Source organism: Elgaria multicarinata, chromosome 4, assembly GCF_023053635.1.
Source record: "Elgaria multicarinata webbii isolate HBS135686 ecotype San Diego chromosome 4, rElgMul1.1.pri, whole genome shotgun sequence".
Taxonomy (NCBI): domain Eukaryota; kingdom Metazoa; phylum Chordata; class Lepidosauria; order Squamata; family Anguidae; genus Elgaria; species Elgaria multicarinata.
Window position 1 is genome coordinate 70,982,800 of NC_086174.1, and position 144,179 is coordinate 71,126,978.

Sequence of the window (144,179 nt, forward strand, 5' to 3'; positions counted from 1 at the left end):
CTCACTTGTGCAATATCAGTGTTAAGTACCATCTGAATCTTGTCCCAGATACACTTCTATTTTCTGATTAGTTCAAACGTATCTCGTCTTAGTGCTGCCAAAGCCTCAAGATTACGAGACATCTGTAACTCTTTAGTTATAACTGGAACTATTTCAAACTGACTTTTATTTATTCGTTTATTTTTACATCCAGTTCCATTTGCATGTGAGTGTGGGGGTTGGGGGGTGCTGGCTTCTCTTTGACACATATTCCTGGTAGCAATTTAGGTTTGGCTCAATTTAGAGTTCAGTTGACGGATAAGGATTTATTTTTCATTAACTGTACGAAATAAAGTTTAGGGTCAACCTAGCTTGTAACAACAATGACAATAACGATGATTCTGATGATGACAGCTGTGTTGCTAGAGCATCTTTATCCAACCTTTAGGACATTCCTTGCACCAGCGGTCTGGTTGGGGACAATGGGAGTAGTAGTCCAGCACATCTGAAGGGCAGTGAGTTGGAGAAGGTTGCCTTAAGGTGACTAGGGAAGCTTTGCTCAATCATGGAAGATCTGTTGGTCAGTGGTAAAGTGATGCAAGGGCATAGTCCCAACTGTGGCATCTATGGTTAAACAATGTCAGCTAGCAAAACTACAAAGGATTTCACCTGAAATCCTGGGGAATTGTTACCAGTCAGTGTAGACAATACTGCACAAGATGGACCCATGGTTGTATGCTACCTTGAAAACTTGCATATAGGGAATCATTTAAAGCCCTAAACTCTCTCTCTCTCTCTCTCTCTCTCTCTCTCTCTCTCTCTCTCTCTCTCTGATCTAAATATAATCCTGTTCAGATGACATGGTAAGCCACAGTGGTTAAGCATTTTAAGTTAAACATGATGGCTTAACATGTTGTGTGAACCATTCCTAATGTAACCCTTGGGTCAATACCCAGGGCCGGGTTCTGTGTCTAGGGGTTGTTTGTTCTTCCCTTAAGGTTAGCTCAGGCTCAAGCCCCCACCCAGGAAACCTGGGACACCAATTTAGAGCTGTCTGAGTAGCAACCTCACTCACACACCTGAGGTCCAAGTACTGATATTTATTCAGTTTGACAACAAGTAACAAAAACAGAACATAGAAAACAACAATAACCTTTTGATCAACACATCTCCCTCCCAAGGTCTAGGTAGGCCGATGGAAGCCCATGTCCTTTGGCCTTACAATCCCAGGAGATGGTGAATGAATAGGGATCCTCCAGGCATGCAATAAGTTGGATGGTAGGTGGCAGCCACAGGAACTGGGGTGTACTTAGAGATGTAAAATTTCCGGAAATTTTTAAGCCATGGGGGAAAAATGGTTTTTCCCCGTTTTTTGGGAAAAAAATGAAAAATTTCAGAAAAAATGAAATAATGCAATATTAGCACTTTTTACAGATTGAAAGTCACTTTCTTACTTTAGGAACATAAAATGTAATTATGTCCAAGTTGGTTTGGCATAAAATTATTACATTTGGTATATTAAAAGTAGTGTATTCAAACAATTATTACTAATTTAATTTACTTTTTTTACTTTTTTGTTGGTAACAAATGGAGCTACAAGCTCCTGAACTGTTAGGAACACCTGAACTGTAAGGAACCTCTTTGGTTCCTTTGAAATTAACACTTCTCTGAATGTTGCAATGGAGCTCTCCAGTTGTTGTTGTTTTAAATGCCTATATTAGGGAAAACAATATTAAAAAATGCATTAGGTTAGAAAAATTGCTTGCAAAAATGTTTTATTTGATAAAAGTGCACATATTAGAAGAAATGTCACAAAAATGCTTATGGATTTTCTTGAAAACATTTTTTAAATGCTCAAAGTTCAGGATAAATCAAATTTAAGACTGGTGAAATTCTCAAAGTTTAAGATGAACTGAATTTAAAATTGGAAAAATGAGAAACAGAGAAACTGAAACTGACAGATTCATCCATCCCTCAGCACAATACAACACAACACAATGCCATCTGTTCTTGCAGCTTTATTTATACCTCAGGGGTCCTTCTCTGCAAGCCCCTGCCAAAGGAAGTGTGGCAGGTGGCTACCAGGAGGAGGGCCTTCTCTGCTGTGGCACCCCGGCTGTGGAATGAGCTCCCTAAGGAGGTTCGCTTGGCACCTACATTATATGCTTTTAGACGCCGGGTGAAGACCTTTTTATTCTCCCAGTATTTTAACAGTCTATAAATAAATTTTAACTTGGTGTTTTAAATTTGTAATTTCGTATTGCTGCTGTTTTTATCTGGTTGAGCCTTTATATTGTATTTTATATTATGGTTTTATACTGTTGTTTTATACTTTGAATGTTTTTAATTTCTGTGAACCGCCCAGAGAGCTCCAGCTATTGGGCGGTATAGAAATGTAATAAATAAATAAATAAATAAATAAATGTTTATTTATTTATTTATTTATTTATAACATTTTTATACCGCCCAATAGCTGAAGCTCTCAGACATGAAAACCTGACCTATGTCAGATTATATCAGTCCAGACTCTTTGTCCATCTATCTTAGAGCTGTCTACACTGACCAACAGTAGTTCTGCAGTCCCCTACCTGGAGATGTTTGGGACTGAACCTGGGACCTTTTTCATGTGAAGCATGCGTCATGGTCTTAGAACCACTTCTCTCTCCAAATTCCTCAAGGTTGACTGCTTTGGAAAGGCCTTTGTCACTACCCTTGACCTGCATCGTCATCTTCCGCAACCCAAGCCGAGACCTGATTTCCTCCCTATAGAAACAGAAAAAGGACTGTGTCCTATTGTTTGGTACAACAAAGAGTCTTGTGGCACCTTGAAGACCAACCCCTTTACATGGTCCACTTCATCACAAACATCTGATAAAGGGGACAGTGTCCGCAACAGCTTATGCTAGAATAAATGTGTCCATCTTTAAGGCGCTGCAAGTCTCTTTGTTGTTTTTGCTGCAACAGACTAAGGCCATAGCTAGACCTAAGGTTTATCCCTGGATCATCCAGGGGTCGAACCTGTTCATCTAGGTGACACACAGGGGATCCAGTGCTCAGGCAGGGGCGAACCCTGGATGATCACAGGATAAACCTTAGGTCTAGCTGTGGCCTAACACAGCTCCCCTTCTGGAAAGGATTATTTTCTGTTTCCTTCCCAGTTTTCAGTGGCATTTCCAGTTTCATAGTTTAATGGCAGCAAATGCCACTTTGACCAGATATGGTCTTGCCAGTCACTTCCTGGTAATGATTTACTGTTCACAAGATCCAAACAATTCTGATGGAATCAAGAGGCCAGGTAACATGCTTCATTAGGCCTAATTTCTCTGGCCTTGTCAAATCTAGATAAGTGCTGATTTGTTTCCTTGGACTCCCTTCACTCAACTCTGGTTTGTATATTATATTATTGCTCATTTATAAATCATTGCATCTGTTTTCATTAACTGCTTTGATCTGTCTTTGAGCTTGAAATGCTGGTCTTTTAAACAGTGATCAGCATTCATTTGGGTGTCAAAGAACCCGTTTTAATGCAGATACGGATGGACTTTTGCCAGGTTCTGGCTTTTTCCCTAATGTCAGCTCAGATCAACATGATTCTGTGCGAAGCTAAATGGTCAACCCATCTTTTCTCACAAAGAAGAGGAGACAATCCATTATCACTGCAACAGCTGTCCAGCCAACCCCAGTTGAAAATCTTCAGTATGGATTCATTGACTCCAGAGCGTACTGAAGACAAATTCCTCCTTCCCCACACAAAAGCTCAACTATGTTGAGTCACTGTGGAGAAATCCAGCTGTTGTAAAGAATGCCAAGGATTTCTGAAGGAAGGTCCTCAGCATACAAAAAAGGAGTTAATCCCTCCAGTTGTGCTTGCCTCCTATCCATTCTGTTTCCATCACATGCTCACATTGTTCTGTCTATGGCAGGCCTGACGACATGAGGAAGCAGCAATGTTTTAGCAGTCACCAATGAAGTAGTGCATAATTTGGGACCTGTATCCCATGGTCCCTTGTAATGTCACAGAGGATGACGAGCAGAACCAGTGTAGTGGTACATTTTGAAGTGTTTCATTTTAAATTGGCTGTGCACCACCTTGATGGCCTTTAGCATAATGATGAGGATGAGGATGAGGATGATGATAATCCCAGGCTGAATTCAATTTATAATTGCTGGGAGGTGCTCCATTTATTTCTAATGGACCTATATCTATGGTGCCTAACTTTTAAGGCACTTCTTACATTGTTGCTGTTGTTAATGGAGGGAAATCCCCATAAAGATGTGTCTAGCACCCAGGTAGAATTACCTTCAGAACTCCTCTTGACCTTTGCTGGTTTCTGCTCTACAGTGACTATTTCCATTTGGACTCCTTCAGTTTCATCTGGTGGATAAGTAGAAATTATGTTCTGTTTCCAAACTGTGCAAATTAATCATTTCAAAAGGGGTTGAATCGGAATCACAATTGAAACATTTTCTATGGCTTTCTCAGCAAAGATAGAATGAAGTTCTGGAATCTCAGCTGTTCTGTCTATCTTTTGAATATTTTGGCAGGCAACCAAGACACACACCTAATGCTGCAAATATGCCTGTATAATATTTCCAGCAGTTTCAAAAAGGCTCTGAGATTCCCAGACCACAACACTGAGATACACTTTGAATAAATGGACTTGTTATTGCCCTAATCTAGCAGTGCTTCTGAGTTTTCATATCAGAATAAACCTTTGAGAAATGAATCTTGTAAAGGTTCTTTACAAGATGGCGCCTACATTGTACTGCTTTCGTCGTCAGCTGAAGACCTTTTTATTCTCTCAGTATTTTAACACTTTATTTTAACTTAAATTTAATTTTTACTGTTTTAACTCTGTATTTTAATCTTATATCAATTTTGCTGTGTGGTTTTATCCTGGTTGCGCTTTTTATACTGTATTTTGTAATTGTGCTTTTAACCTGTTGGTTGTTTTATTGTGGTTTTAATTTTTGTGAACCGCCCAGAGAGCTTCGGCTATTGGGCGGTATAAAAATGTAATAAATAAATAAATAAATAAATAAATAGGTTTTTGTAAACCACCCAGAGAGCTTAGGCTATGGGGCAGGATATAACTGTAATAAATAATAATAATAATAATAATAATAATAATAATAATAACAACAACAACGGTAATGACTTTTACGTAATATAATCAGTTTCACCCTATTGTCTGGCATTCCTGCTTCTAAACATGACTAGTAAGTCTTTTGGGCATTTTTGTGGGGATTTCGTTCTCTTTTTTGGAACCTTTTGAGACAACGGTGCAATCCTATGCATGTCTGCTGGGAAGTAAGTCCCATAGAGTTCAGGCAAGTGTGTATAGGATTGCACACTAAATGAGAAGTATTTTCCTTCTTTCCCAGAAACAAAACTCACACCGATATGATTTGACTTGACAGTAGAAATGGGGGCTGACCTGACCTATGGCACTGAGGTGGAATGGCCTAATGCTTTAATCCATTAAACCACTATGTCAGCTAAGCTCTCTCTTTTCAAAAACCGCCATGCAGAGAGCTGTTCCCCCTCCTAATTTCATGTGACAGACCAATAGATTTTCACCCTTTGCCAACCCTCTCTGCCTTTGATGTGTTTGTGCTTATGCATGTCACGCGATTTCATGAAATTATGTTAGAACTGCATGTGATGTCCTCATTGAAGGAATACTGCGCCTATATTTTTAACTGATTTATCATGTGTAGAAGCCTAACTGTTCAAATCCATGGTGTTTCTCTCTCTCTTTAAAAAAAGAACCCTGATCTGCTGGTATATTGTCTCATTAACAGCCCCTTTCTGTAAAGTTGTGGAACCAACTAGAGTGAAGGGCTATGAAATGTGTTGACTGATTCCCTTCCTTTGGTTTCAGAGCTAGAAACAGGGCAGAAATTACATAAATGCAGCAACATTTGTTTTGAGTGTCTTTGCAGCAATTCAAACAAACATCTGGAGAGCATCCGGTTGCCTAGTTTATAGGAAATTGGCGCAGGCATTTTGAGCGTTGAGAAATTTGGCACCACCTGGTAGTTAGGTCCTGAGCACCATAGAAGTGTACAATTTCTGCTTCCTGTTTTAATGTACTAGTCCTTAGGCTGGTATTACAGTGGAGGGGCTTTTAAAATATTTTATTTATTTATTTAATTTATATCCCGCTTTTTTCCTCCAAGGAACCCAAGGCAGCGTACATAATCTTTCTCCTCTCCATGTTATCCTCACAACAACCACCCTGTGAGGTAGGCAGAGCTGCGAGTCTGTGACTGGCCCAGTCACCCAGTGGGTCTCCATGGCTGAGTGGGGACTAGAACCCAGATCTCCCGACTCCCAGTCCAACACCTTAGCCACTACACCACACTGTCTCCAGTATTCCATTACTGTTCCTGCCAATAGAATTCAGTGGTACATAAGGAAATTTAGAATGAGGCATAGAGCTCATGCTGATGCCATGCAGCCACTTTGCCCATGTAAAAAGTTTCTCACCCATGGTCTGCTGTGATGTTGGGTCCCATGGAAGCTTGCAGTGGCTACTTCTGTGGTTTAATTTTGTTTTTGCTTTTGCAAAATGCATATTTTTCAGATCAGAGAAGTAGCTGCAGCAGTTTCCCATGATTTGTTCAGACAACACGCTAATCCACGGTTAAGCCACTAATCCCTTTGCAGCAAATGATTAGTGAGTGTGTTTAAACAGTTGTTATTTAGCCACCATGGCTAGGAATGGTTCACATGACATGCTAAGACATGGTTCACATGACACACTAATCCATAATGTTTCGCTCAAAATGCTTAACCACCATGGCTTAGTGTGTCATCTGAACAGGGTCTATACTATATCTTTGAGAAAGAAATATCTGCACCAAATTTGGTGCAGCTATTTTGGGGAGATTCACACAACTTTTCAACCCCCCCGCCCCCCAAAAAAGAACCACCCAAGGTGATTTTTTCAAGATCTGTGATCTTGAGAGTGGTTAACATATATCTGGAAAAAACATACTGATATGTGTTAAAAAGGTCACATAATCACTGCATTGCTGACTAAATAAAAATCACCTCACGAATGGGCAGCTGTGCCTATTTGCTCATGTTCCTTTATTGTTTATTGACCTCCCTTTGCTGCTGTGGTAAGTCAATAGTCTGTATGTACAGAGCAGACCAAGGAAATATATATTCCGTCCCTCCCTCCCTTGCAATCTTTATTGAAAGAAATTTGGTTGTACATCCATGACACTCATTGCTAGATGGTGCGGTCATCAGTTTTTGAATCCTTAGTCCACTTTTAAAGTTTAAGTCTTGCTGATAAAATTATAATAAAACAGCCAATGCAACCTTATATCATAGCATAAGCACATTCTGACAGTTTTATTAAGAATAGTTTTTTCTTCTCCTTATTACATTTATATCCTGCCTTTTTTCCTCGAAGGAACACAAGGTGGCTTACATATCATCATCCTCTCTATTTTTATCCTCATAATAACCCTGTGAGGTAGGTTAGACTGAAAGTCAGTGACTGGCCTAAGTCAACCAGTGAGCTTCATGTCTGAGTGGGGACTAGAACTCAGATCTCCCAAGTCTGACTCCCACACCACTATACCACACTGGCTCTCAGGGTTGGATCTAGAATTTCCATGAATGGAACTTTACTCATGGCATACTTCTGCTGGAAATAGAGGGCTAAGGCCATTTTTGATGATTACTTCTCTTTCCTGCAGCCCTCTATGCCCTTGAAAAGCTGCTTCTGAGGGTTGTGAGGGGGGACCTTCTAGGACTCGGAAGTGATGCTGGATGTTGCAGGAAGGAGGAGAAAATCAGCTACACTTGCTTCCTTCGGTGACAGGCTTGGTTGGATCTCAGACCCTTCTGCAAATGGAAGGATTCCTACCACTTGCAAACCCATTTGATAGGTCCTGAGTCAATTTGTTCGTGGATTTGTGTGTGTGTGTGTGTTTTAAAGAAGTTTTTTTTAAAATGTAAGCAACCCTTTCCTGGGAAACACTTAGAATAGAAGGACTGCTGCACATCAGAATCATACAGCTAAACTAGTGTATTTCCGATAACTTGTGCATGACAAAGTGTGTGTGTTTCATGGCAAGCTAGGCAGAAGGTGTATGTGTGTGGACATGTGTGAGAGCGAGGGCTTGAGTTGCTCAACTTCCATTAGTGTAAAAGGCTCCAGACTTCAGCTTGAGATTTTATCTCTTGAATTGTAACTGGAGCCCCGTTAGAACGCTTGGAATGATAATTAATAATATGCAGGGCACATAAAATCTCCTTTTCAGCTGTAATCCTAAAGGAAAACCCTGGAACACTTGGCTGGCCAGGTGGCAGACAGAACGAACATGGAGGATGCTGGGAACGGGGAAGAGAGAGGCCGTGGTGTCCAGACAGTAGCTTCCCTAGGGGCAATTTAATGCTGTACTGCTAAATTGCAATGGCAAGGGTTGGGGTCAGGGAGAGGGAATGGGGAAGAAGTTATTCCAAGGAAGAGCTGGGTATATACATTACACATTGATCCCTGTTTCAGACCAGCTTAGCTGTCGTGATTTCCCCCAGAGATTCCTGGGAATTTCAATTTGGTGGATGTGTTAAGAATTCTTTGTTTGCCATCCCTTCCCAGCCTCAAATAACTACAGAGTGCAGGAGGGCCTGAAGAGATGGGAAATTATTGTGATATCACTTTATCAGTGCAATCCAGTGCATGTCTACCTACCCATAAGAACCATTGAGTTGAATGGGACTTACTCCCAGGTGAGTGGATATAGGATTGCAGCCTAACCCATCTACGGGAATCATCAGATGAGAGTTGGAGAACCGGGTTTCCCTACCATCACTTTGCTTTCCGCTTCTGTCCCACAATAGGGACGAACAGCTTCCTCTTTCTTCACATGGGGAAGGAAGAGGAAGCAAGCAACAACCACGTGGCCCATTCAGTGGGCTGTTTTATCGCACAGCTTCTGCACACAGCAGGAAATGGTGGCAAGTTTCATTATATGTCCGAAAAAACGGATTTTATGAGGTTCATGCTGTGATGGAAAAAAGAGCAGAAGGAGCTGGAGACACGCGGGAGGAATGCTGCATCATCAAAATGCCCTGCAAAGAACTCTGATTAGCCAGTTGCAAGTGTGCGATAAAAAGCTCGTCTGAAGCAGCTCTATATTGTAGTAGATAAAGCTGTCTCTCTGTGTTGATGGATGTATTTCTACAACACCCACTTCCTTGCACCATGCTAATCGCACTAACATTTCCACATTTCTTCCTCTTTTCATTATTTTCCTGCCCCTAGATCCAGCATCGGTAAAGTTTGCAACCTCCCCTCATTTTCAGGCTATTTCTGCACCATTGCTTAGTATTGCAAGTGTCACTCGAAGTTGGAGCTGGACCCATCACTTCCCCCTTTGATTTCTGAAGTTCAGATGGGAGTGTGGCTTCTTAGACATGTAAACTTGCGCGATCTATGTGCAAATGTATCTTTTCCACTGCTATAAAGTGATCTGTTCTTTTATTATAAGGTGATGTTAAATTTTGGTGCATTCCCCCCCTTCTCTGCTGCTTGTAGTAAGATAAATGTAAAATATTTTTATGTTAGATACTAAAGCTGATCAATGAGAACAAACTAAGTGGCACCATCCACCCACAAGAGGGAGGGATCAGCAGGCTTGGGGTGGGCGGAAGTCCAAGGCTTGCAGAAGTACCAAAAAACCCTTTAAAAACCCTGCAAAGGGGATAATCCCATAATAATAATAATAATAATAATAATAATAATAATAATAATAATAATAATTTTATTTATTTATTTGTTACCCAACTCTCCCTCTGGATCGAGGCGGGGTACAACACAAATGCAAACACCATAAAATACATATAACTAATTAAAACATTTAAAACTTATACATTATTAAAAGCAGCACATAATTACAAGGCAAATTTAAAATTCAACTGGGTAGGCCTGCCGGAAGAGATCAGTCTTTATGGCTTTCTTAAATTCTGGAAGACTGTTGACAAATCTCTCCCGGCAAGCCATTCCACAAACTGGGAGTGGCAGAAGAAAAGGTCCTCTGGGTAATTGTTGTCAGCCTTGTTTTTGTTGGCTGGAGTAAATTCCTCCCAGAGGACCTGAGTGTGCGGGGCGGATTGTACGGGAGAAGGTCTGAACCTTACAGAGGGAGACCTCTCCCCCCCCCCGCCCCAAGTTCTAAGAATGGCTATGGAATGCTGACCAACCTGAGTGGCATTTTTCTTAGTATAAAAATGGGGTACACATAAAATAAAATAAAAACAAATAAATAATGGGGGAGCAGAAAACTGGGTAGGAGGGGGAATGGAGTGTATGGTGGAAGAGAACATGACTGACAGAAATGGAACACAGAACAAGCCTGTTTTGCATTGCAACAGATTGTTACAGGTCCCAGAATCCTGTCTTGTCCAAGTAAGATCAGAGCCTCCTATCTTGATCATCAGTAGCTTGTGGTGTAGTGTGGACACTGAAGGTCAAAGGCTTCTCAAATGTGCATGCATGCCCAGAGTAAACAGCTTGTATCAGCACACCCTCATACATAGTCTGCAAGACTGCAAGGCCTCTGCCTACTGAAATGTTTGGGGTTCATATAAACAAGAGTTTCGCCCAGCTCCCCAGCTAGGTAAAGCTTGTGATTTGTGTGTTTCATTGTATTTTCCACCATTATCCCAGGAGGAAAGCTCTTTGGAAGCAGAACCCAGGGCACGGTACATTGATCATAACACGTGATGGATTCAATTGCTTATGCCTTCCTCTTCTATTTAAATAGCCAAGTGCAATTGATCAAATATGGACTAAACAGTGATTTTGAAAACCTCTGGCAGTTTTTCAATGTTTCCAAATCATATAGACAGTTTCCAGAGGGGTGGCTGAGTTTGTCAGTTGCAGCAAAAGCTAACAGAGAAGTTTGTGGCATCCTCAAGACTAACAAATTTGTGTTTTGTTTTAAATAAAGTATTTTTATTCTGTTACTCAGCCAGCAAGTCTCCCAGAGTGGCTTACATGCAACCAGTGGCAAAAGCTTTCATGGATCACACTGCCAGGATGTCTGTGCTATTGCCAACCACTGTTCTGTGAATGGCCACTGTTAAAAGGGTAAATATCACCATCTGTACTTTGTGCATTTTATTTCCCTCTGGCCTCACTGTTTACAAGTCTCCCCCACCCCAACCTTGTGTATACACTCCTGGAACTCAGGATAACGCTTCGTGCATCTGACGAAGTGGACGGTAGTCCATGAAGATTATGTGCTAATAAACTTGTCAGTCTTGAAGTCAGGGGTGCGAAACCTCAGGCCTGGCAGTCAACCTGGTCCTCCTGGGGTCTCAATCCACTACTCTGGATCTCCCAGATGGCTACGCCTCCTTGCCTCGACCCTACCCACTTTCCTCCAACTACCAATTGTGGTGGTTTCTTGGCAGACCTCTCTAAAGAGGGCATTCCACAATTTGGGGGCCACCACAGAAAAAGTCTGCACATGAGTAGCCACCCACTAAATCTCAGTTTGTGCTCTTGGAGCAGGGCCTCAGATGATTATCTCAAGGCATGAGTAGGAATATGTGGGAAGTGGTGGTCATTTAGATATTGTGGCCCTGAGCTGTGAAGAGCTTTGTAGGTTAGCACCAGCACCTTGAACATGGCCTGTAAATGAACTGGGAGCCCTTGAAGATGGTATAATACTGGTGTAATATGGTCATAACACCCAGTTCCATTCAGTGCCCTAACTGCCATATTTTGTACTAACTGAAATATCTGGACTGTCTTCAAGGGCAGCCCCACATGCAATGCATTACAGTAATCCAACATGGAGGATACCAGGATGTGGATTATTGCAGCCAGGCAGGGTCATCGTTGGCATAATCAATGGGACATAGTTCTGCGTAGACATGCATAGGATTGTGCTGGAAATGAATGATTGGAAGACACAGCTAATAGAATCAGACTTATAGATAGAAACCCTCAGCCCTAATCCCTAGCAGTCATGGCAGTTCCCTTGATTTAGATTAGCAGTCCTTGTATATTTACAGTTTAGATGTAAATCAATTCAAATTCCACTTCTTTTTCTATATTATGCGAACATCAACACTTTCTTTTTAAAGAATGCATTTATTTTGAAGGCAAAAATTAGTAAGTCTTCATGCAATTGCCCACTTTTACCGTGTGGTTAAGTAATTTGCCCGGCTTCACATTAAGGGAGCCGCCAAAAAGACAAGTGCAGGAGGAGTCTGCAATGGAAAACAGCATAATTAAACACCATCTGGTAAAACTGCCTTCAGCTAAACTGCTGGTGAAGCTCTTAATTTGTTTAATGCTTAAGCACAGTATCACGCCCACTGAAACCCAGCTGGCAAGAAAAGAGGCATGTATGTCGTTGTATATACTAGAAGCTCTTGGCTACCCTTCTGCCATGGTTTAATGCCATAGGCCAGGCACTCTTTGGTCAATTGAGCGAACCGCGGTTACATGGCACTTTGGAGACACTACCATTAACGGCCAAGCTAGACGTGACATTAATTACATTTAATTTATCTCTCCCTCCCCCCATTTAAATTACAAGCATGGCAGTGTGTGTGCGTGTGTCCGCGAAATCAGAATTGTGACCCGGGTGCAGGTGGATGGGTGTCAATTAGGGATGCTGGAGCCATGGACCTGAATGAGGTCGGAATCCACAGCAGGCCAGCTCTCCCTGGCAGTGCATCTTGGATTTTGGAGGTTCTCCCCCCCAGTTATAAAAAAAATACACCAATTGTAGCCACGATTTCCATATCTTGGGCAAATTATGGCTGTAATTAGCATATCTCATAGAGACCATATAACACCGGTCTTCAAGGAATTGCACTGGCTGCCAATACATTTCCGGTCGGAGTTCAAGGTGTTGGTACTGACATTTAAAGCCCCAAACGGCTTGGGACCTCGATACTTGAGGGAGCGCCTCTCCCTCTATCTGCCTGCCTGAGATCCATTGGAGGAGCCCTTCTCCGTGCCCCACCAACATGAGATATTCGCTATGGTGGGAGATAGGAGAGGGCTTTCTCTGTTGTGGCACCCTGGCTGTGGAATATCCTCCCCATGGAGGCCCGACTGGCACTGGTACTGGCTTCATTTCGGCACCAGGTTAAGACATGGCTTTTTAACTAAGCCTTTGATAGCTAAATCCACCAGCCTGCACATTGTCTTGTTTTAATTGGATTTTACTGTTTTAAAATTTCTTATTGGTTTTAATATATTTAATTTGTTTTAGAATTGTATATTTACTGTTCTATTTTATATGTATGATTTTATCTGTATGCTGGCCTAAGAACCTTGTGATATAGGGAGGGATATAAATGTTTCAATTGATTAATTAATAATAAAAAAATTATGCAATTTGTGGCCGCAAAGTGCTTAGTTATGTGTAAATTGCAGCAGAGTTCCAGAGGACATACCTGGGGCTTTGATAAGTCCATTGAACCCCAAGAGCGCCAGATTTTCCCAGGATGGAACCCCCTCCCCTGGACCAGACGATGGGGGATTCTCACATCCTGAGTGTTAAGACTTTCCCCTACAGCAGTCTAAATGATTTTTCCATAACCCTCTTATGGAAAAATCATTTAGATGGAAAAATAATTTAGCTGTTATTAGTCTGGCGAGGGTCCCTTCTATTGGTGCCTATGGAGGCTTTCCTCTGAAGACTAATAGAAGCTGAGGGGAAGTCAGTGAATAGGAAAGGGTTAATCCCACCCATGTGCCATGGTTCTGATACATTCAGAGCTATTATTTAAATGGGGGAAACCTTAGACAGACAGGTGTTTCTGTATTACATTTCGAAACCACCTAATAACCTAAGTTCTCCGGAAAATGTACAAGTTAAACGTATTCACATACTTAACATTAAGGATGTGCATGGAGCCCCGATCCTCTTTGTGCCTGATCCGCAAATTGCGGATCGGGCCCGCTCCACCCCACCTCAATCCGCCTAGGGGCCGTTCCGCTCCGCTGTGAGCTCTGGCTCCGAATCGGAGCTCCGCAGTGGCGGGGAGTGGCGCCAGGAAAGGCCCCCCTCCCCCCTCCCCCTTACCTGTGTCCGTCGCGGCCCATCCCAGCTTCACTAGAGCCCGCGGCTCAACCAGGAACTGTAGGCCCCAGCCTACACTTCCTGGTTGAGCCGCGGGCTCTAGTGAAGCTGGGATGGGTTGCGACGGACACAGGCAAGACCCCCCTCCCCCTTACCTGGCTCTGCCACCGTCGCCACATGGGCGGCGGCGGGGCCAGGTAAAAAACCCCTCCCTCCTCTCCCTTACCTCCATCCGTTTGCGGACCCGCGGCTACTTCAACGAGCCCGAGGACTCAACCAGGAAGACCAGGCTGCAGTTGCGGCCTAGTCTTCTTGTTTGAGTCCTCGGGCTCCGTTGAAGCAGCCGTGGGACCGTGGATGGATGCAGGTAAGACCCCCTCCCCCTTGCCCCCTTACCTGGCTCTGCCGCCATCGCTGCACGGGTGGCGGCGGTGGCAGGGCCAGGTAACCCCCCTTCCCTCCTCTCCCTTACCTCCATCTGTCCGCGGACCCGCAGCTGCTTCAACGAAGCCCGAGTCCTCAGGCTCCGTTGAAGCAGCCGCAGGACCGTGGACGGATGCAGGTAAGACCCCCCCTCCCCCTTGCCCCCTTACCTGGCTCTGCCGCCATCACTGCACGGGCGACAGCGGCAGGGCCAAGTAAACCCCCCTTACCTTTTTTGCGGAGCTCCGGATCGAGGCGAAGGATCCGCCTTCACCTTGATCCTCTCCGCAACGCTCCGCGGCTCCCCCGATCCTCTTTGCCTCCGCCTTAAGCAGAGGCGAAGCCCCCCGATCTGTTCCTGCTTCTCTGGTCCAAGGAGAAGCAGAGCACATCCCTACTTAACATTACATCTAAGATGGCCGAAGCAATATTGGGTGCCTCAAGGAAAAGATAGATGAATCTCTCAAGTTTCTCTCAGTTTATTTTTTTCAACCCATAGGTTCGGTTCATCCTGAACTTTGAGAATTTTTTAAAAAACAAGTTTGCATGAACATTTGTATGCATTTTTGTGTGCATATCTCCTAATGGATGCACTTTTCTACAAAGTTTTACCTAATATAATATTAGGGATGTGCACCGCCACTGGCCCGAATCTGGATCCCAAACTGAAGTGGGCTGATTCAGCCATCCTCGGGCCAAATCTGGATTGGGTCCAGATTGACCCGAAGCAGCCCAGAGCAGCTCACCATCACCATCTAATCTGGAGTGAGGGTGAACTGCTGCCCCATGTGCCCACGAGACTTAACTGATCTGTCCAGCAGCCGCCTGCACTCTATGAGAGCGGCCATTTTTAAGGGAAATGGTGCCTCTGTCGTTTTCTTGGTCAAATGTTCAAACTATGGCAGCTGTACAGGATTGGAAAGGGCCTGAAGTGGGTCGGACCAGGTCCAAAGCAGCCTTAGGCAAATCACGCCAAACTCCAAAGCAGCCTCTGAAGCAAGTGGGGGACGGGTCCCTGTATAGCCCTATATAATACACACAATGTTTTGCAAACAATTTTCCTAATATAATGCAATTTAGAATGTTGTTTTCACTAATGTACACATTTTTTTGTGCATTTCCCACAATATAAGTGTTTGTACCCATTCTTGAATTGGAGGCGTCCACTGCAAAATTTGGAAAGTGCAAATTTTGAAGGATAACTGTGTTGGTTCAAAATGCAAATTGAAGTAATTTCTTTCCCATTCCTCACTCAGGCCACAGCTAGACCTAAGGTTTATCCTGGGATCATCCAGGGTTCACCCCTGCCTGAGCACTGGATCCCCTGTGTGTCACCTAGATGAACAGGTTTGACTCCTGGATGATCCAGGGATAAACCGTAGGTCTAGCTATGGCCTCAGGCATCATCACAGGGCATGACTGCAATGTAAGTCACATAAAGAAAAGTCAATTCTAAAACCCTGTGCTAATTAAGAGGTGAGCTTGGTGATAATTCCAAAGCAAGGCATAACTGGGTGATCATAGTAAGCAATCAATTATTGTTCGAGATATGGGAATATTTAACGATAACATGCCAGACCATCTCATGCCTCACCAAGCAAATAACACATCTCTAACCCCTTCCTCTCAATAAACATAGTGTTCTTCACCAAACATATGTCAGTAAACAAAGAAGAAGAAGCATATTGAGCACAATAAATCTCAAATTTTCTGAAAAGATTTTATAAAAGTATTTTCCAGTACAACGGCCTTGAAAGAAAGAGGCAGCTGTGAAGCCTTCGGGATATAGTTTACTCTGGGGCTTTTCCTCTCTTAGAAATCAAACAGAGCATTTACAATAGGCTTTTAGATTCCTCTACTTTTAAGAGGCTAAAAACATTTAGATCTATAGCAGTCATGACGCATCTGATCATTCTTTCAGTTCATAAGGGAATTTTGATGAACTACCAAGAGAGAGAGAGAGAGGAGAGAGAGAGAGAGAGGAAGGCAACATTGAGGTCAGGAACAAAGTGAGGGTCCAATCTAAAGTCAATGTCTGGGGTTGCATGACACGTCAACCATCGTGGGTTGTTATCTGGAACTACCCATGATGGGTTGATGTGTTGTCTGAACCTGGGTAGCTTCCTGCAGGGTAAATTAACTTTTTGAAATAAGCCACAGCAACAGCCAATGGGTTGGCAGGTCATCCGAACCCTGGAAACCCAATCCATCGTGGGTTGCAGGAAATGGTGAGCAAGTCACTCGGGAAGAGCGACGAAAACCTCTGCCGCTCTTCCCAATCACAGCCAAGCTGCCTCAAGCCTCTCTCACCAGTGGCAGCTCCTCTAATGCTGCCCAAAGGACACTTTGGAGGCTCTGTCATCCCTTTTTAAATTGTTTTCTGCAAATGGACTTTTAAAATATTTTGTTTCTTTTGTCAGTCTTTCACTATAGCAGAATCTATCTATCTATCTATCTATCTATCTATCTATCTATCTATCTATCTATCATCACATCAGGAAGAAATTTACAAGGGTGGGGAGAGCAGGAATGAAACTGACCAAGTGTACATAATCCCACTTTTCCCTCCCTATCAGAGCAAAAAAAGAATGGGGGGAGCACATTTCTCTTGACAACTGCTGGGGACATCCTGTTCTGGTTTCCCCCACATTGTGTAGATGATGTTTACCCATTCTGTCAATGTCTGGTCAGTTTCATCCCTGCTCTCATGGGCTGCTTGCCCTCTTTTTAAAAATTTCTTCATGGTGCTGTAGTGAGATTCTTCTACAGCATTATTGCTGAAGGACCAACAATAAATAAATAAAGGCGTTCGGGGGTGGGGAGTAAAAAGCCAGTTACAGAAAAGGGATAACAATTGGAGCAGGGAGGGAGTTAGGACGGGCAAGCAAGGTGGGTTGTGCCATGCAGGACACTGGGATACTGGGTGGAGGACTGAGATGGACGGAGGAGGAAGGAGAGGGGAAACAAGCCGCGGCAAGGCACAGAAACTGCACGTTGTGGGTTGTTTGCAAAACAACCCACAATGTGTGTAGCTAATCCCCCACAATGGGTTGCTGTGTCATATGAACGAGCCCAATAATAGTAATACTTAGCATTTTTATAGCATTTTCAAGTATTCAAAGCACTTTACTGTCGTTCCCCCCACCAACATTACGGATCACAGAATCACACAACTATAGAGTTTTAGAGTTGGAAAGGACCTTGCAGGTAATCTAGCCCCTACCCTACTTGTCAGAAAGCGGCTTTCCTCTTACATTCTGAGTCAGGGAAGACTCCACAGCCATGTTTGTCTTTTGAAAGATGGCTGCTGAAGCCTGAACATAAACTTTGCCCTTTGCTCTGGGGTTGTCCCTGCATTCTTAACCCCTTGAGGGACACCACCCTTAAGGATGGACAAGATATTAAAACAACTCTGCCTGCCAGTGGCAGAGAGAATAAAGGCGTATTGTCTGCTCTTTGGTATCACAATACACACCAGCGGCGGATTACCTCACAAAAAGCCAGACTTCAAACAGTGTTGTCTCCTTTGTGGCCTCCAGCATCAACAAAGGACATTTGATGTTGTTGCTCTAATTCCTGCTATTGGTTCTCCTATTATGAAGCCATATTTGTATGTTTCAAGTGTGCCGTTCAAGGAGGAAGAGGTCATCAAAGCAGTTTCTGCATGAGGGGAGAGGCAAGCTCCTGGCACGCACTCAGTTCTTGCAGAAGTTTCTAATTCTAGCCAAGTCTGGGGGGCAGAGGGTTGCTGCTTGCTCCTTGACAATTACTAAACTCTTTAAATTGTACAATCAAACCTGAAACCACTCCTCTTCATTGGAAAGGAAATATCATCATCTTCTTATTGAATACATTGGGGAACTGTGAGTTCATGTGTAGGCAGTTTCAGGTTCTTGGGGGGGGGGGGGCGTTGAGAAGGTTGCCAGACTTCTGCTAAGAAAATTACTGTCCTACAGGGGGATCACTAAATCTGTTTTCAGAAGATCAGGCAGATTTGGAAAAGGATTACATCAGATAATTGCTTTACCCATGTTGTATGTTTTACAAGTTCTCATTTAAAAAAAAAACTTCTTGTGGCTTTAGTTGACCTTAGGGCATTTGATGACAAGGGATGTCCTATCCTCCCTTGCAAAAATCCAGACAGCTGTGTAAAAGTGTTAGTTCCAGCAACCAGAAAAAAATGGTCACTCGGCCCTTCTGTGCATTCCGTCTTCCAGAATTGCTGTCTTGAGTCTTAGGCCATGGCTAGACCAGCCCTATATCCCAGAATTGTCCCGGGATCATCCCTGTGCATTGAAATGACACACAGGAGATCCCAGGAGCAGGCAGGGACGAACCCTCCATTTGCTTGGGATAATCCTTAGGTCTAGCTAAGGCCTTAGATTCAGCAAGAGGATGATGATAATTCTCATTCAAAAGTCAGGAAAATATATTAAGGAAGGCAGAATGGCATGACCAATAGATAATGAAAATTGTTTTCATTTACAGTAAACCTTACATTAGCAACACATACTGTACAGCAATTAATTAAACACTGAGGCCGTTGCTAGACGAGGACTTAGCCCGGTGTGAGGCCCGGGCTCCCTGCTGTGCATCCAGATGACGCACAGGGGATCCCGGGGTCAGGCTGGGCTAAGTCCTCCCTTGACCCGGGATAAGCGGATCCGCTTATGGCCCTGCTTTTCCGCAGCCCCGGGCTGAGGCCGGGGCTGCAGAAAGTCTAGCGACTTCCGTGGCTTTTCCCGGCTGCTCGCTTACTCACAAGTAGCTGGGAGAAGCCACGCACTGGGCACAGCATTCCATAGGGGTGCTGTGCCCATTGGGCCGGGGGGTGGAATCACGGGGGGGGGGGAATGGGGGCCAGGGGAAAGAGCGGACCTGGCAGGAGAGATGAGGGGGAGAAGAACGGGGACAGGGCATGGCAGACAGGGGGGAAGAAGAACGGGGACGAGCATGGTGGATGGAGACAGGCATGGCGGACGGGGGGGAGAAGAACAGGGACAGGCATGGCGGACTGAGACAGGGCATGGCGGACATGGGGGGAAGAAGAACAGGGACGGGCATGGTGGATGGGGACAGGGCATGGCGAGCGGGGGGAGGACGGGGTGAGCGAGTGGGCGGGGGGGCATCAGACATTGTGGGGGGAAATCAGGGGCAGGGGGAGCGGGGAACCCTTTATTTTTTATAAAAAAATACTTTTCCATTGGTGCGCTCCTGCGCACATGGCCCTTTAAGACGAAAAAAACTGAAGCACGCGACGGGGTTTTCCCTTACCCCGTCGCATGTTTACGTCTAGCTAGGGGTGACGGCGTGCGCTAGCTGCAGCGCGGCCTCGCCCCGACTCCCCACCGGATTATCTGGTAGGTCTAGCAAGGCCTTGAGTCTGTTGCAAAACTCCACATTAATGCTGTTTGAACTAACCTTTCAAGCAATGGTATGTTTCAGGACAACTTACAAGATTGGTAAATATTTTGCCAAGCTTGTGGGTTTTCTTATATTATCTCTTTATTTTACAAATATACAGACTGAACTGGAGGGAACAAGAAGCACATATACATGCAACACTAATCAATACCTGCTTTTTTAGGTCATCTTTGGAGGCCCTCCTCCTGATGGCCCTAATGGAGGAAGTTGTCTACAAGAGTGAAAGCATTTTCAGTTGTGGCACCCCGTTTATGGAATATTTTCCCCAAGGAGACTCGCCTGGTGCCTACATTGTTATATTTTTGGCACTAGCCTAAGACATTTCTTTTCTCCTAGGCATTTTAGATTTTATGACTTTTTTAAAAAATACAGTGGACACTGTTTCTCTTGTATTGTTTTTATTGTCTTGCATTCTATTTTATCCTTTTAGCTTTATTTAATCAGCCCAGCCAAGTAAAGTTTTCTTATTGGGCAGATTAAAAATATAATAAATAAATTACATTAATTTGTCTCAATCAGAAGAATTGTATTTCTTGTCTAGGGTTCGAGTCAAAATATAGCAGTCAGAATCTTTGCTATTTTACTTCATGTACATTATTTCTTTAACTGGGCCGGCCCTACCATTAGGCAGAGTGAGTCAGTTGCTTCAGGTGGCAGATACTGGGAGGCAGCTGGAAAGTTTCAGAGAAAGCTGTGGATGCTTGCCCTGTGCCCTCTAAGCTAGCCAGCTGTGTTCAGATGCAGTGGAGGAAGATGTTCCATCCCCAGTATTGAAGTAAGACTCAATAGCTATCCCAGTTGGCTTTTATACATGGAATGGCAATGGGCACCATCTTGTTTTTCACTTCAGGCAGCAAAATCTCATGGGCCAGCCCTCCTCTTTAATACTGAACCCAAAGACAAGATGTGAAACCAATGAAACACTGAGGAACCACAACTTCATAGGATGTAGTCTAGAGCTGTTCACTGATCTTCTTCTGCCTCCCCCATGCTAGGTTTCCATATACCCAGCGGTATTTCTTAGTTAGCCCATGGTTTATTCACAGTTAATTAATATTTGCATGTATGATGCCTACGTACACCCTGGGGGACCAGTCTGCTTGTGATAATGAGAAAAGATTTGTTAAACAGAGTTTGAAAAATCTGAGAGGAAATGTGCTCATCTCCAGCAATAGTGTGGATAATACACACAAACACTAGGATACAAAACTGTTCTCTTATTTATTTATTACATTTTTATACTGCCCAATAGCCGAAGCTCTCTGGGCGGTTCACAAAAATTAAAACCATAATAAAACAACCAACAGGTTAAAAAACACAAATACAAAAATACAGTATAAAAAGCACAACCAGGATAAAATCATGCAGCAAAATTGATGTAAGGTTAAAACACAGAGTTAAAACAGTAAAATTTAGATTTAAGTTAAAATTAAGTGTTAAAATACTGAGAGAATAAAAAGGAAACTGCTAGGATGAAACTGCTAGGATGCAGCCCTATTGAGTTGCTGCTCACTAAACGGAAGCCTTCCCTCTTGAAGACTTCCAATTTTCCTACGCCCTGTAGGGCTGCTGTCAGCAGGATGGGAACAGCGACAGAGGCAATTTTCACCTCTCTGACCTTAAAAAAAAAATCCTCTAGGCAGCCTCTGAGCATGTCTAGAGGAGTTGTGCTGGCAGGGCACAGCTAGGGTTGGAGAGGCCATAGGATTTTGCAGATACTGGCTCTCCTCTTGTCATGTCTAACCCTGCTCCCCCTGGGTTAGAAGAAGGTGTTTCAAGTGATCAATCAGAATCAGATTCTGAAGTAGAGGAGTCAGTGCCAGAAACAGGCCAGCTTGTACTAGTGGGGGAGAAAGGTCTCATGGGCTCTTCACCAGCTGGGAGTGAACTCTCTCCAGAGCTTATCTCGTCAAGGGGAAATACAGTCAGTGGGAAGCCAACATTTTTCCAAAGGAGAGAGCATGGACAGGTTAGATGATCTTAGAGTACGCCGCCGACTAAAACGGGCGGAGCGGAAGGAAGGCGAGGGGAAGGGAGCCCAGCTCGCATCTTGTCAGGAGCCACCTCAGAACTAGTCTCTCTGAAGTTAATGCGTCTTGGGAAAAAGCTTTCCATTCTTCTTGAAAGGACAATTGTCTCGTTTAGTTTGTATAGTTTTGCTTAGGAGAAAGTTCTTAGAGATTAGATTTTCTTTAGGTGGGAAGAGATGTTTATTGTTTGAATAAAGTTTTGTAGATAATTTAGCAGGTGTTGTTATTGTCTTTTAAGAAAACAAGAAATTTTGAGAAACACGACACCTTTCCTCTTCCCTCCTCTCCCACCCACTGGAACCCCCCTTTTTTTACCGCTATGAGGTCATCTAAAATTGCTCTTGCAACCTTGAAAAGCAGGTGTGGGGGTTCTTTCTGTTACTGACCCCAGAAGGTGGCCAGTACAGAATCCACCTTCCCTTCAACTAGTCCCACCTCTTTTTTTGCAGTTTTTTTCCCCATTCTAAAAGGGTGAAATGCCTCTTGGACTGGTAGTAAGAGGTTCAAGCCAAATATGCCATTATTTTGTTGGCATTTTGGCTCCTCCCCCTTTGCTTTTGGTCCCACCCACACTGAAATGCGACTCCTGAGAGCTTCTTTAAAATGGAGTTGGGCCGGTGGGCTGAAAGCAATTTACCCTGCTTGTTCGAAGATACCATGGTGGATGGTACTGAAGGCCCCCTCCCTCTTTTCTCTCTCCTCTCCCAGAGTAGATGGGCTGAAACAGGCTCTGTTCTGAACCAGAGCTTGAAGCTGGATTGGAATGGATCAAGGCAATCCATTTCATCCTGAAGTGCCTGGAGCTGCTTGGTCACAGCTTGCTCGAATACTTCAGCCAAGAAATTCCCAGTTTGTGAAATCATTCCTTACTTGACTTCAGAGTATGAAACTTGCAATGTATACACTTACCGTTCACTATTTCTGTAAAGTAACGAGGGCTGGGGATTCAAATCAAATGTATATGTTACCTTGTTTACTAGAATGGTGAAATAATTGGATTATGAATGGATCATATACACATTACAAATGGCATCTTGTGAAATCTGTGGTCTACACATGCTGAATGAGGAATATAAAATGTTTTTTTTATCATTTTCACCAACACAGTGATTTACATTTGCATTAAAATTGTGGCGCTAGTCCTTGAAATTTGCATTTTCCACATTCTAAATTTATGGAATTTATACTTCATAAACTTTCCATACAATCCACTCAACTCCCCAAAGGCTTTTTCTGGGGTTTAGTAAGGAACTTTAATTTCTGTGCGAGACCCCTGACAACAAGGAATAGGCTAGGGGTGGCAGATGGCACTGCTGGTCCTGCCGCGGCTACATTTTTTTAAGAAGTTTTTTTTTTTTAACCGTTACTTTGTGTGCATTTGTACCCGGATAGACCCTAATCTGTCTGCTTCCCACTACAGCCTACTTCTGTTCATGGCTGTTGGAACTAGAGCACAATGGGGGGGGGGGGGGCTCAACGTGTGACCCACTTATTACAAGAGATTGTTTGTAATAAGAATAGTTGCATGCATTTACTTCATTATATTTTTAATCCAGCTTTTCAGATGCAACATCTCTCCCAAAGCGGCTCACAGCAATTAAAACACAACACTCATTTGAGTTGGGCTTTTTTTTTTTTTAAAACACCACCCTTCATCAAATGATCTCAGTGCAAAGTGCTGCTTTTTGGCACTGTAAGACACAGTCCCTGGCTCTCAGGTGTACACGCTAAGAGACAAGGCATACCTGGGCAGAGGGTGGGGTGAAGTGGAGGCTGGTGGCTCTGATGTCAGTGAGGCGGTGAATCTGCTTTGGGTCTCAGCCATAAACAGTAAAAACTCTGAATGTGCTGGAGATGCTTTGCGTCTTGGATAGTTCCTTTAGAGTTCTAACTGAAACACAGAGCAGGTTCACCACAACGCCGACCTCAGAGCCACCAGCCTCTACTGATGGAGTGGACGGCAAAAGCGCAGGAGAGATCAGACACGTTGACAACGGCAGAACAAAAGACGTGAGTTGTTAATAGGCATTGAAGGTCACCTGTTGGAGCCAGTTTGTTCTCTTGTTACTGGTGTTATTGCTGAGATGAAAGAGTGGGTGGACCATGCAGGTGTGTAATGTAGGCAGTGCTGGATTTAGGAACAAGTTAAGTAAGCTGTACTATGAGGGGGCTCTAAATATGTAGCAGGTAACCAAGATGAAAGATAACTTAGATGAAATTGCCTTGGCTTAAACATGTTGGAAAGTCTGGTATGATTTACAGCAGAGTTGCCTTATATAGAGAAAGCGCGGCAACACAGCATTTAGTATTGGAGGCAATAAGCGCAAACTGTTGGGAGTGGGAGGTATTGCATTGCAGAGGTTCTGCTCCTACTTGGCTGGTTGGTTCCAGAAGGTGGTGCTTGGGGAACATTGCTCAGCCCCATGGATTCTCCAGTATGAGGTTCCGCAGGGGTCAGTTTTGTCCACCATGCTGTTCAACATTTACATGAAACCGTTGGGTGCAGTCATCCGGAGTTTTGGAGTGTGTTGTCATCAGTACGCTGATGACGCACAGCTCTATTGCTCCTTTTCATCTTCATCAGGTGAGGCTGTGGATGTGCTGAACCGGTGCCTGGCCGTGACAATGGACTGGATGAGGGCTAATAAACTGAAACTCAATCCAGACAAGACTGAGATGCTGTTAGTGGGTGGTTCCTCTGACTGGATGGGAGTGCTCGACCTGTTCTGGATGGGGTTGCACTCCCTCTGAAGGAGCAGGTTCATAGTTTGGGGGTTCTCCTAGAATGATCTCTGCCCCTTGAGGCTCATGTGGCCTCGGTGTCACGGAGTGCCTTCTACCAACTCCGTTTCGTAGCCCAGCTATGCCCCTATCTGGACAGGGATAACCTAGCTTCAGTTGTCCGTGCCCTGATAACCTCTAAATTAGATTACTGCAACGCACAGTAGCTGGGTCATTGCTGGCCGTCCCTCTGGGGCTGGAGTGGTGTGCTCTGGCATTTCCTTGCATGATATTGTGTAGCAATACAGGGGTGTGTCCCTGTTGTCAGTTCTTTGGCTCCTTCTCTGTGTGTGGGTGGTTGTGAGGATAAAATGAAGGGGCGATTATGTATGCCACCTTGGGTTCCTTGGAGGAAAAAAGGCGGGATATAAATGCAATAATAAATAAATGAATAAATAAAATATGGGCTTTGTCGTCAGCATAGTCCCTGACTGGTGGACTATGGCAGTGTTCCCATGTTGACTGGCCGATCATTTCTTCTCTATTTTTATGTCTCCCTTCTGGGGCTTAGGATATGATGGCTGTTTTGCTGATGTGTTATCTCTTGATTTGGTATGCTGTGAGTACAGGATGGCTTGGTGCATTATGTAGGAGATTAATGTGACTCATTGTATGAGTGGAAGATATAACCTGACCACAGAAGCCAGAACCTGAAGACCACTAAGGTATAAATCTAATTTTGCTTCTCATTCACTATGAGTCACTTAATTCACTTGTCACATCCTCCTCAAAATAAAGCTTGTAGCATTTACCTTTGGTGACCAGATTTAAAAGAGGGCAGGACACCTGCAGCTTTAACTGTTGTGATGAAGAGGAAATTTCACCAGGTTCCTCATATATACAAATGACACCTGCAGAAATTCCCTTTTCAATACAACTGTTAAAGATACAGGAGCCCTGTCCTCCTTTTCATATGGTCACCCTAATTTACCCCATTCCATAGAGGAACAGTAAATGAAAAGAAGCTAAATAGGGTTAAACTGAGTTCATTGACTTCACTTGGAACAGTATGACTGGGGAAGCAAGGCCTGTTTATCTCCAACATGAACACAAAGTTTCTCCTTTACAAATGTGGCCTGCTACTCTGAACAAAGCATTCAGGTATTTCTCTCTTTCTAATGAACTACTATGGTCTTGTACAACCCTTAGTATTAGCAAGAATACAAAAAACAGTTGATTCTCATCCAAAGATGCTGATTATTCTTACGTAAGAATAATGTTTATGTAAGAATATTTTATGTCAGTCTGCTAGCATTTGTGGCCTACTCCGAAACAAGTTAAATATGTGAGCTATTAAATCATACCAAAGAATGAAATGAGACTTGGATAGATAGCGGGGTGTGCCTGAAATGAACCTGGTGAGAGAACACAGCAAGGCAGAGATATGTGTATCTTTTGGGGGCTGTTCAGAAGACATCTTAAACCCTCCTGGTTAAGGCGTTTGGTTAAGCAGGAGGGTTTAAGGTGTCATGTGTGATGCATTTTGCTAAACCCTGCTCACTCACTAACCAGTCGGGCCGTCTGCAGCAGGTTTAGCAACTCTAACCGTGGCTTAAAGTGTTGTGTGCGACAGCACGGCTTGTGGTTAGTGTTAACCCCAGAAAAACCACTTTTGCTAACCACAGTTCCTAAAGTGTTGTCTGAACAGGCCCAATGTGGATTTTGAATTAACTTTAAATCTGTGGTGCACATTCTCAGTCCCATGGACATGTAATTCCTATATATACACATGTAGCAACCAACACGGCTCTAAGGAGGCCTTTAACCAGAGATGTGGTGCTCATACAGTGGACGATGCACTTTGCTCTTACTAAAATGGGAAATACCTACTACTGAAATAGGAAAATTAGCTCAAACACTCATTCAGAGTCCAGAAACATGAACTTGATATTTGCAGACTTTTTGTTAAAAACAGCCTGCACATTTGTTACAGAGGAGAAAACTGGCTTGATTAGTATATTTTATTTTATTTATTTATTTTATTTATTAAACTTATATACCGCTCCCATAGCCAGGGCTCTCTGGGCGGTTTACAGAAATTTTAAAATTGAGGTAAAAACAAGTATACAAAATTTAAAACTCTAAAACACAGAACATACACACATAAAGCATTAAAAACTGATTAAAAACTAAACATGTGGGTAATTAGGATGTGCCACCATATGCCTGGGCAAAGAGGCATATATCCACCCTAACCCATTTCTAATAGGCCCAACTAGAAAAGGGGTAGAAGATGAAGATATCTGTGTTTACCAAATAGGCTGTTATTAGGGACCCTGGGGCCAACTTAATTTTAGTTAAAAGCAGATTTAGATGGAGAGCTTTGCCAATGGGCCTTCCCCTTTTTGAGATGTTGTCAGACTCAACTTCCATCACTCCTGACCATTGGCCTTACTGGGTGGGGCTGATGGGTTCAGACACAATGACCTAATTCACATATCACAGTAGCATTTGGCAGTAAATCATGTGTTACTTAACCTATGATTTGTGGGGATGCAAGCCATGTACAACCCAGTTCCAGTTCTCAGAAACAACCTAAAAACACCCCATTTGTATGTTGATAGCGTGATGTCCAAATCTGAACACTTTGGGTTGCTCATGGACCAAACAACCCAAAGTTAACCTACAATTTGTTTTTAGATTAATGTTGGGTTGTTTAACCCATGGACAAGCCAAGGTGTCTGGGTTCAGATATCATATTAACAACCTATGAATGGGGTGTTTGTAGGTTGTTTCTGAAAAACATAAGCAGCTTGCATGCAGTGCATGTCCCGACAAATCATGGGTTAATTAGCTCACAGTTTGCCACCAAATGCTGCTGTGATGTGCGAACAGCCCAACAGCAAGCCAGATTTCAATAAACTACACCATAGCTTAGCATTATGCGCAAATCAGGCCTATCTCACTTACCGTTTGGGAATTATTGACACCAATATATTTTCAAAAGTGGCATTCCAAACTGAACAATGATTTAGGGAATTTGAAATAAATGATTGTTTGTGAACAATCCAGAGAGCTTTGGCTATTGAGCGGTATAGAACAGAAAATAATAATAATAATAATAATAATAATAATAATAATAATAATAATAATAATTTAAATGGCATGCACAATTACCATTTAACTGCTCCTCAGCTACCAAAAAGAAGAATTTCACCTTTATTTAGCTTAGGGTTCAGTTCCTAAATGATGCCCTAGAAATACAGCCCTTTTCCCATAGAAATATTTTGTGAATGGAAGACCTTAATAAACAATTCTTAGAATGTAGAAGATGCAAGTTGAGGGGGTGGGTGAGTGAAAGTGTTCTATCTTGTCTGCCAACAAAACAGTCATGCTAGTCTACATGTTGGCAGTAAAATATGTCAACAAGAAACAAGGCCTGAGGTATTTGAAGGTTATGCCAGGTTTCGGTTTTAAATTTGGATAAAGCTTTGATTGACATACTTTTGTTGATTAAAACAGAAGAGAGAGGGTTTTCCACACTTACATTCACAACTATTTCTTTTAAAAGAAACGTGCCCAAACAAGTACGTGTTATACAAACATGCAATATACCTAAGCAAAAAGGAACACTTCACAGCCTTGAAGCCTGCAACTTAACATGGGTGGAAATTCCATTAACCAACAATGGGACTCACTTCTGAGTAAAATGGAATGATAACGCCATAACATTTAACATTGGCATAAAAATCAGGAACAGTAGGCACATCGTTTGCTGGCCAAAAGCCTCCAGGTGGCCAGTGATGTCAGTTTGCTGCAGGCCTTCCTGGGGAAGGAATTCTACAATGCAGAATCCATAACAGAAATTACTAAGAAAGATTTGTATAAGTACACCCTCAATAATATAGAGCTTGGTTTATTTATTGCTGTAAAGGTTATAGTTATCAATTGAGCATGGTACAAATGCTTCAAAATAGGCTCTTAAGTTTGTGGTAACACACTCCTGTCAAGAGACGGATCACAGCAGTCTCTTTAGCTCCAGCTTCCAAATCCTTTTCAAGGATAGATAATGGCTATCCATTGTAGCTCCCACTGTAGGTATCTTTTCTTTTAAGTTTATGGAAAGATGTGATATTGCCAGCCAATTCACTCCAAACACATATATTAACGCTACAATGCCCTGAGGGTCACACAGGGTAGTATCCAATGTTAGACCTATGTAAAATAGACCCATGGAAATGAATGAGACTTAAGTTAGTCATGATGAACTTCAATCGTGTTCATTTCAATGGGTCTACTCTATGTAGGACTAATATTGGATATTACCCAAAGAGTACTTTACAAAGGCCTGGTTTGCTTGTAATGATAATCCAGGGGGACCTTGGCTTATTATTTACAGGAGTAGTTAAAAAAGCCATGGATCTTCCCGCCCCTGGCTTAGTTAGCATGATGTCTGAGCTGGGAACTCTGGTTTGTCTCTCCTGCGACAAGCCAAAATAATAAACCAACAACAAACCATGGCTTATGACTCTGGTTTCTCAGGGGAGAGCCAAGTCAGGGTTCCTGGTTCACACATCACAGTAGGCAAACCATAGATCGGGTGGCAGACTATTGCTTTGTTTATAATAAGACGGAATTTTGGCTTATTGTTACATGTGAATCAGGCCATTTGGCTGCAGATTTTCTTATGCAGTTTTAATTGGTCTTTTTTTCTTTTCTTTTTTAGTGGTCTGCCCAAATTGCAAATGATTTCAGTGCTATTCCACTGATCTAAGTGGTGTTTTTTTTCTGTGATGCACTTGACTTTCAAATTTGTTCTTTTTCAGTGAAAAGGGTTTTTTGTACTTTATTTAACATTGTGGCCGTCACAGGCAATAGATGCAGTATGATGACCAGAGAGAGGAGAGAATAGAATTCCTCTCCCTCGTTATGTAGCTGTAGCAGAGGCCATTGATGGGAAGTAGGTGGGGTCATCTTGGCAAAAGTCCACCCACCATTTGACACACAAATGTATGTCTGCAGTTTTATAAAAAAAATCATTGTTTCACAGCTAGCAAATAGATCAAAGCAGTTAAAGACAACAAATATCATGGCCTATAAATAGATGATCATGTACTATGCAAAGAAGGAAAGACAAACAACTCCCAAGCAAACAAAACAGCACCTGCCCGAAATTGAAAGGGACAAATTAGATACAATGAGGCAGGTTGCTTGGCCTCTTCATTACATCAGAATTCTGTGCATGTTATGAACAAAAAAGAAATGATCAGGAAGTAAATAAATCAAGTGAAACTTGACATTGCATGGTCTCTTTGGAATTTGCTCTCCTTAGAGTACATGAGAGATTCCACGGAGAAGAAACATATATATCAAACATAGTCCTTTTTATATTCAATCAATCCACTGCTGTAAATGTTATAAACTGAGGATGAGCTATTTTCTTTAAAGGATTGTTACTCCTTAATAGGAATGGGAAAACAAGGGATCAACAAGACACTCAGAATTACCAGCATCTAATTTATACTGGTGGTTTCATCAAGAAAAGTAAATAGCAATAGCTACACAGGCCAAGCCTGTTTTGACAGTACCTGGGTAGCTATGCCTACTGTCTTGAGCTCCTGGAGAAATGGGACACAAATTGCAAATGTCAACAAATCAAGTTGGCTTCAAAGGCACAGAAGCAATGGTCAATAGACATCATTGGGCATGTTTTCCAACAATTCTATTTGCTGTGCAACGTGTGGAGCTGTCTTCAACGACTGAATTTTGCATTGCTCGATTCAGTTTCACTCAGGTTGCAACCCAAGCCAGGCACACGTTAAAGTGTTGATCTTACCTTTAAAGCTCTCAGTGGTTTAATATCCAGGTATGTAACAGGCCACCTTCAAGAATATACTTCCCCATGAGTTCCGATCAATACTGAGGTCCTGCTCTCTGGGATTTTTGACTTTAGTTCATTGATGTCTACCAGGATTGGGGCCTTTTCAGTGGAGGCACCACCCTTATGGCATGTCCTGTCTAGGGAGAGATCCAACAGATATTGTTTACTTGGATTTCCAAAAGGCTTTTAACAAAGACCCTCAACAAAGACTCCTGAGCAGACTTAGCAGTCATAGAAAAAGAGGAGAGGTCCTCTTATGGATCAGTAACTGATTAAAGAACAGAAAGCAGAGAGTAGGAATACACTGTAAATTCTACCAATGGAGGGAAGTAAATACTAGGGTCCCACAAGGATCTGTATTGGGACCAATGCTTTTCAATTTGTTCATAAATGATCTCGAATTAGGAGTGAGCAGTGAAGTGGCCAAGTTTGCCAATGACACTAAATTATTTAAGGGGTTTGGACAAATTTATGGACGATAAGGCTATCAGTGGCTGCTATATGATGATGGCTATATGACACTTCCAGTATCAGACACAGTAAGCCTATGAACACCAGTTGCTGAGGAACATGGGTGGGAAAATGCTGTTGCATTCAAGTCCTGCTTATGGTTTTCCCATTGGCACCTCATCAGCCACTGTGTGAATAGAGTGCTGGACTAGATGGATCCTTGGTCTGATCCAGTATGGATCTTCTTTTATTTTTATGTCCTTCTTAGGGTGGTCTACCTAGCCCCAATACTTTAGGTGTCAGGTAAAGTTGTTTTTGGTGATTTTACTTTTTGCTGCCACCTACTGCTGTGTATTTTGTTGGTTCATTGTTTTCCTTGATTTGTTTATTTATTGTATTGATGTTTTATTGTTTTTAATTTGTAAGTTATTCGCTTTGAGTTATTTGTAAAGAAAAGGAGATATAATGAAAAAAAAGTTTTCATCAAGTGCCTCTTGTCTGGGAAATACCACTTCAGACTGCACAAAGGAAGTTCATAGTGTTGAATGTTCCTCACTGTAGAAAGGTCTCTGCACAGAAAACTATGCTAGGGAGCAGGATTGCAGCACAGCTTTCTTCATGAGATGCCAGTCTATTATCTGCAAGTGCTGAGAAACATTTAATCAAGTCAGTTCCATACCTAGTCTGAAGTGGGACAGCCCAGATAGAAGCTCAGTGAGAACTAGGCATCAGAGTGACTTTTGTTTATTCTAAGAACATAAGAAGAGCCTTGCTGGATCAGACCAAGGGTCCATGCAGTCCAACACTCTGTTCCCACAGTGGCCTACCAGCTTTTGACCAGGAACCCACCAGCAGGTCAGAGTGCAACAGCATCCTCCTGCCCAGGTTCCCCAACAACTGGTGTACATAGGCCCACTGCCTCAGATACTGGAGGTAGCACATAACCAACAGAGCTAGTAGCCATTGACAGCCAATGACCCTTGGGGGACATTGCTCGGCCCCGTGGACTCTCCAGTATGGGGTTCCACAGGGGTCAGTCTTGTCCCCCATGCTGTTTAACATGTACATGAAACCGTTGGGTGCGGTCATCCGGAGTTTTGGAGTGCACTGTCATCAGTACACTGACGACACGCAGCTCTACTGCTCCTTTTCAATTTCATCAGGTGTGGCTGTGGCTGTGCTGAACCAGTGCTTGGCTGCGACAATGGACTGGATGAGGGCTAATAAACTGAAACTCAATCCAGACAAGACTGAGATGCTGCTGGTGGGTGCTTCCTCTGATCGGATGGGGGGCGTTCAACCGGTTCTGGATGGGGTTGCACTCCCCCTGAAGGAGTAGGTTCATAGCTTGGGGGTTCTCCTAGAACCAGCTTTGTCACTTGAGGCTCAGGTGGCCTCAGTGGCACGGAGTGCTTTCTACCAACTCCGGTTGGTGGCCCAGCTACGCCCCTATCTGGACAGGGATAACCTAGCTTCAGTTGTCCATACTTCGGTAACTTCCAAATTAGATTACTGCAATGCCCTCTACATGGGGCAGCCTTTGAAGACGGTCCGGAAGCTGCAGCTTGTGCAAAATGCGGTGGCCAGATTGATAGCTGGAACAGGGAGGTTTGAGCATATAACACTGATTCTGGCCCGCTTGCATTGGCTGCCTATATGTTTCCGAGCCCAATTCAAGGTGCTGGTTTTAACCTAGAAAGCCCTACATGGCTTGGGAACGCAATACCTGATGGAACGCCTCTCCTGACATGAACCTACCCATACACTGCACTCAACATCTAAGGTCCTCCTCCGAGTGCATACTCCGAGGGAAGCTTGGAGGATGGCAACAAGGGAGAGGGCCTTTTCAGTGGTTGCCCCCCCAACTATGGAATGATCTCCCTGATGAGGCTCGCTTGGCACCAACATTGTTATCTTTTCGGTCAAGACTATTCTCTTCTCCCAGGCATTTTAACAGCATTTAACAACGTTAAGTTTGTTTTTAATGGACCCCAGAATTGTTGTTTTTAAATGGATACTGTTGTTTTTATACTATTTTTTATGTTTTTGATGGTTTTTAAGTTTTGTATACTTTTAACGTTTACCATTTTTAATTGTTGTAAACCGCCCAGAGAGCTTCGGCTGTGGGGCGGTATATAAATGTAATAAATAAATAAATAAATAAATTTTCCTCCAGGAATTTTCCTAAGCCCCCTTTAAAGCCATCCAAATTGGTGGCCATCAGCAGTCGTGAATTCCATAGTTTAACAACATCAATTATAAAATGTATATAGCGCTTTCTAACAAAGCACTGTACATGAAATAAAATAGGTCAGCAGTTTACAAAAATGCAATAAATTGAATAATTCTAATAAGAGACCTTAACTGAATTTAAAAGAATAGAACGATAAAATAAAACCCATAAAAAATGTGTTGTGGCCACCACAAGGACCATCAGCATGCTCTCTCAGGAGCAACCAGCCAGCATGTGCTGTGTGAAGAAGTACCTCCTTTTATCTGTCCTGAATCTCCCACCAGTCAGCTTCAACGCATAACCCCTGGCTCTAGAATCACGAGAGAGCGAGAAAAATGTCTCCCTGTCCACATTCTCCACACTATGCATAATTCTGTAAGCCTTGCTTATGCTATAGACCATTGAAATGAAGACCTGGAGAAATGGTTCTGTTCCACAAGTTCTGAGGTCTCTCCTGTCATAGAGGACATGTCCTTGCCAGGCCCAAGAGCAGTTACCTTTTCACAAGCAACAGCCAATTCTAATAGAACAGCCTTCTCCAACCTGATGCCCTTCGGGTGTGTTGGACTACGACCCCCATTTGCCTGAGATGGAATATGGGAGTGTTTCTGTGGGTATGTGCATGAAGACGTTGGTTTGGGGTCAACATCTACTTTGGGGATGCTATGATCTCAATTTTTTTTGGGGGGGGGATAAAGTTTGCCATTCTCCAAACCAGCCCTCCAGATGTGTTGAACTACAACTCCTAGCTTGGTGGAGATGCTAGGAATTGCAGTCCAACGCTTATGGAGGGCGCCAGATTGGAGAAGGTTGCCCCAAGCCCTTTTAAACAGATTCTTTTGTGGACGGGGGACCCGGTGGGAGCCCCAAGAGGCACCGATCTCGAAGCAAAGTCGACCCACACGCGTGTTCCTTCCTTTCCGCCGACGGCAGACGCGCTCGCTCGGCAGCCCTTTCCAGCAGCCCCACCACCACCCGCAGCCGGTCCCGACCGAAAGGAGCAGCGCGGAGTCTGCGTGGGCGACGACGGGCCGTTCTGGGTTGGGCTCTGTGCCTTTCAGGAGTTTCGCTCCAGCCCCCACAATGAACAGCTCAGGCTGGAAAGAGCCGCAGGGAAGACAAACAACACCCCCTTCTCTCCCGCCTCCAAACCAAACACCCTCCGTAACCCGACGCGAAGGCGCGGCGCTTCTCTCTCTCCTGCAGGGGGCACCGCGGCGGCGGCAGAAGCAGCAGCAGCAACCCGGAGCGACGGAAAGACGGGTGGAGGTTGGCAAGGAGAGCGCGAGCGAGAGGAGGGAGAAGCGCCCGGGCAGATCGCCCAGCGGGAGCTCCGAGCACGTGGAGGAGGAGCTGGAGCGAGCGGGAGGGAGAGGCTGGCCCAGGCCCGAGGGGCGGAGCGGGGCTGCCTTGGAGGGCGGGAGCCTCGGCGGCTGCCTGCTCCGATGGGAGCCCGAAAGGGGGAAACCCGTGGTCAGGGGCAGGGCGAGCGTTAGCGGGGCTCTTTCCCATTCTGCGTTCGGGATCTGCGGGGAGGGGGAAGGCAGGCTTCTTCTCCCGGGGGCTTCAGAGCTCCGGATCGAGGACCATGGAGCCGGTCACCAAGTGGAGCCCTAAGCAAGTAGTGGAGTGGACCAAGGGTAAGAAATGGGATTCCGGTTGCTGCTGCTGCTGCTGCTGCGCCCCCTCTTTGCTCTGGATCTAGAAGAGACTTTTCTGTTTCTGCGCAGTGTCCGCTCCTGACGGCTTTTAACTCTCGTTTTCCTTCACCCAAACTTTTCCCTTGACCCATGTGTGTGGGAGGGGGTTAGTTCGTCTCTAGTCTTCAACGCCCCCCCCCCCCTCCCCACGATCGTCGGTTCTCCCGCCTTCAGTTCCTGCTCGCTCTGTAGCATGTTCGGCTGCCTCCGCAGGAGGGATCATACCTGCAATTAGCTATCGCTCTTAATCCGAAAAGTGCTTTGCGAGATCTAGTGCCCTGCCTATTAGCAACACACACGTCTTTTTCTAGAAAACCCAGTCATTCGTATGTAAACAAACTAATAAACCAGGCGCGATCTTGAGCATCTTTTTACAGCTTGGCGTGAAATCCTGGACTGTTGGGAGTTCATCGTGTTAGTACTTTCCTCCTCTAGAACCTACGCATAAACAAAAACAAACTTCACTACGGGCGCAATCCTTTGCATGTTTAGACGGGGGGGGGGGAATAGTCCTACAACTCCCAGCATTCCCAGTTGGGGAATGCTGGGAGTTGTAGGACTCCCCTCCCTCTAAACATGCCTAGGATTGCGCCCTAAGTATTCCTGGGGTTAGGGTAATTGAAGATCCAAGTATGTCTTTTTACACGTGCAGGAGTGAGCAAAGAGGCGTCCAGTTGTACTATCCTGCCCTTTCGATACAACCTTTACCTAAATTCATTTGTCTTCTTTTACCTCCCTTTACTGATTGAACTGAAGCAGAGTTAAAGGGCACCAAGGTCTTCTGCTCACAGTGATGTGGGTAACTGCAGCCTAAAAATGTTTGGGACTCCATAGATTTCCTCTTGAACAGATGTTCTGTTAGCAGTAAACAATTATCGCTTAGCATTAAGACTGTTTTAGACTCTGCACACACTTCCTTGGGAGACCGTCAGTTTGAACTCAGCAAAGACACTTTGGAACAAACATCTTCTTCTATATAGCACTTCCACTTCAGACTCTGCTTCTTTTCTCAGGAGAGACAAGAGAAGACATCCTAAGGGTGGATTATATAGTTGGCAGTTTCTCTATGCCCAAACATTCCTAACAGATGATCTTTTTGAATAATGTGCAGTCTATGATCAGCTGTTTTAGATGATAGTATGCTATGAATTGAGGGCAGGAGGAACCCAAATGAATCATACCAGAAGTGCTTTTTAGGATTTTTGCTTCTTCAAAATAGTTTTCCTTAACCAACTTGGCTTCTCTGGTGATTTGTTTGAGTATCTATAGATTAGCTGGTGTGCAGATGTGGGGAGTTGGTCATTCAAATAAGATGACCCCCACACACTTTCTTGTTTAGAACTCCTCTTCAATATTTTTAAAATTGCCAGTTACTCCAGCACACTGAGATTAGCATTTTGTATCCACAAACAGTATAAAAGTATGGATTTCAAAAGTGTGGTAACTGCAAATATCTACCCTTAAAATTCCTGGCTGATTATTCTGGGTTAATAGGGTATTGTAGGGTTTTGTTTTGTTTTTAAATTATCACTTCACTCTAATTCAAGTTAGTTGAAGATTTCATATGAACAAATTAGTGGAGAGTGTGCTAGTTGAAGAGGCTGTTTTCTGTGCTTCTTTCTGACCACTTCTAATAGTTTTGTTATCCTGCTTTGGGTCAACTGTGTGGAAATCAGTGTACTTAAAACGTCTTTCAGAGAAGGATGCTTTTGACTGGGATAGCTTGTTATCTCATGTGTGTTGAACTGAACTTTATCCCCTGTTTATCCTTCTTGCTAGTAGACTTCCCCCCCCCTTCTGAATAGCCTAGTAAAGAAAGGTAACATGTGAGCTCCTAAACAAGTTGGTTCAGTTTAAGTTGCATTTCAAAACAAAGAATAAGACATGTATTTTGGCCCGGTTATTCCTCTATGAATGGATAATATTGCTGAAAAGTGTTAAAAATCCATTTGGTAAGCAAATATTTGGAATCTATTCAAGAAGAGTGTACTAAAGAGGTGTGGTAGGCAATGATGATGTAGTGATAGCACTTTTGCATTTAAATTGCTTCTTTATCCAGGAAAATGTTCTAGCTCATTTTGAGGCGCCATCAGTTGGCCCAGATGTGGAAGGTCTCCTTAGAGCAGCCTTGCAGTGTGGGTGCGCGCACGTGCCTTCCTTTTAAAAACCTCTTCAGAGCAGAACAAATGAGATGTTCCTAATTGTTGTGGGGATCTTTTTTTGGGGGGAGGGACTGCAAGAAATGGCATTCCTGGGATCCTGACTTGTGCACCAGCCACCAATAGGCATCATGGATTTCTGGCTGACTGCACATAAGTAGTCACAGTAAGGTCCTAGTTATGTCTGACGTTTGCTAGGGCCTGCAGGGTAGCAGGTATGTGGTGCGTGCCTTATTTTGATCACTTTTGTCCACTGCAGAAAAGTCAAGAGAGAAAGACAGGTTAAAGATGGGAAAGAACGTCAGAATCCAAAACCATATCGCACTACTGTTTGATTGTGTGCGCACACATGTGAGCTTGCTAATGAATGCTCTTAAGTGAGATCATTCGGATTTTATTTTAAAACTAGCATTGAGTTTGTTTGGAAGAACTGATTTCCTCCAGTCAGGCAATTTCTCATTGACTGGAAGGGTGATTTATTTACAGGAGCAGCTATTTTAGCATTTTCAGTATCCCGATAGTAATTGAGCTGTATGCTGGTAGTCTGTGCTTGGCAATTTGAAGCAGCGAAATACCTGTCCATGTCATAGGCCTCATGCAAGTAGTGATCAGGTTTTGACATTGTCCATGGGGCTCATAAGGAGTGCTGCTGTTTCGAAGACTGAGGCACAGCTGTAACGTTTTCTAGCCTGTTGCATGTCGGAATCGACGGTTCTGGGACTCAGCCAAAGATGCATGTAAACTTAGTGTAAGTGTAAGTTATGCAAATATTACCAATCCAGTGCGATTGCGATCTATTATAGAAGAGCTGCATTCAAGTAGTGGCTGAAGCAGTGACTTATTTAACAGTGCTGCCCAAGCTAGAGAAGATATATGCTGTCCGGGATACAAAATAGTTCAGTAATAGAATGGACTCATGAAATACAGCCAGAGAGCCAGCACACGCTAGCCTGGAAATTCCTAGTTCAAATTTCACCGTCACTGAAAACCTTTTAGGTGTCTTTCAGCTATTCTTTCAGCCTCAGTACCTCCATCTGCTCTCCTTTCTGCAATATGGCAGGATCTACACTACTGCTTTAAAATGCCTAAAAGTGCTTTATAACAGTTTTGACAACTGTTGGGGCCCAGGACACATTCCATGTACAGTTGTCAAAACTGTTATAAAGTGCTTTAAAGCAGTAGTGTAGATCCAGGTAGTAATGCTGATCTAATATATCCTGCCATTATTATGTGGGTGAAGTGCCCATCATCTGAAGCCCTGCTCTATGTCCCACCACCAAATGAGGTTAGGTGGTGGGAACATGACACAGGGCCTTTTCTGTGGTGGCATCCCATCTGGAACTCCTTTCCCCAAGGGTATGAGATTGGCTCCCTCCCTGCCTGTCTTTCTGGGAGCAGTGAAGATGTTTTTATTTGGCTTAGCTTCTCCTGACTGAGGCCAGATCTATACCAAGCAGGATACGACACTTTGAAAACAGTTTGAAAAGGATATATGTAAGCTGTCCTGGGTCCAAACAGTTGTAAAAACCGTTATAAATTGTTATAAAGCAGTAGTGTAGATCCTACCTCAGTGCTGCTTTTGGTCCTAATTGTGTCGCTCTGCTTTTAAGCCTTTAAGATGTGTGGGTTGAAGGGTTTAAAATGTTGACTTGTACACTGCCTTGAGCCTTTGACTAAAAGGTAGTATAGAAATACTTCAATCAACTTTCCTTCTATGAATGTTGTTAAATTAACATACTGCAAGAACAAAGGCCATATATTTGATTAATCACAAGTTCAGTGCCGAGCTTTGTATTTATTAAAACTCCCAGCAGTTGTGAGAAATGCTTATTTCCACTTTACAAGGATTTGCATCTTCCAGTTTTGCCTCTACGATTCTCAGGCAAAACATTTACAGAGTATGTAAAGGTCACTCATGTCATTCTTCATATAACCTGAGACTTTGTATGTCTCTTCCTCCTCCATCCTGTCCCAAAGTTGTTCTTGAAGATGAAGGGACCCTCTAGAGCACACCCACAACCCTTGATCATTGGCAGTTCTAGCTGGGGTTGATGGGAGTTGTAGTCCAAGACATCCGGCAGGTGCTAGGCTCCCTACCCCATCTTGACTGTAATGTTTGATGCAATACAAAGAATTGCAGTCAGAATGGAGATCAGCAGAATGGAGATGTGTGTTTGTGTCTGAAAGTGCTTTTGGCTCACAGAAGGGTTTCTGGACCCCGCCATAACTGTGCATGCACCCATGAAAAATGCATTGGATTGCAGCCAATATGTGAATAAGAGTTCACTCATGTAGATCTACTTTAGATGCAAACCTAATTAGTTTAAATGATCTTCGGAGGGTTTTCGTGTAATATGCACAGCTTTGGCAAATGGAATATTTCCTTTATAGACTCCCGAGTCTTTTATACCAATTTTCACCCTTTATTGTATGTTCAGAAGTTTATTTCTTCTCCTAATTGGACAGTACACCTACCCTAATCATTTATAGTCACGTTATTATAGTGTTTGCTTAGGTAGACTTGGTTTGTTTTCTTCTGCTGTTTATTTCAACCAAGCCTTCCCTAATTAATCCAGGCTTGGGCCTAGCCACAGTCGATGGTGTTAACTTTCTGTGGGATGTGTGTGCTTGGAACAGGAGGGGTTCATTTCTGTTGGAGTACATTTTTTCATGTTCTCAGTGTGAATTGACCTCTCGCTGAACATCAGAAGGTTTCCTAATGCGACACTCTGCCTGATGAGTTTGTAATAAGGCAATGGGCTGGAAAAAAGTGAACTCTTTATGGGCACATGCTAATCTCTTTCATTGCTTTTGGACATCACAAGTGTCATTTAAAAGCATGTAAGTAGCTAGATAATCGCATTGGTGTTAAGTTTCATTTTTAATCCATAGCCAAGAAAAATGGCCTTTTTTGGCAGTACTCTCTTAGGCTGTTATTTCCAACCAATTTTTTACATTTTAATCATGTTATATCTGCTCTCTTGAGGAACCGAAAGGAAGCATATACATTTCAAAAATACCTTTACAAAGACAAGCATTCTAGGCATTATTGCTCCTAATTTCTGTAGGTGATGGACTTTATATGACTAACAATAACTTGAAGCAGTATCAAAAACTGGAAAGAAACTGTTTTGGGGTGGAGAGGAAATGGTGTTTTTCACCTCCTTTATAGATAACTAAGGTATCTTCTCTTGAAGAAAGTATAAATGGCTAGAAGGACATGAGCAGTCCATATTAGAGTTCTCCAACACCTTTGTAATAACTCTTCTTGAGTTAAGAAGATTGCTTGTCATGTCTCTAAGTCATGGATGGGCAACCCGTTCCTTCCCCACCTGAGTTTTTTTACTACAACTCCCATAAGCCCCAGTCAACATGGCTAGTGGTCAGGGATTAGGGGAGTTGAAGTCCAAATTGTTTGGAGGGCAACAGGTTGCTTACTCTTGCTATAGGAAACAAACCTAAAGCAAATGTCAGATAATGGCAGATGGTCTCACTCCAGGGCCAGGCAGATAGTCTCGCTCCAGGGCCAAGTGAAATCAGCCTTGAAACCCTAAATCCGCCTTTCCCAACCTGGTGCTCCTTAGATGTTTTGGACCGCAACTTCCATCAGTCCAAAGCCACGAATGGCCATGCTGGCTGGGGATAACTATGATAATTAAGAAGTTTCTGCAGAGGTTTTTTCAGAAACATTTAAGGAGAACCCACATCCACCTGTTTTGCTCGAAAGCAAAGTGTCCTCAGAGAAGCTCCTTTCACACTCTGGGGAGTCTCCTGGGAATTATGGTATGCAGATGCTGTTACATTAATGTTGCACAAGATCAAAATGCTTTAGGAATGCAAAAACTGGAGGAAATAGTTGGGAGTGACTCTATCCATCCAAAACTAAAAGAGATCCTGCTAAAGTTCATCTGCTTTTAACTTTTTTTTAAAAGATGTGCCAAAATATGCTGCCCTTTGAAACCTGTTCTTTTCAAAAGTATTCAAACAAGTATAGCCTCTAGTTGAATCACTAATTTGAAAAAGACACAGTTTACTGTCTCAGCAAACATATCTCCTCTTGGAAATTTTAATTTTTGCATAGGTTTATATTGGCCTTTCTCCTGAGATTTTGCTCTGGAAAAATATCCAGTGGGTCATCTTAAAAGTAAGCCTTAATCATTGTAGATTATAATTTGCATTTATTGCACATTCACTATCTAATCTCAAGGTGAATACGAAAGAGCACAGTCTAGCATAATTATGCTCTAATAAACTAGCAAAATCGGCTTCCCTACTCACAGTTGTTAATCTGCAGCATGTGTTGTTTGAATGTCCATGTTTTTAAAATGCCCACTACACTTTTCTGCAATCCCAGCCCTCTGATCTGCACCATATGGACCTAGCTACGTTTCTGGGTGAAGACGTTAATCTGTCTGCTTTCTTCATACTAAAAACAGCAGCAATAACAACTGGCTGGCTGGTGTCTTAAGTCCAAGGGAATTAATGAGACCTGATTACTGGCAGAAGAAAGTTTCGTGCATAAAGTAAGTGTACATTTAGGGATAGCTTCTTGAAACATGTTAGGTGCAGTTATAAGGTCCTGCATACAATCCCTCCATTCCTACATTCTGTTGTACCCAGCAGATTGGATAAAAAATACTTTTAAATATTTTTACTAAAATTAGGCGTTTAAAAAAGTGAAAACTGGTAAAATCTTTATTAGCAATATGAGGTGCAATGGGATTAAAACAGCAACAATCCATGGTTGAATTAGGAAAGAAACAGTTGCTCTATAGATTTATCTTTTATATTTGTACCCTAATCCTTCTTCCAAAGAGCAGAGGTTTTCAATCTAGTATGTAGGCCAGGCCTAGAGCAGTTTAGCTTCTAGGATGGAACAATGTGGGGGCCCCTTCTCATGTTACTTCCAGGGTGTAGGAGCTTCTGCAGTGGTTCCTTCCTATAACTCTCTGGTAACTTCAGAAGGCCCAAACCATGTGGGAGGAGTCCCAAGTTGCCAATATTCTGGAGTTGCCCCCCAGTCAGTGTTGGCTAACGGGAATGGGCCTTTGATGAGAGATGCTCAATGGACTCCTCCTCGTCACTATTGCCACTACAACCCATTCACTGCTGCCGAGAAAGAGCAGGCAAGGCACATGTAACAATTTCCTTCTTGCTGCAGGCACATATGGGAGGGTGGTGAGGAGGCAGCAAAGAGGAAAAGAAGAAGCACAGCCAGTGTGTTCTGGGCATCAGAAATGCTGGGATGTGGGCTTCCTCAGGTCCTCAGTGATGCCAACCCATGATGCTTACCCTGGCTCCAGTTCCTGAGATATGTACTACTAGCATGGGGATGAATCATAGAATGGGTACCTTCTCCAATGTGACACAGGGCTTCTGAAGTTGCCTACACAGCATGGGGGTTATCACAGTGTAGCTTTTTCCATAATGTGAGGGCAGCATGAGATGGGGTCCATGGAGTGCCTCAGGCCTTTCTCAAGGTAGAAAGCTGGGGTGGCAAACTGGGTTTGGCCTAGGGTCTGAATTCCAATTTGGGAAGTGTTTCGGAGGCCACATTCCTGCAGTGTGGGTCTAAGGGATGGGGTAACGCCAAGGACAGTTGTGATTCTTACCAATTTTGAAATATCCCCAACAAGCATACAAACACGCCTGAATTCTATGCATGTCAAATCAGGAGTTAGCCCCGGTGCAACACCTTTTGTGCCTGCAAAGGAGCAGATCCGTTCTAGGCGGGGTATTTAAAGACTGGTAGCCTTTAAATAGCTTCTTATCTCCAATAATTGATCGGAGGTTACAGAAGAAGACGCTTGCAGGCCAGATGGAGAACCCCTGGGGCCACTTCTGTCCCATGGGCTGGTGGTTCCCCATCCTTGGTGTAGTTTGGAAAGAGATGTGCTGTGTTTAGCTCAGGTTTGGCATTTGTTGAATTCACAGAGTTGTACCTTATGCGCATTCAACATATGTCAAACAGATTTGGCCAAACACATGCCAAAGAAAGGCTGATTCTTCCTTGATTTTCCCTCTCTTGATTAACTTTTGCAGATGTGATGTGAGAACACTATTGAAAGGCTATCAATAAAGATAAGCACTACGTACTATACTAGTAGATTATGTTTATTTATTTATTTATTTATTTATTACATTTCTATACCGCCCAATAGCCGGAGCTCTCTGGGCGGTTCACAAAAATTAAAAACATTCAAAGTATGAAACAACAGTATAAAACAATAATATAAAATACAATATAAAAGCTCCACCAGATAAAAACAGCAGCAATGCAAAATTACAAATTTAAAACACCAAGTTAAAATTTATTTATAGACTGTTAAAAAGCTGGGAGAATAAAAAGGTCTTCACCTGGCGTCTAAAAGCATATAATGTAGGTGCCAAGCAAACCTCCTTAGGGAGCTCATTCCACAGCCGGGGTGCCACAGCAGAGAAGGCCCTCCTCCTGGTAGCCACCTGCCTCACTTCCTTTGGCAGGGGCTCGCAGAGAAGGATCCCTGAGGATGACCTTAGGGTCCGGGCAGGTACATATGGGAGGAGGCGTTCCTTCAGATAACCTGGCCCCAAGCCATTTAGGGCTTTAAATGTTAATACCAGCACTTTGAATCGGGCCCGGACCTGGACTGGCAGCCAATGAAGCTGGAAAAGGACTGGCGTAATGTGGTCTCGTTGGCCAGTCCCTGTTAGTAAATGTGCTGCCCTGTTTTGTACCAGTTGAAGTTTCCGGACCGTTTTCAAAGGCAGCCCCACGTATAAAGCATTGCAGTAATCCAAACGAGAGGTTATCAGAGCATGGATAACTGTAGCTAGGCTATCTCTGTCCAGATAAGGGCGCAGCTGGTATATCAGCATAAGCTGATAAAAGGTGCTCTTTGCCACTGAGTTCACCTGTGCCTCAAGTGACAGTTCTGGATCCAAGAGCACCCCCAAACTACGGACCCGATCCTTCAGGGGGAGTGTAACCCCGTCCAGGACAGGGCAAACATCACCTCGCTGGACAGATGAACCACCCGCTAACAGTACCTACGTCTTGTCTGGATTGAGTTTCAGTTTATTAGCCCTCATCCAGTCCATTACCGTGCCCAGGCACTGGTTCAGAACAGCCACTGCCTCATCTGGGTTTGATGAAAAGGAAAGGTAGAGCTGGGTATCATCTGCATATTGATGACACCTCAGTCCACATCTCCGGATAACCTCCCCCAGCGGCTTCATGTATATGTTAAACAGCATAGGGGATAGGATAGAGCCCTGTGGAGCCCCATGGCTTAGGAGCCACGGCACAGAGCAATAATCCTCCAGCACCACCTTCTGGAATCGGCCATCCAAGTAGGAGCGGAACCACTGCAACACAGTACCTCCAACTCCCAGCTCAGACAACCTATCCAGAAGGATACCATGGTCGATGGTATTGAAAGCCGCTGAGAGGTCCAGGAGAACCAACAGGGTCGCACTCCCCCAGTCTCTCTCCCGACAGAGGTCATCCCACAGGGCAACCAAGGCAGTTTCTGTTCCAAAACCAGGCCTGAAACCCGATTGAAATGGATCTAGATAATCCGTTTCATTCAAGAGTGCCAGGAGTTGTCCTGCAACCACCTGCTCAAGCACCTTGCCCAGGAAGGGGATATTAGCCACCGGCCTGTAGTTGTTAACATCCTCCGGGTCCAGGTTAGGCTTCTTCAGGAGTGGTCTAATTACCGCCTCATGTTAGTGAGTTTGTGTTGCAATGTGTTTTGCCTATCAGTGATGACAGGGAAATTGCAGAGAAGCTGAATGAATTCTTTGCATTGGTGTTCACTGCAGAGGATACAGGACAGATGCCTGTTCCTGAACTGATGTTTTCAGGAAGGGAGTCTGAGAAACTGAGGCAAATAGTGGTGACAAAAGATGAAGTTCTCAACCTTATTGACAAATTGAAAGCAAATAAATCACCACTCCTAGATGGTATCCATCCTAGAGTTCTCAAAGAACTCAAATGTGAAATTGCAGACCTCACAAAAATATGCAACATGTCCCTAAGCTCAGCCTCTGTACCAGAGGACTGGAAGATGGCCAATGTAATACCAATTTTCAAAAAGGGATCTAGAGGGGATCCAGGAAATTACAGGCTGGTTAGCTTGACATCTGTTCCAGGTAAATTGGTTGAAAGCATTATTAAAGACAAAATTAGTAAGCATATAGAAGGACAGGTCCTGCTGAAGAAGAATCAACATGGCTTCCGCAAAGGCAAGTCCTGTCTCGCTAATCTAGTAGAATTCTTTGAGAGTGTCAACAAACATGTAGATAGGGTGATTCGGTGGACATTGTTTACTTGGATTTTCAAAAGGCTTTTGATAAAGTCCCCCACCAAAGACTCCTGAATAAACTTAGTAGACATGGAATAAGAGGAGAGGTCCTCTTATGGATCAGTAACTGGTTAAAGAACAGAAAGTAGAGAGTAGGAATAAATGGTCAATTTTCCCGATGGAGGGAAGTAAATAGTGGGGTCCCACAGGGTTCTTTTGGGACCAGTTCTTTTCAACTTGTTCATAAATGATCTGGAATTAGGAGTGAGCAGTGAAGTGGGCAAGTTTGCTGATGACACCAAATTATTTAAGGTTGTTAAAACACAAAGGGATTGTGAAGAACTCTAAAGGGATCTCTCCAAGCTGGGAGAGTGGGCATCCAAATGGCAGATGTGGTTCAATGTAAGCAAGTGTAAAGTGATGCATGTTGGGGCAAAAAACCCCAACTTCAAGTATTACCTAATGGGATCTGAGCTGGTGGTGACCGAACTAGAAAGAGATCTTGGGATTGTGGTGGACAGCTCGATGAAAATGTCCACTCAGTGTGCGGCTGCTGTAAAGAAGGCAAACTCCATGTTAGGCATTATAAGAAAAGGAATTGAGAAAACGGCCAGTATCATACTGCCCTTGTACAAATCTATGGTGTCACCACACAGAATACTGCGCACAGTTCTGGTCACCACACCTAAAAAAGGATATTATAGAGCTGGGAAAAGTGCAGAAAAGGGCAACTAAAATGATTAAGAGGTTGGAGCATCTCCCCTATGAGGGAAGTTTACATCAACTGGGATTGTTTAGCTTGGAAAAAATGAGGCTAAGGGGAGACATGATAGAGGTGTACAAAATTATGCATGGTATGGAGAATGTGGACAGGGAGACATTTCTCTCTCTCAAAATACTAGAACCCGGGGTCATCCCATGAAGCTGATTGGTGGGAGATCCAGGACAAATAAAGGGAAGTACTTCTTCGCACAGCACATAGTTAAATTATGGAACTCACTGCCACAAGATGTGGTGATGGTCACCAATCTGGATGGCTTCAAAAGGGGGTTGGATAAATTCCTGGAGGCAAAAGCTATCAATGGCTACTAGCCCTGATGGTTATGAGCTATCTCCAGTATTTGAGGCAGTAAGCCTGTGTGCAACAGTTGCTGGGGAACATGAGTGGGAAGGTGCTGTTGCACCATGTCCTGCTTGTTCATCCCAGGCCGATGGCTGGTTGGCCTCTGTGTGAACAGTGCTGGACTAGATGGACTCTTGGTCTGATCCAGCATGGCTCTTCTTATGTTCTCATGATGCTCAGGTCTCAACTTGGATGAAAAGTGTTCTGTTATTTCCTGCCTTCCGTATACATGCAGGTATGCATTTTGCATTTATAACCCTTCCAAAGGAGCTCAGGTAACATATGAGATACTTCTCCCCCGTATCCATTTTCATCTTCACAACAACCCTGTGAGGGAGGTTAGATGGAGAAAGAGTGACCGATGAACTTTAGAGTTGAGTTAAGTGGAGATTTGAAATCGAATCTCACCAGTCCAGCACTTTAACCTCAGTTTCAGTGTTAAAAGTACTGGTCTACTGCAGTGGCTCTGAAAAATTATTTCCCAAGTAAAAAATCCTTGTTTTTTAAAACTGAATGGTGGTTGTTTTTTTTGCAGAAACTGTCAAAGGCCTTTCATGTTCTGCATATGGCCGTATCCCTCCTATGAAACAATTGCATCACAGCTGTTTACATTGTAAAGCTGGAAAACGTATATGGGGTACAGAAATAGGAAGATGTGCCACGTGGGAAACCAGATCTTCTTCAAGCTTGCGCTCTTCTTAATGTTCCCTTGAGAGCACTTAAGTTCTGTTGCTAGGTACTAAGTCATGCAAGCTCAGTTGTGTGGGTGCCTTTACATTCCTACTTCCCAACTGCTTTGTTTCCGTCCTGAAGACTGAAAGTGAGGCCTGTTTAATTCTGCTGCAGAAGAATTTCCTTTGTTTCCTAGAGGTTAAAAATATATTGAAAGAGCTTTTGCATAATAAGCCAGGAAATGCCTTTTGAAGGGATGCTCTTTCAAATGATCTATTGCAATTCTCAATAGGGCCAACCAGTGAATACCAGGTTGTCAGACTGATAGTTTTAACAATTAAAATAAAACACTGCTGAGCAAAAGTTGCATGTTCAGTTTATATGAACTTTATTTATGTAGACACTATGAGTTATTGAAAGGAACTAGTTCAGTCATAGAAGAGGAATGGCTGTTTGCATTTTACCATTGGATCAGCTTTCCCCAACCTCCAGCTGTGTTGGACTACAACTCCCATTACCCCTATCCACCATGAACTGCTAGCTGGGTAAAATGGGAGTTGTAGACCAACACATCTGGAGGGCACCAGGTGGGGAAGCTGCTTTAGTTGATGTTTAGTTTTTCCTTTAGTTTTCTGAAATTAAAAAGAGCTAGTTTTCAATCCCTAATATATAACTGAACTATTCAGTTGGTTGAGTAGTCTCTTCAGATGCTTAGTTTTAGTTTCATCCAATTGTGCTAAAGTATAATATTTATTTGTTTATTGGAGGTGGCAGGAAAATTGTACAAATGAATATGTAGGACACTTTTCAAATAATTACTCATGGTCTTATCTGAGAGGGCACCCACCCACATGTGATTAAAAAGTGCCAGGTTTGGGAAAAGCCAGGTTCATAATTCATGGTTTTAAGTTAGTTTAAGTTCCCAGCAGGTTCTGAAGCTAGCAACTGTGGCCTGATCTACACCAAGCAGGATATTGCACTAGGAAAGTGGTATCTAAAAGGCAGGAGCCAAACTACTGCTTTATAGTGGTATTGAAGTGCACTGACAACTGTTGGGGCCCATTGACACATACCATATACTGCTTTCATAGTGCAACATCATGCTTAGTGTAGATTAGGCCTGTATTTCCCCAGTTTGGATAAAATGGGGACCTATTGTTCATTAGAGACTTCCTGCCTTGATCGCTCCTTGGCGGTATCTCAGCTTAAGAAGTCGGAATATGATTGTCGGAATGCGGCCAGTCTGTTTACATATTAAATTATGGTTTGAAGTTAGTTGAAGATCCTAGCTGGTTCTGAAGCTGGTAATTGTATTTTTCAGGGTTGGATGAAATGGGAAACTATAGTGCATTAGAGACTTCCTGGCTTGAATGCCACATGCCTTAAAGAGTATTTATTTATTTATCTTTTCAGCTTAACAAGTCAGGTTACGATTGTCTGAATGTGGCCAGTCTGTTTACATAGTAGCGGTGTCAAGCCTTATTCTCAAATTTGAAAGCAGTGGCCACGATGTCCAAGAGAGAGCTGATCTGCAACAGCTGTTTGGATATGGCATTTTTCCTGCTATGCCCAGTCCTTCCTAGTGCCTCCCCCCCCCCACTGCCACCTCATGTAATCAAAGCAGAGGAATGTACCTGCACAAAAGGTGTGGCAAGAGCTCTGTGTTTCCCACATTGCAGTAATTGATTGATGGTGGTTTTAGAATAGGTTGTGTACTGTGGGACTAGGAATGCATTTTAATTGACTTACAGTAAAGTCTCTCCCCTTCTGCTTTGAAACTCTTCATAAAGAGTTTTAGATCTTCCCTAAAACCTTCTCCACGTTCATTACACTCCAGAAAAACAAGCAAACAGATGGCTCAAGAAACATTATTGCCTAAGGTAGAAAATATGAAGATTGTACCTCTGTCTTGGTAAAATACCAAAAAATCAACAATTTGCTGCCTTTCAATCAAATTTGCCACCTGGGATAACCTGCCTTGTTTTACCCAGGGCCAGCTCTGTGAACAGTTGCAATTATCTTTGCTTCCATCAAAATGTTTTGGCCTCTGCTTCTCAAACACCACATAGCAAACTGTCTTTGAAACTTGGGAGTTTGAAAAGCAGTTTGTTATATAGCATTGGCATCTGCCATTTTCCTTTTTTGAAGATGAGATTAATATTGATGACCTCTTGGGAGCACCTGAAATACCTCTGTGGATGTTTTGCTGCCTGAGGCAAAGACATTTTGTGGACTGAGGCAAAGAACAAGATGGTGCCCCTCTATTCCATGTAAAAAGCTGACTGGACAGCAGATGATGGGACATCAATACTGCTGATGGGACAATCTCCTAGGCTGCACCTGAAAGAAGTAGGGTAATTTAGGGATGTAGAGCAGGTTGCATTGGATACAGGTCTCCCCTCCAGCACTTTGCTGCCACCTCCCGGTATCTGACGCCTGAAGCAGCTGCTTCACTCTGTGTAATGGTAGGGCTGGCCCTGCTGGCCGTTGTTTCTAGAATGAAGGATATTACCAGCATGGGTCCTGCCATGTGGATGTATACATTCTAGTCATCTGGTCTACATGTGAATTGGCTTTGGGTGGGATTGCTGTTGTAATACTTTTAAGGACAGATCACTTTACATGTACTATATAGACTGCATGTATTTATTGTACAGACAGATGAACTATGTATGTAACTACCTCTGTAGTGGCTGTCATTAAATGGTGCTATGTCAGAACCTTGCTATAGTACCAGCAGTTCTTTTCTCAGCTATATTACAAAATACAACGCGATAAAAACAGTCTAAAAATTTTAACAAAAAAATTAAAATAATTTCAATAGCTAAAAACAAGCAAACATTTGCAGTAGTCTTTCTATAATAGACCTGTTCAAAACAGCAGCTGTAGATGCCCCATCATATGCCGTTAAATGCCTGGGAGTAGAGGGCAGTCTTAACCTGGCGCCAAAAAGATGACAGTGTCAGTGCCAGGTGGGCCTCAATATGGAGCTTGTTCTACAGTTGGGGGGCCACCACTAAGAAGGCCCTCTCTGTGGCTGCCACCATATAGTGTCCTTTCATGTCCCATATCCATAATGCATGTTTTGAAGTTACAGAGTGTGAATCATCTGTAAGTGCTAACCGACCCATTTGCTTTGGGTTTCTATTGTCATTTTTTATATTTTTCAATGCTAAAGAGCAAGATACGCAAATGGGGAGCACATTTTCTGTTTTATCTGCCTGTTGGGGTAGACTGGAAATTGATGGCAGGCTACTGTTGTCGCATTGTGCTGCTTTCCAGGCTAGAGATTTGTTTCTCTGCAGTGCAGAAACACTAGATCCCTAGTAGCAGCACCATGGGACAGATACCGGCAACTGAGTCCTGCTGGCAAAGGTGCATACACTTCAGGGGCCATCTGTGTTACAGACCATCTGCCAAATTATTGTCCATTTGCTTGCAGTGGTTAGATGGTTTTGCATTTTGATTAGATGGGAGGCCTCCTTTCCACTCCCAACCTCCCAATCGCCCAAGGGAGACTTCTAATTAAGCATGGAAACATTCGACCCTGGCTGACAGTATATTGATCCCAGGCAAAGCAGAGTTTTTTTGCCAAGTGAAATCAACCTTGAATTGTACCATCATTTAAACTTTGCTCACCATACTGTTATCCCACCTTTGTCAGAATCAATGAGATTAACAATTTAATAGATTGGTTGTCAGGAAGCAATGGATCGAGGGAGCATGGGATCCATAGAGATTTCAATGCAGCACCGGTATGAAAAGGTGACTGCTGTGTGTGTGTGCGTGCGTGAGTGCATGCTTGCCCATGTGTGTTTGCATCTGTAAAGTGGAGCCACTTATAGACCTTTCTTAACTTCTTTGCCAGAAGAGGTTTTCTCAGAGGAACTAGTTGAGGCATGTCAAAAGAATGTGGATTGGAAACAATACTTTGTCACCCAGTGACAGACAATTGGTGAGACACAGCAACATCTTAGGGAAAATGCCCGTTTTTTTATATGGGGTTTTTCCTTATTGGAAAAATTTAAAGAAAATGGATACTTCCTTCAAATAATAAAATTGTTATCCTGCTCTGTATGACCTGCTAAGCTCCCCCCTCACTGAATAGTAATAGAATTTTGGGAAAGGTGTAAGTAACATGTCGGCTGTGTAATTCTTATAAAAATACAAAATTAATTTCTTTCCCTTCATCTGGAGCCTTTAGTTCTTATTGCTGATGCGTTCACAGACTCCTTTACACAAATGAATGAATGAATGAATGTTGGAAGCTTCCTAGACAATAAAAGAAATTTGAAATTCTTCTAATGGTACTTGGCATTGTACATCGGAAGGCTTGCTGTTTTGCAGATGGATGTCTGCTGTTTGTATTGAGCCTTAACAGAGTGCCTGCAGTGTGTTGGGCTTTTGTACGAGCAGAGCGCAGCAGTGATGCAATTTCCTCTGAGAGGGCTTAGATGGACAGAATGGGAACAAGTGACTAGTCAGGCAGCAGGCTTGGGGTGAGTGGGATGCTAAGAGAGGCCAAGTAAGGTAAGGCTGGGATTGTTCATCAAAGCCTTCCCTGCACAAGTAGGTTTCAAGGTGGAGGGGTTGAGAAAGTAGGTTGACAAATAAAGGTCTTCTTTCCTTTCCCCCTGCACACACCCCCACCCCCAATTATGAATAGTTCTTGAGCTCATTGCAGGTCATTGCGTCACTTCTCCAATCCCTGCAGTCTCGTGCTTCTACGATACTGTACGAAATAAAGGAAATACTGGGGTAGGGTGTGGGATGGGATGAGGATAATAGGATGGATGGTCTATATCCCCTGTGGAGCACTGAGGGTATGATGTGTTACTTTGGGCTTAATCAAAGCAAGGAATCAATCAATCAATTAAACAAACAAAAAGGCATGGGGGGGGATGACGACTTGTATTTGTATAAAAATATCTAGCCTAGTGCTTCCCATCTTGCACATGATAATCATTCCCTCCGTGGGGTAAGATCTAAGATCTTGGCAACCTTGTCTTCAGTTTGTAGCATATGGGGATCTGCTCTGCTGCTTGGAAATCTAATTCAGTTCTCTCAATGGAAACATCACGAATAGGCCTTAAGGAGTGCTTGAAAAACACGAAGCTCATAAATGAAGGTTTGCAAGAGAACATGAGATGATCGGCTTCCCTGGATGACAAATGCCCTGTATCTTCTTTTGGAAGGGGAGCAAATCGGTGGAGCTTCCGTGACTCAGTTGTCCTGAGATCAGTTGTCCATGTTTTATTTTGAAGAATGCATCTTTACTGTCCCTTCGACCTAAGCACAGTTTACGACTTTAATAAAATGCATTGCCGTTGCTCAGCTGATGTGATAAGAATTCATGAAAACGGCAGCTGGAAATATTCAAGGCTCATGTATTGCACAGAAATACTGTGCAAAGTCAGTTGGGTATGAATTCTTGAGCCTATTGGATTACTTTTACTTTCTGAATGTTTGTTTTGTAACTCTAACTTCCCTGCTATACCTACAGCAGGACTGTGAAAAGTGAGCCAGCTTCAATGTGGCAGTTTGATCCCTTCCCGTCCCTCCTGCCACCTAAAGTAGCTGAAATGCATAATGGGTGCAGTGGAGCCTTGGCCATGTTGGCTGGAGGGGGGGGGGATGGAAGTTGTAGTCCAGTGCATCAGAAGAGCAGGTTGGGGAAGGCTGGTGTAGCATCTTGCTTCCACCCCCACCCAAATTTGTGTAAGTTACAGCATTGGTTTGCTATTTTTTTATTATTTATTTATTTATTAAAAAATCTGTTTCTAAAGTGATGCAAATCTTGTATTGCTAAGCTGCTTATCAACGTGGTATCTAAGCGGTCACAGTGAGAGCATTGTAGTGTGCTAGCTTTATCTGTCTGAAGGTTTTTAGCTCGGTAGGAATTGTATTTGCACAAATCCCAAGTATAATTGGAGAAGAATTTTAACTCCCCAGAGACGGGTCACATGCCAGGCATGCCAGGGCCTTTTATTCAGCACTTGTTCGCAGAAGTATTCACTTCCCAGGTCCTGAACCTTCCTGAGAACCTCATGATTTATATACACTTAACATTAACAGCGCTTGTGCTACTGCAGGAAAACTGCAGTGAGAAATTGAATTGGATTCTCCTCTTTCCATGTTCTTGAATACAAGCTGTAACTCCACCAGCTGACTATCTGGTTGTAAAAAACAACATATTTTTTAAAATGATTAAAAGTGAGGGTAACGCTACATATTTATGGTCAGCTGGGCAAATTAGATTGTGTTTTGCTTTAAAGAAAATGCTAGGTGTCTACTCAAGTAATGTCTACTCAAGTAATTCCCAGGTAGGGAAAGGACCAGCCTTTCCCTACCTGGTGCCCTCCAGTTATATTGACTGACAACTCTCAGCGTTCCTGATGGTTGGTCATACTGGCTGTGGCTGATGGGAGTTGAAGTCCAAAACAGCAGGAGGGCACCAGATTGTGGAAGGCAGGTCTAGACTGCCAGGTTGGTGCTTGTGTTTCAGACATGGGCTTGCAACAAATTCCTTGCAGCAAAATAACTTCCTTTTTCTTACCCTACCATGAAGGCGACCAGCCTGTTTCAGGTGTGGGGTTGTAGTTACGCTTTTGGTGGGAGGAGTCATGGCCCTCTGCCATTTCGGCAATTGTGCTCCAGTACAGTGCCTGTTTCTTCATTTCCATTTGTATATTCTGAAATGGAAATCCATAACCCACTCTAATGGACAATGCTTTTATTAGGACCCACTAAAATGCCAGAAAAGAGTATGCAAGTGTTCAGATGTTCTGGAAATCATCATCAGCTGAGTTTCCTCTGAAGATGTTTTAGGCCTTGGTCAAATTCTGAGATTAACTGCAGCTAGGGGATCTGTTCCTGACACAAGCAAAAGAGGATAAGGGAGCCAGAGGAAGGGGACATGGTCAGACCCAGAGGTGAGACAGCCTCAATGGCTATTTAATGAGATGTTCAGACCAAGCACCTGCCATGGATACCAGGGCTTTATGCAGCCTGGTGTGTCCCCATTGGTCTGTGAGGCTGTGGGGTCAGCTGACTGTATTCAGGCAGCCTAGAGGGTGTCCTTAATCCACGGGGTTTAATTTTACTGAAGGGCCAGAGCACTGGTGGTGCAGAGGTAATACACTGAAGACTGGCAACAGGAGGCCCTGTTTTAAGACCTCCCTCAGCTCCTTACAATGTATGGATTTGGAGTATGTTCCCTTGATGCTTCCTTGCATCTGACGTAATATGGTACTTTTTAAATTTCTTCTGAGCAAAGCCTTAAGATAGGGCTGCAACATTTCAATGACTTACCGTATTTTCCGGCGTATAAGACGACTGGGCGTATAAGACAACCCCCAACTTTTGAGAAGATTTTCCTGGGTTAAAAAGTCATCTTATACTGGGTGTATAAGACGACCCCCCAACTTTTGAGAAGATTTTCCTGGGTTAAAAAGTAGTCTTATACGCCAGAAAATACAGTCATCAAACAAAACAAAACGCAATGCCACCAGGTGTTATTGGGCAGTATCCAACTGTGTCATTCTGCTAATGCAAACTAGGTTCTGAACTATGTGCAGGAAGAGAATCCAAGTAAAGTTACATTTGCACAAGCGGTTGCACAACTAGTTGTGCATGTGATTGCACAACTGATTGTGCACGCGGTTGAGCAACTGCAACAGAAAAATTTGGTGCAGCTTCGCTAGCTCTGTTTGCGGAATGACATAGTTGGATACTACCCAATAATTCTGAATGCAATTATTTTACAAAATGCATATTAGAAGAGGCATTTCTTTTTCTTTTTTTAGGATTGTGTCTATTGCAGCATGTGTTTGAAGTATAACAACAAGACCCCCCTCTTAAAATTCTTTTATTCATATGCAGGCTTAAATGTTTTAATGAAGGTTTATTTAATTGGGTGACAATACCAAGCAGTGAAGCAGGCACCATTAAATGTTGTTTATTGGTGAAAGCACAAGGAAGAAAGTACAAGGAAGTCCATATACCAATTACTGTTGCTTTCGCTATATTTTTGGAAGTGGCCAGGCCCAGTACCTCCAGTTTAAAAGGTGTTTGGTAATGGGGCAAGTAAAGAACTCTGGCTGAGATCTTGGATTGCTGCTGCAAAATAGGTTAGACCAAACTGAGGCATGCTAATGTTCCATGAGAGAGAGCAAAGACAAGACAGGTTTCTCTGATGCAGGCCTTGCTTTAGCTGCCAGCCCTGGGGGCAGAATCTCAGAAGGGTCACTGCTGTCCAGAAATGGTCAGTGGTGGCCTGAGGCCTGACCATTTGGGAGGCAATAGTACCCTATTTCTTCGATTCTAAGACACACTTTTTTCCCCATATAAACATCTCTAAAAATGGGGAGCGTCTTAGAATCGCGGGTGTGTCTTAGGGTTTTTTTTCTGTTGGTGGTACTGAAATTAGTGTGCGTCTTACAATCGAAGAAATATGGTATCTGTCAGTGCTGGCTTTTGGTTTTTGAGGTCTTTTGAGCAACACACTCTCAATGTGCCCCTTGCCTCAGTGAATTCAGCTTCACACCCACTACCTTGTCACCAGCTGCTTTTCCCTGCCCTCTTTCTCATCATTGCTACTACTAGCTTGTTTGCCAGGCAGAGAGCCAGGGAATGAGTAGGCAGTGGCATCGACTGTTCCTCCTTCTCACCCCCACTGTTGTCTGGGCCAGAGAGAGAGAGAGGCAGGTGAGCAAGCAGGTTGCCATGGAAAAGCACCTCCAGGAGACCCTTGTCTGTGGACCTCTGTTATGGTGTGGGTCCTCAGCAGGTATCTAACCATGCCTCCTTTTGATGGATTCTCCCTCAGTTCCACATGTCTGCCCATTTGTTCTGATGAAGAAAATGTATTTTCTCAAATGGAAATCCAGAATTCACACTTGGGCAATCCCTTTATTAGGACCAACCAAAATGCTAGAAAAGAGTGTGCAAATGTTCCGGTTTTCTGGAACTCTTAATCAGGCTAGGTGGTACCAAAGAAATCTGTGGTAGCAGTAGGGAAACAAAAGCACAAGAAGATGGGGCTAGATGCGGTAGCGGTGGGGGCAGCAGCTTAGACGTTGCCTTAAGCTGTAGACTGTATATCTTTAGTGTATTGTTCTTAATTGGAGACATATCTTATTAAGAAGGTTTTCCGACGGGCTTCATCTACGTAGTTCAAATTCTCTCGCCAAAAGGCCAAGCGATTGTGTGTCAGGGCTAGGAATTATGTCTTTTCCCCAGGCAGGATCTTCACTAACTAGTTGATGGCAGCTAGGTTGCAGGTCAAGGAATGACTATTTCATGGCAGGCTGTAGCTAGTTACTCTGAAGCTCGTCAGCAACATGGAAATGTGCTCTTTCTACACACTCTTTTCTGATTAGTCTTTGGGCGTAACAGCAGTCCCTATGGGTCCCTGCATAGGTGCGTATTATTAATCTGGGAGCACATCTAAATAGGGGAAGGTGATGATGATGTGAGCAATGATTTTTGTTGCAATCTTCCAAAACAAAGCCACATGGCAGTGGGAGGTATTCCGGCCCAACCCAGGTGTTGCCTCATGTTTTCCAAGGAGCTGAGAGTCAAGGTTGCAACATGGCTTCCTGTTTCCACTGTGGGAATAAGCCTCCATGTATTCATTGTTAGAGTTCAACCAAAGGAGCCCTTGTGACTCACAAACAAGTCCTGTAACTACACAAAAATCCTTAAAGGTTGGAACAACGCGCACTCTCAGTTGTAGACTGCACATGAAGGCCTCGGAATATGGGGTGTGACCACACAGGGTTAAGCAGAACAAGTTATCCTGCCATACAAGCCCTGGCGCATGAGAAATATAAACAGGGCTTGCAGTGTATACTGTTGCTTCTAAAACTTAAATAAACTTAACCAACTTAAACTTGAGGCATTTGTTGACCTCCCAAAATAAATATTTTCACTTGCTCAAAAATGTATAAATAGGACTCTTCCTGGAAAGGTGTTAACTTGGTTTCACTGGATGGTACAAGTGAAACTTAACTTATTATTAGGCAGCTAAGGAAATAAAACAAATGTTCAAAGGGAGATACGGGCTTTCTGGTTTTTACATGTACATTTTTCCAGTTTGGTACTTGGTTGTAACTGTGTTCTAAAAATGCTTTGAAAATTTCTTGCATATTCTGCTTTAATTTCCCCCGAATTATTGTATTCCACACCAAGAAAATCCAGGGTTTGAAATAATTTGCGAAGTGCCACATTTTCATAACTTCCAGAAAGGTAGCTGTGTTTGCTCAGTTACAGCAAAAATAACCGAGCCTTGTGTTCAAGGTTAGCATTTATTTTTTAATGGTATATGTTTTTGGGGACTAGCTGACTTTGAAATTGCTGCATTTGGGTTTAAACAAAAGAGGTTATGACAAATACAGATGTCGGCATGCAGTACATACTGTCTGGGCATCCAAACAGACTCAGTTCTCTCTGTGGACCAGCCCAAAGGGCAAGTGGAATATGGCAGAGTAGAAGGCCATAGAACGGGATAATGTCATCTGTATTAGGAAAATTTGAATATAGAAGTGCAGGACAAAGAAAGCCTTTAGCTAAGGCAACATGCAAAAGCAAACAAATGATGAGATTTATCTTGAAGAGGTGGTAACAGAAAAAGAGAGGAGAAAACAATGGTCTTAAAAAGACTTTAAAAGACCCATTAATTTCCTCATTGGTCACCTTATGGCAATAATAGCTCATAAAGTGTTTGTTAAAAAATATGCAGTGATTTAAGCAAATATTGAAAAATCCTCAGCAATATTAATTTGTTCTGTTTTCCACCTGAACATCTGCACATATGAATTTGTAAGTCACCTTGGGGATCCTATATGGGCCGAAAGGCAAGTAATAAATGAATAAGTAAATAAAATGCATTTGAAAAATCACTGGACTCTGCTTTTCCATATAATTGTCTTATGATTCTAGTGCCCATATATAAATTCCTTCCTGCCCCTGCCCCCTGCCTGAAAAAACGTACATATTTTTATAATGTGGGTGGTACAGATGGTAACAGGACAAGTTTCTGTAATATTGGCCCAAGAGGCAAAGTCCAGGGCTGAGAAACTAAGATTGACATCGAAGTGGTTAAGGGACTGACCTAGGAGTCAGGTAGCCCACAGTTTGAATTGAATTTCGCCTCTACCATGAACTCACTAGGTTGCCTTATGTAAGCCGCTTTCTCTTGACTCAGGCCCTCACGTCTGCAATACAGGAGATGATAATTCTGACTTGACCTTACAGCAGGGGTGGGTAACCTGTGGCCTTTCAGAAGTGGTTGGACTCCAACTCCCAACAGTCCCAGTGGATTGTTTTTTACAGCACAGTCTTGTACACATCTACTTAGAACTGAGTCACAGTGCTGATTACTCCCAGATAAATATGCTTAGGGTTGCAGCCTTGGTGTCCCTGACGAGTGATTGTGTGTACTGAAATTAATATCCAGAGGGTACCTCTCCTAAGCATGTGCAGATCATATTTTGTGGTCAGCACATCTGGGAATAAGGAGAAAGACTCCCAGAAGTGCTGAGTGAGGGGTTTTTGTTTTTGTTTTTTAAAGTGTAATTCTCACCAGTATATATTCTGAATTTACAAAGGACTTAGGCTGTCAGTATTAGAAGGTGCTGTCTGTGACCTCTTCTGCTCTTCTTGCAAAAACATATATTATAACAAAAGTCTTTAAACGTTTTTACAAGAGCCAAAATTAAATCCTTGATTCTTGCTCAACAACACAGAATCACAGATTTGAAGTATTTGAAGGAAGCATGAAAGTGTGCAGCCTACCAGGCTGGGTTGTAATAACCACTCAGCGTTCAGCTTTAAATAGATACTGTCCCTCAGTAATACCCCTCAAGGTGGTTTTGTGGTGGCCCTAGAACTGCCTAGGCTTGCCCTCTGGGACAGGTGTTTCTTTAATTCAATTGATACCACCTCCAATTGTTGAAAGAAGCCAGTCTTTGTAAATGGTTTTGTTGAAACCTGAAATGCCAGGTGTCTGCAGCAAATCTGTGAACACACTTTTGTTTCCAGTTTGTTTGTTCAAGTCTGGTTGATAGCATTGGGTAATGCACTGAAAGAGTACATTTCAGACAAATGTGGCGGGTTGGTGAAACCCTCCTAAAACTCATATTGCCTGTTGAGCTCCTAAAACTTATCCTATGAAATCAGACATGGAGGTATTCGCTGTTAATGTGCCGGCAAACTGTTCTCTGTCCCCACTTCTTCTTTCCATCATGCTCCCCATTTTGCAGGTTGTTAAACTAGTATTGAAACTAGTATTTGAAATGGTACCAACAACATAACCCCTATTCAGGCATTCTGTTTCTGTGTACAGCAAATGTGTGAAGAGAGGGGAGGATGCTAGCTCCGCCCCCTCCACGTGTATTTCTGTCACCTTATACTCAGGGAGGGAAGTTTTCTGAAGAAGAGAGCCTCTTGTATCCATGGAAGCTCTCCACGTGATTAAGAACTCCGATTTTCCAGCGTTCCCATCATGTAGAGTTTCTCCATGGATATGGGAGGCTCTCCTCTTCAGAAAGTCCCCCCTCCCGATTACAGGGTGATGGAAACACACGAGGCGGTCGTGGAGCTAGAGCACTCCCTCTCAAATGTTTATTCTACACAGATACAGAACGCCTGAATAGGGCTAAAGTAATTTTCATTTCTCTGTTTCCCCTTCTGTGTGCAAAGTGCTTTACAAGCTGTTATATGTCTTACCTCCTCCTCTCATCCCTATACAGTCATTGAGAGAATGAAGGTTGGAAATACAGCTTCTCTGACACCAGCCAATGACTTCATAGGAGAGTTGGGCATATGGACACAACTCCCGGCCCGGAGCTGTACAGACACTTTCATTCTGAAAGGCAGATAAGCAAATTTGTTTCAGGATCTAAACCTGAGTCTTTGGTGAAGGGTTTTCATCCTTCGGAAAGCAGGGTAGGGGCCTTTCCCCAACCTGGATCTCTCCAGATGTGTTGGACAACAATTCTCATTGCCCCAGTCAGCATCTCCAGTCCAACACGTCTGGGGTGTAATATTATGCTGGCTGGGAATTATGGGAAATGAAGTCCAATACATCTGGAGGGCACCAACTTGGGGATGGCTGCTTTAGTTCCTGGCTCCCCCATGCAAAATTTTGGTTCCTCCTTTGAAAGGCATAAGTGTTTGAGTCAGTAGAGGGTGGTGACTCCAGTATCATTGGGGCAGTGAGTCTGCCTGAGCACCTTGGATAACTCCTGTAGAATTCTGATTGGTTCTGACTGAAACCCGGTGCAAATTCATCACCCCACTGACATCAGAACTACCAGTCTCCACTGGTTTGAGTGAATGGTCTGCACCAAAGCTTCACATTTTCTCACCACTCCTTTATTACTCAGGGAGCTTCTTTTCTTTTCTTTCTTTTCTTTTCTTTCATTTTCTTCTCTTTGTTGTTATTTTTACATAACCCAAATGATGCGCAGAGCTTTACGAAGTAGAAGAGGATAGGAACTTGCAATTGGCTCATGGAAGACAATTACAATACTTATAGCGTTTCCAAGCTTGGTGCCCTGCAGGGGTTTTGGACTACAACTCCCAGCATTCCTGACCATTGGCCATGCTGAGTGCTGCTGATGGGGGTTAAAGTCCAAAACACTTGGAGGGCACCAGTTGAGGATGGAAACTGGGGGATGCCAAAGTCTTCACAGAAAAAGTGGGCTTTGATGAGGAATTTAGAAGAAGTAGGAGGAGGTGTTATAACAGCTGTTCTGTGGCTGTGGGGGGGACTTCTGTGCATAAGGGGCAGTGAGGATGTGCTTTGCTAATTTCAGTTTCAGCAGAAGCTACGAACGTGGCTACTTCACAGTCTCATAAACAGCTTGTGCATGTATAAGAAGCATTGTTTCTAGAACAGCCAGGGGGAGAAGTGAAATGAAATGGGAACAGAGTGTTTGGATGGGCATGGTCCTTCTCAAACTCTCTTTCTGGAAGCGTGACATGTGCACAGACAGGTGATCAGTATCCACAAATCATCGTTTGTCACCCTGTTGGGTCAAAAGGTGCTTGTGCAGATTCTGAGCACAAGTGAGAAAACTCTGGACTGTGGTCGAATATGTGTTGAAAATTAGACTTACCACGCCTGTACTGATAAAATGCCATGGAATTCAGTGGGCAGTCCTGGTGGAAGTTAACTTTAAATTGTAGTCTTTGGGTACAGCCCAAGACAATTAAATATTGTTTAGCTCCATTGAAATCACTAGAACTTAAGCTCTTAATTATGGAATGAATGACACTCTTTATTTCTACAGTGTGTGTGTATGTGTGTTTACAGTTATATTTTTTTGCTCTGGGTTTATAGAGATTTTATCACTGAGCTTATGACAAAGGGGTCTGGAAATGAGTACTGTGATTCTATGGAAGAAATACGTCACACAGACCTCTTTTCTTAAGGATGACCTGCTACTATATGTGTCTCCTTGTATACTTCATTCAACATCAGAGGTCCTCCTTATCTCCTGCAAAATGAAGTGTGACAGAGAGGTCTTCTCAGTGGTGGCTTGAACTTTCCAGACAACCCTTCTGCCAATCGTCAATCCTGTATACCAGCAGTTTCCAACCAGATGTTGCTGAATTACAACTGCCATCATCCCACCCCATCCTGGCTGGGGATTAATATAATGTATTAATATCATGTATGATATTAATATATACTTAAAATCCTTTCCCCCCTCTCTTCTCCCTTTTTTTCTTTTTATTAACAGTAATGAGGCTAATAACATTGAATGATTTTTTTAAGGCCTTTGGGCTTCATGGAGTTAGGTTTATATTGTCTATTGATTTGCTAGGTGCTATTTTGTGAGTGAGTTTGCTTTAAATTCCGGTTATAGGTTTTATGTTTAATTTGGTTGCTTTTTGCTTTGCCTTTTCTTGTGTCCCTTCATGCTTTATTATTTGTGTTGGCTGCTTTGAGTTTGATATTTATACAATAAAGCAGGGCATAAATTGTTAAATGAACATGAGTTTGCTCATAGTCCAGTTCTCCACTCTCCCTCACTGTGCTGTGTTATGAACCATCTTCTCCTTTTGTAAAAACAGTAGAAAGCCAGTTTGAAGTGATGCCTGAAATCAGCCTTTCACAACCTGGTGCCCTTCAGAGGAGTTGGACAGCAACTCTTATGATCCCAAGCCAGCATGGCCAATGACCATGCTGGCAGTGGATGTTAGAAGTTGCATTCCAACTCATCTGGAGGGCACATGTTGGGGAAAGCTGCCTTAGGGCACAATCCTATGTGTGTTTAGACAAAAAAAAAAGTCCTACAATTCCCAGCATTCCCCAGCCAGCCATGGGAATGCTGGGAGTTGTAGGATTTTTTTCTGTCCAAATATACATAGGATTGTGCCCTTAAAGATTTCTGTGCTGTTAAAGAAGAGAACAGGAGTATTCATTTGGGAACACTTGACTATGAATAACTTTAAGATAACTCAGTATGTATTAACTTGAATCTTGTATATGCAACTAGGTTTTGAAAATTTGACAAGCTGCATTTCAGACTTTGCAGGATTGTGTTTAGGATAGGGTAATTTTATTGCTGTTGCTTAGTATTTTCAAATCAAGAATAATTTCATGACCGGCTCTCATCCTACGTAATCACCTTGGATAACATCTGGTTATCCACAGTGCAGACAATTGTGAAACCAGCTTTATATGGCCAGAATTAATTTGGATTTATGTTTTTTTTCTTTTTAAATAGTGCCCCACCCTTCCTCTCCCTGCAATTCAACAGCTCAAATGTTCAACAGTTATGCTGACAGGAGAATGCTGGAAATTGTAATAGTTTTTTTCCTGTCTAAACCTGCATAGGATTGTGTGCTTAGAATATTTATATGCCACTTTTCAAGAAAATGTATTCAAAGTGGTTTATATAGACTTTCTCATTTAGATCTTCCACTGCTGAACAAAGAAACAAACTTCTTCACCTTATGCTAAAGTGCCCATGCAGGTTCTAGCTGTAGCATTGTAGCCAATGCTGTTCAGATCTGTAGTTCATACTAAAATGTCAATAACGCTTTCCCATTTTTCTTCCCAGCAATCTTACTTGTAATTATAGAGTTTAATACTTAGGCCAAAGGTAACAAAATATGCTTTAGCAGGTGCCCACAACCTTTTGGGTTGGTGGCACATCTGTAATCTTGAGAGAGTGCTGTGGGCACTCTCACAAAATGGCTGCCATGGGGTGGCTTGCCCATTTATAGAATCTCTACAGTGAGGCAAGCTTGTGAGACCAAAAAAAGTATCAGGCCCAAGAATCTAAATGGAAGGTAAAAGTGGGAGCTGAGCTCCAAAAGACAAATCCACTCTTTTGAACCCAAGTAAAGATGTTGCCGGGAGACAGCACTTCACTTTGCAATGTGCTAGCCTCCCAGTTTTAAAAATAATCCTCTTAAGAAATAAAATTAAAATCAAAAGGGCAGAGAGCCTGGTACCATGTTGGGGACCCCAGCTCTATAGAGACTCCAGCTGAAGGAACCTTCCTGTAAGCTGATGTCACTAGTGTCACCAGGTGGAAAGCACCTGGTGAAATTCTAGCTATACCAGAGTGACCAGATACAAAGAGGGCAGGGCTCCAGCAGCTTTAACTGTTGGGATGAAGAGGGAATTTATTTTATTTATTTATTTCACCAAGTGCTTCATGCATACAAATGGCACCTGCTGAAATTCCCTTTTCCATACCACTGTTAAAGGTACAGGAGCCCTGTCCTCCTTTCCATATGGTCACCCTAGATGTCACCATTATCTCTGTACCTCTCCTTTTCTTCTTAGGTGTGATGTTTAGCACGGACTCTTTTGGGAATGGGCCACAAGCCCTCAAGCTTGTGTTGCATAGATTCCTGTTCACAGCTCATAAACATACTCTAAGGTTGCAGTCTTAAATACGCTTACTAGGGAATCATCCCCATTGAACAAAAAGGGACTTGCTTCTGAGTAAATATGCGCTGGCACCACTGTTAGCCATTATTTATTGGGGGCTTGTTGGTGAAAACTAGCCATCCACAGTTTCAGCTGGAAGATGGGTTATATATACACTTAATTAAATAATAATAAAAGTGAATTCCTCTCTCTGTCAGCAAATCAGAGGATGCATTTCTGCTCCCTTTTTGTTTCTCATTCTTGATGCAATGTGAGTGAAGAGGTGTGAAATTTAACCCAGTCTGTCTCTCAATATAACCAATATGAGTTAAAGTACCTAGCATTGTTGAATGGCAATTCCATCCTAGGAGGAGGAAGCGGCATTTAAGAACGTAAGAAGAGTCCTGCTAGATCAGACCAAGGGGCCATCTAGTCTAACACTTAGTTCACATAGTAGCCAACAAGCTGTTGACCATGTGCCCCCCAGCAACTGTTGCATATAGATTTACTGCCTCTGATACGGGAGGTTGCACATAGCCATCAGGACTAGTAGCCATTGATAGCCTTCTCCTCCAGTAAGGCTGTCAGCGAGTGTCGGGTTCATAAAAGTTGAAGGAAGGGAAAGTTGAAGGGCAGCATCCTGTCTCTCCCCCCCCCCCCACACCTTTGTTTTTTGATGGAGGATGCTGCCACCAGCCCCTTCATGCCATCTACCTCTCCACGAGAGGAAGCTTGGATGAGCCCGTTGAGGAAACGGCAGCATAGTTCCGTAACAGCTCCATGTTCTTTCCACTTCCTTCATAGTATATGACCTACAAAATCCAAGGCATTTTTCCAGAGTTAGAATCCCCACTGTGGCTGCTGCCAGAAACTTGCCGCTGGTCTTACAGGTGTAGTTGGATCATGGTGGCAACCACCCCCACCTATGCCAAAAATTGCCATTGCAAGTGCCTTCGATGCTAAGACACGCTGCTAGCAGGGAGCTCTTCCCTTATCTCCAATCTCTCATAAGATCAGAGATAAGAGAACTATTTCCCTTGCTAGCATTAGCAGGACAAACCTTTGGATTTCCTTTCACAGTGCTAGCAAGGGAAAGCCTTCTTCATGCTGAGAAATGAGAGATAATGGAATTGTTTCCCTTGCTAGTGGTAGCAGGGGTGAGCCTTGTCTGGGGTAGCATGGGGGGAAAGAGTGGGTGTATTTGGAGGTGGGCGGAGAGTGTTTGTGCAAATAGGAGGGATGTGAATGGGCCTGTTCAGACAACACACTAAGCCGTGGTTAGGCTGCTAACCCTTTGCAGCAAACAATTAGTGAGCATGTTTAAGCCATGGTTATGTAGCCACCATGGTTAGGAATGGTTCACATGACATGTTAAGTCATAACATTTAGCTCAAAATGCTTAACCACTGTGGCTTAGTGTTTCATCTGAACAGGGTCAATGAGTGTATGCCCAAGTTTGTGAATGAGCATGTGTTGGCCAGAGCTAGATGAGAGGGAGGGCACATTTGGGCGCCACTTCAGGCAGCAAAAATCTTTTGTTCCTCCTTCTGCCTGCAACAGCAGCTCTGTAGTGAGTTTCCGTCAGCTTCCCCCCCCTTTCTTTCTCATTGAATCCCAGTTTTATTGTTTTAGTTTTTACATTGCAACTCTGAGCATATCTACTCCAAAATAAGTCCCATGGAATCAGTGGGGCTTACTCTTAGTCTTAGGTAAGTGGGTCTAGGATGCAGTCTTACTGCAGCTTAAGAGATTCAGATGTGCACATGGATTTCATGTGTGGCAGTCCCGGTTTGGATCCAGTCGGACGAATCCAATTAGTGTGCACAAAGGAATGCACTGAAATGTGGAGTGGGGGGAGAAACTTTTTTGTGGCTCTGCATGTGCATTGGTGTTCCTCAGGACACATAATGAGTGGGACATGATTGAGTTCCTCCTTAACTTAATTTGATTGCATATCAAATGCATTAATTAAGAGTGATTAAAATTGGATTCCCCCCCCTCTCTTCTCTTTTGATGTATATTTATATGTGAAACAGTGGTTCTAATCCGGTTTAGTGACTAAGTATAAGCCTGGAAACAGTAGTATGCTGTGTTGGTTAATTAATCTAGAGCGCAAGGGTGTAATCTTGTGGGTGGCTAGGAAAGTCTGCTTTTGTTTTTGAAGAGGGAGGGATGCCATTTTCTTTCAAGCTGCCAAGAAATGGTTACGTTACTTATTCATTTAGAACTTTAGCATTCTGTTATATCTTTGACCCAGCAGTGAGTCAGGAATGCCGCATTCCCAGATACTTGGAAATGGACTTTCTATGATGTGCAGTGTTTTAATTGGAGCGACAAGGAAATGGATAACATTTGGCCGGATATATAACATCTCTCCCCTACCCCCAAGTACAAAACATCTGCTTGATGAAGCTGTAAGGGAGTAGATGCTCCCTAATATTGAAGCGTGGCATTCGCGTTGGATTTTAATGCCAAATGAAGGTTGGATACTTTATTCCTGCTATGCTGAGTTTCTTTGTTTGGTGTCCCAGTTTGATTACCTGATTGCTATCCTGCAGAGGAATTTGCCCAAACAAAGAAGCTCTCATTGAACTAGTGGATTAATAACGCTTGCATTGTTTTCCTTAGCATTCCAGTGTTTCAATGTATTCCCTATTCGGTGATATCTCCTGCACCTTTGTGCAGAAGAGATAATTTCAGCAGGTGGAACTTGCATGACAAACTGCACCTCCTATTAAAGGTGCAGGAGCCCTGCCGTCTTTTGACTCTGGCCACCCTAGTGCAGCTGTTTTTAAACTGGTGCCCTCCATATCTGCTAGATTGCAGCTGGCCAGGCTAACTGGGAATGATGGACGTTTCAGTCCAACATATCTGGAGGACACCAGGTTGGGGAGGACTACCTAGATTATCTCTTGATACTGCACTGCTTTTTTAACAAGTTGATGCTTAGTCTTGCTGGGAGGTGATGACTCTACTGAGACTGAAAACTAGCGCGAAAGGGGACGGACAGTAGCTCAGTGGTTAAGCAAACACTTTGCATGCAGAAAGTCTCAAGTATCTCCAGGTAAAAAGATCAGGTAGCAGATGATGATAAGGGCTTTTGACTGATAGTGGCGCTCCAGGATCTTGGACAGAGCAGACTGTTCTGGGCTAGATGGACACAGAGCAGTATCCAGTGCTATTCGTACACAGAGTAGACCCATTGAAGTGAATGGGCCTAGTCTGGGGAGAACTACCATAGGATACTGCCCATAGTTTGACCTGGTATAAGGTGGCTTCCTTTGTTCCTATGATCTGATCATTCAGTTCTAATGTCTGATTAGTACACTCAACCATCGTAATGTTCTTGTGTGGGTGTCACTGCTAGTTGACATGTAGCCTATTTTGTGGGTTAATGAAGGATTATTTAAGGTAGGAGAATGTAGGCCATTTCAGGGATTGGTTCTAGAATTCTCTTACTTGCCGAATGCACAGATTATATAGGAAGTTGCCTAACACTGAGCCAGACCGTTGGTCTGTCTAGCCCAGTTTTGTTGACTGTCAGCGCCTTTCCAGAGTTTCAGACTAGGGTCTTTCTCAGTTCTATTTCAGGATGCCAGGGACCTTCTCCAAGCAAAACATGTGCTCCACCACTGCACTTACAGCCCTTCTCTGGCATTTGCAAGATATCTGTGTGATATCTTGTAGGAATTTAATCATGCTTCCTAACCTACCTACCTTTTCTAGAAAATCTTAGCTAATCGTTTATGAATCAATGACAGGTGAAATGCGATGGCAGTTCTCAATGATTGACATCCATGTAGTTGCATCTCAGATGGGGTTGCCATCTATGACTCATCTCCTCCCCAAGCTCCTGGTGCATTTAACAGCTGAGTGATGGACAGGTCAGGTGAAAAAAAAATCCTAATCACAGCTTCCATAGAAGAAGGGAGATGTTGCTCAATGGCAGCCTTCCTGAACCTGGTGCCATCCAGATGTTTTAGCTACAACTCCCAGCATTCCTGACCATTGGCCGTGATGGCTGTGACTGATGGGAGCTGAAGCTCAAAACATCTGGAGGGCACCAAGTTGGGAAAGACAGCTCTGTGGTTACTTGTGTCTTACATTCACTGGTTTTCTTATGGGAAAGGCCACATCTCACATGGAATGCGCCTCAATTAATTGGAGTGATAGTTCCTTTCATCCTCAGAACCTGAGATATGCTATAACATTAAAAAAAAATTATAAATGGTTTTTAAATAGATAACGTTGTTTTTATATTGTTGTCTATATGTTTCTGATGGTTTTTTAAATTTTATATACTTTTTTTAATGTTCACTGTTTTTAACCGTTGTAAACCGCCCAGAGAGCTTCGGCTGTGGGGCGGTATATAAATGAAATAAATAAATAAATAAATAAATAAAATCCTCCTAAATATCTATTAATGCATTACATGCAGCATAGGAATTAGAATCCCCCTCCCCCGCCTCCAGCAACTCCTTAACCTTGGCAATTAAAGACCTGGACAAAAAACTTGTATTCATAGCAATGCTACATAGAATCTGTGTCTGCATTTTTCATGGGGGTAGTGTAATCACATGACCAGGGACAATCATATGATGGTAAGGAGGTCTAAGTGTCCTTAACTTTTGGTATTGGTAGCAAGCTCATACCATTGTGGCAGGCTTGATGAAGTAATTAAGCTTAGTTATTTATGAGCTTTAGCATTCAGATGTAAAGTGCCTTTCAGTCCCCTTCATATCCATTACCCAGACTGTCCATGACATCAAAGCATTCAATCCAATGATAGCCACAGGGGTTGCAACAACAACAATTGAGAGTAGTGGAGGTTAGGTTAGAGGTGGTGGAGGAGGAAGGTACAAGGGTGATTAAAGTTGGAGGATGGAGAAAGGTGTGCAGGGTTACTAGTGGAGGTTCATTGATGCTACTCATTGGTGCTACTGTTCAGACAACACACTAAACCATGGTTAGGGCGATAAACTTTTTGCAGCAAATGGATAGTAAGCATGTTTAAATTGTGGTTATGTAGCCAACATGGTAACGAATGGTTTACATGACACTCTAAGTCATGGTTCACATGACATGCTAAGCCATAATGTTTAGCTCAAAATGCTTAACCACTGTAGCTTGGCGTGTTGTCTGAACAGGGTCTGTGTAATCAAAGATGGGCCTAATGAGACATCCTAAAAGTCACATTCCAGTGCTATCCTATTCAGTTTTACTCAGAAGTAAGCCATATTACATTCAGAGCAACTGACTTCCATAGAAATGTGTATAGGATTGCAGCCTTAGTGAAGAACAAAAATAATCTAGAGTGGGATTGTTTGAAAATCATGTCCTTTCCTGTTCTCATTATTTTTCTGTCCTCTCTTCCTTTCATTTTATAGTGTTTATAATGGTGGATGAGGAGGGCATGGGATGTGGGAGTATATTTTTCAGCATTTTATTTAAGCAACAATAAGCCAGAGAATGGAGGTGCTGGGTTTTGGTTGGTTTTGTGTTTTTTAAAGGAGGAAAATACAAATACGATTACAATGGCTTTCTTTCTTATTTAGGGTTGGATGATTGCCTGCAGCAGTATGTCCCGAAATTTGAACGAGAGAAGATAAATGGTGCCCAGCTGTTACAGATTTCCCACCAGGATCTTGAAGAGTTGGGTCTCACCCGAATTGGACATCAAGAGCTTGTCTTAGAGGCCGTGGATCTCCTCTGTGCACTGGTCAGTTGAGAGAATGGATTGTAGGCATGATGTGGAAACCCTCCCTCATTTTTCTCACCTTGACAAATAGAATGATTTCTTAGAAGGGAATTGCTCTATCCCTGGGCTCCTTCAGCAGATTTTATCTAGGCAAAGTGGAGTAATAATGCAGGACACTGACCCGGTTGCAAATCTGTTTAACCAGAAGGGAAATGAAGTTGATTCATAAGACAGCGTGCAGTTGTGCCAGGGGCAAATGTTCAAGAGGGATGCTAATTTGAAGCCATGCTGCTGCTCTTCTTACTGATAACATTGAAGAGAAGTGGAGCTTTTAGTGGCTTCCTGAAGTGAAATTCCTGAATGTGGTTATAAGATGGATTGGGGTTAAGTTGAATTATGAAAAGGCCGAAGTGGTGAAAATGAGCAAAATAATATTTAGTAATAATTTGGTCCTTTATGGGGTCATTCAACCCCCAGCCCCAAATTGAAGGGCAAACTTTGGAAGCTCAGGGTGCTTCTGAATCCTGTGCTTCTATTAGCTTCTCTAGCATTGGCAGCGTCTAGGACCATCTTGCATTGGTGTAGCTGTCTGTAGCCTTTTGTCCCAGACAAGTTTGAGCCTACATCATCTCTGCTTTGGCAACCTTCTGTTTTAATCTGTTGTCAGACACTTTATATGAGCTGCCTGTATAGACAGTTTGAAAGCCGCAGTTAGCACAGACTGCTGGGACTCAATTTTGTATGGGGCGGGGACCAGAGTGGGGGTTGGAATGCAAGCAGTGCATTATCCTGGTCTTGGCTCATCTGTGCTGGTATGCTTCCACACTCAAGTCAAAGAGCTAGCAATGAGCTTTTGAAGCCTTACGCTATTAAGAGCGCTATACTTTAGGGACTGCCTCCTTCCCCTACCCTTGGATTTGCGGTGGTGGCCCTGTTCCATGTGCCGTCTTCTGCAAAGGTGAGAACAGTGAGGACAGAGGCTGGGCCTTCTCTGTAGTGGCACCAACATGCTGTAACTCCCTCCCTAGTTGGCCTGCTTTGATGATGAGTTTTCTTCTAAAGACCTGCTTATTTTCCCCAGAAACCTTTTCCTACCAGCTGATCTGTGTTTTCAAAAACTTTGCAGTGTGTGTGACAATGTATCTGGCTGTTATATTGCTGTTCTGTTGACAATGTGCCAAGGGGAAGGGTGTTTGATAGGGTCTGTTAATTTTTGTAAGCTGCTTCAGGTGCTGTGCGAGCAGTACAGAATGTGGCATAGCAATATTTCAGTAACCAACAGCACACACACACAAAAGAGAACCACTGGAGTGAGTGACTGCTAATAATGGTTCACATGCTGATTGAGTTGGTCTGTGCTGTGTATGGTATAGGCTTATGAGCAGGGATGAGTGTACTCTGCCTTGAAAAAGAATCTTCACCATGGAAACCCAAAATCAGAGCCCAGAAAAGGAGTATTTTATGACCCATCTCAACATTGAAAACTAAACAACCTTCCTTATTTTTCATCATTCTGTTGATTGTGAGAAGCAAGGAATGACAGAGAGGCTTATGGGATGAAGTTCAATGGTGGCTTTGTCTTGGTGGAAAGTTGGGGCAACCAATTTTTCATGAATCCCCATACCTACTGCCCCCTCAACAGCATATTGTTGTGAACCGCCCAGAGAGCTTCGGCTATTGGCGGTATAGAAATGTAATAAATAAATAAATAAATAAATAAATAAATAAATAAATAAATAAATATCACATTCCAGAGGGTCCCCGAATTCTCAGGAGCAGCTTTTTGGAGAGGGGGGGGGAGGAAGGGCTTAAGATGGTGAAGGGGGAAGAGCCAAAACTCAATGCCCTGACTTGTGTGACTAGAAACACTTCCCACTAAGGCAAACTCACCATTGGATACAAGCCTGAAGCTGTAGACCTTGAAGATTAGAAATCCTCTTAGCCCCTTTTCTGGGATCCAAGATTGGATAAACAATTTAAAGTCCATTGTTGTTGTCATGAGGACCAGAAAGTTGAGTTTATGGCTGCAACTGGTGATGTCCAAGAGGAGAATATTGAGGAGATTCTTAACTCCACCCCACCTTCTTACTTGTATAGAGGAGGCCTCATTTGAGAACACTGTTTCAAAAGATGATGTAAGTTGCAGGAGGACAGACTGTGGCATTGGCAGTGGGACTTGGTAGCCTGCCTGGACGCCTACCTGGACAGGAGCAGGAAGGACCTGTGGATCTGGGCACGGCAGAGAATTAGGCCTGTGCCTGTTCCCTCTCTCAAGAGACTAAGGCAGGATCTACACTACTGCTTTAAAACAGTTTATAACAGTAGTGACAACTGTTGGAGCCCAGGACTCATTCCATAGACAGTTTTCAAAATGTCATATTCTACTTGGTGTAGATCTGGGCTAGGAGTACACCATCCCAAGATACAGAGTAGCTTTACAGGAGTTGCGTGTTAACAGTGGCACCATCTCTCAACTTTTAGAGTTGACTTGTTGCAACCTTGCCAAAAAGATCGTCTGTCTTAAATTCTATATTTTCAAGGTCCTTGGAGAATGGAAAGTAAAGTAGTTTTAAAAACAAAAAGTATATCTTTGAGGTTGAGGAGTGTTTAGGTGGGGAAGGTGAATTTGGGTATTCAGAAGAGCAGTTTCCCTCTCCCTAATCCTAACAGGTTTAGCAGCCATGTAGCTCTTATGACAGAGCAACATAATTGAAAAGCAAATCTTTCACAACAGAGGTGGCTCCCTCTTTTTTCTGTATGCAGAATGGTACTGCAGGTTGTTCCTTAATCCTCTGCACCTCTTTCGTTAATTCCTCTTGCATTGGAGGTATTGTGTTGGCTACCGTTTACTTTATGATAGGGATACACTTGAGCTAAGTTCGTGTTCACGTTTTATGACCCAGTGCCAAAAACATATACAGTTTCATCATTGAGAATGGTGGGAAAGAATTTCCCTGTTACTCTTTTGCCCTTACTCGGCTACATTCCGTTCATTATGTAGCACTTCTTGTATCTGAGTGTATTCTTCTTAAAATGGGCAGAGCCTTTGACTCCTGGTATAAAATGTGCCCTTCTTTTAGAACGGTGGAACAGGGGGAAAAGAAAAATCGTGCTTGATAAAGTGAGGAGGGAGTAATTGAGATGACCCGTAACAAATATCTTGTATTTGAAAACAATTGTCTAAACACATCCCAATCTCTGGGATTATACAGTTGCAAACATCAACAGTTTTGAAAAGGGTGCAAAGAACGTCTGTTTTAACTAAGCAACTGTGAATGCAATCTTCCGTGCTAGGGTTATAGTATCATGGAAGCAGAATGCATCTGGTAAAATGGTGAGATTACTGGATACTCTTTTGCTTGAAATAATGGATACAGCAGTCACCTAAAGGCAATCTTCTGTTCTACTTTTTTTTTTTTAATGGAGAGAGCTGGATGCCTGCCAGAACACAAATCTGTGTTCTATCTTCTTCAATTTCCTTCTCATTTCCTTCATAAATGCAAGTTTTGACCTTGGAAACAAATCTTTCTCAGCATAAGGCAGACTGTTACTATGGTTTAGCCAAAATGTCATCCAGCCCTCTGTTGGAGGTAGGGTGCAGGAAAGAAATCTGTAAGCCACCTTGGGAGAGCTTCTGCCCTGAAAGGCGGCCAAGAAACATTTTAAATAAAACAAATCAAGTCTTGCCCTCTGTCCTTCACTGACAACTTAATGCTCCTTTTTGGACTTGTTAGAAAGGGTGAAGGCATATAATGGTTGGATTCCAATGTAACACTAAACAATAGTCCAATAGTTTCACTTGATAAACCATGGTTTATAAACTACGAACCATAAACTATAGTCTGAATTTGCTTGTTCCTCACTAGTCATAGTTAAGATTAATCATCGTTTCTCCAAGTTTGGACAACATGGGAAACGACAGCTAACTACATGTGGTGAGGTCTCAGCTGTAGATGCTCTTGAATGAAAGTGATTATTTGGACCCATTCCAGGTTTTGGGGAAAAATCAGTCTGATGTCTGACTTTCTTTGGTAGAGGGACAGAGGGAGTGCGACCCTCTTACTTCTTGATCTCTCAGCGGCTTTTGATATCGTTGATGAGTTGGGAGTTGGAGGCACTGTTCTATAGTCGTTTGACTTGTATTTGCGGGGTCAGTTCCAGAGAATAGCATTGGGTGATTGCACCTCAGCCCTATGGCAGCTTAACTGTGGGGTACCAAAGGGCACTGCCCTGTCCCCAATGTTATTTAATATCTATATGAAGTGGTTGGGAGTGGTCAACAGGGGATTTGGGGCAGGGTGTCACCAGGATGCTGACAACACCTAACTCTGCTTCGCTGTGACATCTGAATCAGGAGAGGCCATGCATGCTCTGAAATGGTGCCTAGATACAGTTATGGCTTGTTCCCAGTTCCAGGAATTGGGGTGTTTGCCTGTTCCAGATGAGGTTTCACTCTCTCTGAAGGAGTAGGTCCATAGTTTGGGGGATGCTCCTGGATCCGTCTTTGTCACTTGAGTCCCAGATGGCCTCGATGGCTCGGAACGCCCATTACCAACTTTGGTTGGTACGCCAACTATGCCCGTTCCTGCATAGGGAGAGTCTAGCCATGGTGATTCATGTAGTGGTAACTTCATGATTAGACTACCACAATGTGCTCTATGTGGGGGCTACCCTTGTTCTTGGTTCAGAAGCTGTAGCTAGTGCAGATTGCAGCAGCTGGGGTGTTCCCTGGGACCTCTAGCGATGCTCACATAACACCTGTGTTAAAAGAACTGTACAGGCTGCCTGTTAGCTACTGAGCCATGTACAAGGTGATGTTATCATATAAAGCCTTAAACAATCTGGGACTGGGATATCTAGCAGACTATCTTCCCTTGTATACACTGAGGCGACATTTAAGATCATCAGAGGAGGCCTGGATAGTCATTCCAAAATTAGCGGAATGTCGCCATGAAGAATTCTGACGATGGGCCTTCTCTGTAGTGGGACCCACCCTCTGAAAAACCCCTCCCTCATGCATTTTGGGAGTCAGAAAATGTGACATCATTTATATGCCTCCTAAAAACACCCAGGCTTTCCCTGGGGTATAAAAAAGTTAATCATGCTCCATTTTTCTTCTCCTTGAATTGTTTTTAATGATGTTTCAATGTTGTGCTTTTAATGTTGTGCTTTTAATATTGTATTTAAATGTATTTCATTATTGTAAACCACTGGGGGATTTTATTATATTCAGCGATATACAAATGTCACAGATAAAAATGAATAAATAAATAATTAACATAGAAGTGAACTCCTCACAACCATGCCAGAAGAATAAGGGGGAGTATGGAAGCTTGAGGAGAAGCTAGACTTATTTTTGTAATTTTAACCAATGCCTTAGAATTGTATCTGAACCAGCCCAGTGTTTATTACAATTTTATACCCTTTTTTTCATTCAGCTGTCAAGATTAAAGGTGTAAATAATTAGACCAAAGCAAAAGTTATGAAAGATGAGCTGTGCAAAACAGCCTCCATATAAAAACAGGGTAAAACCAAGCTCTAAAAAGCCTGGGCAAATACAAATGTCTTACAGTGAGGATAAAAAGACATTGTGCTTAGTGCCAATGGCTCTGATGTCAGTAGGGGTGTGTGTGAATCTGCTCCAGTTTTCAGTCAGAACTCTAAAGGAGTTGTCCAAGGAGAACCTTGGATAGCTCCTTTAGATGTCTGACCGGTTCTGACTGAAACCCAGAGCAGATTCACCACTCGTTTGTGTGGGTAGAAGCTAGGACCACATTAACCCTCCATCCTTGATTCCATTTTCAAAGTGTCACTCCAGAAAACGTAAAAGAATTGGAGTTGTACCTGTCTAATCCCTATTTACACATGAACTTCCCTGATATCCCTAGGGACTGAGAGAGAGAGAGAGAGAGAATGAATGTCACTGACAGACCACTGTAAAGACCAGTTCAAGAAAAATAGCTAAGTAAATAATAATAATTCTATTGTGTAGCTCTTCATTCGTTATTTTTAACATCTGCTACTCCAATGCTACAGCTTAAGACATGGGGACAGAATTAACTTTGCTCTCTCCTGTTTGTGATTCACATTGTGGGATCTACTGGGTTACTTTTCTTTAGTGTTATGTATATATAAACTATAATAAGCTTTTAGGAAACCTTGTTGAAGGCAACTCAGTCCACAGCGGCTCAGATTAATGATTAGCAAGACAGGAATGTTTGACCTTAGCGTGTTCCCAGTGATGTGTGTGTTTGTTTCTGTTCTCTGTGTGGCAAAAAGGTGTGTGGAACTGAAAAGGGGCTTCTGAGATGCCCTGTACAATTGCTGGGCAAATATGTAAAAAAGAAAGAAGAACCATCCAACCGTTTTTGAAAAAATCTTTGTTTTAACATTATTTAGCTGGGTGGCTGTCGATGATTCACTGATCCGATTTCGCTTCCCATTTTGCTCCATCTCAGGTTTCCTTATTTGTGAGCTGGGCACAAGAATGTTTATGCCAAAGAGGATAAATTATTTAAAGTGATTCAGGGCATGTTGGTTTAAGAAACCCAATCACTATAGAAATAGATTTCTAAGATTGTGTGGTACTCTCTCACCCTTTCAATGAAAAGCCAAATCTCTGTGGAGATGATGGCACTGCAGACCCTTCTGTGCATTATATTCCTTTTGACTTATTTGCCTTTCTTCGAAAATTAAAAAGAAAGGAGTGGCCTGAAAGTTTGGCTTTCATGTGTGCTTCTTGGCTGCCATTGCTCAGAACTGAGCCAAATTTCCACAGGCATGGCCGTGCTGGCAGGGAATGATGGGCTATACAGTCCAACACATCTGGAGGGCACCAGGTTGGGGAAGTTATTTTAGATGCTCGGTCCTTGAGCAGTTATGCTCATGTCAACTTAACCTTTGCTTGCCTGCTGGGACATGCCTAAGTCCCTGAAAGTACTGGGACTGCATATTTGTATACCTGACTGGTGAACCCTCTCTCTGGCATGCTCCGTATGGAGATGAAAATATGTTCAGCAGAGAGCCTACTCGGTGCATTTTAGATGTTCTTGATACACATATTGACCATGACCCCAAGGAAGATGTGCTATAAGCATCTCTGTTAGCAACACATGGAAGGGCTTGGCCACTAGCCAGATTTGGACAGTGTGACAGGTGAAGCAGCATGACACAAAAGCACATCTCATGGAGATGGAAAAACTCAGATGGAAGATCATCGCTGGAATAACTTCTCAGGCTTGTTTATAAATACATTTGAAATGTGGTAGTTTTATGCTATTGCCTGATCCAAAGGCTTTCTTTGTTCATTAAATCTCTTCGTGTAGGAACTGTGTTTATATATTAAAACAACAACTGCTTACCAGACGATAGGGTTTTAGGGACTTGAAAGCAGAATTGTAAGTTTATCATTGGCTTCTGGTACACGGCATTTACTTTGTGTGCTTGTGTCTAGCCATTCAAAAGTGGTAGTCAATACAGTTTGGCAAGTTGCCATAGCTTGCAAAATGGTGGAAAAACAGAATCTAGGCTTAAAATTATAACTGCCACTTTTGCAATAGTTGTGTGTATGGTATGGCTTTATGTGTACAAGAAGACATGACCCTCAAGCTACTTGGTTCCTTTGCACCCGATGATTTTTTAAACTTGCTATTTATTTCTTGGCAAACCATAGTTCATCATTTCATCTAAACCTAGCAAACCATGGTTTGCAAAACCAGGATCACAAACCAGGGGCTCATCTACACCAAGCAGGATATTCTACTACGAAAGCACTATGAAAGCGGTATATAAAAGGCAGGAGTCACACTACTGCTTTATAGCAGTATTGAAGTGCACTGACAACTGTTGGGGCCCATGACACATACCCATATAGCGCTTTCATATCACTATATGCTGCTTGGTGTGGCTCCTGTCTTTTATATACCGCTTTCATACCACTTTCATAGTGCTATATTCTGCTTGGTGTAGATGAGCCCCAGGATAAATTTGGCATTAAAGAAATCATGGCATGGGAGTGTGAGAGAAGGTTGTGTTTGCTTGTCTCTTGGTGTGATGGTTGCTTGTTCCAGAGAAAGGATGAGTAACCTGCTTGTCCTTTCGCCATGTTGAGAGCAATTTTGGAACTGTGTATAAAGTTGCTCTTTTTTAAAAAAAGTTTTGTACTTGAATATGTACTGTCACGCAAATGTATCATTTAAAGCAGTGGTTCTCAACCTTCCTATTGCCCCGACCCTTTAATACAGTTCCTCATGTTGTGGTGGCCCCCAACCATAAAATTATTTTCGTTGCTACTTCATAACTGTAATTTTGCTACTGTTATGAATCGTAATGTAAATATCTGATATGCAGGATGTATTTTCATTGTTACAAATTGAACATAATTAAAGCATAGTGATTAATCACAAAAACAATATGTAATTATATATCGTGAAATATTTATTTCTAATTACAAATAAATGACCATCGGAAATATGTGTTTTCCGATGGTCTTAGGCAACCCCTGTGAAAGGGTCGTTCGACCCCCAAAGGGGTCGCGACCCACAGGTTGAGAACCGCTGATTTAAAGAAAAGTGCAAAGCTGCTGATTTCCTGCAGCAAAGTCTCCATTCAGTAACATTTTCTTATGTGTGTTTTATTTGTTTTGCCCTTCAGTTGCTCTTTAGTGCCAACATTTCTTAGTGCTGCATAAGAGATAATATCCAATGAATGCAATTCTGCTAAGACTAACCAAAGCACAAACTTAAAGGGCATGCACACAACAACGACCCCCTCCCATTATATCCTTTATCACTTGTTTGTTGTGGTCGTCAGTAAAATATATCACATGCATTATAGCATTTTAATTCCAGCTAAATTATGAACTGCTATACCAACATTGATTTCTTAGGCAAAACAAGTTAAAAAATAGTTATACTAAGTATCATTTTTTAAAATAGTTTGTTTTAAGATGAAATCTGAATGTAGTACAAACATCCAAGTTAAATTCTGCACTCATCTCTTAAAGTTCTCTTCGTGACCTGACATTAAATTAAACTCTACTTTTGTACATTTTTTAAAGACAGGTGTGTTTTAATTTGTGCAGCAAGAATTATAAAAAAGATTCTGTAGTTCATTCTATTTTGGGAACACATTTATGAAAATGTATTTATGGCTATCAACCTAATAGTGGGGACATTTTTGATCTCATGGACAAACATTTTTGCCCAGTAATGACCAACTTTCCTTCTGAATAGTCCTGGACACTTGGCCACAGACTAGCACACTAAACACTGAACTAGATTATGGCCCTCATCTTCAAGTGAGCTGCTGTACATGTGAACATAGAAATGTTCACAGTTGCACACTTCACAGAAAGTTTCACATGAAACGTTTCGTGCTTATATCTCTAACCAGATCATTGTTTAGCATGCAAGGCATGTGGATAATATAAAAGCTTTATTTAATTACAGACCAAAATGTTTTAATTGTTCGTAGCAACCATTAGGCATGCACTGTTGTTTATAAAAGACATATATTGCAAAATGAGAATGTGACTTTAAAACAGTTATTTAATTCTATTTTTTTCTTGATTTTAAATTTCTTATATTAAGTGCCTTATCAATCCACCCTGAACATAAATGAAATTAATCGAATGTGAGCTTAACCACCTACTTGTGAAATGCTTTAGGTTTGGGGTACTTTTTCTGGGGCTTGTCTTGGGGGTCTTTAGCCATGCAGCAGAGAGTAGAATTGATTTTCCTGTATCTGGGTGTTCATTGAAGAAACCTTGTGTTTTGCCTTAGTTGTGTAATCATTTTAGATGAGGAATGGTGACTTTATCATAATGACCCTCTTCAGACAACACACTAAACCCGGTTACGCATTTTGCACTAAACATTATGGCTTAGCATGTCGTGTGACTATTCAGAACCATGGTGGCTACATAACCCTGGGTTAAACACACTCGGGCCATAGCTAGACAGGGTGAACCCCAGGATCGTCCCTGTTCATCCACATGATGCACAGGGAATCCCAGGATCAGGGAGGGATGGTCCCTCCCTTGCCCTGGGATATAGCTCTCCCCTTTGGCCCCGGTTTTTCCGTGGTCCTGGGTTGAGCCCAGGTGCCCCGGGTTGACCTGGCTCCATGCGATTCATTGCAAGGAGCCGCGCAAGGGGCACAGCGCTCCTCAGGAGCACTGCACCCATTGGAGGTAGGGTGGGGGGAGCGGGGAAAATAATTTAAATTTTAAAAAGGACTTCCCTTTAGCAAATGAGGATTTGTGCGCTACTGGTCCTTTAAAAAATATTTTTAAAATGGTGGACGTGATGCCTCTCCTGCTGAGGTCGTTGCGTGTCACGTATAGACAGAAGAGGGATCTTGCCTTAATTAATTAATTTATTTATTACACTTATATACCGCTCCCATAGCCAGGGCTCTCTGGGCGGTTTACAGAAATTCTAAAATTGAGATAAAAACAAGTATACAAAATTTAAAACTCTAAAACACAGAACATACACACATAAAGCATTACAAACTGTTAAAAAACTAAACATGTGGGTGATTAAGATGTGCCGCCATATGCCTGGGCAAACACAACGCGAGATCTTCCCCCTCCTCCATCGCGGGATAGCAGGTAGGTCTAGCTAAGGCCTCAGTAACCATTTGCTGCAAAAGGGTTAGCGACCTAAACATGACTTAGCATGTTGTCTGAACAGGCCCATTGTTTCTCCCAAAGTCTACTCTTTGAGCCTTCCTCAGTTAAAATTAAGCTAGTTAAGATGGTGGTCTATACTTTCTTTTCCTAGTCTCTTGGGCAAGCTGGTCAAAACTGGAAGGGTTCAGGGAGCAAAAGGGTTTAGATCCCCAAGAAATGAAAAAGCTACAAAATGGTAGAAATTGCCCCTTGAGTTTTAAGCACAATGTGTCAAAATGTCAGTGATGGTCACATAACCAATTGGCCCCATGAATGACATCATATATATTTTATGTTAGATTATGGAGGAACATATGTGACCCTGTCAGCTACCAATACCTCTTTATTGTGGCCTATTTCATGCTTTGAGAACTGGTTTGAGGAGAAAGACTTTAAAAAAAAAACTTTTCTGTAGCCTTAAAAAATATAAATCTTTTCTGTAGAACTATGGCCTCGAAACGGACAACATGAAGAACTTGGTTCTAAAGTTACGAGCGTCTTCCAACAATCTGCAAAACTACATCGGCAGCCGGAGGAAAAGTTCAAATTATGATGGAAATACCTCACGCAAACCTCCTAATGAATTCCTTACCTCAGTGGTAGAGCTCATTGGCGCTGCTAAGGCCTTACTGACATGGCTGGACAGGTATGAAATCCTGTATATGTTTAAACACAACAAGAAGGTAATCCATATGTTTTAGGATTTGTATCTGGCTTAGTGATACGATTTCCCCCTTCCCCACCTCTTCTTGCCAAGGCAGACTTTTCTCTGTGATCGCCTCCCTGGGAGTCTTCTCTTACAATATGTATCTAAAGTACATTCCCATATGCTACCCTAAGGATAGATTACATAGAGGTATGCCACTTTATACATCCTTTCTTCATCCAGATTACTTAAACAAATGAGAACATGGTCAGTTTGTGACAGACTGCGCAATCCTGTACATGTCTACTCAGAAGTATGCCCCACTGAGTTCAATGGGGCTTACTTCCATGTAAGTGGATATAGGATTGCAGCCTAAATTTTTCTGTTTCCTCATTGTATGATAAAAGGAAATTGGGCATAGAGGACTGAAGGAACAAAGGACTTTGAGGCAAGAAATATGCCTTCATTTTCTGGCTGATGTTGTCCATTACTTTGTGGTGACAGCTACAGTGTCAGATGACAAGTGTCTGAGTGGATAATGCTGCAGTTTGAGGTTTGGAGATAAACACATAACCCCTTGCATCCTGCCAGCCATTCTAAGACCCCTGCTTGTGAGACAGGAAGTCCATCTGAGACATGACAAGAGGAGGATTGTGGAAAGGACAGGGCGAAGTTGAGTTCCTGAAACAGGCTTTGTGGTTGGATCTGTGTCGCTTGGCAGTTTGCTGAGTTCTTTCTTCCTCCTCCCATTATTTTTACTGGGTGCAATTAAAAATCAATTGGGACCGGCGGTGACTCATTTTCAAGACTGATATGTGTTGTGGGCCACCCTAGTGTGTCTTTCCCGGTATCTGTCCCCCTAAAATAGGGAGGCAGGGACCAAAAGCAGCTGTCTTTTTAAAAAGGCTGTAATTATCTTTTGAAACGTTCAGGTAAGCTTTTGTTTGTTTTTGCGAAGTGGGTTTCCCTATGTTGGACAAAAGTAAACCTGAAAGAGCACTTAGCTTTTACTAGAGGACATCACATGCCAGTTGGGAAAATTCTTAAATGTTTTTATTTATCTGTTACATTTATTTCCTACCTTTCCTTCAGTGAGTTCAGGGTGGCATACATAGTTCTATACTCCACTCCCCCACCACCCAATTTAAGCTTTATGACAACCCTGTGAGATAGGTTAGGCTGTGAATGGGAGCCTAGCAACGTTCATAGCCAAGTGGATATTTGAACCCACAGTCCTGGTCCAACACTCTGGCCATCACACCACAATAGCACAGTTCAGTCATCAAGGGGCAATGTGATTACAAAGGGGCCAGGAAGCCACCCCTTTAGTCCTGTACCATTGCCATGTGCCTTTTTCCAGCCCTCCCTCCATTCAGGTAACGGGGTGTCTTCTATACCTGTGCAGGCTGCCCATGCAATTTAGAACCCTGCACCACCATCCACCTGCATGAGTACAGCAGGTGCCCCAATGCAGTGGGCCCTTTGTACCCGTGTCACCCCTTTCAACTTAATATGGCAGACTTCCCCAACCTGGTGCCCTCTTATGTTTTGGACTACAGCTCCCATGAGTTCCAACCCACATGGCCAATGGACAGGGTGTATGGTAGTTGTTGTCCAAAACATATGGAGGGCATCAGGTTGTGGAAGTGGTATAAGGTTACAATGGTATAGGAAACAATGGGTCCCTAAACATTGTTTCTGATAAGGTTAGCCAACCCAATTTTACTAGAATAATGTTACAGAGCTTATTTTACATGGTACTAAAATCTTGCTAGTGCAGTTCTTTACTAATCAATATTTTAATTCAGGGTCTTGTTACTCTGTGGGCTGTCTATAAATGGCCACCAGAGACTATTTTTTTTGTCCAAGCAAACACTGCGGATCTTTGTGTACATTATGTTTTATCCCTTTATTTCTGTGCCAAGAGATAAGTGTTGTTTTTGTCTCTGGACTAGCGAAGTTGCTCATCATTGTTTACATTCTCCCACAAGTCAGCCAAAGCCGTTTGCTCTTATGTGAGAAAGTGAACTGCGCTGCGATGTTGTGGAGAGGAGGACAAAACATGCTTCTTAGCCATGATACTGGTGCTGGCGATGCTAGATTTGAGCCCAATTCCGATGCTACTTCCCTTGACTTTGTCCCATAGAAATGAATGGCTCCTGGCATGTCCCGTGCTGCCAACAGGCAAGGCTGAATGAAAACACAAAGGGGCCCTGCAAGGAGAGGAATTGTCTCCCCTGCACTGCAGGGTGCAGTCATGCTAGGCTTGCAGTTATTATTCAAGTCCTCTATGGCAGAGGAAAGGGAATCACACCATCAATCCCTCATGATTGATGGATCTTACTGAATTAGTTGTTAAACATGAGGAGCAAAGTGCCCACTAAATGATGGGCTATAAGGGAGGAGACGGGGACATGCCAGATGTTGTTTTGCTTCTAAGCTGGCTGTGCCCAAAATTTTCATTCCCTTACATCAGCCTTCCTCAAGCTGTTGCCCTTCAGATGTTTTGCACTACAAATCCCATTGGTCAAGGATGATGGATGATGGGGGGTTGTCGGGCAAAATATCTGAAGGGCTCCAGCTTGGGGAAGGATGTCCCCCACCAAGTTCTCTCTCTCTCTCTCTCTCCTTCCTTTGGCCTCTGTCCAGACCCCTCTGCCCTCTTCACTTTTCCATTCACTTTTCATTTTGTTGGAACCCATCCAGATAGGAACTTTGGAAGCTTCCTCATACCAAGTCTGGCCAATGGTCCATCTAGTTCAGTAGTGTCCAAGCTGACTGTCATGATCTCTCCAGGGACTCAGGCAGGAGTCTTTCCCACCCCTTCCTGGGACCTTTTGCTCTACTGCTAAACTTCAGCCCATCTCTCTTTGTTAGAAAGGTCCCCACCAATGTGGAATAGCGCAGAACCCACTGCAGATGCCTGCAGATGAGATGGAGATAGGGAAGGAATCTAGGGCACTGGTAGAAAACATGGTTTGCATGCAGAAGGTTTCAGGTTCCGTCCCTGAAACCTCCAGTGAAAAGGACCAGGTGGCAGGGGGTGGTAAAGACCTCTACCTGAGGAAAGCCACTGCTAGTCTGGGCAGACAGTCCTGGGGTAAATTGATAGGCTGACATAATGCACTTTCTTCTGTTCCTAAAATGGATAAGGCAGTTCTGTTGTCACAAATGTGTTGAAGGTTTACAGGGTGATTTGCAAGGGACATTTGCCGGGGCCTGCTCCCAAAGGCCGTAGCTTCTTAAAACACCTTATTACAAGGGTGCCCAACATGGTGCCCACAGGCACCGTGGAGCCCACAGGGATCTCCAAGGCTGCCCACGAAGCTCTCCCCTCCCTGCTCCCTCCAAAAGCATTGTTTTAAGAAAAACCTTGTGGAGAGTTAGAGTAGTCTTCTTTCTAGCCCCTAGCCTTGCTCTTTTTCTCCTTTCCGCCTTTTTGCCTTGCTATTTCCCCCTCCTTCCCAGTTTCTAGCCTCACTATTTCTCTCCCTCGCCCCTTTTTAGCTCTCCCTTGTCTAGCCAGGTCCCTGTGACAGCCGTTTTGTGACTAGCCACATCCTCCATTGGAGGCATTTTGTGGAGGTGCTTACAGCAGATTCTAAAATTCCCCAAAGTGCCCAGTGAAAAGTTGGAGTCCCCTATAATTTGTTACTGACCATGCCAAGAAGTTTTATTTTCTGCTTCCATACGTCCATATTAAACTTCTTTGGAGTGCAAGCGTTAAGACTACCTGTAAAATAACACTGATGTTAGTGTCATTTTAGGTTTTATAAATATCAACTGAACTTAGTTTCCAAAAGCTTACCATGAAGCTGTTCCATTTGCTTTTCCATATTTGTGCATTTGGTTATATCAATGGTCTCATGCCTCATAGCTGCTAGGACAAGGGTTCCACAAATCCAGTCTGTCACCCCACCCCCCACCCCACCTGTCTCTGTTCTCTGTGAACCGCGGAAAAGAAGGGGAGGAGTTTGTCTCTCACTCTGAACTGGCTTTGTCAGAGGCAAAATGAGCAAGAGAGACTCTGTCTACTGCAGAAGGCTTGTGAAGAGTGAAACCGGGCACCCCTTGAGGCCTCTTCTGTATTTGGAGGACTCCAGGCAGGGCTTGGGCAAGGAAAGAAACCGTCCAGGTCCCTCTGACTGCTTCTGCCTTGCCTAAGACCTATGGAAGCATCGGAAAAGGAGAAGCCTTGGCAGAGACTTGTGCCCTTTCTCGCCTTCCCCAAAGCCCAGCAAGAGAAATGACCCTGTCCCACACCGGAGCCAGTTGCTTGGAGCTTCTACAGAGGATTCTTCGTTTGGCTTAGTATGGCATAAAGTGAGGTTGACTCTGACATTTCCCCATGGGAAGAGGAGTTGGGCACAAGGGAGGGCTCAATGGCAACCACGGATAATGGCAGTCTAGTAGTCCAAGTCACATCTTTTTGAATCCCTGGCTAGGACAACAGTATAGTCACTGTAAGCAGCCTGGAAAAGGATTAAGACCCCAAAGGACAATCAAGCATAGGAGCAAATAGTAGGCCTGTGCTTAGATATGCTAAGCTTGTGGTAATGACTACTATTGTGCGGCCTCTTTCCGCCCCCTTAAAGGCGCATTCTTGTCTTACCACAGGACTCCCTTTACTGGGATCGCTGACTTTTCCATGACAAAGAACAAAATCATTCAGCTGTGCTTGGATCTCACTACCACCGTACAGAAGGTCAGTGATGTGTGTGTGTGTGTGTGTGTTCCTCCCCCCACCCCCAGCCCCTGTCTTCGTTCCTTCCTCATTTCCAAAAAAGAAGATAAAAAGTTGGGTGTACGGAAGTAACAGCAATATACTTTTATGTGTAGCTTGGTAACAGCAACAACTTGGAGTCTTGGGGATTTTTAAAAGAACATTAGAAGGAGCAGGTGTGTGCAGGCGGTTGCCAGGTTTTGTTGCTTTGCTCTCCCACTGCTGATTTTTTCCAATGTTTTTGGGGAATTGGAACTTGCCCAGTCAATTAATATAGAAGTCTATTAGCCATATTTGAATTGTAACACTTCACACCTGGCAGTCCCCCAGTTTCTCCATAGACTTGCATGGCATGGTAATGGGCCAGTTTTTACGGAAATATTTGCCACATACAAGTATTGTTAATTTTCCCTAGCATTTTGTTCATAACACTTACTTTATCTGAATTTCATTCATACACACACACACACACACACACACACACACACACTTATATATTGGTATGGTGTGAAGGATGCCTTGAGGCCGGGCAATTCTTATGATTATTATTATTATTATTATTTATTTATATAGCACCATCAATGTACATGGTGCTGTACAGATAACACAGTAAATAGCAGGACCCTGCCGCGTAGGCTTACAATCTAATAAGTTGTAGTAAACAATAAAGAGGGAAGGAGAATGTGAACAGGCACAGGGAAGTGTAGACAGGCACCGGGTAGGGTGAAGCTAAACAGTATGTGTGAGTTGTTTTTGATTACCCCTTTTTCTTGCAGTGGGTGGGGAACTTGTGGCCCTCTGGATGTTTTTGCCTACAACTCCCATCAGCCTTAGCCAGCCTAGCCAATGGTGAGGGATGATGGGAGTTGTAGGGCAAACGTATGGAGAGCCATAAGTTGCCCAGCCCTGCTTTAAACACATGAATTCATTATGGCTGGTGCTGTGCAGAAGGACAACATAGAATTAATGTGGGGTGGGATCCAGAGAATGACATGCTGAGCTCTTCTGTTGCAATGGGGCTTTCCTGCCCTTTGCTTCCTGGTGCAGACTCCTGAGCCCACCGTCCACAGCAGAATGGGATGCAAAGCTGGGGGCTGCTATTGGATGGGAGAACAAGGGAGGGGGTGTGGCTCAGTGGCAGAGCACTTGCTTTGCATGCAGAAGGTCCCAGGTTCAATCCCCGGCTTCTCCAGGAAGGGCAAGGTAAGAATCCTGCCTGAAACCTTGGAGAGCCATTGCTGCCAGTCAGTGATGACAATACTGGGCTAGATGGACCTGTGGTCTGACTCAGTATACAGCAGCTTTCTATGTTTCTAACTGGCATAAATCAGAGCTCCTCACCCCCTTGTTTGAGCAGAAGTGACTTCTGCTGTTGGGCCCATCATCTCTAGGCAGGGCTGGGAAGGATACCTGTCCGAAACCCTGCAGAGCTGCCGCCTGACAGTATCAACCATGGTAGACGGACCAATGGTTCAACTCTCTATTCGGCAGCTTTTTGTGTTTTTTTAGCAGACCATTTGATCTCTTGTGAGGAAAGGCTGTGATCGAAAGGGTCACCCATGCAAGATGGTCTACCACTTGTACTTCTCCTTAGCACAAGGAAGTTTGGGAACTTGTGGAGTAGTGGAGAGAGCCAGCGTGGCGTAGTGGTTAATATGTTGGATGGGACTTGGGGCTGGGTGCTAGTCCCCACTCGGGCATGGAAGCATACTGGGTGACTCTGGGCCACTCACTGGTTTTAGCTAGACCTACCTTTTAGCTTGCAACAGAGGAGGGAAGACCCCGCAATGTGTTTATTGTGAGATCCCTCCTCTGTCTACATGTGACACGCGACGACCTCAGCAGGAGAGGCATTGCGCCTGCCATTTTTTTTAAAGAGGAAGGAGCGCACGAATGTTCGTGTGCTAAAGGTAAGCATTTTTTAAAAAAATAATTTAAATTCCCGCTTCCCCCACCCTACCCCTGATGGGCGCAGCTCCTGACTCCGCAGCAACGGGCCACATGTTCCGCCGTTTCAGGCTCAGCCCGAGACTGCGGAAAAAACGGAGCCAAAGTGGAGGGTGAGATCCCTGGGCAAGGGAGGGATGATCCCTCCCCGATCCCGGGATTCCCTGTGCGTCATGTGGACGTGCAGGGATGATCCTGGGGTTCGCCCCAGGATAAAGCCCCGTCTTGCTAAGGCCACTGACTCTCTGCGTAACCTACCTCACAGGGTTGTTGTTGTGGGGATAAAATGGAGCCAAGGAGGACTATGTAGGCCTCTTCGCGAAGGGAGTAGTTGCTCCGTGTGAGCAAGTCTGTTTTTGCATGGGGTACAAGGTTCTCTGGATCATTGTCAGGCATCACAATGTCACCTCTATTCCACACATATTTTACTTAAAGTACAAGGCAGCCATGTCAAAGTGTTGATTTGCTTCTACAGAAGGAGTTTCCAGTAACAGAATATTTGATTTCTTTTTTCTTTATTTTTTAAAAGGACTGTCCTGTAGCTGAAATGGAAGATAAAGTTCTCAGTGTGGTAAGTATAAAAGTTTGTGTTAAACTCATTCTTTGAATTCCTTTCTGCCTGAAACTGCTTTTTTTCAAAACACACACAGACATGTATTGATTGAAAGCAGCTTTGCATGAGATGGTGCTCAAGAGGATTGGCAGGCCCCGGAGGCTTGGGCTGCCCTCTTTCCCAAGCTTCTCAAATAGTCTCCAAATCCTGTGTTTCCCCTATAGTTGTGCGAAGCACAAGTTCCCCGTTAGATGACACTAAAAGCCCTGTGCCTGCTCGCGTGAGGGCTAAAAGTGGGGAGGGAACAGGGGCCGGCATGCAAGCCCCGTCCCCAGCATCCCCACCCACTCGGACCTTGACCTTCCCACCTTGAGGGGAAGGTTTGAAGGGGCTCCTACTCATGTTCACTTGAATGCAAGTTGAAGTCTCCAGGCGCTATCCATTGCTGCCTGCCTGCTCGTGCGACCTACCACTAGCACAGTGGGTAGCTAGCGGTTCCTGAAGCAGCCAGAATGAACGGAAACAGAATGGGATAGTTGAGCATTTCCGTAATGGGGCAATTTGTGGAATGGGGCAATTGAGCATTTCCACTCATTAGGATTGCTTTATGAAACACGAGTTCCTGTTGTGCTAGCTGTGGGTTCCCTAGGTGCAGTGGAACTCGCGGTGATGCCAAGGCAGCATTGGATGGTGTCCTGGGGAGGGGAATAATAGCACAGTGTGATAGAGCACCTGCTTTGCATACAGAACGTCCCAGGTTTGATCCCCGGCTTCTCCAGGTAGGGCGACGAAAGGAATCCCACCTGAAACCCTGGCCAGTCAGTGCTGACAATGGACAGTCAGAGCTGCTGCCAGTCAGTGTCGACACTACTGGGCTAGATGGACCAATGGTCTGACTCAGTATAAGGCCTATGGTCTTCTGTGCACTCGGTGGCCCTGCCTTATCAGGGTTTCTGAGCCAATGGAAACTTCTACTCACATTCGAGTGGTAACCACTCCCCCACTTTCAGACTTCAATGTGGGAACGTTGAAGGCTGAGGGGATGGGATATTGGGGGTGGGGCTTGCATTCATGCATCCTCCACACTTTTAGCCCTCATGTGAGCAATCTGAAGGCCTGCATAGGGCTAGGGACCTGCGAGTAAATGCCAACGTAAATGCCACTTAGAGTAGACTCATTGAAATGAATGGAATTTGTTAGTCATGACTAACTTAAATCTCATTCATTTTGGTGAGTCTACCCTCATTAAGACTCGTATTCGAATTTTCCCTGTGCAAAATAGGAAATGCAGGACATTTGGGACCACTTGTAGTGTGACGCACAGAGCAAGTGAATAAAGGTTGTTGATGTTGTTTTGCTATAGCTTCAGTTCTGTGCCGCACAATATCAATGAAACATTGATCTTTTTGTAACTAATAGCATAAAACATGATACATTTATTTTGTTTGGCTTGCCCAAGGTGTTTCGCCTTCTTCCTCACATTTTCTTGTGCAGGCACATCTTTGAATTCTCCCTGTAAGTTGGGAAGTGAAATTCACACCATGTGAAATATTAATACACACATACTCCCAAGCAGAACAATAAAGCCATCAACCTGGCAGCAAATGCAAATGGTATAAAAACATTCTGTTTCTAATTACTTGGTTTGAAAGGGGAGTTTTCCAAATATTTTTGCAGCAGTCTTGTGACTGGAAGAGGGACATAGTGACATGCTTTTAATATTTTGTAATGGTTAATCATCGTTTCCTGCTTTTGACGTGAATCAGGCTGTGTTCTTTGATAAGGCCTTCCGCCTGCTGATAGATGCTTAGGAATTCACAAATGCTAAAAATATATACACCTCAATGAAACATAGAACAATTAAAGAGTGCTCTTAGACTTTTTTTTGGTTCATTTTTCCATACTCCCTTCTACTTATGCATTGTGCTTGGCTTTTATGCTTTTATTTTTGCTGCACCATTGTTTTGAGTTATTTAAGATTATTATTGTTCTTACATTGTGAACAATGTAAGTATGTGTTAGCCCTGCTAGATATTATGGCCACATTCAGATGATCGCATCCTAGTCTAATAAACCAGAATACACATGAGCTTCGGGCACATATACCATTGTCCTTCAAGTCACTGCCAGAACAAACCACAGCTAACCATAGATTTCCATTACATCCAAACTGGGAACTATAATTAATGGCTTCCAAACAAGCCAGGATACAGAAGCCAACTTTAAACCATGGTTTAATCCAGGATTTGATCATCTGAGCTGGACTACTAGTTTCATTCATCCCAGCAATGCCTACTCTCTTTATTTGTGGCAGTGGCTTGCCTAGGTTTCGGGCCAGGTGGAGTTCTTTTCTTTACAGCTTTACTTGCCAAACAAGAAGGGTAATTTTTTGCCAGGGGTCTTGTACATGCAGAATGTGTGCTCTGCTGCTAAGCTATACAGCAGCTCTTTCTCCTGGTGGGGTATTTTGTTCTTAGAGTTCAGATGCTAAGAATCTTTGTCCTGATTCCAAGCATGTTAAAGCCCTACTGATTTCAGTGAGATGTGTTCCCTAGTAGGACTGTATCCTGGGATGTTGTTTTCAGGCCTTTTCTTTTCCCACAACTCTTCCTTGTGTGATTTGCTAAAATACATCCGTTCAGATATTTGGGCCTGTGAGAACATTCCTCATGTGGTGGAGGCAGGGATTGGGCCTTTACCTCTGTGAGTAATGTTTTGTGTGAGCTGGGTGATTCTCCCAGAGTGAGCGATCCCAAATGGGTAGAAAGAATCATGCTTGATGGGCAAATCACACCCACCTCTGTGCATGTGATCACCTGGCTCATGCAGTGCATGGTCCCAGGTGTGAATCTCATGGAGGTTTGGTCCTGGTCTTGAGCATGCAAAGAACATGTTACCTCAGGCAGCATCTTGTTTGAACTGGAGCCAAGATAGAAAAGAAGCTCGAGTTTCAAAATTCTTCAGATCTAGATTAGTCTTAGATCTGGAATAGACAATATATTTCCCATGTGATCCTGGACATGTCTGTGACCCAGTTCACAACATACCAATTTCTAGGTTGTTTAACCCAGGAATTGGTGGAGGGCACAGGAGAAGTGAACATGTTGCTTGCTACTTCCTTTTTCAATCAGCTGTTCCTGGATTTTTTCATGTAGTCTAAGTCTAGGAAGTCTGGATTGTTTATGGGTAAGCAAGCTGGAGTTAACTCAGAAATTGGCCTTGGTTTGTTGTTTCCAAAAGCTGATTGAAAGTAGAAATGGTGAGTGGCATGCATCTTCATTTTTCTCAACTTTTCAGTCTTTTTCTCTGTTTTTCAATTTACAGCTTGTTCTATCTCAAATCTTTGTTGCTGGTAACGATGCCTACCTCACAGGGTTGTTGTGAGGATAAAATTTAGAGGAGGAGTACTATGTAAGCCGACTTGGGTTTCTTGCAAGAGAAAAATAAGAGAAAAATAAACTTCTTTCTTGGAATGGTGTGTGTTTGTGTATGTGCCATTTTGTCCTTTTCTCAGGTGGCAAAATGTCTTGGGCCAGTCCTGTTTAAAGGTCAAACACAATTGGAACAAGAAGCCAGTGCTTATGAAGTGATATGCTCCCAGTGTTCTTCTCTATCCAAAGCTTCTGAACTGTAAACAAGTGTAGGCCTTTGTAGAGCTCATTAGTGGCCTTGCTTCAAGTTACAAAGGCCTAAATTACAGCTGCAGAACCATAGCTTTCTTACCAGATGGGGTTGGCAGCTGCTGCACCCTATAAATCTGGGTACAGTAACAACTCAAGAATTAGCAAATCTTTTTTGCCTCCTTTGTTCAGAGAGGACACATGGTTTATTTGCAAGACAAAACAATTACAAAAGTAGTACTGTAGCTCATGTTCTTGGTTTCTTTTAGTCCAAGGTTTTGAATGGAATTTGTGATAAGACAATCCGGTCCTCAACCGATCCATTGATGAGCCAGGGTGCGTGTCTTGAGGAGGTTCATTTAAACAACATCAAACCTGGGGAAGGCCTGGTAAGAATATTTTCTTTTTGCTCTTCTAAATTGCTGCCTGCTACCCCACCTTCAAGCTTAATTGAAGCAGCCTAGTCCTTGGGCCCATTCAGAAGACACCTTAAACCATGGCTTTAATCATGGTGAATAAGACTTTTTGCTTTATTCACCATGGTTAAAGCCATGGTTTATGGTGTCTTCTGAACACGGCCTGGCTTTCTGACTTAACCATCATGGTTTGAGAGAGATTGGGCTGTATCCAGTACTGCTTTCCCGCTAGTGGGACCTCCTGCTTGTGTAATAGGGACCTAGCAGCTCCCGAAGCAACCAGAAATGAGCCAAAACACGAGTTTCCAAAAGGGTGCGGATTAGCAGAGCTTGCACAAGGTTGCTCTGCTGACAGTCTGGCTTTGGAAAAAATCATTCTGCTCGTTTCCTGGCTTACTTCAAGAAGTGTTACTTCCCTGTTGTGCAAGCGGTGGGTCCTGTGAAGGTGGAGGTGGAACCAGCAGAGGTGGAGTGGCCCCATTGGATACTACCCTATGTATGTATGTATTCTATGTACACATGTTTCAGTACACAAAAGGATGTATTCTTACCCCGCATACCTTCACACACAGCTCTTTTTAAAGGACCATGGGGGGGGGGGACTCTCCCAAAAGCATCCCCTCTGTTCAGCCTTGCCATTCAAGAATTATCCTTCCTCCAAAAAATTCTCCCTGGACTGAAATTGAATAGACCAGCACTTGCTTGCAATCCGGTTTGGTCAAATCTGCCCCTCTCTTGAATTGTACAAGTCTCAAGTAAGCCATTCCATTTAATAACTTTGTATGGGCTTTTCCCTTCTCCATACTGAGACTTCCTTCCACTCCTTCATGTATACTGTTAAACAAGGCTGGCCTGGGGCTGGTGCCAAGGTGACATTATGGAGAAAGTTGCTCTTGAGAAATAATTGTCTGCCTTTGTAGAATTGAGGGCGAACTGTAATTAGTGTTGTGCTTACTGTATCTTTTCAACTATCCAACTTAGGGAATGTATATAAAGTCTACTTACGATGGATTGCACGTTGTTACTGGAACAACAGAAAATGTAAGTATTTTTGATGTCATTTCAAAAACAAAATTAACACAACCACTTTAGATCAGATGGAATCCAAGGCACCAGCTTGACTAAAAGCAGAATCTGAACTTGTCACATTTTTATTTATTTGGGTTTCACAACATTATCATTAACTTCTCCTTGCCTGCAATAATTAAGTGTGTGCTTGTCTGGCTGTATCTGCCTGTCTAATATCAACCCATTAGTTCAGTTTGCAGCATGCAAGTAGACAAGAATGTTTCAAAATGCCATTGGGGTTTGAACTAACTGGAATTACCAGAACTATTCTTGAGCGCAGCGTTTATAGTGTTTGGTTTAGTAAATGCTGGCTGAGCAAATATGTACTTCCATAATGGGCTCTGTCCCTTATAAAAGCAACAGCAGGATGTTTAGACTGGTAGTAGAATGTAAGGTTCCATATACTTCCTGGAATAAAGGGATTTTTTTCAAGATAACAGAAACAGATCTTTTTAATTGTGAAAGGTTTTGACAGTAAAAAAAGAAAGGCCGTTGGGATATGCTGATTGAGTGTAGAAAAGAATCTTAATCTCAGTGAAGATAATTTTCCTTCTGAATTCAATGACAGAGACTCTCTTCTGTATCTGGCAGAATTAATATGAAAAATATGCATTTGCTGCTGCTGCTGCTGAGGAGAGTTTTAAATCTTTTACACACATGAATGTTTAAATCTGTCAGAATATCTCAAGACCGGATTTGAAGACAGTTTAAAGGATGGCTCCATGATTGGCACAAGTTTCAGGGGTTTTCTAACTGGACAAAATGGCCTGGTGTTAGATCTAGAGTGATTTTTATTTTATTTTCAAAGAAAGCCAGTGCCACTAACATCAATTAGCAATCATAAACCTTTTGATCTCCTTTATCTCCGTTGAGACCGTCCTAGCTTCCGCTCTTGGGGAGTCTCTACAGACGAGTGCGAGATATTTACACTTTACAGGAGATCTTCCCTTCCATTCTTTGCAGCTAGTAGCAATGCTGCCTTTGAGATGTAGGGAGTAGACCCTAGACTCCTTGTTGCCGCTTCTCATTCAGTATCTCTCCAATAGCATTATGAGATGGCAGTTATTAAAGCTCTGGAGTTATTCAAGAGGAGAGAGACGTGTCCGATTCCAGTCAGGTGACAGGATTTCCAAATTGCTTTGAATGACCTGCGATTTCCTGCTTTTTGTGGGAATGCTCTGTCCCAAAGAAAACTTTCTGGTCATCTTCCAATGCTCGTAATGGAAGCTGGATGGGTGTTTTTTTAAAAAGAGAGAGAGAGAGAGAGAGAGAGAGAGAGAGAGAGAGAGAGAGAGAGAAGTGAGATTTAGCAAATAGATGCTCAATGATAAAAGAGATTTCTTGAAATGATCAACATTTTAGGCTTGGACGTCTACGATGGAGTCTTCAGAGGTGTCATTGGCTGATTGCTTTGATGAACCGATATTTCTGTGCTGAGGAAAGGGAGTTGCTCACTGCTGCTAGAGCCTCCCCTGTCTTTCCCAACACCTTTCCTCACTTTCCCCATCCCTTTTTATGAAGATGCTGCGTGGGTCGTTTTGCCTCTGGATTCTGACTTTGTATGATAGGAATGTGTTAGATCAGTCAGATGGCGGCGGGTGAGGGAGTCTTTCCTAACGCGTCTTCCAGTTCTCAGGTTGCCCAAGGGGATTACCCCGTCTTCCATTGAACTTGATAAGGGAACAGGGGAAATGAGGCATTTGTTTCAGTTGTATGAGTCACACGTCCTTTCTCTCTGACGTGAATTGTCAGAGCACTGTTGGGCACGATGTGGTGTTTTGATAGCAGAGACATTTTAAACAATGGCTTCAGCAGGGCGACCTGTGCCGGATAGATCAGAGTAGACATTTAAGTGCTGAACTGCTGCCTGCTGATACGTAGCTAAGCATGTCATCCATCTTGTTGGGATATCTTGCTATCAAAGGTTTTTTTTTTAACACCTCTGTCTTTCAGCTTACGTAAGCGAACAGCTAGTGTGTTCCCTGGGATCCAGTCAAATAGCTTCAAGAACTAGATTAGAGATGTCTGGTTAAATTTGCAGCCCTTTATTAGATGAGTAAGCAATCAAGAATATGCAAAGTGAAAAGGCTCATGTGTCACCTTTATTTTTTGGTAACATGGTGTGCAGGCGGGTAGTACCTATTCTTATGTTTGCTGAAATTTGCTATTCTAAATCATTTGAAAGTAGCCTTTCCCAACATAGTGCCCTCCAGATACGTTCGACAGAAAGTCCCATAATTCATTATTCAGTCCAACACATCAGATTGGCCAAGGTTGTTTTAAAGGGTGGTTCTTCCTGCTAACATTCCTGGTGGGCTTGTTGTGTGTACTGTGGTTTTGCTTTGGAAGGTCCAAACTAGACAAGGCAGTAGAAGGCCACTCATCAGAATTGGGTAACTGTTAACTCCCTATATAGCAGTGTGTGTGTGTGTGTGTGTGTGTGTGTGTTAGTCGCAGGGGGAGAGATCTAAAGTCCAATGTAAGTGGAAAGATCTGAACCCTTCCTGGGCCCAAACTTTGTCTGCTGAAATGGCTTCTCCCACCGATTCCTTCTCCCCATGTGTCTCTGTGTTTTGGAAGTAAGCCTAAATTGGGAGAAAATTCCTAAGAAAGAATGGTCTGTTTAATTTGAGGGAGCGTGTGTGTGTGTGTGTGTGTGTGTGTGTGTGTGTGTGTGTGTAGGTTATTCCTAGTTTATTTTATGGATTGATTGATTTTTTATTTGATTTATACCCTGCCTTTCTACCAAAAGTGGCACTCAAGACACTAGCTTCTGGCAGTAAGAGTATATTTGCCAGCTCCTAATATAAAGGGACTCCATGGAGGACCATAGCTCAGTAGAAGAGCACCTACTTCACATGCAGGAGGTCTAAGGTTCAAGCCCCTGCAGCTCCAGTTAAAAGGACCAGGGAAGGACCTCAATCTGTGGAGAGCCCCTGTCAGTCAGAATAGACAGTACTGTGCAAACCGGGACAAGTAGCCTGAAAGGATGTTCCCTTTCTCTGGTTCTTGTGCCTTTTAATATTTGCGTGATGAGGAGCAGTTCTGTAAATGATATACTGTAGTGTTACAAAAACTGCTCCTGCTGGAGATCTTCTTCATTCCTTACACCAGGCCAGAAGGGTTGTCATTTGCTTGGTAACATAGGCTCATCAAACCTCAGGCCTGTGGGCCAAATTCTGGGCTCCCAATCCAGCCCTAGATGGCCACACCCTTTCCCCTGACTGCTGTTTGGTCATTCCCCAGCTTTTGCATGTCCCCTCCCCCAATTTCATTATTCTAAAAGGTTGAAATGCCTCCCTCTCCTAAGGCTTAGTTATGGCAGTAAGAGCATTCAGCTCAAATACGGTGGTGTTTTAGCCTCGCCCCTTTTGTCTTCAGTCCCGCCCACCCCTGGAATGTGTCGCCTGAGAGTTTCTCCAAAATGGGATTCCATGCTTGGGCTGACAGAAGTTCAACTCCCTTGTGGTAGCAGATACTCACAGGAGAGTCTGAGCATCTAGGAGCCCAAAGCCCTCAATCCGACTTTTGGGGATTTGCTGTTCTTTTAATTTTATTTTATATACAGTTGCACTATAGCACAACGCTTCAATCAGGCACGAATAGCCAAATATGGGCTACGCAGGGAGGAGTCGGCTTGCGCCTTGGCTACTGGGGTCACCAGTGGCAGTGTACTAACCTTGATCGCCCCTATAACTGAGTGGTTACTTTTCCCTATAGCAGTGAATGGCAAAGAGTGACACTATGAGACATTTCTTTCACTGATGACGTGTTCTGCAGTTGTCAGTGCCCCACCTCCCAGTGGGGTTTCCATGTAAATGACAATCCCTTCCTGCCAACATACTTTGCTTTTCAAACTGACAGGCATTTTGGTAGTTATTTTATGAATAGTTGTACTTTCTAGCATGGAGGTGGCAACTGTAACTCACAGAGGAGCGTCATAGGCATTCCCATTTATATGTCAATTTTCTGTCAAAGTTACCCTGTTTCAGAAAAATAGGTGGCTGCTTGGTAGTCTTTTAAGTGGAAAAATAATGAAAACTTGCCTTTATCTTTCTGTCCTCTGTAGTCTCCTGCTGATCAATCTCAGAAAATACATGCTGGTGATGAAGTGATCCAGGTGAATCGCCAGACGGTGGTAAGTGAGGGGCATTGCTTGTGGCTCTTCCCTTGATTTTTAGCCAAACAGGTTTCTGTCCTGCTTCAAGGCCAGCAAGTGCCACAGTCAAGGTTCAGATAGTCCCAGGAATCACAAAGAGAGAACCGGTCCAGTCCAGGGTCATACATGAGATTCCAACTATGGTTAGCACGAGAAGGCAGAGGCAAGGTCAAAGCAGGCCAGGGTTCAGTCCACAAGAGTCAGCCATACCGAGTGTCAAGGCCAGTCAAGGGGTGTCCAGGAGAGTGGTCCAGGTAAGTAGCCGAGGGTCTAAGAATCTGCAAAGGTCCAGACGTGCAAGGCGAGGCACAAGGGTTAAAGTCCTGTTGTTTGCAGCAGAGACCTCCCTTCGGCTGTGCTGATTTATAGCTGGTCATTAATCAGCACAGCTGGCTAATTAGGTCAGTGTGTTGCTTTTAAAGAAGGCCCCGTGCTGTGGCTTCCTTTTTGTTCTTTTGTTGCTCATATTGGAGCCTACGTCATTCAGAGGGATGAATGATTCCTGCATTTGGGGGAGTTCAGGAATGGCACTGGAGGGGCCAGGTTGCTCTTCTAATGGTTCCAGGGGAAGACTGTCAGCCAAAGCCTCCAGTTCCTCACCTCGCTCAGCCTGGGGCCTGTTGAGCTGGCTCTCCCACCGCTCTTCTTCATCAGAAGAATCCTCCTCCAGGCAGGGCATGACAGTTTCAGAGGGCAGGTAGCTCACAAGATAGATTTTAGCTTGATTTATCGGGTATTGGACTGTTTCCATTCCATTCTTGAGTTTGGTATCAGAGCATTGCTTACTCCTTTATGTGTCTTATCATTAGACTAGTGAAATCCTATCTTAACGACAGCTGTAATATGGATCAAAGGTTGGTCATCAGTCATTTTGATTAAGGAAAAGGCCAGTTTGAACAGCTTTTTCCTCATCCAAACTTTACGTTTAAAAATGCTCAAGAGAAATTGTATTCATTTGAGAATATTGGATACTGAGAATATTTAAGGGTGTTGAGACATTCCACAGTGCTACCTGAGTGAGACTACTGAAGGAGAAATGCAGATGTGAGGGCTTGTGTGTACATTTGTGCCTGGAACATATTGCCACTTCCTGTGAGCAGAAAGTGGTAAGATGGCTTCTCCAGTTGGGAAGATCCAGCCACAGGTGGTGGGTTTTCTATCTCTGTCTGATAGGAAAGACTCTCACTCCTTCTCTTTCCCTCTGCCCTCCCACCACATGCCTTTGTCAAAGCAGGGGATGTCATCTCTGCCAGCCTGGGAAATTCTGGGCTGAACCTTCATGCGGCCCCGGCCCCTAGCCCTGTATGTCTTTTCAGCCCTGGATGTCCTAGGCTGGCTGAGCTGCTGACAGCTGTTTCCTGTGCTTACTACACTTTCCAAGCATGGAGACATGGGGGGTTGTGGTGGTGGGGGGACGAGCTGGGGATATGGGTGACAGGCCATGCACTTGCTGCCTGTTGAATATTTCCACTGATCAGCAAACACTGCTGCTGAGTTGGGAAGCGTTGGGCCATGCCCCACCCTTCCCCAAAATCTAGTGCAAGGGCTTTGCTTTGGGGCAGGAAGAATTCTTCTGTCTGTTTGTTTATTTCAATACGTGCATCCTGCCTTTTAGCCACTGTTCTTAAGGTGGCATACAGCAATAGTAAGCGTAAAAACAGACTCTTCTAAAAGCAGAAAGGGGGGGGGGAATTCCACCAGTGATGAAAAACATAGCAGAATTCTATTTAGTAATGGCTTTTCCCTTGTCCACAATAATCCTTGGTTCTAGGAAAATCCAGGCAGCTTGAGAGTACCACAGAGCTACAGAGATAAGGGTTTCTTGAGGTGAAACAGATGTGGGCGATCAGTTGTATTCTCAAATATTTTTCAGCAAGGCTCGGGTGTCTCTCGTATTGGTTGAGATACCAAGTAACTCCCTTCCCCCTCCTCATATACACACTTGTGGTGGGGCGTTGTACAGAAATAGAATACAACTTATTCTGCCATGGTTTAGCTATACGTAGAGCCTGCGAAGCCATTTCTTACAACATGCCATTTGTGTTCCAAAACGGCTCATTGGGGCCATTAACCTGCCCCCTTCTCGAAGGCTAATGGCAATATCCACGAAAACTCTGCATTGATACCACTTTTGTCCCTGACCACCAAGAGCCTACCAAAACACAGACATTGTACAGCTTCTGGAAGATGCTGAGAATCAGGTCTTGTGAGTTTGCAGTTAAAGGTTATTTCTGCACTGGGATTATATGGGAGATAATAGGAAGGATCCATGGGTGCACTCCTGCTAGTGCTGTTGATGTTGCGCTAGCATAAACCAAAGCTTGCACAGCAGAGATAGTGTGACAGGGAAAAGCGATGATTTGCCACTGAAGTTTGGCAGCAAATGGCTATTTTTCCCTAATGCCCGGTTTACATTGCATTGGTTTATGACAGCGCAACATCATTAGCCCTAGCGCTTGTGACACCATTCGACCTTATCCACTTTGACTTGTGACTTGCATCTGATTTAGTGCTGGCACCCTTTCATTTGTTTTAATTTTGTTTATTTTGAAGGTGGGGTGGCAGTTGAAGAATCTTGTGAAGAAGCTCCGTGAAAATCCTTCTGGAGTTACTCTGTTAGTGAAGAAACGGCATACAGGATCTTTTAATTTTACTCCTGCCCCACTTAAAAACTTAAGGTGGAAGCCACCGCTCGTTCAGGTAACTATACAAAACTATTTTTTGCCTTTATATACCCATCATTTTTCACTTACTTATTTATCAGGTAAGTGTTCTTTCTCATGTCTGACGTCGAGGATGGTTAATTTTAAACTATATCTATGTATTTAAAAGCATCTCACCTACAACATAAAAAACATCAGACTCCACTCCATATTTCCCTCTTCCTGGCCACAAAAAAGCATCCCAAATGACGGAGTCAGTTAAACATGCAAAGAAAGAAAGAAAGTGTATTGTACAGTCCTTCTTGGACTGTATCACTGCAGACTTCGAGGGTGTGTGTGTCCATTTTTTAATGATCTCCCATTTAAAAGCAAACTTACTTTCTAGCACATGGTAAACTAGCATGTTGGGAAACAGGGGTTTAGTCTAGCCTGGTCCCTGCTATGCTACTTTCTCATTAGCAGGGGTATTTTTTTTAACATGGAGATTTCTTATATAGACACACACCCTTGCAGTCCGAACTGGTTCAGACCAGGAAGGACTGTACTGTACCATGCCTTTTCTGCATGGTTTAATCAATTTTTGAAGATGCTGTGATTTGATGAGTCTACATGAAAGGAAAATCCACAACTACGGAGCAGCCACTTGTAAGCCCTTGCAGTCTAAACTCGGTGCATGGGTGGCAAACTTAAGAAGGCACTCTTGCTCAAATCATGAAGACTGTAATAGGATGTGGAATGGAAATGGTCTCTTGGGCTCATCCAATTTAAGGCTTTATTAGGTCATATCAGACCTTTAATTAAGCTTGGAAGATAATAAGGAGCCAATGTTTGTGCTGGAGTTCTGGTGTAAAATACATTGCTCTTGCGAAAACACTAAAGATCAGATTTCAAAGGTAATGTATTCTCATAATTTTGCATCAACAACTAATTTAATCAGAATAGTTTTGCAGCCATTACTATGCAGAATAAGAAGGACAAGTGCTTAGGAAGAATTTGTCAAATCCCCTTTTCCATAAAATAATTGTCCCTTTTTAATATATCAAAAGAAAAGGGACTTGAGGTTGGAGTGTTGTTTTTGTCTTTAATCCCTAAAGGACTCTGTTGATTGGGACAGATATCTTAGAGTGAGGCCATTTGGGGCCAAATTGCTTATAATCTTCTGGACAGATGAATTCTGGAAGTAAACAGTAAATACATGCTGGGTTGGCAAACTAATGACAAGAGATTATATTTGCTAAACAGAGCAGAGTTATCCAGAGTTTGTAGCTAGCTGAATTGTGTGTGTGTGTGTGTGTGTGTGTGTGTGTGTGTGTGTGTGTGTGTGTGTTCGTGCGTGGCTTTGTTTTATTGTGGGGTATCTCTATTTGCCAATTGCCAGCATCAGCAGAATTGGGGATGTTGTGAAACCTGCAGGACAGAGAGAGAGAGAGAGAGAGAGGGTGTGGAAAAGACATGAGGATTAATAGCTTTTAAAAGAGCACTTTTGAGGCCAAACAGGTAATGGCAAGGGAAGAGGAACAGTTGACTCCTCCAGGAAGTTGACTAATAAATGAACTGCTTATGAGCACAGGTACAGTTTCCACCACTTCTTTCCATGTACTTTTCAGCTGTTGCTCTGCAAGAAGAGCAACAACTGAAAAGTGCTAGTGTCATTATTTCTCTGCACAGTGTATAGATGAACAGCTGGGCGGGCTTATATGTTTGACCTTATAATGAAGAGTGACTCCATAGGGGGGAAATTGCAACAGCTCTAGAGGCTGTGATAAGAACTGTTGCTGCACGTACTCATGCACATGTGAACTTGCATGTGTACAAGTGCAATGATGAACATGGGTCTAAGGGGGACGTTCACGCACAGTGGGTTTATTCACTATGCTGTAATACAGTAGATGGGGTAAAGCACAGTATCTAGGCTTTTTGTGTAATTCTAAGGCAATGCTACCCTTCAGATATACATGTCACTCCTTAAGCAGAGTGTGATCCCCTTGTGCAAGAAAGTCTTATGCCATTGGACTGACCCGCATGGTTAGAATATTCACTCACATGCCCCAGTGATGTGGGATCAGGCTGTGGGGAAATGGTGCCTACACCACTGTGTGTGAGGAAGGGGAAGACAGAAGAGCAGACCAGAACATAGGAAGCCTCCTTCTACTGAGTCAGACCACTGGTCCATCTAGCCCTGTACTGTTGACACTGACTGGCAGTGGCTAAACAGGGTTTCAGGCAGGAGTCTTTCCTCATCCTACCTGGAGCTACTGGAGATTGAACTGGGGGCCTTCTGCGTGCAAAGCCTGTGCTCTGCCTCTGAGCTGCGGCCCCTCCCTGAACAGTCCACAGTTCCATCTCTCCTTAGCAAGCTTGAACGTCTGGCTGGGATTCTACCACCCAGCATTGCTAGCCTAAACCTTTGCTTTAGAAAAGCTTTGTAAAACAGAAGTTTACAGAAATGTTACTGTGCTTCTGCTTGGTTTGAAAGCTTTGACCAAGTCCAGATTCCAGTGGGAGCAGGTTGGAGGGATGGACTCAGAATATGAAGGACACCGTCAAATACTTACATTAAATGTTATATATTACTTTATTTAACTCCCTGAGGCAGCTAATGCATAATAAAAGCCAAAATAAATAATCATAAATTAGAGATGTAAAACAAATAATCAGGGTCTGTTACCAGAAGTTCAGGCCAGAGGTGAAAATAAGGAATGTTATCATATGGCAGATGGCGAAGATGTATGTTAGTTACAAAATTATCTGTTTTCTTTCACTGCAGGCCAGCCCACCTCCCACTACAACCCAGTCACCGGAAAGCACAATGGAGACATCACTGAAGAAAGAGAAACCTGCCATTCTGGACCTTTACATACCTCCACCGCCAGCTATTCCATATGCCCCTCGGTATGCCCATAGCTATGTATTATTTCAAGAAAACAAAACAAAACCCCTCCTGTATTATTTTGGACTTCTCTGGGCAAGTCTAGCCAGTGCACTGGCTTGACCTTTTATTTGTCCTTGGATGATTGTAAAGCCCGGAGCTTTTGTCAGTCAGAAACAAAGTGCTGAGCTTTGGTACTGGTGTGTTTCTAAGCATCTGCAGTCAGTACTTGATCCTGATGGAGTTAAGCTGTCTTGTCAAGGCTCAAATTACAGGAGCATTTCAATTGGCCTAATTAGACTTGGCTGGTGTGGACAGAATTTTTTTTTGTTCTTTTAGTTATTCATTTTTAAAAAGCACACATTTCTGTACTGCTCTTTAAATTACAAATTTGCTGGGTGGTTTACATTCAGCTTTACTCCTGCTTACCGAACTGCTTAGGAGAAGTCTTGCACTATTGTCCCTGGCTCTTTAATGCCCCAGAGAATGTTGCCCAAGGTGGCCGTAGAAGGTATGGCTGCCTCCGCCCCGGTATGGCTGCATGAGGCCTTTATTCCACATCACAGGTGAGAGGTGGAGCACCAACATAGGAATGCCAATTAGCAGTTGAGGTGGCTATACTGAGCTTGGTGCTTAAATTGGGCCCTCGTGCAGCTCTAGGGACCCATGCAGACAACCACCCAGAGAGCTTCGGCTATTGGGCGCTATAGAAATGCAATAAATAGATTAAAAAAAATTAAAAAATCTTCCAAGAGTGAGAGCTGCATTACCTATTTATTACATTTCTATACTGCGCAATAGCCAAAATCCAGCATGATAAAATATAATACAAAAATTTAACCACAATGTAACCCTAAAATCAATGCCAGTAGCAATGTAAAGATTTAAAATTCAGTAACAGATTTAAAATCCAGAGAAACGGAAAGACTGAAAAGCCTATGGAAATAAGAAGGTCCTCACCTGGCGCAAAAAGGGCCACAATATAGGCCCCAGGAGGCCCTCTCTGGGAAGCTCATTCCACAACCAGGGGGCCACAGCAGAAAAGGCCTTCTTCACTTTCTGTGGTGGGGGCTCCTGGAGAAGGACCGCTGAAGATGATGTTAGGAACTAGATAGATGTGTATGGGAGGAGACAGTTCTTCAGGTAACCTGGCCTCAAGCTACTATGGCCTTGAATGTTAATACCAGCACTTTGAATTGGGCCTGGAAATGGACTGATAGCCAGTGCAGCTGGCATATGTTCATGTTGGCGTGGGAGGGGAGACTGGCTCTGGTGCTGTGTGAAAGACAATTTTTTTTGGTATTCGTTCAAGGTTGAAATGTTTATTAAGAAATTCAAATGGGCTCGACGTTTTGGATATTACTATCCTTCATCAGGCGCTAACGCTGATATATGTTCATGGGGCGTCTTGTTTGGAAATGATGTTCTCTATCAGGAACATCGTTTCCAAACAGGACACCCCCTGAGAAAGGTTTCTAACAAAACATGTGTTTCCCTATTGTTTTAAAGTTCCACACATTTTCCCAGTCCCATTGCTTCTTTTTGTCACTTTATTTATTTATTTATTACATTTATATCCCCCCTTTCTTCCATTGTGGAACTCAAGGTGGCTACTTGTTGTCCCCAGGTGGTCTCCCTTCTGAGCACTGACCAGACCTGCTTAGTTCATCAAGGTAGCTGCCTCGGGTGCCTTCAGACAACGTCCTTGCTCAGTGTATCCTGGGAAAAAGAGATTCCTTTGGGTCCCTAAATACTGATATTCTCTCCTCTCAGTGAGAGTATCAGTATTCCGTAGGAGTTACTAGTCCGAAGATACTAGACAGGATTGGCCTTCATCTTACTGAAGGCCTCAGAGCGTTGAATCCAGATTTAGACATGGGCAAAAGGACATTTCCACCAACTCCTTCCCCTGGAAGCCCTTCCAGACCCACCCACCCCTAAAAAAAATATTGTGCAGAGAATCCAGGGACCCTGCCAAATGGGTAGACTCTGGTATAGGAAGAAGAACAAGTAGAATAACTGGTGTTTGCTTTTTATGGAGTGTATATTCTTTGTTGTAAAAATAAAATCTGTAGCACATAAAATCTGACACCAAGAAAAGGTGAACGTTCTGCTGGGTCTAAATGACATACAGTCCTGATGATGCCCTCCTCTTCCTCCTCCTCCTCCTCCTCCTCTCTTCCTCTCTCTTTTTTTTTTTACATTTTCTGCCAAATCTCACTGACAGATGAAAAGTGCCATTGTATCCAAATTAGAATAAGGATGGATCATGAGTTCAGCATTCCAGTACCTTGCATTTACATTGCTAATTGAATCTAATCTCTTTTCAGGGATGAGAAGGGGAGCTTTGTTTATGGAGGAGGCAATAAACATAAGCACCCCTTACCTGGATCCAAAGGTGCAGAATCTCCTAATTCTTTCCTGGACCAGGAATGCAGGAGGCGAAGGTTTACTCTCACCGATTCGGATCCATTGCCCGGCTATCCCATGGAAGCAAATATTCTACCAGCAAGGATGAGGGAAAAGACTCAGTCCTATGGTGAGAAAATGGTTGTTGTCATTCAAAGCTTTAAACTGCCCCCTTTCTAAAAGGGGATCTTAAAGTGTTGGTATTCAAATTTGGGTGACGGAGAAACTTCGCTTTCAGTGAAAATTTATGTCAGAAACCACTTAGCATTTTCCAAAGTGAAAGCCTATAGAATCACCACTTTTTAATGGTTTACATTTAAAAAACAAAACCTTTTGGCTCAGATTAGATGCCAAGAGTCTGTAAATGATGAAAAGCACTAAAAAATAAATGGATTAAAATTAGACCCGTGTGTGCAAACATGTGTGTGTGTGGCCATGAGTTGTAACTTTTAGGCTGTAACCCTATACACATTGACATGGGTCTAAATCCCACTGAAATTAATAGGATTTATTTCTCAAACATGCAGAAGATTGCATTGTTAGTGGAGTTTAAGCAAGGATTAGTGCTCTTCTCCCCTTCATAATAGTAGATCTAGGGCTAACCAGTGACATAGGAAAATAGGAAGCTGTCTTATACGGAATCAGACCACTGGACCACCTAGCTCTTCATTGCTGACACTGACTGACTCTGGCCCTGTTCAGACAACACGCTAAACCATGCTGCTTAACCACAAAATGGTTAATGGTTGTGCATTCCGTTAACCATTTTGCAGTTAAGCAGCATGGTTTAGCGTGTTGTCTGAACGGGGCCAGAGACTCTCTGGGGTCTCAGGCAGGATTTTTCCAAACCCTACCTAGAGATGCTGGGGATTGAACTGGGGACCTTGTGCATGCAAAGCAGGTGCTCTACCATTGAGCTACATGCCCCAGTGGTCTACCTCCAAATGCAAGGAGCTAGGGACATACAACAGGTGAAGGGCAGCACCTCCATGCACTGCTTGTGAACAGCCAGAAGCATCTTCTGGAAGCTGCTGAAAGCAAAATACTGGGCTTGAGGAGTTCTTGGCTGGATCCAGCAAGGCAGTCCTTCTTTTTGTAAGTCTTAATTCGCCTCTTTCTAGTCTTCTGGCTTATGTACATTCCTCTCATGAGAACTGCCATTGAGGAGATCAGCTAAGGTTAATGTTAATGCATTCACCCTTCATATTCACATTGTATTCTTGGACCCCTTTAGGAAAGCCTCGTCCCTTGTCTATGCCTGCAGATGGAAACTGGCTGGGAGCTGTAGAACCTTTCTCTAAGCCACGGGCAATGGGGAGAAAAGGTAAGGGAACTCCGTCGGAGGGCAGCTTCTACCTTCAGTGCACTTTTCTCAGTGTGGAATCCTGCTCAGAGTGAAGGAGTTGCTTTGCTAATGCTGGACATTCCACCAGTGTGTGTGCGCCATGCATGGGTACCTGTAAAGTGGAAATGGGGGTCCGGGTTGTCGAAACACACAGCTTTTGTATAAATCGGTGGCCCACTTGGGATCAATAAGTTCGCTGTTGTTTCAGCAAGCGCCAACTGTGTCAGTTTATATTGGGGTGTCCTGGTTTTTGGAAGGTTGCTTCTGGTTATAGTGTCCTTGTATCCTGGCACAAGTGGAAGGGTAGGCAACTGGTGCCCACCATATGTTTTGGACTACAACTCCCATTGGCCATGCTAGCTGGGCCTGGTGGGAGTTGAAAAAGCTTCTGGAGGGCACCATGTGGCCTATTCCTGCAGTAGTGTAACACCCCCTTCTTGAGTTTCAATGTGATGTGGGGGGAGGAATTGGGACACCCAATTGTTCCGAAGTATATTATGAATAACTGGCTCAACTGTTGATTGGGACTGGCAAGCCATCCCAGACCAAAGACTCATTATCTGAAGTTAAAATACAGTACCAAATACCATATATCTTTAGCCTCAATTTCTTCAGTCCATTCTATCATGGCTGGCTGGCTGACTGCTTCTTAAGACAATGGCAAGAACTGAGACCTGGTTTGCTCTTTTCATGAAGCGAATGGAAAGAGGCAGTTGCTTTTAAAGCACAATCCTGCTACCTTAAACACATGAGCTAAATTCTAACTCAAGAAAAACCTGTTTCACACGCCATGGCCAAGTCCTCCCGCTGGCATGTATCCCATGAGCCTCTTTTCAGAACTCCTCGTTTCCTCATTCCCTACATCAGCACCCTTCCTGCAGCTGGTCTGCTGGGGTTGCTGGCTACCGATGGAAACTCCCTTTGCCCTTGCATGAGACCGGTAAATAGAATTAATTTTCTGAGCCCTAAGGAACGTGGTCATGCATTTGCAAGCTACTCTTTAGCCCAGTATACTGATTTCCCCTCTTGTCAATGTCCTTGTCAATTTCATCCTCCATTTCGCCGGCGAGACCACGCCAGTCCTTCTACAACTTCATTGGCTGCCAGTCCAGGTCCGGGCCCAATTCAAAGTGCTGGTACTAACATTCAAAGCCCTAAACGGCTTGGTGCCCGGTTATCTGAAGGAATGCCTCCTCCCATATGTGCCTGCCCAGACCTTAAGATCATCCACAGGGGTCCTCCTCCGTGAGCCCCTGCCGAAGGAAGTGAGGCAGGTGGCTACTAGGAGGGTTTTCTCTGCTGTGGCACCCCGGCTGTGGAACGAGCTCCCCAGAGAGGTTCGCTTGGTGCCAACAGTGTACTCCTTTCGCCACCAGCTGAAGACCTTTTTATTTTCTCAGTATTTTAACACTTAATTTAACTTAAATTTAAACTTTGCTGTTTTAATTCCATATTTTAACCTATATCAATTTTTGCTGTGTGGTTTAATCCTGGTTGTGCTTTTTATATTGTATTTTGTATTCGTGTTTTTAAATTGTTGGTTGTTTTTATGCTCTTCATGACTTTAATTTTTGTGAACCGCCCAGAGAGCTTCGGCTATTGGGCGGTATTAAAATGTAATAAATAAATGAATTCCCATGCTTCCCTTGCTAGAAAACGCCTTTTTTAAAAAGGAAAAAAGCTGCTTCATATACAACAAATTGCACCGACCCAATGAGCTCTTTCCCCTGCAGCTGCCTGCTGCTTTCAGCTCCTTGCCCCCACCCCCTTCATGCTTGCCGCTTCCCTCCACTGGTCTAATCCATGCATGGAAAACCCCAGCAGCTGCAACGTCTGTGGATAGGCAGCCTTGGGAAGTGGCGATTTTGAGTGGAGATAGGAGAGGAAAACTTGATTTTTGCTGGCTACTTTTTTTGCTTTTCCTCCGCTCCTCCCTATATGCACACTGCTTTGTCTCCCATCTGAAAAGTAGCTGGTGGATGTTCCAAGTGAGAAGTGGTGTTGAATAATTAAACATCCCCTCCAGACCACCCCCACTTCTCTACTCTAAAATGCTGTTTCACAAACTTGTCCCCCCCCCTCCGCCCTTGGAGAAGCAGCCATAGGATTTTAATACATGCAAAAAGCAGAACCCAAATCCTTCACTTTTGTACCAGTGACTAAAATGGAGGCACGTGCTATGATCACAGTGGAGCAGGGGTGCAGAAGGCCCAGGGGCTAAATCTGACTGTCTTGGGCCCCTAATATGGCCCTCTGGGATGGTCATGCCCCCTATCCCCTGACCACTGATTGTTCTGGGGGTGGATTTTCCAGCTTTTGTGCAGGTTTTCCCTCCTTCTAAAAGGCCAAATGCATCTCCTGTGGCTTAGTTACTGACAGGAAGAGAGTTACGCTAAAATAGGCTGCTCTTTTGGCCCTGCCCCCTTTTGCCTTTGGCCCTGCCCACCACGGTAATGTGCCCGCCCCAAAGAGCTTCTCTGAAATGGAATTCCACCCTCAGGCTGAAATAGGTCCTGCCTCAGAGAGAAGTGATGGTGGAGGAAATCTGGGGACATCCACCTCACATGTGCCACACAACATGTGGGCAGCGTAGTGTTGAAAATCTCTTGACCACATCCCACACCTCAGCTTCTGCAAGCTTTATCATAGTGATGGTTTATGAATCCCCGCCTCTCTCTTTACTACAGGTGAAAATGTCCTCTGCCGGTACTTCAGCAACGAGAGGATCCCACCTATTATTGAAGAAAGTTCCCCGCTGCAGCATCAGTTCTCTAGGCCTGGAGTGGAAAGGCAGTTGGTGAGGGGCGCAGACTACATCAGGGGAAGCAGATGTTTTGTCAACGTGGACCTTCACAACAGCGCGACCATCCCGTTCCAGGAGGATGGCGGCAAAAAGCCGCCCGTGGCCTCCTCCACGAAATCCTCCACAGAACCCTCGCTGCTTGTCAGCTGGATCACAAGGCTGAAGCTATTGACTCACTGAGTTTACTGAGTGGACTGTGACTTGCTCTGGATAAGTTACAAAGTGCCTTTTTCCTCTCTCTCCCCACCCCCATCCAGGTCCCCCAGTCAAATAGCTCTGCATTACTACAGAGTTATTTAGCGGTTATGCTTTTTATTTTATTTTTCTCCCTTGGAGAAGCTGCCCTTTCCCCAATGTTGCCATTTCAGATTCACTGGAGTCGGAGAGACGGCTTTGATGAGGGTGGGTGTGGGAGAGAGATTACAAGATGTAGCTCCCACCCCCCCCGCTCTCTACCTGCTCAAGGGTGTCGGGGAATTCATTCCTCTGGAGAAAGCGACCAGGCGCGAGTGATTCAGAGGTCACTGCTGACCTGAAATCCGCATGACCCATGCAGAAGCAATCGTTGCATTGTAGCAAGGCCCGGTGGCGCTTCATTTGCGACGATGCTCTGATGCCGTGCAATCTACTGAATGTGCAGACTGCGTAGCACTCAGCAAAAAAGAAAAAACATCAGCTGCAATCCTGACCAAGAAAGAAGAAAAACGGAGATGTCATGAGACAACGGTGTGACTGCAGACAGCTCAACTCTAAGGATTAAAAGGCAGTTTCTTCCTTTCTTCTGCCTAGTCGCAAACGTGAGCCTGATCTGGATAATACCCTAGTTATTAAAATCTTAGAACAGTTCAACTCTTCTTCCCTGAATTGCTGCAGTGCTTGTCCAATTCTGACACGGATTGCTACAACATGCCAAGGAAATGCATCTCTAGTGACGATGGTAAAAACTGCTATCTTACTGCTTTTTAGAAAAAAATATGATTGAGACTGAATAGCTGTTAACCAAAGTGTTCTAAAAACAAACCTTGTAGGCTTCTGGAGCACCCACAAAGGTTCAAGGTTGAACTGGTTTGATATTCTTCATGCTTTAAAGACTGACTTGTGATGGAATCACACTTTTGTAAGGCAGTTTGCCCTCTTAAAATATTGGTGGAAAAACTTGTTTGCCGTCATTACTTGATAGCATTGGGCCAGAAGTGGTGTGGTTTGTGGAAGGGACAACTTGCAAAAGTGTGAGGATGCAAAGAATATGTTGTTTTAAAAACAAATGTAGAAAAGAGTTTTGTTAGAGAGTCACAAAACACATTCTGTTTAAAATAATTTAAAAGTTTTTGATTGTGCTGTATTTTTCTCTCTCTCTCTTAACCTTCTGCAGTTTTCACATTATTCTCCACAGCACTGTGCACTAATTAGCCTGGGCAAACATTTACTAGTTCTCCCCCACTCCCCGCCACCCCAGATTAGTAGCTAAATGTGTCATTTAGATGGTCTCAGAATAGTTTATGGGCTTTGATGCACCATCTACACTGAAGACAAGAATTCAGCAGATTTTGCAGGGCTATCTAACATTATTAATGTGACCTTAGCAAGGTGCATTGAGCAGTTAGCAGCTGTAAGGAAGACCTCTGGAAAGGTCTAGTTCTGGATATGATGTTTTCATTACATTTTTCAGTTTGGGAAGACAGAATGCTTAAATTATGTAGTAAACTAACACAAGTTTACTAAGTTCGCTGGATTTTCCATTAAATGATTCCTATGGTTTATCACTTGGTTTGATCCTGTCTTCACAGACAAGAGCAACCAATGACATAATTCAATTTATCTTTCTTCCAAACCCAACTGACTATTAGCACCAGCCCAGTAAACACAAATCCTGGTGTAGCCAACCTATGTTTTGGTATATATTTTTCTATTGTATCCAAAATGTTTAGTTTCATTTTTCTAAAGGGGAGGGGGGAAACCAAGTGTAATTGATACGTCTGTACTGTTTTCTATGAGATGGAGAATGTGAAATCCTCTGCACAGAATTCTAGTGTAAGCTCAATCTCTTTCTCTCTCTCTCTCTTTCTCGCTCTCTCAGATAATGATAAAGGAGATGTGGTTATAACTAAGAAAAGTATGTGTGTGTGTGTTTACAAATTGGACAATGGGAGGAACTTGCTTTTGAAGTATGTATTTAATCAAGCTAATAATTTCTCTACAAGTTCAGACAGTAACTGCTGCTCCCACAAAAGAACAAATCTTTTTTTCATATCGGCCTTTAATCCCTTGATAGCTAAGTTGGAAAACAGCACAAGAAATATCTGAAAGTATTTTACATGAGAGAGAAAGAGAGAGAGAGAGAGAGAGAGAGAAAGGATGACTGTGAGACTGAGCTGTGACCCAGGAAGTCCTGCGTTCAAATGCTGCCTCACTCATAAATTGGTAGCCTGAGGTAAACTATCAAATTTGAGCCCAGGCTTCTCTCTGCAGAACTGGGTGCATTTGTACTGAATGGATATTTATTATTCCTAATCTTCAGATACACCAAAGTACCATGACAATCTGATCCTGATTTGACATTTGGTAGGCCTGCTGAGGAAGAGCACGGGCAGTCATCAGGGAGATGTTTGCATCACCCTTGAAGTTCCCTCCCCTTGACAGGCCAATAGAGTACAACATGTGACTCTCCAGATGTTGTTGGACTGCAACTTCCATTATCTCTCACCATTGCCTATGCTGACTAGGACCGATGGTAGTTGCACCTCCCTCCAACATCTAGAAGAGCCACAAGTTGCCACCCCTGGAGTTCAGACACATACAGGCAGTGCAGAACAGAAGCCTGCATTGACTACCCCCACATTTGGGCATCAGTGAACAAGTTTGAAATTGGTTTATTTCAGTCACACTTTTGCTTCTCTGGGATCTGTTTCCAAAGACTTTTAAAAGAAACCTTGAAAAATGGCTACCATGGCTAAGGGGGGCCATCGGCAATTTCCCAGGAGGTGTAGACTTGACCCAAACAATTATGCAGGACTCCTTGAGGCCTGTAATTGGAATGGTTACAGCTGAGCGTCTTTGACAAATGTCAGTGTTGCTTCCTGTACCCTTTGAAAACACAAAATGCAAAACAGTTATCCTAGTTCCAGAGTCAAATACCACAATACAATAATCTTACAGAGGTGGTGATTCCTTTTTCACCAGTGAAGGAAATAAGCTGCATAGTACTCATTCAAAATCAACTTAACCCTTGTAAGGAATGTTTCCATTTGAAAAGTGACCAGGCAAAGAACTAATACAGATCTAAGCTGCAGTACAATTTTCACATGTTTATGAAGTGGGCATACCTTCTCGCAAAGCTCATGGTCTCGCTGCTTGTGTGTGCGTATATGTGCATGTATGCTATCCTTAGAGGTCATATGTCTATGGCCCTGTGTGTGCATAATACATCACACATGTGCATACACACATTCATATACATATGGGGGCTGTTTTGCATGGTGTGTACCACAATAGGCAGTATATGCAAACAAGCAACCATGTGATTGATTGTGGGGCAATCATGTAGGCCATCTTCCTAGGGAGTATTGATTGAATCGGAATGACTGTTCAGATTGGCATGCATGGTTGATTTAATTTGCATACATTTACCAGTGTTGTGGGCATTGCTGTTTATAGACATGCGAAGGAGGCTGCAACTTTACCATAAAATGGGCTTTCCTCTTGCTGAGAATAAGTGGAAATTACATCATTCTCCAATACATTTTAAGTGTATAAAATAAACCATTAAGTACGTGCTAAGAAAAATTTTCTTGTAATTTAGGTGAAATACGTGGACATATTACAAGTTACAAAAATACCCAACCACAAAGCCTCCTCCCACAGAAAGCTCACTATTTCAATATTAAGAAAATACGTGTTGTTTATTGAATTATTGGTATCCTACCTTTTAGGGTAAAACTAACAAAAGTCAATAAAATATTTATTTTATTTTATTTATTACATTTTTATACCACCTAATAGCCGAAGCTCTCTGGGCAGTTCACAAAATAAATACATCAAATAAATAATAAAACATAAAAACAAGGCCCATCAACTAACAATATAATCTGCTGTAATTAAAACATGAAAGCCAGCATAAAACTATCAGTGAAAGGCCAAACAGAATAGAAGGTTTTAAAAATCCACTCAAAAGCATCAACTTGGACAGCTTTTTATCCATCTTTTCAAGATTCCTCCTCCACACCCCCGGCAATAGTTAATCATATCAAAATCAACATGCAATAGGAGGCTATTGTCGAATAGAGAAAGGATTCTATATTATAAATGTCTACTCAAACATAGGTGGTTACTGTTTTCATTTTCACGTGCTAGCAAAACTGGCAGGATTGGTTCTACCATTAGGCAACTAGGTAGAGTGTGGCAGTTACCCCAATCAGCAATTTTGGGTGCCATGAAAAGGCAGCAAATTGTTGGTTATTCACTCGATTGTTATTGCATTTTTAGTGCCAGGGGTCAGACGTTTATGGACTTTTCTGCCTCAAGAGATGAAATAACTTGACTAGCCCTTGGGTACCACGCATCTTGACTGTGTGTGTTGAAGGAGTTGGGGCAGTTTTAGACTGGCCCTGAGAACTGTTGATGCTACTGATACCATGATTTGTGTGTAAAGTTTTAAGTTACTTTGATTTCCACTTCATGGATCTCAGGAAGCAGGATTCAGAACTCATCCCCTTCAGACTTATGACACTGGAGGGTGAAAACAGTAAGCTAGAAGGGCTGTTCAGAACAGAAGGAGAGGCCTTGCAGAGCAATGGATGGGAGAATACTTGTTTCCAAATTCAGCTGCTCTCGGATGTGGAATGTTTGAATGCAACTTTTTTTTAGCACAGTCCTCCATATCTCCTCAGTGGTTAATACATCAGATAGCAGTGAACTGTTTCCTGCGGCTACAAAAAAACAAAAAACAGAAAAAAGACTTTTGAGGTCCAAAAATTGATTCTGGAAACTTACACTGAAGTGTCCCAAAGCTGACACTGCCAGCAACTCTTAAGAGGTAGAATTTTGATTAGACTTCCTAAAATGAGATGGTTCCCCCCCCCTCCCCGCCCCTGACATAGCAGGCAAGATGGACAAAGTGGAGCTTTTGCAGTTCAGCTTGGCAGCGCCCTATTCAATTTGAAACCTGATGAGTTAGGCTTTTTCCAAAGGGGAAAGCATTAAGTGTTAATTTAATGTGATTGCATAATAATCTCTTCATTATTCCTCATCCTGGGGAGATTGTTTTCATGCCAATCTTTTGAGAAGTAAATAATCTCAGGTGGAAGTCTTGAATTTGCCTTGGGCTGCCTTTTCTCCCCTTCTGCCTTAAGGAGCAAACAGTACTGGAAGAGAAAAGGTTCTTTTGCACCCTTAAAAATAAAACACCTTTCTTCTTGCTTTTGGAATATCAAGCCTGATCTTGCCTACTTGGCTGGCAAACTCTTGTGGATCAAGTTAAACTATGGAATTCGCTACCACAAGGTGTAGTGATGTCCACCAATTTGGAGGCTTTAAAAGGGGATTAGATAAATTCCTGGAGAAGTCTTGGCTACTAGTCCTGATGGCTATGTGCTACCTCCAGTATCAGAGACAGTGGGCCTATGTACACCAGTTCCTGGGGAACATGGGGTGGGGGGAGGTGCTGTTGCACCATGACCTGCTTGTTGTTTCCTGATCCACAGGTGGTTGGCCACTGTGTGAATAGAGCGCTGGATTAGATGGACCCTTTGTCTGATCCAGCAGGGCTCTTCTTATGTTCTTAAACTGTGTCTGAAAAGGAATATATAAAAGAGCCTTTTCTTTCATCTTTTTTTGCCCTAGTCCCTTTTGTTCTAAGGTGCCAAACTAACTTGGCAACGAAGAATGATGCTGTCCTTTGTGCAGTCCAGTTCTATGCATCAAAAGTAGATTTCACTGAGTCCATTGGGACTCTTGTGGAAGTAAGTATGCATATAATGGCAGACGTTTGAGTTAACTGCAGAAAATGCACAATATGGATCAGGAAGGTGGTTCTCAAAATGTTCTAATCAGCTAGGAAAGTAAATTGGGACGCTGGCCCTTTCTACACCTAAGTGTTATCTCAGGAAAATGGAGGGATCGCTCCTGCCTGATCCCGGGATCCCCTGTGTGGCATTTGGATGCACAGGAACGATCCTAGAATGATCCTGGGACATAGGGCTGGTGTAGACATGCCCACTGTCTGTAGAAGGATAGTTCTAACTTAACAAGGACCTGGAGGCTTCTGTTAATCCTTTCAAGGAAGATGTGTTGCCTATTGGTGTCACGGAAGGAAGAGTTTTCTGAACAATTCTAGCCAGCAACAGAAACTTTTATGTAAATGTGTTCTTCAGAGTCAAGGAAATGAATTAACATTCTGTTTCCTCTTTATAACCAAGGTTTAAACACCAAATTCTATATAGGTTCAGGTGGAGGGTGGGGGTGGGAGAAGCCAAACGTTCTGCCAAGTCAGGAAACAGATGGTAGAAATGGAAAGTGTTACTCTTTGAGGGGAAAACGAACGACTTTCTTCCAATTTGTGTGTCTTTCCTTTTCTAAGAGCCAATATGAAGGGGTCTAAAAGAAAGAGATCCTCCTCCCCAAGCTGGTATCAAAAGCCAGTGCTGGGGCCACACATAGAACTCAATGTTAACTGCCTTGAGCACTACTTTAGTGGAAAGGCAAGATATGTGTTTAATCAATCAAATAAACATAAGCCCCTTCCTCATTAGATCTTGGGTTTAAGTGAGCAACCAAAGCAGACTTCTTCTTTTAAACTGTAAGTGTTCATTCCCTCTTTCTCTGTCTCTAAAGATCTCTTTTAGAGAAAGGGTCTCCATTTTGTGTGGCTAAGGGCTATTATCTCTGAATTTACTAAATTGACAAATCATCATAGGTAAAGCTGTGTTTGGCTCGTCTGAACATAACTGTATGTGTATTATTGCCCATGTTTTTTCTTTTTCCCATGAACAATGCAATGTAAAGAGGTTTCTGAATGTGACTCTTGACATTTTGTGGTGTGCAACTGAGTGGAGCCTTTGTCCATCTACAAAGCTGAGGAATACTAACACAACTGAAAATGGTGGCTTTCCCGCTGAATTCCTGGAGTCCCTTTGGAGCCTATCTGTTTTTTTCAGGACTACTAATGGCAGACAAACTTCCTGGAAAAGCAGCTTGTCCACAACTCCTGATCTTCCTCTGGAATCTATAGCCACATGGGAACGTTGGGCACTTTCTAGTGTGCAATCTCAGATCATAAATTCCTGGAGGCAAAGGCTATAAATGGCTACTAGCCCTGATGGTTGTGTGCTATCTCCAGTATTCGAGGCAGTAAGCCTGTGTGCACCAGTTGCTGGTGGGAGGGTGCTGTTGCACCATGTCCTGCTTGTTCATCCGTGGCCGATGGCTGGTTGGCCACTGTGTGAACAGAGTGCTGGACTAGATGGGTCCTTGGTCTGATCCAGCAGGGCACTTCCTATGTTCTCATGAGGGAGGAGGATAAATAGGCCTGGCATTGCCTTCTAGAACATATCCTAGAATCTTTAGCAACATTTGAGGATTCCATGTTAACTGTTCATGGCTTCCTCAGAAGACAAATTGAGGTGGAAAGGGTTCTCTGAAAGTAGAAAGTTTAGAGCTCACTGCCATGGGAGATTGAATTATGACTTCAGTGTTATCTTTTGTTCTGTGTCTGGTCTTTTATGAGAATGTCACATCTTATGCAAAATCAACTGTAATCACACATAAGCATGAAAGGAGGCAGCAGAAGCACAATCCTGCATGTGCTTCACACTGGATGCACTACAGAGCAGTAAGAGGCGGCACCGGTCAGGTGTTGTTTGTTTGTTATCAGATGGACACCAGTGCGCTTCATGACTGGCGTTGCATTGGTGCCGAGTCATTCTATGCCATGCTGTTCTGATTTTGTGCCAAACTAGCACTGCAGGCAATCCCCAGGAACAAATTTGGGAAGAAGAGGGCTAATTATAGAAAACTCACTGTCACCAAGTAAAAAGTAAGTATTGTTCTCCCTCCTTAGCATACCCTTTCCCCTGCAGCTTAGCACTGTGATGTTCTTCTTCCTTATTGAGTTTGCTGGCTGGGGGATTCTGGGAGTTGTAGTCCAACACATCTAGAGGGCACCAAGTTGGAGTAGCTGGCTTAAGCAGAGACTGTGGGATACCTCTGTGGAAAAGGTCCATTGCTTCTCTAAGGACACCCATTCTGTTTGCGTCCTAGGCTAGTTCTTGATCTCAGTGGCATGATGGCTATGTCCACAAGCAGCTGAAGCTGTATCTTAATATTTAATCTGATGTGACTCCACCACCACCTACGTGGCTGCGACATTGGCTTTAAAAATAGAACGCTGCCGACTGCAGGGAGAGTTCAGCACTTGACTTTGAAAGGAGTGTAACAAACGCTCATTCTTTTGCGTTTAGGTAGGAGGGTTGGAGGAAGAGAAACATTAGTCAGCCCGGACGTAGCGCCGACGTAGAAGGACATAGGAACTGCGTGTGGAAGTTATGAACTTTCAATGAATTTAGTGGAGAACTGTGCACTTATACAACGACTTGGTGTCTTTCAGCTAGTTAGTGCATGTCTTAAATAAAGAAATAACCTCAGCTAGTACAGCTGAGAATTGGTAACATGTTGCATGTGCATGTATAATAGTCTTCAAGATCACCTGAGCACGTGTTGTTGTTTTTGAAGCTACTTGAGCCTGTCTATGATGAGGCCTACAGGAGTCGTAATCTTTATGGGGTGGTGTGTGTGTGTGGAGGGAATGGTCACTCGCGTAATACAATCATGTCCATGCACATCTAATCTTCAATGGCTTTCAGTTGCTCTGTCCAAAGAAGAAAAAACACAGAAAAGACTTAATTTGCATAGTGCTGGATATTATTTGCTTGCCGACACAGCAATCCTGTAAGGTAGTTCACTAGACTTGCCTAAGAGCACAAGTGACATTCCCGGATGAGAGTATCTTACTAGGAGAATCCAGTTGAACCAATTCCAACCATCTGTCCACTGAACCATGCTGTTTTTGTCCTGGAGCATCATCTTGGACCATCTGGATTTTCTATAGCAGAAAAGTCACACATTGACATTCTTCCCAGTTTAAAAGGTATCTATGATATGGATGAATACGTATGTGTGTGCTTATACTGCCCACTGCTGCTATGAGAACCCCCTTAACACTTTCCCCCTGGGGGATTGCAACCGTCATTGGTGAAAATGGTTCCCCGCCCCTAATCTGGGGGATATTCTTATTGACTTGGATTGCATGATCAAACAGCTTGTGAGTGTGTGGGAGCAAGCAAACATTCTGGGTTGAAATCCAGCATGTTTGCTCATTCCCACGAACAACCTGCTTTAAAATTACTCCAGTTTAAGAGTTAAATCTTGTTATTGGGTTAAATCTCGGTTGTTTAACCCCTAAGCAACCCAGAGTTTCTGGGCTCTCACATCACGAAACAAGCCAGGATTGGGTAGTTCTTAGGTTGTTAATTGAAAGCAGAAGTGGTGAGTGCCTGCTTGCCCACTCCTGTATGCCTCACAAATTCCTGGGTTAAACAATCCAGGAATTGACTGTGTGTGCAAAGTGGGTCAATATATATATATTTCACAACTTTTCTTAACCTCTTCCTGACTTTGCTCTCTTCATGTTCTGCTGCTTCTTTGTTCCAGTCTCATACACTCCATTTCTAGGGCCATATCAATAGTTCTATTGCTATTTCTATAACACTATTTTCAATGAGAGAAAAGCTGTCTATATTGTATGACAGAAACCCGGATTAAACAAATGTCTGCATCTTTGTATGGTTAATCACAATTCTTACAAGGGGCAACACCCCCACCCCCACCCCCACCAAAAGCCACTAGTATTCAGCATGGTAAGTATTCAGCACGACAACCAACCGCTTTCTAAAATTTCCTTACTCATTCAAGTCTTGTCCTTGGCCAATAACAAATTTTCCAAAGTGGTTAGCAGAACCTTTTGGGGAGAAGCCATGTACATGGGAAATGCGCACTATGTAGTGATTGCAGTGTGGGCTGAGGACTGATGAACTGATGCTTTCCCGTGCTTGACAGAAACTAGCAACAAGGTCACGGGGTCATCCATGTGAGAGGTCTCTTCAAGGTTGAGCTGCGTGTTACACATGCCAGCATTTGTTTAACTTGGCAGGGGATTATAATGAACTGGCAAGGGCCTGTTTCTCTTTTTCATCAGCACTGTGTTGAACTGCTGGAGTTTTGGGGACTGATAAGAAACATTTCTGGCTGCAAATGTTAAGCCACTTGCAGCGAAATTAGTCCTGTTGGCAGCAAAGTAGCTAAAGGAAGGACAACCGAGAATGTAATTATTCATTGATGTGCACATATGCATAAAACTTGTGGCCTTTTCTGTAACTTCAGCTTTCAATGTGTGGGAGATGCTACGATCAATTCTTCGCTTAATATCTATTCAGCTATTAGTTATAACGACCGCACTCCAATGTACAGGAACAGCTGGGAACATTTTAGTACTGGCAAACCAACCCAGCCTGCCATTGGCCTTCCTTAAGAAGGCCTTCCAGCAAGAAGCCTTGGATGCCTTGGATGTTCACATGTTACGAGGTAGCTTCGGTTCTGCTACCCCATGATTTCAAAACCACAGGCGCTTCGCACACCTTTCAAATGGGCCATGGCTCAATGATCTGGATTTATTTTTCCAGAAGCTGTTGGCAGCCCGACCATCTGCACTGTGGTCGCTGTGTGTGAACGGTAGCAAATCTGCCAGAGGAAACAGCCCTCCCCAAAAGTGCATCTCCTGATACCCTTTTCAAGAAGACCGACTCCGGTCATTTCAGGCAACAACTTGTGTTTGATGCTTTTTTCTGCATAACCTGACCCAAGCAACAAGATTGCAATTGGGCCTGGCATGGGGCACATGGGACCCCTCAGCAAATGCCTACTGGGCCAGGCAGATCCTTAATTCCCTCCCCCTTGTTAGCACTGAGAGGCATGCCATGGGGTTGCCACAAGCAATTGAGCCGTCCCTTTAAATGCTCCCCCATGTCCTTGATGTACTGTTGCTCCAGAGCGGCCTTCCCCAACCCGGGGCTGTCCAGATGTTCTGGACTACACCTCTCATCAGCCCCAGGCACCATGGTCATGCACATACATATTCTTACTGTGCCAAGAACGCAGTGCAGATATAGGTAGTGGAATAGGTGTTCAAACTCCTTAAGCGCGGGTTCCACCAACAACCCAGAAATAACAGACAAGACTGCTGATTTAATGAAAACAAACTCACAGAAAACTGTGTAGTCTTGGAGGAATGCAATTAAGAACTGGTGATCCCCTAAACCAGTCTTCCTCAACCTGTTAGACCACTTTTTCATCCCATACAGGCTGGAAATGATAGATTGTACGCCAACACATCTGGAGGGCACCAGGTTGGGGAAAGGTGCCCTAAGCCCATTACTACCCATCTAATGTCACCTACCTTCAACCTTTCCCACTCTCTACTCTCAAAATGAGAGCCAGTGTGATGTAGTGGCTAGAGGGTTGGACTGGAGCTCTGAGTTCTAGTCCCTACTCAGCCATGAAGCTCACTGTGTGACTTTGGGTCAGTCACTGAATCTCAGTCTAACCTACCACACAGGTTTGTTGTGAGGATAAAATGGAGAGAAAGAGGACCATGTGAGCTTCCTTGGGTTCCTCGCAAGAGAAAAAAAGGTAAGATATGAATGTAACAACAGCAACAACAACAATAATAATAATAGAATCATAGAATAGTAGAGTTCGAAGGGGCCTATAAAACCATCGAGTCCAACCCCCTGCTCAATGCAGGAATCCATCCTAAAGCATCCCTGACAGATGGTTGTTCAGCTGCCTCTTGAATGCCTCTAGTGTGGGAGAGCTCACAACCTCCCTAGGTAACTGGTTCCATTGTCGTACTGCTCTAACTGTCAGGAGCTTTTTCCTGATGTCCAGTTTTTCCTGATGTCCAGCTTCCTAGCTCATAACTCATAACTTTGATGCTGCACCAGCTCTCTGATGATCTGCATGTTGTGATGTCTATTATTAGCTATTTCCCCCTGTTCCTGAGGAACTAAGATTTAGGTCCAAAACATTAGGCAAAGCTAGGTCCCAACTGCCCCATCAGGCGAGTCATTCACTCAATGCATCAACTGGGAACCAATGAGGTTAGGCATGGCCCAATCCCTGATGTCATTTGTCCCACGGAGGGCTGGATGGAGAGGAGAGTTCATCCAGTCCTCCACCAGCCTACAGTTGTCCATCACTAGTTTAGGGGATTATGATTCAATTAATATTTTTTTGGATTGGGAGATTTTAAGCATGCTTTTCTATTTTGGTAGGGAGGATGTTGTTTGCATCTAAGCCTTGGATGCAAACTTTTTATTAACCTTTTGTTTCTTATAGCTTCTTTCTTCTCTCTGTCCCCCCTCCCAATTTCCTCCTGTCTCCTCCTTCCACACCTCCTTTCTACCAGGGCCCTCTAGGGACAAACCTCTGAAAAACAAGCTGGGAAAGGGACTATGTCTTACAGCTATAAGGATACAACACATGTTTTTCTAGTTGTGGGATCAGGTGTGCAGCCTTAACTTGACCTGGGGGAATAAGCAGAGAAGAAGGCTGTGCTCTTGTGTTAACAACATGCTAACAACACTATTAAAAGGTGTCCATGCCATCTCCTGAAAAGAGAGAATAGAAAAGATGTTTTATTCAGGAAAGTTCCCAGAAAATAGGGCTTGTCCCTCTGGTAAATAATAGGAACAATTGGTGCATGTGCAATTAGAATAACTTTGAAGAGACAGACAGACAGACAGTCTGATTATACACATACAGCTAGAGAAGGGGCCAGGATGCATAGCAATTCAGTCAATACCAAACCAGTCTCAGGACATCTGTTCCATCCTTTCCCATGCTCAGAACTAACTATTCCTCCAACAACTCTTCTTGGAATTAACTAAAGACTCTTTTACATGTCGTTTTTCTTGAAGGAGAGATTGGAAACAGAGTCCAGGATCAATGATGAGCAGGCTTCAGTCTCATGCTCAATGCCTTGTTTGTTTTGGAGGACTACTATTCCCTAGATGTTGCCTCTTGAGTTCACCAGTCAGCTGGGGGGCAGATGCCAGAACTTGTTCCATTTGCACTTTGTCCATAGAAGTCTTGGGAGAGGGTCAGAATTTCAGTCAGAAAATGCATATACTCCAAGGAAAATTCCTCTACTCCCCTAGTTCTTTGATGAACAGAGACCACTATATGTTTGCTGCATGGGATACCACATCTTTTGGGGGGTTGGGCTATCTTAAATCACATTCTCATGGAGGAGAAAGTTATAAATAGTTACTAGTCATGATGACCATGTATTACCTCCTATATCGGACACTGTATACTTCTCAATACCAGTTGCTGAGGAACTTGAGCAGGAAAGTGCTTTTGTACTCAAGTCCTGCTTGTGGACTTCCTACTAGGGGTGTCCACGGACCCCCCAATCCGGATCGGGCCCGATCCTCTTTGCGCCGCTCCGCCCGTCTCCCACTCCGCTCCGCAAAAAAGAGACTCTCTTCGCCTCCGCCTTTTCCGGAGGTGAATTAGGCCGCCTTGCTCCTGCTTCTCTGAACCGAAGAGAAGCGGAGCACATCCCTACTTCCCACAGCAGTTAGTTGGCCGCTGTGTGGACGAGACAGGCCTTTGGTCTGATTCAGCATGGCTTTTATTAAGTTCTTATGACCTCACCAGACAGTTTGGATGCACCTAATGGCCCTGTTCAGAAGACACCTTAAACTACAGCTTTAACCATGGTGCTTACGGCTTTTTGGCTTAAGCACCGTGGTTAAAGCCATAGTTTAAGGTGTTTTCTCCTCTGGGTTGTAGTCATTATTTCTTCTAATACTGATTCATTTCTTCCCATGCTCATGCTTATATAACCAAAACTGCACCACTCATTCATGAGAGAAAGAGAGTAGCAAACTCAGGGTAGTCCTGAGTTTTGCAGAGGCTCAAAAATCTTGAGTATAAATCTCTAACACCAAAAATAGCCCCATAAGAACTCAGTGGCACAGAATGTTGAGAGACAAAGAGTAAAAAAGAAAGAAAAGGCAGTCAGGTAGGAGACAGAATGGAATGGAGTGGCTGGAAAGGGAGAGAGAGAGAGATACATAGATATAAAAATGTAGAATGAATCTTCTTATTATATGGATAGGTCACTCTCCTATCCAGCTATTTTTAGCTAGATAACTGAATATGCTATTTTTAAATAGCTGAGGTGTTATTTTTAAATGCAGCAGAAATCTGAACATAGACATCAGTGGATAAATCCAAGTGGCTGGCAATGGGATGTGTGTGCTCACCCCACCCCATAATGAAGGGGAGGAGCAAAAGATGGGAGGAAGTCCAAAACAAGCCAATGATGACCAAACATGTTCATGAGGCATGCAATGCCAACTGACTATGGGGAGAAAATTGGAGGAGGGGAATGGAATGGAGTGGCTGGAAGCCTCAGTAGAAGCTCTCCACCAATATTTTGTAGCAGTTATCTACTTTTACATACTAACAGCGATTCAAGTCTGGAGCCAAAACCACTTCTGTGCACAAGAGAAGGATCAGCAATTTCAGAGTAACCCTGAGGTTTGTTAATACCAAAAAATATTTAGGGGAAAATGTGGGTTGTGGTGGTGGCATAATAACTCAATGCCATGAAATGTTGAGTGAGTGAGGGTAAAGTGACAACCTGGTAGGTGGGGTAATGGAATGTAAGAGCTGGAACAGAAGGATAAGGACACGGGGCGGGGCACACACATACACTCACACTAGATGGAAGAAAGAACCATCTTATTGTTTGGATAGGTCACTACCTCATTCACAGTGAGAAGCAGTGTTTGAAATGCACCAGAGATCTGATGCTAGACATGAATGGAAAAGAAAAGTTGTAGGCAATGTTAAGCCAGATCTACACTAAGCAGGATATAACACTTTGAAAGTGGTTTGAAAGTGGTATATGTCCTGGGCCTCAACAGTTGTCAGTACCATTATAAACCGCTGTAAAGCAGTAGTGTAGATCCTGCCTTGGTCTGACTTAGAGTAGATCCATTAAAATGAATGGGACTTACGTTAGACTAAGGGGTCATCTACACCAAGCAACTAATCCACTATGAAAGTGGTATATAAAAGGCATGAGCCACACTATCTGCTTTATAGAAGTATTGAAGTGCACTAACAACTGTTGGGGCCCATTGACACACATACCATATATCGCTTCATGGCACTTTCATAGTGTTATATCCTGCTTGGTGTAGAGATGTGTCAGTGCAACAGTTGTCAGTGCACTCCAATACCACTATAAAGCAGTAGTGTGGCTCCTGCCTTTTATATACTGCTTTCAAAGTGGAATATCCTGCTTGGTGTAGATGAGCCCTAACATTGATTGGAGTAAACCCAAAGCATTTAATGTAGCAGAGATTGCGTATGTGGGTCCAATCACAGCTATTGTCCCCCCCCCAACCCAACCAAATTTGGAACCCTGCATAGAAATACTCCAGACTTCAACATTTTGCTGGAAGGCCTCAGTTGTATAAAATAGTCTGGTGTGTGCTGCTGTTCTCTCATATACAAAACAAGCAGCATGTATTGTTCATTCGTATAAAACACCTACATGTTATCTGGGCATGGGAATGATCAACAGCACAATCCTAAGCATAACTGAGTTCAGGGCTTCACCTTGGCAATGGCGCTTTTGCGCCATGAGCCCCCAACCCCCCCACTTTTGCGCTCCTTCGTGTTTTCCACACACAAAGGAGTGAGCACAGGGGGGGTGCATGTGAGGAGGAGTGCCTCCTCGCATCCCTGTTTGTTTGTTTGTTTGTTTAACTTTACTTTGGAGGAGGCACTGCGCCTGTGCATGGGGCCTTTTGGGGGCTTCTTCCCATGAGGGAGAAGTACGGAGGTGGGCCAGAGGCCATTCAGCCCGCTGCCCCACCCCTCCCCCCTGTCTGGGCAAATGGTGACCAATCAGGGTTCGCCATCTGCCCAGACATGCCTCAAAGCAGCTCCAAGAGAAAAAAGTTGGGTTAAGCGCCCGAATTTTTAAAGCAGAACTTTGGGGGTTTGCCCCTGGATGACTTTGGGATGGCTGTTGCATCATATAGATAACTAGCCGCCACTCTGGATCCACCCCGGGGCAAATCCCTCATCAAGACAAGCCCCAGGTATAGGATTGCAGCTTTAAATATGACTCAGAACTGACCTAAGCCATGAATGCAAACCCTCTTAACCTTGAAGCCACTTCCTTCCAGAAAGCCCACATAGAAGGTAAACATTTCACCCAGATGTGCAGCTACAATGGAGGTGCAGCAACAATAACAGAACTGAAAATGAGAGAAGTAAGAGAGGAACATCCCAAATCTAAAGCATTTGGAATATACCTCGTGCAGTGGGATTATCAGCTACTCGGCAATGTGAAGGTATAACCGAACTGCACCTCAAACAGAAGAGATTTTTTTTTGTCTTGCTGTTCTTCTCACACATTAAAAGACAGCCACAGAGAAAGGTGCCCCTGTGTGAGTAAGATCTGGGCTTTGCTGTGGTTGGAAAAAATAGTCCGGTGAAGTTGTATTTTCCCCTGCTTAAACTATTCAATGTGACATCATCAAGTGACATCATTGATGAACTTTAGACAATGTTCCTATTTTATTTAGTTTTGAGATGAAAAATCCTTCTGACTGAAAACAACGCTCCAAAATCCCATTCACTTCAGGATTAAGCAAGCTGATTGTGCACGAGGTTGCAGTCAATGTTTGCAGACAACGACGAAGGAGACTAACAACTCTAGACCTGAGCTGCAATGGTAAAGACTGGGGCAAGATTAATAGAAGTGTGGCTGGATCAGAACTGCAGATCTCATCCTTGACCAGAATCAGTTACTGTCTGTATATTCAACAGGCTCTTTCTCTGTTTCTCAAATAGACATCATGTTGATATTTACTTGGACCAGTAACTGTGGACTGCATTCAGTGAAGCACAAAGCTGCATTTGTGTGTTTTTCCTGTAAAGTTCATGTGGAAAAAAAGAAGAGTGGCTTGAATAAAACAGGACTTCTTTTTCTGGCTCCATATTTGTGTTCCTGCATACGGCTATTGGTGTTTTGGTCCTTTCATTCATGCAGATGAGAACAACCTAAAAGCAGCAGAATGCAAAGTAAATTTACAATCCAGAGGACTGTGCGATTAAAATTGCAGCCTTCTATGGACACTTACATGGGAGTAAGTCCAAGGACTCTGTGTGATTTACTTCTGAGTAAACACAAAGAGGGTTACACTGTGCAGCTGCTGTCCTATGCACACCTGCTTATTTATTATTGCATTTCTGTACTGCCCAATACCAAAGCTCTGTGCTTAGGGGCAAGCCCCCTGGAGCTGAGTGTGACATTTAAATACTCATAGATAAACTGTCCAGAGAGTTTAGGCTATGGGGCGGTATAAAAATGTAATAATAATAATAATAATAATAATAATAATAATAATAATAAGCTGGACAGGCATGTCTATAACCATTTCCCATCCAATCTCTACCCTCTGCATGATGCTTCTTCTCACAACATAGATGCTTCTTCACATATGTGGAGAACATTATAGCACGTGTGTGTGCATACTACATGCAAAAAGGAGTGTGCGTGGAAAACACAGTACTGCAAGGAACACAAAGGAAAGGGGTATATCAAAGAAGATCCCAAAGGAAATGATCCCATGCAGGGCTGGTGTCAAGGGTAGGAATGGTTGGGCACCTGCCGAGGGCCCACACCCCGGCAGGGTCCACCGCCAAGAGCCCCCTGGAGGTGCTTTCCTTCTTTGCTGTCGCATCCTGCTGGTTCACCTGCCTCTCACTCTGGCCCAGATAATGGTGGTGGTGAGAAGGAGGACCAGTAGCTGTCACTGCAAGTTGCTCAGTGACTCTCTGCCTGTCAATCAAGTGATGAGAAAGAGGATGAGGAGCAACAGCAACAGTGGTGGTGAGCATATAGATGCAAAGGAGAAGGGGGCCCATTCAAAGTGTCTTGCCCAAGAGCTCTCCCAAACCTGGAGCCAGCCCTGATCCTATGCACACTTGCCCAACAGCGAGCCCTGTCAAAGATAGGGCTCTGTGTATGCATGCATGCCTATATTCACAAGTCAAGACTATCCGATTTGAGTTCCAAACAGCAGCACCCTGCACCTCGCAAAAAGGTCCTTTTGAAATTCAGGGGAATGTGAAGAACTCAATCCCCAAGTCCTGCTTAATGGATGTGCCTGAAAGAGCTGTGGAAATTGGCCCATAGGACTGTTCGTGCATGCATACATTTTCGTAATCAAATGTACATAACCATAGAAATACATTCCTGGCTACAGAGGCTGGGCATGGAAAACAACCCAGGCTGTCATGATTCAAATCCAAGTTCCTGAACCTGGTCACAAAGAAGATCTAGAAGTTTAGACCTCCTCCTGCTTGCTGCCTCCCTACAAATACACCTCCACTCCTGCCAGTTTAAGAGTTCCCTACCAATTGCTTTAGTTCCTGAAAACCATTATGGAGCACTTGCTTCCATTATGAACTAGCGGCTCCTGAGTGCATGTGTACCTCTGTTTATGGACTCAAAAAGGCAATCTATGAAATGGTAGAATTAGTAGGGTTGCTGCCTTTTTCTGCAAGGCACTTGCACTTTTATCACTCACAGGACAGGCAGCAATCCAACTGTGTAGCTTCTTCCATAACAGAGGGGTGGTACATGCCTGCTGAATTTCTGTCCATCATGCAGCTTTTAGAGGCCCTAGACCTTTGCTGGGCGGGGACGGATGGCAACCTGCAACAATCAGGCTTTAATGGTATCTAAACCATATTGCACCTAAGTTGTGGTTAAAAAACCCAAAACCTTAAATAAAAGCCAGGGGTAGAGAATGTGGATGATCCTGCCCAATTGACTGTATGCAAAATCAATTATGGGCCTACTGGCTGTAGTTCCACTTGCTTCGGAGACACTATTCAAGAGAACGTAGCTTCAGAGCTGCAGCTGTCATTTTCTTGATGTCACAAGAGGGGGATCAAGTGAATTCTGAGTACAGTTCAGGATTTGTTCTCGACTTTCCAGATGTTAAAGCCACAGCTGCTTCAGAAAAACATATTTCCTGGACTCATATTGCTACAACTGCATTGATTCAGAAATGTCGATACACCCTAAAGAAGAAAAAAAGTCCTGGTGTGGTTTTAACAAAAATGAAGGACTGTCTGGAGTCATAGGATCTCGTTGTATTGTCTTGCTTAGGGCATAACCAAAGATCATATATTTATGGTACTCATTTTTATTTGTATTGCCATGCTGATTATGGTTTATATTGTTCTTGGATTCCCATCCCCCCATTATATTAATTATGGATTTTGTATTGTGTATGTAAGTCACTTCAAGACTTCTATTTAAATTTAATAAATAGCAGCGATATTGCATACTATTATTGCAATCAATGAGATGTGAGTGCATTTAATTGGACTAAGGACTGCAGCTGGAGCTGGAATTAAAAACCAAACATATTGCAGTCTTGACTCCAAAACAAGAGCCTGGATGTGATTAATATATCTATGGGGATCTTAAGGCAGGCAATGAGAACAGGAAATCTAATCTTCCATTTTTTTTTCTATATATAGTAAATGCCTCAAAGATAAGCGCATAATGGCTTGTATAAATACATTTAAAATGTGTTTTGTAGGCACATATTTTCAATATGTTGTCATGATAAGAACCACATGGAGAGTCTGAAAAATTATGTGAAACTATGTCGAGTGCTTGCCCATAAGTAAAAGTTATGTGCAGTGCATGTATGTGTAAATATTTAGCTGGAAGAATGGCCACATGAGAACTACTTCGGAATGATCCTGGAGACAGGAAGCCACAAATTATAGCTCTGAAATTTACCATGCTTGTATGTCTGCATAAATAAAACCAACTGGAAAGTCTGAAAGAAAGAGAGAGAGAAAAGAATACAACTGGAATGGGCAGATCAGAGAGAAAAATGATGTAAAAACAATTTCCTTGGCTCAGATCAGAGGACTTAAACTTATTAAAACCTGGAAGTCCAGCTTGGGAGTAAACAACCTTCCCTTCTTTATTCCAAATTCTGAAAAGGCTTAGGGCTTGTTCGCAACATATTAATTTTCCATATGAGCAGTTCCAACCATCCTTGGAAGAATGAATCTGTCAATTGTGTAAACATGGAGATCTGGAGCTGCAGTTCCCACGATACTACTGGTGGCACTTTTCCCAACAATCAGAGTCATTGCGATTGGTACTGGTGATATCCACAATCACCCAGTTCACACATATTTATTCCCATGAGCTATGACGTGAGGGTTGACTACTTTGCTTGGCATTATAAGGACAGGACAGTACTCTGTCAACCAAAGTTAGGTAGAAAGCATCCATCTTTACTTTGAGGATACATCCCATTTGGCTTTGAGCACTGAGCAATTTACATTGGGAATGTTGGCAACTGTAGCCCTAAACATTAACCCTAAACATTAACATTACCACCACAGCCCCAATTGGAATATCCCTCACCCCCGCCACTGGTTCATTGCGATGCAATGCAAGTGCCCAGTGGTCCCAATGGAAGCTTTCCTCTCATTGTTAATAGCTGGCATTGGGACCACAGCAGATAAAGCATTAAAAGCTCTCCTTCCCCCAGGCTGTATTTCAATCCTGCTTCCCTCAGCTTAAACAACAACAACAACAATCCACAGCTACGCAGGACCAAACTACAGGACAAATGTCATGTCTGGTTTGGCCCCTAGATTTTTACTTATATTCTCTAGAAGCTCCATCCAATGAGTGTTTTATTGTATGCTCGGCACTCACGGAGTTGCTCAGGTCCCTCACATGACGTTGTCTGCTTCCCACACACCTTCTTCCCCTTCTGCCATTCCTTGCTCGACAAAAAAACTCCTCATTAAGCTCCATCACACCGGGGGTTAGCATGCTGCCTACCTTCGCTTCTCCGCCAGTCTTTTCCTTCCTCAGGTCACTTCCTCTTTCAAAGAGGAAGTACCCAACGAGCACGAGGCCCATTGAGTCAGCTGTTCTAATGGCGCTGCTTCTCCTGCACACAGCAGGAGAGAGCATCAATTCTGAGTTTAAAAAAACATCAGACTTAAAGAGGTTTTTTTTTTTGGTCGCGCATGGAAGGCCAGAAGGGGCGGAAGGCACGCAGGAGGCAGAAAACATCATGTGAGGGACCTGAGCAAACTCCATAAGTGCCCAGTAACACTTGTTAGGTGGAGCTTGTTAAGTCCGATGTTTTTCTAAACTCGGAATCGCTGCTCTCTCCTGCTGTGTGCAGAAGAAGCAGCACCATTAGAACAGTGGACTCAATGGGCCTCCTGCTCGTTCTGTACTCACTCTTTTGAAAAGAGGAAGTAACTGAGGAATGAAAATTTGGGCAGAGAAGGTAGGGAGCGTGCTAACCCTCGGTGTGATGGAGCTTTCAGTTAAGGACTGACATTTTCTCAGGACCATCCTTTAATGGGTTGTTGAATCCAATATTAGCCTAACTTAAGTCTTATTTGTTTCAATGGATCTACTCTAAGTACATTGGATAAGAACATACAACCCAATAATAGGCTTTCTTAAGAAAGTGCATTGTTAAGCTAATTATGGATTATACCACCTCAATAAGTAGCCTTGGCCACCAACTTATTTATTATTTATTATATTTATTATAGCACTTTTATCCCACCCTTTAGCCAAAAAAAAGCTCTCAGGGTGGCTTACAAAAGTATTTCTTTTGTAAGAAATACTTTTTGTAAGTCCCTGCCCACAGGCTTACAACATTAAAAGAAATGACACGAGGGAGTTACTAGTAGGAAGAGCTTTATGCTGAAACATGCTATTTTGGGTTTGGCGCTGCCCACTGCTATGGCTTGAGTCTACCATAAGGGGGCAAAACCCCAGGCCGAGGGGGCCAGATTTTCCCCTTCTGGGACCCCAATCCAGCCCTCCAGTTTTCACCAGATGGCCCTACCCTCTTTCCTGTGATTACGAGTTATTTTCCTGGGTTTTGTGAGGTTTCTCCATTCTAAAAGGTTTTACTTGTAAGTAACTGGAGAAGAGTGGGATATTTGAAAGGAAGATAGTGTAAATATTTATTTCTTAATGACCGTGAATAGGCATGATGAGGTTTGAGATGCTTGATCTGCCTAGGGTGTGTATGCATGACAAACAGTTTGCAGTTGGAATGGGCAGAAGAGAGAACAGAGAGTTTCTAGCTGGAGTTTGTGGAAACTTGATGTGGGGGGCAGGGTGGGGGAGGCCACCTTGGCATAGAGCCAAACTTGCTATCTCGGGATCTTCTGCCTGCAGTACAGTAGGATGCCTGTCTGCCTCCACTTAGGCTCTGTTTGTACATTTGTAAATAAAGCAAAGATTTCAAGGACACTGTAAGTTTCCAGCGGTCTCTCACACAAAGGGAACAAAGCCTTGTGGCACTGTCCCTGGAACTCCTCACAGTTCGGGGAAATGTGGGTATATGATAATATTTTGTGAGTTTTTAAACATTTAAAGCTTGTGAGTAAAAGGAAAGTAAGCCTCTCTCTCTTTCTCTCTCTCTTTCGTGTGTCTTTTCCTTATTGTTCTGTTGTATTCAGGATCAGAGGTATCTATGAGAGAAGTTGCAGTTTTGCAGCCTGAAACAGACATGCTTAAAAAACACACACCACCCAAATTAATTGTATTATTTACAACTTCTACAGGATTTTAAAAGCTTTACCATTTTTATCTCACTGTGCATTTCATAAGAAGTTTGCTGAGGTAAGTCAGGCTGTACAAGAGTAGTTTCCCCAAGGAAATTGAGAGAGTGGCAATTTCACCTTCCTTTTTGTAGATGAGTTTGACTTCTACATTCAAACCATCCATTGCACTACATGTTACACCAATCCCATAGTGTGTTTGAGGCTTGCCCTTTATGTAAGCACAGACATTGATGTCAATGGAGACTTTTTTCTTTTTAATTCCTCTGGGGGTGGGCATGCGGTGGGAGAAGGTTTAACTCTCTCCCCCTGTCCCTGGAGTGTGGAGATTACACTAGAGGTTTTTTTCTTTTTTTCTTTTTTAAAGGCAAGAATCAGCTCCAAGGATGTTTTGAATTGTAGACTGAGGCAACATTTTTCCTTCGAACAGGTAGGACGAACTGGCTTCTGAGAAATGTAGGATTGGTCTGAGACCTTTTTTTTTTTTTTGCATCCCCCTCACACCTAATAAAATAATAATAAATAACTAAAAAAAATGCAGCTCCTTAAGCCACCTAAAACTGGTTACCTCATATTGCCTAAAAGTAAGGTCAGCCTTGCATAAATAGGAAGCCACCTACATTTGATGCTTATCTGTGATCCAGTCTTTTGCAACACTTTCTCCCATTCAAATTACTTTTAAGAACTTTGAAGTGATTAGGCCCTTTAGTATGGGGTGGGGGAGAGAGTCTTGGAATCCAGCCTTGGGGAAATAACCATTAAAAGTGTCCTGGCTATGAGGCCCATGCAGCCAAGGCAGTTCCTGTTCTTCTCCTATCTCAACCCTTATCTTAGGTCAAATTCTAATGTTACAGCCATCATGTGGAGGCAGCTGAAAAATGCTTCTGTGTAGTAGTGTCCCATACAGGGGCTTTAAAAAGACTCACCTTGTGGATCTCTCTGAAACCCTAGCCTCACATATTCCTCACACTACCATGAGAGTTTCCACAGGGTTTATCCATGTAGTTAGCTTTTTTGATATAGTGCAACCTCCCTGCAGAGTTTTACTGTATGGAAAGATTTCAAGTGGATGCTTTAATCAGAGATAATTTTTAGACATAATGCATAATTAGACATAAGTAGACTATTGTATATGTGACTTTGGGAGAAGGTGAGTACAAAGCTGGGAGCTTTTCACAACCTCATTAGTAGTCCTATTTAGAGCTCCAGCACACCTACACGTTTGCCCTGGTTTGCTCTCGAATGATCTGCCTTTGTTTCCATAGTGTATGAAATCCTGAGCACTTACACCTTTTTGCTTTTACGTTTCTTTCATCTTTACACCTCTCCTACGCACCAGCATATCGCTGTTGTTCCATTGAGATGCACTCTCAGATCTCCTTTGTACCTCCCCCTACAGTTCATTGGTTGGTGGTAGTTGGACACCTCTCACGCCCTAGTAATCGACATGAGGCACTCCTGGTCTTGCACTGCTTTTTCCTGGGAAGTAGCTTCTCTTGTTACTGAACTCACTTTGGGAAAACTCTCTCTCTCTCTCTCCTACATACTTTTGTGGGCTCAAATTACCAGCCTATTTTAGCTTAAAGTTTAAGTGGCAGAGAAGTTTTGGGGCATCCGTACTGATGTGATCACCTTTAATATGCACTGTTTCTCTCACCTCTTGCAAACATTGCTTTAGAAGGGTGTAGACCTAAAAAAAGGCAACAGCTTAAAAATACCATAAATAAATCAATAAAGGGATCTCTCCCTTTCCCCCCATAAATTGTGCACTGCCTAACACCTCTCATCAAAAAAAAGTAAGAAAAAGAAAGTACGTAGTGTTACTGGTGACAGTTTCATACAGCTGAAAATAAAAATAAAAACCCTCTCCCAGAGAAGCAGACTTCCACAGCCTCTGTTTGTTGGAACAGGTCACTGGACCCTCGGGCTTCCAGAACAAGTTTCAACCCAAATTCCCTACTAAACTTCCCTCCAGCCATAATGTACGAGGAAAAAATAAAACACATGCATTTGTGTGTAAGTCCTTCACAGCCCAGAAGGTAGTTAATAGTTAAACACATTATGATTGGCTGGGTGGGAATTGGTGTAAGCATAGCTTTCATGTATTATGAAAGGGCTTTGACATTAGGGCGTTATAATACCGAGGGTGGGGAACTCCTGCCAGCCAAAGGGTATGTAGATGTCACACAGCTCCCCCCTCACCCCATGACGTCTGAATCTGGTGAAGCTGTGAAAGTCCTGGATCAGTGCCTGGACTCTGTGATGGGCTGGATAAGGGCCAATAACCTGAGGCTGAATCTTGGAAGGATGGAAGTCCTGTGGGCGAATGGGTCCCAAGCCTGGGAGATCAGCCCATTGTTGTTCTTGCAGTCCCCTTGAAAGATCATGTTTGTAATCTGGGGCTCCTCCCCAGATGCATCAGTGTCACTGCAGGCCCAAGTGTCCATGGTGGCTCAGAATGCGTTTTACCAGCTTCAGTCTCTCTTGGACAGGGATAGCTTGGCCACAATGGTACGGGCGTTAGTAACCTCAAGGCTGAGTTACAGCAATGTGCTGTGTGTAGGCTACCCCCTTAAGGCTGATTCAGAAACTGGCGCTAGTGCAGAACGCAGTAGCTCAGCGGTTGTCAGGAGCCACTCCCTTTCAGCATGTAACTCCTTTGCTTAGGAAACTGCACTGGTTTCCTATTCACCACTGGGCCAGGTTTAGAGTTCTGCTACTAATGTATAAATCCCTAAACAATGCTGAGAGAGCACCTTCTCCCTCATCAACCTGCCTAAATACTGAAGTCATCAGATGGGATGCTCTTGGTGGTTCAGCATGAACCTATGGCCTAGTTGGAGTCTACCCGTAGTAGAGACTTTAGTGTGGTGGCCCCCTGTCTATGGAACTCCCTGCTTCTGGAAGTCAGGCAGGCACCAACATTGTGCTGTCTTCAGTGCTTGCTAAAAGTAGGTTTATTTCAACAAGCCTTTCTTGATTAACTAGCCACCATTTTTTATTGGTATTCCTTTTAAACAAAAAACGTTTAGTATGGTGTTTTATTCCTTTTATCTTTTATTGTTCGCTGCTCTGGAATCTATTTGGATGTAAAGCAGTATATAATTGTTGTAAATAAATACATAAAGCAGAGAAGCTCTTGGAGGTCACCTTTCAATAGGGAGGAGGAGCATCAAAGACAAAAGAGGTGGAGCTAAAAGCTAAAGGGTATGGTCAAAATACCAGCATATTGCAACTTAGAGCTCTTATTGCCAGTAATGGAGCATTAGGAGAGGCATTCCCACCATCTGGAATGGGGGGAACTGCACAAAAGCTTGGAAACCCCCAAACAGTTGGTGGATGGGGAAAAGGGGGTGTGGCCAAGTGAAAGGGGTGCGGCCATCTGGGGATCCTAGGAGGGCTGGATTTGCGCCTCCACCCCCAGTTTGAGGTTCCTCATACCTGCTGCAAAGGGAGACTGGAAGGGAAGGCTGTGGTGTGGTGCACCAACTACAGCACACCACGTAAGCCCCAGACTTGTGATGTATGGGAAGATGTAAATATTTATTTATTTATTTATTTATTACATTTCTATACCGCCCAATAGCTGGAGCTCTCTGGGCGGTTCACAAAAATTAAAACCATTCAAAGTATAAAACAGCAGTATAAAACCATAATATAAAATACAATATAAAAGCTCAACCAGATAAAAACAGCAGCAATGCAAAATTACAAATTTAAAACCATGTTATTTAAAATTTATAGATCGTTAAAATGTTGGGAGAATAAAAAAGTCTTCACCTGGCGTCTAAAAGCATATAATGTAGGTGCCAAGCGAACCTCCTTAGGGAGCTCATTCCACAGCCGGATTGCCACAGCAGAGAAGGCCCTCCTCCTGGTAGCCACCTGCCTCACTTCCTTTGGCAGGGGCTCGCGGAGAAGGACCCCCGAGGATGACCTTAGGGTCCAGGCAGGTACATATGGGAGGAGGTGTTACTTCAGATAACCTGGCCCCAAGCCGTTTAGGGCTTTAAATGTTAATACCAGCACTTTGAATCGGGCCCGGACCTGGACTGGCAGCCAATGAAGCTGGAAAAGGACTGGCGTAATGTGGTCTCGTCGGCCAGTCCCTATTAGTACAGGCTGCCCTGTTTTGTACCAGCTGAAGTTTCCGGACCGTTTTCAAAGGCAGCCCCACGTATAACGCATTGCAGTAACCCAAACGAGAGGTTATCAGAGCATGGATAACTGTAGCTAAGCTATCTCTGTCCAGATAAGGGCGCAGAATATGCCTTAGGCTGCAATCATATACTCAGCCTTCCCCAGCCTTGTACCCTCCATATGTTCTGGACTGCAACTCCTGTCAGCCCCAGTCAGCATTACCAATGAAGCAGGGTGATCATGTGTGTGTGTGTGTGTGTGTGTGTGTGTATGTGTGTGTGTGTGTGGACTCAGAACCCACTGGAGAACTCCAGGTTGGGGAAGACTGCCATACAACTTACCTGGGACTTGACATCCATAGGACTGTGTGCTGTAAGTCAGTCAAGCGGTTGTTAAAGTGGTGTGACTGCAGTGATGTGTGTGAATGCAATTCTAAATACATCTTTGAATGTTTTAATACTGGTGCTTCCCAGAGGTAAACAAAAAATAAAAAGGCCATTGGACACATCTGTCATTTGAAACACATAGCCTTTTAAAATTGCTCACCAAATTTGCATTTTTAAAAGTTTGAAAATAGACCGGTGGCAATCCTCAATCCTTTGGAGCAAGATTCACAGTGACTGGAAAGGGTAACAACCAATGTCTTTCAGATCTTAATGTCAAATGCTGGGCGTGATCAAGCCAAAGTGAAGCAAAGTTCTGTTGATTTGTACATGCTTAATTCTCTCCTCTTCAGATCGGTAGAACATAAAGTGCTTAACCTTGGCAGGATTGTGTGAAATGTTTTTGACTTCCTATACTAATGTTGTGCTGTTCAGCAAACATTCTGGCAACCAGTGTTTCAGATGTTTAGCATCACCCTGCTAATATCTAGCCTTGAGAGGCTCCATTCAGACAACACACTAAACCATGCTGCTTAACCATAAAATGGTAAGGCATTCTGTTAACCATTTTGTGGTTAAGCAGCATGGTTTAGCGTGTTGTCTGAATGGGGCCACTGTAATACTGTAGGTAAGTGGTATGTGCTGTTTCCACTCCAGTGGTGTATCTAATTCCAGTTTTAACCAACCATGAAAGCTAGTGGAATAGCAAAAAGCAAAAGACACTGCCACCCTGTGGAAACCATAGGAAGAACAAATAGCAATGTTATATTACATTATTTTATATTATATAAAATCACAATTCATGAATAAATGCTTGCATCATGACAGCTGTTGAAATCTAACTTTTAATATCCGCCACACTTCTTTTTCAGGACAATATATAGTACTTGGAATTTAATGAATGCTTTAAGAAAGAAATCAACACTGCTTAATTATCTAAGACCATTAGTGTGGTATGTGATTTTCCAGACTAGAAATGGCAAAATAAAGGACAGAAAGGTTCTTTTATTTCTGACCTGTAGGATTTAATAAAGAAAGAGAGAGAGAGGTGTTTTGAAGTTCTAAAAATACAATATTCCAAGTCTTTCAATTGGAATTAATGTTGCTAAGAAGGCAAACCTCAACTGCATGTGCGTACTTTGCTCAATGTACTCGTAGAATGTCAGATAATGCATGCACACATTGTCATGGCATGGTTAATACTTATGGAGAACAATCTCTCAAGCATATTGGAACGCCCTCTACTGGTGAAGGCTTGTAGGAAAATGAACCCATCCTATGGGTAGATCTAGGATCATTACTCTGATTCAGAAAATTGATAATAAAATGGTTAAATATTACAATCCTGCTTTTTAACGATTGAGGAAGGGAGAAAGCAGTCTACTGTCTTGAAGCAGGCACAGATGAGTGGAATTTATACTATTGCTCAACTTGATCCACCCCCACCCACCCCAGTATTGCTACCTATAGGTACTGCTGGATGTGCTTTAGGAGAGAACAAGGCACAAAATTTGAAAAAGCTCAAAATTCAATAAGTCACATCCTAGAACATTTCTGAATGTGATATCTCAGTTCTGATCATAGTGCTTACATAGCATTTTTTTAAACTTGAAAATGTATTCGTGGGCTCTATGTAAGACTGAACTGGACTTCCACTGAAAAACATACTCATTCTGAATATAGATGTAATTAAGTCCCATGATTCCCCATGCAACAATCTGAATATAGATGTAATTAAGTCCCATGATTCCCCATGCAACAATCTGAATATAGATGTAATTAAGTCCCATGATTCCCCATGCAACAATCGAAAAGGTAGTGAACATGCATGAGCTACCTGTGTTGGGCTACTCAAACCCAAAGGCTGGAGAGAAGCAGCAAGTCTCTTGACTACACAGAAAGCAGGACAAGGCTAATTATTTTTATCACACAGATTGATGATGATGATACAGTTTAGAATTTTGACTGCAAACCAAACTGACCACCCCTTTTTTGGTGCCTTGTCCCCAGAACTTTTAGGCTGGTTCTGGGCCTTCTCCCTCAGCCTGGCACTATGGTGGACACAAATGCTGACACCATGTACACAATTTGCAGTAGATCCCCAGAGTTTCTAACTCCCAGTTGTTGAACAATCACAACAACAATGTTTGTTTGTTTGTCCCTTTAAATAAATTAGGTTGGCCTGAAGAAGAAATTTCGTGAGAAAACTAGGAATGGCCTTTTGTGCGGAAGGACTGTAAGGTGAACGCGCTCAAAGGCATTTTGTTCCAGTGGAGGCTGGTCACTCGGATTTTGGTGGGGCTGTGAATCCATTCTAGGTTTTGGTCAGAACCAGCCAGAACTCTCAAGGAGCTATCAAAGCTGCTTAACCTATTTTGGATAGCTCCTTGAGAGTTCTAGCTGGTTCTGACTGAAACCCAGAATGCATTCACAGCCCCACTGAAATTGGAGCCACTAGCCTCCACTGCTTTATAATTGTCTGTTTGTCTATCCTCATCCTTCTCCAGAGCTACCATTTTGCACCTGACTGTAGTAGGTCAACCCTGGCATTATATAATATATATATATCTCCCACAAACTTGAAGTTTGTCAATCTCAGCAGCCTTTCCCAACTTGGTACCCTCCAGATGTTTTTCACTACAACTCCCAGCAATCTTGACTATTGGTCATGCTGGATGCATCTGATTGGAGATGAAGTCCAAAACCTCTGGAGGGCATCAAGTTGGGTAAGGTTGCCATAGACATTGAAGGCTGCAGGAGGGAGCATTTAATCCTTTCTCCCATGCTGTTTCCCTGATCTACATTTCTACTATTGGAGCAGCTGTGGAAAAACACTGAGACCTAAATGCAGTGGAGGCTGGTGGCTTCTATGTCAGTGGGGCGGTGAATCCGCTCTGGGTTTCAGTCAGAACCTTCACATCTTCACACCTTAGAAAGCTCCTTTACAGTTCTGACTAAAACCCAGAGCAGATTCACTGCCCCACTGACATAGAAGCCACCAGCCTCCACTGTATTTAGGCCTCAGTGTTTTTCCACAGCTGCTCCAATAGTAGAAATGTAGATCAGGGAAACAGCATGGGAGAAAGGATTATGCTCCCTCCTGCAGTGCTGTTGCTTCTGCTCCAATGAACATCTGATCATCTGATGACTCTTTTAAATGAAAAAAGAAAAAAAAATCAGGAGGTTTCATCATTGGTCTTTCACATCTGTTTCAGCCTTTTTCTCCTGCTAGAAAAAGTGAGTTTGAAGCTGATGCTGAAAACCTTTCTTAGCTTCAACCTGCCTGAGTGCTGGGGAGGAGGGTTCCCCCCCTTTTTTTTATCTTGTCTTGCACTTTTGAGGTTGGTGGGTGGATTTGCCTTCTATTTGCATCAGTCCCGTGGGTGAGGATGACTGGCTTTTGGGTGGGTGGGGGTACTAGGTCAGGGGTGGGTGGGCAAACCACTCACTATGAGTTGCCTTCATTGTGACACTCAGAGAGCAATGGACCTGCCTGAGTCATCCATCAAGTTCACTCTGCGTGGGTATAAAAACCAGAACAGAATTGGGCAGGCTTGTATTCTGGCTGAGTAGGATTGTAAGCAATTGGTAGTTAATCAGTGCGGGTGTAGAAGTGAAACTCTTGAAACAGATAAAAGAGGTCTGTGGTATTCAGCCATAGGAAAGAGCTGAAAACTGAGTTCTCTTAGAAGCTGTTTGGAGCACTCAAATTCTCTCAGTGGCAAGAACCCCAGGAGGGCCAGCTTTTTACCCAGGGTAATGTTTACATGCATGGGGTTACTAGCAGTAAGCCTACATACACCAGTTGCTAGGGAACGTGGGCAGGAGGATGCTATTGCACCCATGTCCTGCTTCTGGGTTCCTGGTTGACACCTGTTGGCCACTGTGTGAAGAGAGAGCTGCTGGACTAACTGGACCCTTGGTCTGTTCCAGCAGCGCTCTTCTTACACTCTTATGAGATGGGTGGCATTTTGTATTAGAGAGGTCCGCCTGGCGCCTACACTGGACTCCTTTCGTCGCCAGCTGAAGACCTTTTTATTCTCTCAGTATTTTAACACTTAATTTTAACTTAAATTTAAATTTTACTGTTTTAACTCTATATTTTAATCTTATATCAATTTTGCTGCGTGGTTTTATCCTGGTTGTGCTTTTTATACTGTATTTTGTATTTGTGCTTTTAACCTGTGGGTTGCTTTATTATGGTTTTAATTTTTGTGAACCGCCCAGAGAGCTTTGGCTATTGGGCGGTATAAAAATGTAATAAATAAATAAATAAATAAATAAATAAATATTAATTGCCCTTGTTTGTGCATAGGTCAAGAATAGCTAGAGATTTACAGCATAAACAACCCAACAGATGCTGCTGCCCCATCCAATTTCTAGGGGGTGGGGATTGCACCCTTAATATGCTTCCAAATATTCCAATATTGCGGGATGGAAATGACACCCTACCTCCCCTACCAGTTTGTGACTCAGAGGGTTGCCCTTTTTGTGGTTAAAAGTGGCCAGTTTAAGGGAAATGGAAAATAGAAAAACATGTTTTATATGAGCCATGTAACAGCTTTTAAATCTTGTGGGGCCTCAATAGGAGCATGTACTTTTATCTTTTTAAATATTGTATTGCCTTAATTTTAGACTTTTTAAAAGTAATGTTTTAAGATTCATGTATTTATTGTTTGTTTTAACACATGTTTATTGTGTGTGAAATGGTCTGAAGACTTCTTCAATAAACTTTTGATTGAAGTAAAAAAAGCCATGGGGGTGATGGGTAGACACATGTGCTACCCTCATGCTACCTGTGACTGTGGGCAGGAAAGAGGAGATGAAGGCTTGACCCTGCAATGGCTTGCTTCCTTTTAGTCTGGGGTATAAATCAGGGGTGGGCATCCTGTGACCTTGGGTGATCCTCAAGCGGCCCATGTGAGCTTGGGTGAACCCCAGTGGAGGCTGGTGGCTCTGATGTCAGTGGGACAGTGAATCCACTCTGGGTTCCAGCCAGAACTCTCATGGAGCTGTCCAAGGTGTGGAGCCTTCTGTAGCATACATCTCAACTGTCTCCATATTTATCAGAGACTGTCCCCATTTTGTGGTACCTGCCCAAGAAAATTACTTCTTTCTTTCTTTCTTTCTTTCTTTCTTTCTTTCTTTCTTTCTTTCTTGGATGCTTTGATTAATTTTGAGTGTGAGTTGCAAGAGTTGTTCATCATTCTTGAGCACCCGGCTCTTTCCCCAGAACCTCTCAAAGTTAATTCTCAGCATGGGGGAGCAGACAGATCTTGTTTCTATGGTACCAAGGCACCAGGCAATTCACAGCCACTTTACACACTACAGCTGCTGAGTTATATTTTGAAGTGATGACCTATTTTAAAATAATAATGTCTTTCCAGTATATTGTTAACAAAAACAAGCACCTTTGTGGCTATTAAACTGATGGAAGACTGGCCATTGCAATGAATAAATCAAGCACTGTACAGAGTGGAGCCTTCTTCAAAATGTAATCATTGAACCGTAGTCATTGGCCATGTTTACACAGCCACACAGGAACCATGATTTAGTCAGACGTGCATGATCAAGAACAAGCCTCAACTGTCATGGCCTCTGATCTTTGGATCCCATAATGCTCCAGGGCAAATTCGGTTGAGGATGAGGCAATTTTCCCTAGGTGACAAACTTCAGTTTCTTAACCTGTTCTCTCTTGGCCCTACCTGTGCCTACCACTACCCTCGGGCTCTGAGGATGGGTCCCTAGCAGCTACTCCATCTCTACACTTTGCAGGAATCAAAGGATGCAGAATCAAGCAAGGGTCCTTTTGGAAATACAGCTGGCTCCTTCAGTGAGTTGGGGCCTTGCACAGAACAGCCCTTGCCTGCTTTTATAAGAGCTCAGATGGGTTCAGCTCCATCTTTCCATAGCTCGGCCAGCAGGGCCTGCTGGGAACTTTCCAAGGTCCTGATCCCCTCCTTTCCCTGACTGTGCCCGCTTCCCCTGCAACCCTGAAGCCTGTGGCAAACACATTTCTTAGATGGTGAAAGTGAGCCACTGAGTTTAAAAATTCAAATACAGTCATTTGTAGAATTTTAAATTCTTCTACTTTTAGTTTAGAATCCATGCAGCTTCAGACAGAGGTATTATCAACAGTATACCTGAACCGTAATATTTGGAAAGATGTGACCGGTGCAACAGTGTGTGTGTGTGTGTGTGTGTGTGTGTGTGTGTGTATGTGTGTGTGTTTGTTTTATACACACACACCTGGGTTTTTTCTATCAGCATTCATACATACAGTCTCCCCAGTTTGGGGAGGAGGGAGTTATCACTTGGTTCTGTGAAACATATAAACTGACCCTTATAATTGAAGTGCAGTAGCAAAAAGACCTGGCCAGTAAACCTCCAAGCTCTATGTCACTTATCAAGAGAGGGGGCACCACAAGGTTAACTAGAGGATGAGTACTATTTTTGAAAAAGTTATTAACCCACTTGTAAATTCGAAATAGTTTTAGGATTCCCAATCATGTAAAGCTAAGGGGTCATATATATATCCAGGTTATGTCATTAATTTTCTTCTCATTTTTTTGGGAAGTGTAATGATATAATCCAATAGTTAAGGAGTTCCTCTGACTGTTTCATGATAACCACTTTGTTTGACTGAAGAATGGGATAAAACAGAGGAGCTAAGGTTGTCTTGTCTTGTTTTTTGCATTGCGGGGGATGGGGGGAACAAAACTTGTTGTAACCTCTATGGAAATTATCACTATCATGAGCGATGGTAAATCAAGGAGGCTAAGATCTCATTTCAATTCTTCCATTTTAAACTTGTCACTGTGGGGATTTCTTTTTACAGTCTATCAACTCTTCACTGACTTTTGGCTGAGAGAGATGTTGCTAACCTGTGGCTATTTGGCATTCACTGTATTTCAGAAGCCAAAGATTCAAATGGTTACAGGAGGATATATTATTCATTCAGAATTTCAACCACTTGCTAAAACCATGAGGGACATACACTTCTGATGGGTAAAGTTGTGATAAGTTATGGGCTCTGATGAGGTTTCATCTTGCTTGCTTCCTTCATTGGGATTTTTCTTTGATCCTGTGAGGATCTTAATTTAAATGTTTGCATTGAGGTTCTGCCTGCAGTTTGCCCTCTGACCTCATTGAGCAGTAGCAAAAATTGAGCAGTAGCAAAAATTGCTATAGGATTGTCATGTCCAATCCTATTGA

The 144,179-nt window shown here is 43.3% G+C and overlaps 1 protein-coding gene across 2 annotated transcripts; it reads left to right on the forward strand.

Annotated features, from left to right (window-relative positions):
* The first annotated feature begins 34,639 nt into the window (after positions 1-34,639).
* CNKSR3 (CNKSR family member 3) lies at positions 34,640-111,661 on the forward strand. 2 transcript variants are annotated; one of them, XM_063124522.1, is made up of 13 exons: positions 34,640-34,857; positions 69,612-69,775; positions 80,873-81,075; positions 85,693-85,780; positions 88,275-88,316; positions 92,188-92,307; positions 93,316-93,375; positions 97,472-97,540; positions 100,115-100,261; positions 102,992-103,116; positions 105,424-105,632; positions 106,737-106,826; positions 109,535-111,661. In XM_063124522.1, the coding sequence occupies exons 1-13, from the start codon at positions 34,806-34,808 to the stop codon at positions 109,828-109,830; spliced, it is 1,665 nt and encodes a 554-aa protein (XP_062980592.1). In that variant the 5' UTR covers positions 34,640-34,805; the 3' UTR covers positions 109,831-111,661. The 2 variants fall into 2 exon arrangements, with proteins under 2 accessions (XP_062980592.1, XP_062980593.1); XM_063124523.1 differs by lacking the exons at positions 34,640-34,857; positions 69,612-69,775; positions 85,693-85,780 and having other exon boundaries at positions 80,969-81,075.
* The last annotated feature ends 32,518 nt before the right edge of the window (positions 111,662-144,179 follow it).

Bases quoted from the DNA above. Each gene is read 5' to 3' on its own strand.
- CNKSR3 (XM_063124522.1), top strand. From the start codon at position 34,806: ATGGAGCCGGTCACCAAGTGGAGCCCTAAGCAAGTAGTGGAGTGGACC. The intron at 85,781-88,274 runs GTCAGTGATGTG...ATTTTTTAAAAG, and splicing joins TCACTACCACCGTACAGAAG to GACTGTCCTGTAGCTGAAAT. The intron at 93,376-97,471 runs GTAAGTATTTTT...TGTCCTCTGTAG, and splicing joins TTACTGGAACAACAGAAAAT to TCTCCTGCTGATCAATCTCA.